The sequence below is a fragment of the Oncorhynchus tshawytscha genome, linkage group LG07, assembly GCF_018296145.1.
Source record: "Oncorhynchus tshawytscha isolate Ot180627B linkage group LG07, Otsh_v2.0, whole genome shotgun sequence".
Lineage (NCBI taxonomy): Eukaryota > Metazoa > Chordata > Actinopteri > Salmoniformes > Salmonidae > Oncorhynchus > Oncorhynchus tshawytscha.
Genome location: NC_056435.1, coordinates 52,966,036 through 53,087,931, shown reverse-complemented (window position 1 = coordinate 53,087,931; position 121,896 = coordinate 52,966,036). Strand labels below are relative to the sequence as shown.

General features: G+C 42.4%; 1 protein-coding gene across 11 annotated transcripts; it reads left to right on the top strand.

Moving 5' to 3' along the window:
- Positions 1-1,933: 1,933 nt before the first annotated feature.
- LOC112254826 (SLIT-ROBO Rho GTPase-activating protein 3) lies at positions 1,934-67,022 on the top strand. Of its 11 annotated transcripts, none has more exons than XM_042324614.1 (21): positions 1,934-2,386; positions 18,393-18,588; positions 30,144-30,306; positions 33,786-33,848; positions 38,066-38,251; positions 38,604-38,732; positions 39,019-39,240; positions 39,494-39,595; positions 42,144-42,341; positions 43,622-43,706; positions 45,811-45,838; positions 49,407-49,437; positions 53,933-53,993; positions 54,312-54,389; positions 54,828-54,962; positions 55,446-55,551; positions 58,416-58,643; positions 60,521-60,775; positions 63,759-63,926; positions 64,150-64,450; positions 65,169-67,022. In XM_042324614.1, exons 1-21 carry the CDS (start codon positions 2,320-2,322, stop codon positions 65,679-65,681), a joined length of 3,315 nt encoding a protein of 1,104 aa, XP_042180548.1. In that variant the 5' UTR covers positions 1,934-2,319; the 3' UTR covers positions 65,682-67,022. The 11 variants fall into 11 exon arrangements, 7 of the variants coding, with proteins under 7 accessions (XP_042180548.1, XP_042180547.1, XP_042180546.1 ...); XM_042324613.1 differs by lacking the exon at positions 49,407-49,437 and adding an exon at positions 48,317-48,419; XM_042324612.1 differs by lacking the exon at positions 49,407-49,437 and adding an exon at positions 48,269-48,419.
- The last annotated feature ends 54,874 nt before the right edge of the window (positions 67,023-121,896 follow it).

Genomic DNA, 121,896 nt, shown 5'->3' with positions numbered 1-121,896 from the left:
AGTTAGGGCAGTGTGCAGTGTGGTAGCGATTGCGTCGTCTGTGGACCTATTGGGGCGGTAAGCAAATTGGAGTGGGTCTAGGGTGTCAGGTAGGGTGGAGGTGATATGGTCCTTGACTAGTCTCTCAAAGCACTTCATGATGACGGAAGTGAATGGGATCTGAATGGGATCCCCTGCTCCCCACTGGTCAGTCAAAAAGGTCAAATGGATAGAGGTCAGTTCCCATTGGCAAGGGAACCACTGTATTAATGAGACCATTGAGAGATATATGAGTGAGGTATTACTCAAAGGATATGCTATTACCAGGATAAATACCAGCAGGAGAGTAAATTATGTGAATTAAAGTGGCATGACGGAAAATAGAATTGGGTAAACGTAACGCAAATGCTCCAGTGCCTCGCTCGCTTTCTGACTTATTATTGTGCATTGTGCTTAAATATGTATTATTAAAAAGGATATTATATATAATGTGTTAGTCTTCAGATGCTCACTACAGTAGAGGTTGACCAGCATGGCTCCCAAAGAGGCTAATGTATTAATGAATTATGCAGAATGCGACCCAAATAGCACCCTACTCCTAATGTAGTGCATTACTTTTGACCAGAGCCCTATAGGTCCTGGTCAAAGGAAGTCCACTAAATAGGGAATAGGGTGCCATTTGGAATGCAACTGGAATGGGAAATGGACAATGGAGCCTTGTTTGGCCTCAAGAACAGTCATTGTTTTCCAGGATCCTTCACTGCAATACCTTGGGACTCTGAGTTGAGTTAGGAGAGATTGGATTTGGGAAAGAGAAGCTTCTCATTCAAGAGTCACAGAAATTGCTTATTGGCTATGTTCAAAGTCCAGTTGTTGGCTGCCACAGGTCAATATCCTGTTCCAAGTGTCTGAAAGAATGCTCTTCTACAAAAATACCACTCTGGAACCATGTGCTCTATTCATGATTTCAAATGCAGTGACACTGCCAACATACCATTCTGATTTTGATCCAGTCTTTTACTGTGATTTTTGACCTGATTTTGAATGCTGTCTTTTTAATGCCCTTTATTGCGTGACTGCTTATTTTGGATGATGTTACAACTAATATTCCTAACAGGAGTCATAGCCTTACTTGGAATCAGATATGACATACAGTAATAGAATTTTAGTAAACTCTTCATATCATTCGTCGATACCATGAAACCTTCAGGCAATACAAATCTGTTGAACATGTCTTTTGACATTTGACCCTGTGGACACGGTTTTGAGAATCAGCAGTACTCAAAAACAGAACGCCTCATGACACAGAATGGTAACAGTTCAAAGTCATCTTCTTCCACTGACTTAGTGGTAAATTTAATCTTCAAACTGTCTTTGAAATGAAGGCTATGTGAGTCGTGCAGAGTTATTGCTGAGTAATATTTTCCACTGGAGAAACATGAAAACCTATTATCTTTCATCATTCAGACAGCTGTGTCAAAACATAGCATTCAGTGTCATTGACAATTTTTTACAACTGTCAACATTGTTGTTAAAAACATCAGCCATGTTGAGGTTAGTGATATTATTAGGCCTACATCAGATAACAAAAAAGCCCTCGTCTGTTATGAGGGACATATTCAGAGTTCTGAATTGTGGTCTATAAAGCAGCCTTTCCAGGTCACCAGTGTCTGTGTGCTAATGATGATGTGCTTCTTTCAATCTCATCATTTTGAAATCTGTCAACTTGTATCAGCAACACTGCTAAATATCTTTGTCAGATTCATGTGCATAACCACTGTAATGTAATTACCCTCTGCATGTGTGTGTATGTGAGGGAGTGTGTCTGCATGCATGTGTGCGTGGGGGAGTGTGTATGTGTGAGTGAGAGACTGAGAGTGTGTGAGAGGAGGCGAGTGTGGGAGGAGTCTGAGATGACTTTAGCATCCAACTCTTCCTGGCTTGCTGCAGCAGACCGAGAACTTGCAGGAAAAAGGGCGGCTGGAAGACGCATTGAAAATCGCACGATGCAGCACTTGCGCATACACCCTGCTTCAAGGCAGTGGTTATATTAAAACATATCATATATTGAACATGCAGTAAATGCAGATTATTTTTTATTTTTTACCGACATTCTAAAATGCTATGTTGACGACAGAGGGGAGTTATCCTTATTTGTTTTGCAGTTCAAAGTCGCATTGATCGCCTTGCAACCTCAAGTGCAATTTGGGACACTGAAGTTCTTTGAAACGCATGAAGCCCATTCTGCTTTATGCATCTGCCGAAGAGATTTGTAGGCTACGTTGTGGTGTCTTATTAAGGCGAAGTCTACAGGCTTCCATAATTAATTCCTAAAGAATCATGTCATCCCATACGAGAGTCAAGAAGGACAAGGAGATTATTGGGGATTACGAGACTCAAGTGAAAGGTTGGTACATAGAGATCCCATCAAATTACACATGTCTGGGTTGGTATTTGCTTGTGTTTTGACGTTCAGGTTAGACTAATGTATTAGCCTAAATGTATCTGGAGGGAGCAGCAGTAGCCAAGAGTAGAATTGCATAACTTGGAATTCGGGAGTGAACGACATTGATGCCATCAACATGTTTTTACTCCACCATAAATATAAGCCTTTTTTTTTACGCGCAATTGGCTGTTTTCTGTTGTCGTGTGAATTCCCATGGTCAAGAGGTCCCTGAAGCCAGATAAACATATATTTTCATCAGATAATAACTCCTATTCAACACCATTTCATTAAAAGCTTTGCATAATGCACCTTACATATTTGCTAGGTGAGTCGGTCTAGTCTGCCCTACCAAACAAGAGACAACTGCATTTGGTCAAAAATGAGTTATTTACTTTTTTTAAACATTAAATACATGCTTTATCTTGTGGACAAATATCCGGTCTCCATTGTGTTGTGTATTGGACAAAATAGGGGGTCATGTTTGCAGTAACTGCAAAAAGTTCAGGTGAAACCAGGGGAAAAGGCAGTAACTGCCATCACATCACACACGTCACTTACTGCCTTTTACCTTGGCTTCACTGAGCTTTGTGCAGCTGTGTCTACGGTTGACCTTGGTATTATTTATTGTTCTTCGTTGATACAAGTATCAAACTATATGACAAGGACAGCTACATACAAATCAATATATTAACACAAGTTTGTGTTAAAAACAATCGTCATGGAAACGTATTCCAGTGGGTGTACCAAGCAAGAAGGCAGTAACTGCCGTCTAGGGACAAATGTCATGTTAGAGGTCAGGGTCAATATGAATAAAAAATAACAACAGACAACCACATCTCAAATGTTCTGCCTACAATTCAGTTGGCTGGACAATAAAAAAGCGTTTATTTTTCTCAGTTTCACTCTATGAGCAGTTACTGCTCTTTTGCTTGGTAGGGCAGTAATGCATGGACACTTTCCCACGGAATAGTGAAAATGCATAACACCACATTATGCAGTAATAACATGGTCCACAATATGTAGGGAACTTTATTGTTAATTTGTCCTTAACAAGGAAGAGAGATAGAAAGTGTGTTTGTGTGGCCCGTTTTTCCTTCATTTATAGAATGTAATAGATTACTTTACTTTCAGAGCCGAGGTCATAATTACACCAGCGGGTCTGTTGTAGTAGCCTAGTGTCTCAGAGACTAAAGGTCATGACCTCTGACCTGATCACAGCCTTCTCTGACCTATACAGTGGATCATCATCTTAATGACCTGGTGAATCCCAAAGTAGCCCCTCGCCACTACCAACTCATTCTGAATGCCCTCCGTGCCACGTGTTGGTGACAACTCCTAGGGGTGACTTAAATAGAGTAACCTCGTATGAACCATCCTGATCACGCATGCTTACATTCTGTTTGCTACACAGATAGCAGAATGTAAACTCGTGAGATCAGGGTGGTTCTATGGGGCTATCAATAGAGTGGCGAGGGTATTAATGAATAAATCCATCAACTTCGGGACACACTTGTGATGCAATTTATGTTCCACATTTAAATAATAATGAAATTCTAATGAATAAATCCCCCTTGCCATTTAACAAGAAGTAAACCTCGGTAACAGTTAAACATTGGAGGTATTTCAATTGTTTTATGTATCAAGCCTCGAAATCAGGCACAAACAAACATACCTGTAGGGTGTCCAATCCAAAACGCATATTTTGAACAATGGGTAAAATTACATGTTAATTGTGTAGATAATCCTTTAAGAAAAACAATGGTCCAAACCTCATGCCTCTATCATAATCTGTTCAATTACCCATGTAGGATGGTTTACCCATGTAGGATGTTTTACCCATGTCGGATGGCCAAAATTCGGGTGACTAAATCAATGGCCAGAGAAAAAAGTGGTCAAAACTAAAGAACATTGCAGAGCATTGTGTCAGCTAGGCTGGATGCTTTGAGAGAATGAAGGCTACCTAACAGGCTCACTTTCCTGTTGAATTCGTCATCTTTCTTCTCAAATCCGCAGGATTTTAAACAATATAGATGTAAAATAGATATTGATTTTGAGACATGACATGTAGTATTTTCACATTTTAGTTTACGCTTTTCAAATTAATGTTAAATTCCTGTTCTTTTTATAGGATTTCTCACAAAAACAAGTGTATCTCTGTGAAATGTCAACAGAGCATGGAGCATACTTCAAGCATTTTATTTTCAAAGCCTTTTACATTTATTTCAGCTCATGTTATGCCAATTTAGCTTTTTGCGACCAGCAGAAACAACTTTGAAGACGACCACCACAACATGTAAATTCCTCATGTCGCTGCGAGAAAGCTGCATAATCATATGTTTCCCCGCACTTTGGGCAGACTGGGTGGACACCATAGCACATGTAATACTGTATAATTTGGCACACCTCTCAATTCTTTCGTATGAAATTGCGCAAACTCCAAACATATTGCTGTGTGTGTTGGGATAGCACTTCGCTCTGGAACCTGCATCCATGCTGGCTCGGTTGAAGTGGCTATCGAAGGGTCTAGTTAGCCAATACACCCTCGATCATTTTCACTCCCTAAGCTTTGGGACACTTGCGCATATTGCGGAGGTGGAGTGTGAACGCACAAATGGAGGGCCTACGGGAAGTGGGTGATTTGCGATTGAGCCACCATCTTTTCACTTCAGTGTCATATCAGTAGAATTCATACGATATCCATCTATTCAAAGAAAGAGATGGGATGAGAAGAGATCTTTCAAAGATGTTTTGGGATGACAGTGACCAGGGAGGGCCTTGTTAATCAGTAACATTCTATCATGTTAGGCCCCAGAGTAAGTTAATGCAACGTAAAACATTTTTTTTTACACTCACGAATAGGAAACGTGTTAGTGCTGGAACTATAGAGGGTCTGGCTGGGGAATCTCTCTATCAGCAAATAGCTCAGAAACACCATAAATAATATATGTTGTCAGCATAAATTATGGAACTATGAAAGGGTTTTATTGTCTGACAGCTGCTGCTAAATATGTGAGTGCATCTTAAATGGCACTCTATATCCCTACATAATGCACTACTTTAGGGTGCCATTTGGGACTCCGCCTGTGACTGTAGAAGATAGATGGTGGCTATATCTAATTTGTGGTCTCCTGAGTGGCACAGCGGTCTAAGGCACTGCATCTCAGTGCTAGAGGTGTCACTACAGACCCTGGCTCGATTCCAGGCTGTATCACAACTGGCTGTGATTGGGAGTCCCAAAGGTCAGGGCACAATTGGCCTAGTGTCGTCCGGGTTAGGGTTTGGCCGGGGTAGGCCACCATTGTAAATAAGAGTTTGTTCTTAACTGACTTGCCTGGTTAAATAAAAAAATATCTAAAGTCAACCCAGCAGAGTTTAATATAGTGTAGCTAGCTGTAGATATCTCTACTGCACTCCTCTAAAGCTGATGGCTGCTCCAAGGTGACGCATTAAGAGGATGAAGGTTCAGTACACCCACTTATTCATGTAAAAAGCCACTTATAGTACAGTGAGTGCATGCATTTTTAGTAAGTGTATGTGATCCCTATAATAATTGAACCTACAACCAACCTTGGCATTGCTATAGCTGTGCTCTTACCAACTGAGCCACACAGGATCACATATAGAATCCTCTACCCTCCAACATGTTTATTGAAGAAGCTTGTGGAAGAACAGCTGAGCAGACAATATATCACTCAAGACAATAACAGTCTGATGAAGTCCAGAATGACATAGTTTGATAGATGACACAATGGAAAGACCCTCTGTTAGACATGTTTGTAACCAACAACAATCTATACACTTTTCCTCTGTCAATCTACCTTGTACTAAAGAAAGATATACATTGATCTTTTCTCTCCACCAAAGTGTGAGATGCTGTGTGAAGTAGATACCAGACACGTGTAGGGTATTATCAAACTTGGATTGAAATATTGTTACCAATTTTAGACTGTACTTGCAGCAAACACTGAAACCCTCTTATCACCCCTTGTGGGGGCAGGGTATGACCGTAGTGCATCATGGACAATCTGAGCTGCTCTCGCTGCTTTTTAATGAGACCTGGAGGTACACACTGTAGCATGTTGATGTAGTTTGCTGAAGTCTTGGTTGACTCCTTGAGTGTCTGTTTGTACGCTCGTGCATGTGTGTGTGCATGCCTGCGTTAATCAATGTCTGTGTACGTGTGTGTGATTGTGGGTGTGAGAGGACGTCTCAGTTTCAGGAAATGCTTTTAAGTTGACAGCTCATTTGCCAGGCTGTCTGGGTGTAAGAAGGGCTACAAGAGCTACACTCTGGCATCGGGGTCAAATAGTGCTGAGTAGGTAGCTGACTCAACAGCATTTACTGTAGTGCAGTCAGCTGTCAGTCCTCCATTTATGGACCTGCAGCAGATTTCTTGACAATTATGTGTTCTTTCTTGGTAGCCTGGTCTCAGATCAGTTTGTGCTGTCTTGCCAACTCCTACGGTCAATGTCACAGCTCCAACATTGACCATAGGAGTTGGAAAGACAGATCTGGGACCAGGCTACTTTCTTGGGAGAGTTTGACTTCAACATTGTTGAAGGACCAACCGACATAACGTTACCATGATGTTAGTCAATGGCGCTATACCTGGCTATGTCATGACAGATGACGTCATTAGTTACCTTGTGATGACACTGGATGTTGTATGTATGGTATGTGGTCCAACCACTCATTAACAAGCCAGCCACTTCCTATGAATGATGCGTCAACTGGTATGTGTCAGAATTAACCCAAACCAACCGCCATTAATGGTGTAATGTGTGATTATACAGTATAGTACAGTACAGTGTGATTATGGAACAGGTAAGAAGTTCAGACTGGAATAGACCACAGTCCCTTGTTCTGTGCACCGATGTCTTTGCATGAGTGCATGTACAGTATATGGTATTTTGACAATTAATGATTATGGAATTACTCAGCCTGCTTTCATATTCATTTCCTATTGTAGCACTAGCTCACTATACTAGCCAGACTTGAGAAAACAGTTTCTAGTGTGTTGGAAGTGGAACCCAGCTGCAGTCTGTTAGCTAACCTTGGTTTGCTTCCATACACATATTTGCATGCATTCCAAAGAACCTCAGTCGACCAGCTCGACTCCAGTCACACGCCGTTAAAGTAAGGAAGTAATGCATGCAGCAAGGCACTGCCGTCTACCCTCAGTAGCACTATCTGCTAGTACCCCCCCCACTCCTACTCAACTGAATGAGGGTTAGTTGACCTGGATCATGGGTCATTTCCGTGCCTAGAGAACACTCCCTCTAATGTCATTAGACTCTTTTGAAGTCAATCCATTTAGGTCTTACGCTTAAATGCTTCATTTGGTTTGATCTAATTAGATGCATGCATACATTTCATAGATATATAAGCACATAGAAGCCATGGCAATTCAGGAAACATTGTTGTTGTAGATCTGTTTTTACCAAAAGATCTTTCAGATTGGAAGATAAAGTAAGAGCAACACATTTTACGACAAACAAACTGCCTTGTTGGCGCCTTGGGCCGTAAAAACGACTGTGGTGTTGCAGCACAGTTGCGCAATATGTTAGTAAGTAAAGGTGCCTGTTATTTACAGTAGTCTTGCCACAGAGGAAGACATTATTGCACTTTTGTTTCCTTTGATTATTGTAGGAAGAAGAATGAAGAGGGTGTGTTTGTGTGTGTAGCTTGTGTTCCTCCTGTCTGTCTCCACCCCATAATGGGGCGGCAGGGTAGCCTAGTGGTTAGAGCGTTGGACTAGTAACCGGAAGGTTGCAAGTTCAAACTCCTGAGCTGACAAGGTACAACTCTGTCGTTCTGCCCCTGAACAGGCAGTTAACCCACTGTTCCTAGACTGTCATTGAAAATAAGAATTTGTTCTTAACTGACTTGCCTAGTTAAATAAAGGTAAAATAAAAAAATAATGCATGTACATCTGTATTCCATGACTGTCTGGGCCAGTTAACACCCTTCTGCTCATCAGTATTATTCATAATGAAAACATGCTATGACTTACACTGTCATGAGACATTATGGTTTAATTGGAATAATGTAGCCTGGTCTTATATCTGTTTGTATGACAATTGTCAACCATAGGAGTTGACAAGGGAGCACAAACAAACCTGGGATCAGGCTAGCAACAATGATTACCCCCCCCCCCCGCCCCGTTACCACCTATACTGCAGCCTGCCACCCACTCTGTGTGCTATGCTTTCACCCTCCCTCTCCCTTCTCTCTCCTTCTGCACTTCTGGTTTTATGTCTGCTGCTATAGTAACATCAACAATCAATGTGAAAATCAGCAACAGATTAAGGTGGAATTGAGAGAGAGGAGTAGGTAACTGAGCTGCACTTCCTAACCTCCTGCCAAATGTATGACCACATTAAAGATAAATATTTCCTCACAGACTCACAAATAATTTGAATTTGTGAATTCAGCCAAAGAGTGTGTAAAGACATACAGTACTATAGTTATTACTGGTCACCCAAGACAAGCATTCACTGCCATACTTTGTGCCAAATTATGTTGGAGTGTCAGTCTGTGTTAGGTGTCATGTGATCAGCCACGCTTGGATAACAGTGGAGAGCGAGACAAGCCCAGAGAGATTAGCACTGGCCCACAATGTAGGCTACCCCTCTGCCTGTTGACTTATTTGCAAATTCAAGCCTGTCTCAAAAGACCGTTTGAAATGTAGCCTACACGTTTTGTGCTTTTGTTGGAAGCAGTAACTCCCCATACGTATCTATAACTGGGCTAATAACTTGCTAACTAGCAAATAACTTGCTAACACATGGCAAGCCTAGTGGTTAGAACATTGGGCCAGTAACTGAACGGTTGCTAGATCGAATCCCTGAGCTGCCAAGGTAAAAATCTGTCATTCTGCCCCTGAACAAGGCAGTTAACCCACTGTTCCTAGGCTGTCATTGTAAATAAGAATTTGTTCTTAACTGACATGCCTAGTTAAATAAAAATAAAATGTGCACACTGTGCTCTTATCTGAACTGATCTGAAATGCGTATTAACTGAAAGACCGTTCATGGGCTACCCATGCCAATAGAATTCTACTCTGTTGCTCTCTGCCACTGCCTACAACAAAATCACAGACTCAATCTTGCAAAGTTAGATTTGTTTGTTGCATTGGGGCTGTTATAATGTTGATTCAATCACTGTCACAAAGCCTGGAGTGGTGGGTGTGGAGTCAAGCTCAGAGAGCAGAGGATAATGGGGAAACTCGACTTTATTACGGCCTCCAAAATGAACCCCCAAAAAAGCAGGCAAATAATCAAGAACTGCCTCAGTAGTGATGGATCCAAGATGTCCCCCACCGGTACCCAGCACCTCTCCTCTGGACCGTACCCCTCCCAGTCCACGGCCCCTCACTCGGCGTCTCGAGTCCAGAATAGAACGTACAGTGTACGCCGGGGACCCCTCGATGTCCAGAGGGGGAGGAGGGACCTCCGGCACCTCACCTTCCTGCAGGAGACCAGCCACCACCGGCCTGAGGAGAGACGAATGAAACGAGGGGTTAATACGATAGTAAGAAGGAAGCTCTAACCTTTAAATTGCCCCACACACTGCGGCCCCAGCTTCCGGCAGGGCAGGCGGAGGGGCAGGTTTCAGGTCGAGAGCCAGACCCAGTCCCTCGGTGCGAAAACGGGCGCCTCACTGCGGTGCCGGTCAAAGCCCCTCTTCTGCCGTCCACCAGCATGTTTTAGTGATTCCTGGACGGCTCTCCAGGTCTCCTTCGAGAGACACCCACTCCTCCACCGCAGGAGCTTCGGTCTGGCTCTGATGCCATGGGGCCAGGACCGGCTGGTAGCCCAACACGCACTGGAACGGTGACATGTTAGTAGAGGAGTGGCGGAGGGAATTCTGAGCCACCTCTGCCCATGGGATGTACCTCGCACATTCACCAGGCCGGTCCTGGCAATACAACCGCAGAAACCTACCCACATCCTGGTTCACTCTCTCCACCTGCCCAAAACCAGAGCTCAGTGAAGTTAAATATCTTATCTTCTTCTTCATCAATGAAATCATGGCAGTCCAGTGCACAATCGATCATGATCTGCCCAATTCTGTACTACCATGAAAAAAAATCTAAACTAAATAAATCCCTAACTGCTACCACACCCTCACCCCCAAAAACCCTCCCCAACCCATTAAACTTGATCTATATCATGCTGAAACACTCCACCCTGTTCAGCATGTCAACAACCATTTCAACAGTAACATATGATACTCCCAATATCTCTTTTGCCATCTCCACAATAACCTTCAACCTGGCATTTCTGCTTTCCACAACCCGAGTCATATTGATAACCTTACCAATAAAAACTATGAAGTCAACTTCATTCATTATCAAAGTGTCCTTTGACACCACACATTCATGAGCACAAGATTTCTGAACTGGCCTCGAAACCCTGTCAGACCATCAGAAGCACCATCCCCAACAGTAGGTCCACTTCTGTCCATGTAAGCTCCGTCAGTCCGCACTGTAGTTCTACCAATCGTTTTTACGGCCTCTGCATATGATACATCATGAATGGTGCTATACCTCTGAGCCTCTCTAGCCTCTCTCTGTACATGGCATCCACCAAATGCTGCACTGTTTTCTACCCCACAATTACAGCACTTAACCTTCACATTGCTTCCACATTCACCGTAATCATGTTCCCCTCCTCACTTGGCACATCTTTTCTTTCCTTTACACTGAGCAGCTATATGTCCCATTCTTTGGCATTTAATACACTGCAGTGCACATGGGACAAATTCTTGAACATTTAAACTAAGGAATCCTATCTGTACTTTTCCATGTACTTTTCCCAGCAAGACTTTCTCAAACCTCAGCATCACTGATAAGCGTTCACTTCTTTAACCCTCTTTTCTGCTGATCAACCTTTTGGCCTCGATTACTCTGCTTCCTTCACATTTTCTTCAATATCATCTATGGACTTAGATATTGGGATTCCAGGGATGACTTCCCTTCAATCTAGCATAAGCACCAGGGACATGGCTTTTAATTTTCTTCCAATTAAGCGTTTCCATTTTCAGAATATTCTTTTGCTGAGCCCGGCTACTACACAATATTAACAATCTACCATTTCCAATTAACCAAGCTAATTTCACTTCACCTACCTCTTATTCTACGGCATTAGTTAGTCGGATAAGTGAGGCCTTGTGGTATCATCAAACACTATCACCACTTTCCACTCCAACACATCATTACTCTTGCTTCCTACCTTGGCCCTCTTCATGCTTTCTTTACTAGACACTCCACTGCTTTCAATATCATGATCTCTCTTCTTCCTATGTCTTTTCACAACCAACCATTCAGACCCTTGACTCTCATCCTCCAGCTCCATATCATCAGAACTGACCCCCATATTGTTCTCATTCCAGCACAGCTGTTGCTTCACCAACTTTTTCTCCATTTCCTCCATTTTGTCCACGCTACTCGCCGCCATTTCCCGACACTGTGTTCGGGTTGTTAAAATGTGTCAACTTTGGCGCCAATCTCTTATGTGTCTCCGCAGCATGGCATTTCTTCTGTGTGGCAGTCCTGGAGGAAGTGGGCTGCCACGCACGTGCACAGTTTAGTGGGAACATTGCTCTGCAGCAGGGTTATTACTAGCCAAAGCTATTTTCACAATAAGCAGACCTCAGGTTTGTGTAGGAGTCTGGACAGGCAGCCGGGTTGGATGGCGACCAGACAGCGGTCAAGATGTTGCAACACACCAGCTGAGCCCCAGACAGACAGAACAGGACTAGCTACTACAGTAATTGTGGGAAGGAGAAAAGTGCATTACTGTATTACTGTATCTCTAAACAAATCTGCTACTCCCTATTTCAGGTTTTCCCAAACTTGGTGTTGGGGCCCCCGCTGAGTGCACATTTTGGTTTTTGCCCGAACTCTAAACAGCTGAATAAAATAATCAAAGCTTTATGATGATGATGAGGTGGGGGGGGAATGCAACACTGGACTGACTTAATAGGTGTCTGCAATTATAGTAATGGAAAGACCAATTCAGAGACACTGGTTACGGCCGTGGTGATAGAAATCACTTTCTATTTGGGGAAATACCTCCATATATGTGAGCACATTAGCTACAGGACAAAATATCTACACTGTATATATGTACTGTACCTGCTGCACAAGCATCCACATTGCACACAAAAATACATGTAATTATATACGTACGAATCCAACTGTGTGTGTGGTAAAACAACAGCTGTAAACATCCACCCTCTACTCAGTCCAGAGAACTGACTTGTCTTAAGCAACCAGAGGCTTTCTTTCTGTTTTTTTTCTTCATATTTAATTCTATTTTTAAACTTACCCTCAGGTTTCTGGGAGTAATTCATATTTGGGTTCAAATCCTTGTGAAACCCACCAGACCAGAGCTGTAGCCACTCAGCTTTTACTGACGAAAACAAACACTGTGGATCCGTTCCAAATGGCACCCTATAACCCACATAGTGCACTACTTTTGACCAGAGCCCTATGGGCCCTAGCATTTGACAGGCAGACAGGCTTTGTGCACTCATTAATGAAGTCTCACTGACTGTGCCATGGGCTTTGGAACATCTGAGACATTTTGGCAAAACACATCAGCTACCAATTAGAGATATTAGTCTGAACTCACCATTGAATAAAATAAACATTGCTCCAAACTACCGTGATGCCTGACTTGACTAAATCAGATCACATTTTCTTATTCTAAGGTAGAAACAACGAGCCCTACATTACATTACATACATACCTGTACGTACCTGTATTCCTGCAGGCTTGAAGTAAAGTCAGTGCTCCCATATTACAGGTATTTATTCACCTTTCCTACAATAATGCAGCTGTTAGGGCCTTATGATTGTATTTATTTATTAAACCTTTATTTAACTAAGTCAGGTAAGAACTCATTCTTATTTACAATGACGGCCTACCAAAAGGTAAAAGGCCTCCTGCGGGGACGTTGGCCTGGGATTAAAAATAAAAATAAATAAATACAATAAATGTAGTACAAAACACACATCACAACAATAGAGACACAACACTACATAATGAGAGACCTAAGACAACAACATAACAAGGCAGCAACACGTGACAACACGGCATGGTAGAAACTCAACATGACAACAACATGGTAGCAACACAACATGGTAGCAGCACAAAAACATGGTACAGACAGTATTGGGCTAAGTCAACAGAACTAAGGTCAAGAAGGTAGAGACAACAATACATCATGCAAAGCAGCCACAACTGTCAGTAATAGTGTCTATGATTGAGTTTTTGAATGAAGAGATTGAGATAAAACTGTGCAGTGTAAGTCGCTAGCTGCAGCGAACTGAAAAGAGGAGCGACCCAGGGATGTGTGTGCTTTGGGGACCTTTAACAGAATGTGACTGGCAGAACAGGTGTTGTATGTGGAGAATGAGGGCTGCAGTAGATATCTCAGATAGGGGGGAGTGAGGCCTAAGAGGGTTTTATAAATAAGCATCAACCAGTGGGTCTTGCAGAATAGTATTGTAGAATAGTATTTTGCTATGTTATACATTTACAATTGACATTTTAGTAACATTTAGCAGACACTCTTATCTAGAGCTACTTACAGTTAGTGCATCTAGTGTGGTTCATGTGTGTTTCACAGTTCTCACCTGTGCATTGATTCTGAAAGTGTTTTTAGGGCTGTACTTCAACTCTGTAGAGGCCTGCAGCATCCAGAGAATAGTGCCTATCAAGTGTACCCTCCTTCCATAGCCTTTACTGTTCTATACATAACTAGAGCTAGGGCTCTAGGAAGGGAAACATCATGAGGCTATTATCTTTATCACACTGATCAAATTATAATATCAACCAGTCATTTGATCTTCACATGGAGTACATCCCAAATGGCACCCTATGGTCCATAGTGCACTACTTTTGACCAGAGCCCTATGTAGGGAATATGATGCCATTTGGGATATATACATAGATTACATGATTGGATTTTCCACTAATTTATCATAAATTGCCCCCAAAACAGATCAAATAGTTGATAGGTAGGGAAAGTATTACGGCTACACAATAAGAAAAAAGCATGCTGTTTGATACTCTATTTTTACACAGTAGGGTTGCGAGGCTGCCTGACACTTTATTACTGCTCCTTTCAGCAGCAGATACAGGCTATTAATTGTCTATTGAGAGACTCTGGCTGTTGTCCAAATGGCAACATTTTCCCTATGTAATGCTGTACCTTTGAGTCGAGCCCTGGTCAAACAGAAAAGGGTGCCATTTGAGACACAGCCACAGAAAGTTGCCCTTGTCCCAACCCATGACTGTATATATGAATGGAAAAAGCCATCAATCATGTGACACCATTCATTCCTATGTGAAGACTTAATTGCGCATTGAAGCCAAATTAAGTAGATTAAGATGGCGTCTAATGGACACATAACATGCACAGTTTGAACTACTCTAGGAAGTGTCTCATTGAGTACCTCAAGTTGAAGGCTGACCGGGGTACTGCAGGCTGCCTTTAGCAACTAAATTAACCTTACAACTCCTTCAGTTCAAGGACATTCATCTGGTGTATTAGAACCAATTATTGGTACAATGATTGTCTTCTTTTTTTATATACACAAAGAGGTTTCCATTCACTATAATGGGGGATCCTGTTTTCTGTTAACAATGCCTGAAGTACCGCGGTCGGCCTTAAACTTCAGTGGCTTCAATGAGAGGGGGCAGTCATTCCCCCTGGTCCTAGCACAATATGCTAATAAATAGAAGGGCTGCTGGGTGGGAACAGAACACAGAACATACTGGAACACAGAAGAGGAACTCTGGCCAGGCCAGTGGAGATGCCTCCAGGGTCCTGTATCCAGGCAACTAGGCAGCCATGGAGACCATGTGGATACATTTCCAACAAGGTGGCTGAGAGAGTGAGGGCACACACTAATGCTCACACACAGACACACACACACACACACACACACACACACACACACACACACACACACACACACACACACTTTATTCATCAATACAAAAAACGCCATTGAGAAGTAAACAATAGTGCCTTTCATATGCAGGGGGGCAGAAGAATCTGGTTCATTGATATATTTCTACAGACATCCTGTCTGTTTGCTGAGTAGTACATGATGAGAAAAAGGCTGCCATGCTGGAGACTTGGAGTGGCTCAGTCATGATCTCGATATTTTTGGACAGCTTCTGTTAAGGGAATGAAGAGAAAAGCTCACCACCACATTATGGGAATACTGCATTGGACCATTTGTTCATCTTCAGAATCTAAAATGTAGAATACAGATTTTCTTGTTTTTGTTTTGTTTTACAGTATTAGTTGGATGATGTGTGAACATGATTTTACAGAGCTGCGTGTGTGTAGAGAGTGTGTATGCATGTGCGTCTTTGTATATCTGTCTGTGTCCACATGCATATGTGTGTGCGTCTTTGTGTGTCTGTTTGAGTGTGTGTTTGACTGCTCATAGCTGCAGTAGCAGCCTACATGTGAGATGCATGTCTGCTGATTTAGGCAGATAGGATGGAGAATGGAATGTAGGTCAGGCCTCTGAGATCTACACATTGTGCTGCGAGGGACCACAAAAAAAGAGTTTGTCATTGTCATGGATCCCTCTGGAACTTTCATTGAGCACACCTGGTCCCTGTTCCCACTGATTGTATTTGTATATCTGTTCCCTTTGTTCACCATGGTGCTGTTGATTATTGTTACAATGTCCATTGGTGCGTGTGAGTACCTGTGCTGTGTGTTTTGGTTTGCGTGCCCTTGTGGATTGCGCAGATGATTACGGGTCTCGTCCCGTGTGTTAATCATTGTGTGCGTGTGTATTTATTCAAGGTACTCCTCGCTCTTTTGTTTGGGTTTCAACCCTGTGTTTTTGTTACGTGTTTGTTTGGTCTTCATTCCCGTGCCTTTACACGGCACGCCATAATTTGGGGTATAATAAAAAAACGTATTACGCATTCCTGCGCCTGTCTCCCGAATCTCTTCATACCAACGTGACAGTCATCCTAAAAAAGTACACATTCTTTGAATTAAAATATGCGTTCTGCGATTTCTATTTATGAGGTTTGGAAACTCACTGCTCCAATTAATAGCCTAACAAAAAATGCAAAGAGTTTTTACCTAAAATTACATAGAATGTAAAAACTCTTGCAGTCTGACATCACAATTTTTTGGGCAGGCTGTCTTGGGCAGGCTGTCTTAAGTGTTTTTTTGGGCAACCTATGTCCAAACTGTAAAATAATGTTTTCTTAAAATTAAATTAAATATTTAAAAATAAGGGGTTTTGGTAAAATGTTTTTAGTGTAAATCTAAATGACTAAAACCAGATATGAAGTATTTAGAAAAGTTAATGGACCTATATATTTCTCAATAATATCATATTTGAGAACTGATAATCACCAAAATAATAGCTTGACTCTCAGGGAGAATGTAAAATCCCCAAAATGATGCATTCAGAAATATTTTTGTCATGGCATGGGGCCCCAATTGATTTTGTTATAATGTTTGAGTCACTCAGATATCATAAGCCATGGCAAGATGTGTATAATTGCAGGAAATGTGCTTTAAAACCACACATTGTTCTCTGAGCCACATGGCAAAATGTTTAGAATATATAGACCCAATAACATAAAAACCCTTACAGTTTCACATCAATATTAAAAATAATCATATATTTAAGCAGCATATATAGATCAAACTCCTTCAATACACTACTAATACAATATGTTTGAAGAAGTTACCAAAAGGAATATTAATACATGGTTGTATAGTAACCATGGTTATGTAGTTACTGAACGCCTGTATCTCCAAAGCTCTGGTGTCAACATAGCCACACCTGTGCCACAGTGACTTACAGTGGCTTGAGTCCTATTAGGTGTGTGATCTATCTGGGCTGACACAGTGTGAGGTGATGCTGATATAGTCTGCTCTCTTGCTTTCTCTCTCTGCTGGCTGCAGGCTCTGGCCTGAGCTGGCCAGCAACTTGGCTACAGTATTCTACAGCAATCATGGCGAGCCCAGCACAAAACAGCATAGGCCGTGACACCCCAACCGGGAGCATAGAACAATCGCCATTCGCGGAGGACCACAAGATCAAACCCACAGACACACACATTCCCTGTCTAGGTCTAAAAAGGGCGTAAAATGGCCATTTTCATAATTTTGTTATAGTTTGTGATACAAATGTAAAAAGCATGTCAAACATCCTTCCTACCAATGACGTTTCTATGTGAGAATTACCTGAACAATCTGAGATCCCAAAAATAATTTGGGGCTACGCTGGCATGGAATCGCCCATATTTGATATTACCATTCAAAAGTATGGATTTGACTTTTAAATTCTAAGGTATTATCTTAGTTGTACTGGGAAACTTTATGTAAAGTGACATTTTAAGTCATTATGTGAATGTGTAAATAAAATACCATAGACATTAGGTAAGGGGTCAATTGTAACATGCGTTACAACTGACCCACAATTACTAATTTGAGTCTAATCTGAGTCTTGAGAAAGTACAGCAATAATTATTGTCATCAACTATACCAATCACAAGACCTCTTCTTACTGATTTAAAAGGATATATGATTAGATATAGTAAATGGGGAATGTTCTTCAGGTCAATAAAAAAAAAGAGGTGGCAAGAATATTCACTTTAGGCCTCGAAAAACTAAAACAACAAATAATTGATGGGTACTCCTACACTAAAACTTCTCAGATATGTAGAAACACTAACCAAGCATTAGCAAATTGAATAAAAGCTTTCTATGTGGTTTCTAATTTGAGTTATTTAGCTATTACTACTGACCCTGTGTTACTTTTAGCCCTCGTCTCCCCTACCATTATTTTTGTGAAATGTATCATTTACCTCCTGCATGCCTGCCCGTACGACCGCAAGACACTTTTACCTTTTCACACTGCCCCTCTTTGTATCTGTCCTTTCCTCCTTTCTAATTGGCAGAGATCCGTAACCAATTGGTGGAGCAGTTCCGTTGTCTTGAACAGCAGTCGGAATCCCGGCTACAGCTGCTGCAGGACCTGCAGGACTTCTTCCGCCGCAAGGCCGAGCTGCAACTGGAGTACTCTAGAGGCCTGGACAAACTGGCTGAGCGCTTCTCCGCCAAGATACGCTCCTCCAGGGAACACCAGCACTTTAAGTGGGTACTGTCGAGTGTGTGTATGTGTGTAGGCTTCTCTCTGTCTGGTAACCCTGTAATTGTGTTATTGATGTATGTTAGGACTGTATGATGAACAGCAATTATATATTTTATATTGATAGAAAGGGAGGTGTGTGTACTGTCTGTCTGGTAATCCTATCTTCTTGTATTAGTCTAAAGAGGGAGAGAGAGAGAGAGGGAGAGAGTGAGAGGGAGAGAGAGAGAGAGAGAGAGAGAGAGAGAGAGAGAGAGAGAGAGAACAGGATAGCCAAGAAAGCTTGTGGCTTCAGACCACTAGGAACTATTGTGCCTTTCCCATCTAGGTCAAACTCATTATCTTCTCCTTCTCTTTTTATGTCTTGATGTCATCCCCTGCTTATTTACACACATTCCCTACTATAAAACACAGTGTCATATGGGCAATTCTAATTACAAATTGTGCAGTTGGTGCAGTCATTACCACATTTTGTATCTGCACTGTACTTAAAGCAAAGTTTTTTTTGCAAAATGTTCTCTGTACCTTGTGCTTAGAGTTGTATGGTTTGTTAGACTTTGAAAACAATGGATTTTGTTTGGCATACATTTTAAAGTGAAAAATCAGAGTCTCAGTGTAATTCCATTACAATGAAAAACAATGGAAAAATACTGGCAAAAGTGCATATAAAATTTTTATTGTCACGGTAAAAAAACAATAAGCAGTAATCCAATTCAGAAAAAATAGAAAAACACACGAGAAATAGAAATAAGGAGAGCACGAGAATGTAGGTAAGCTACAGTTGAAGTCGGAAGTTGACATACACTTAGGTTGGTGTCATTAAAACTTGTTTTTCAACCACTCCACAAATTTCTTGTTAACAAACTATAGTTTTGGCAAGTCTGTTAGGATATCTACTTTGTGCATGACACAACTCATTTTTCCATTTGTTTACAGCCAGATTATTTCACTTATAATTCTCTCTATCAAAATTCCAGTGGGTCAGAAGTTTACATACACTAAGTTGACTGTGCCTTTAAACAGCTTGGAAAATTCCAGAAAATGATGTCATGGCTTTAGAAGCTTCTGAGAGGCTAATTGACATCATTTGAGTCAATTGGAGGTGTACCTGTGGGTGTATTTCAAGGCCTACCTTCAAACTCAGTGCCTCTTTGCTTGACATCATGGGAAAATCAAAATAAATCAGCCAAGACCTCAGAATAAAAATTGTAGACCTCCACAAGTCTGGTTCATCCTTGGGAACAATTACCAAACGCCTGAAGGTACCACGTTCATCTGTACAAACAACAGTACGCAAGTATTAACACCCTGGGACCACATAGCCGTCATACCGCTCAGGAAGGAGATGCGTTCTCTCTTCTAGAGATGAACGTACTTTGGTGCGAAAAGGGCAAATCAATCCCAGAACAACAGCAAAGGACCTTGTGAAGATGCTGGAGGAAACAGGTGCAAAAGTATCTATATCCATAGTAAAACATGTCCAATATCGACATAACCTGAAAGGCCACTCGGCAAGGAAGATGCCACTGCTCCAAAACTGACATAAAAAAGACAGACTACAGTTTGCAACTGCACATAGGAACAAAATCATACTTTTTGGAGAAATGTCCTCTAGTCTGATGAAATAAGAATAGAACTGTTTGGCCATAATGACTATCGTTATGTTTGCAGGAAATAGGGGGTGGCTTGCAAGCCGAAGAACACCATCCCAACCGTGAAGCACGGGGGTGGCAGCATCATGCTGAGGTGGTGCTTTGCTGCAGGAGGGACTGGTGCACTTCACAAATGGCATCCTGAGGCAGGAAAATAATGTAGATATATTGAAGCATTATCTCAAGTAGAGGTCGACCGATTAATCGGAATGGCCGATTAATTAGGGCCGATTTCAAGTTTTCATAACAATCGGTAATTATGGACGCCGATTTTCTTTAATTTAATCTTTATTAAACTAGGCAAGTCAGTTAAGAGCACATTCTTATTTTCAATGACGGCCTAGGAACGGTGGGTTAACTGCCTTGTTCAGGGGCAGAACGACAGATTTTTACCTTGTCAGCTCAGGGATTCAATGTTGCAACCTTACGGTTAACTAGTCCAACGCTCTAACCACCTGCCTCGCGAGGAGCCCGCCTGTTACGCGAATGCAGTAAGAAGCCAAGGTAAGTTGCTAGGTAGCATTAAACTTAATCAATCATAATCACTAGTTATAACTACACATGGTTGATGATATTACTAGTTTATCTCGCGTGTCCTGCGTGGCATATAATCGATGCAGTGCGCATTCGCGAAAAAGGACTGTCCTTGCTCCAACGTGTACCTAACCATAAACACCAATGCCAAATCACCAAACACCAACCCCAAATCAATACACATAAGTATATATTGTTAAACCTGCGTATTTAGCTAAAATAAATCCAGGTTAGCAGGCAATATTAACCAGGTGAAATTGTGTCACTTCTCTTGTGCTCATTGCACGCAGAGTCAGGGTATATGCAACAGTTTGGGCCGCCTGGCTGGTAATTATGACATAACATTGAAGGTTGTGCAATGTAACAGGAATATTTAGACTGATGGATGCCACCCGTTAGATAAAATACGTAACGGTTCCGTATTTCACTGAAAGAATAAACGTCTTGTTTTCGAGATTATAGTTTCCGGATTCGACCATATTAATGACCTAAGGCTCGCATTTCTGTGTGTTATTATGTTATAATTAAGTCTATGATTTGATAGAGCAGTCTGACTGAGCGATGGTAGGCACCTGTAGGCTCATAGCATTCATTCAAACAGCACTTTCGTGCGTTTTACCAGCAGTTCTGCTGTTTATGACTTCAAGCCTATCAACTCCCGAGATTAGGCTGGTGTAACGATGTGATGTGAAATGGCTAGCCAGTTAAGCCTAGGGCTGAATACTGCCCCCTTTGGAGGAAGTGCGTGCCCATAGTAAACTGAAAATATTTTTCCCCAAAATTGCTAATATATGCATATAATAATTATTATTGAATAGAAAACACTCTAAAGTTTCTAAAACCGTTTAAATTATGTCTGTATGTAAAGCAGAACTCCCAGGGCAACCTTTCTTCCAAACACCCTCTTGGCAACAGAAAAGTTGGGACAATTTTGACGTCATCGCCCCCACCCTTCCCAACCAGGAAGAGTTTCTATGTGTTCAGCGCGATGTCTGCTTTCAAATGGTGCGTTCTTTGTGAGAATCTCGCGCGCCCTCGTCCTTTGGCCGGCTAAAACATTCAGGTCACGCGAAAATACATGCACTCTATTGCGCGCCTCGGTCTCTTTTTCCATGAAACACCAATTGACGTTGGTTTGTCTGTTTGCGCTGATCTTTGTTTTACATGATTAAAACATCCTAAAGCTCGATTCTGCACTTAGTTTGACCAGTTTAGTCGACATATAATATGTAATTTTGAAGTTTTGATGCGCAAGAGTGCGGGACCAGAAGTCATTTTGGGTGCATTTCAGCTGAAGCTGTTGGCATATGCTAATACAGAGACACACAACTTGAAACCAAACGATGTATTGGGTAAGTATAACTCCTTCCACGTCTTCTCATCGAAGAACATCAAAGGTAAGGGAATATTTATGTGGTTAATTTTGGGTTTCTGTGGACTCCAAACGTAGAGGAGACATACTGCTAATATCTGAGCGCCGCCTCATATTATAGCCTAGTGAACAAATTCTGTAACGTTAAAAATAAATGTAACACAGCGGTTGCATTAAGAAGAAGTGTATCTTTGTAACTATATGTAGAACATGTATATTTAGTCATGTGTATTGCTTGTTATCTGACGTTATCTGTCGGAGCTATCATCATTTCTCTGGACATTTGAGTAGCATTTTGTGAACATGCCGTCATTGTAAACAGAGATTTATGGATATAAATAGCATATTATTGAAAAAAAAAATGTACTGTGTAACATGTCCTATTACTGTCATCTGATGAAGATTTTCAAAAGGTTAGTGAATGATTTATTTTTTAATCCTGCTTTTATAATTTTATATTTTCTGGGACAAAATGGCCGCCTCTTGTCTTTTGTTTCGGTGGTGGTCTAATATAAATGTGTGGTGTGTTTTCGCCGTAAAACATTTTAGAAATCTGACTTGCTGGGTAGATGAACAAGGTGTTTATCTTTCATTTGAGCTATTGGACTTGTATAGGTGTGGAGGTTAAATATTTCTAAGAATATTTTTTCGCATTTTGCGTTATGGTAATGAGCTGAGCCTGTAGTCACGATCCCGGATCCGGGATGTGTAGATCAAGAGGCTAGTTAGCGGGGTGCGCGCTAATAGTGTTTCAAACGTCACTCGCTCTGAGACTTGGAGTAGTTGTTCCCCTTGCTCTGCATGGGTAAAACAGCTTCGAGGGTGGCTGTTGTCGTTGTGTTCCTTGTTCAAGCCCATGTAGGAGCAAGGAGAGGTATGGAAGCTATACTAAAGTGCTTATAAGAACATCCAATAGTCAAAGGTATATGAAATACAAATGGTATAGAGAGAAATAGTCCTATAATTCCTATAATAACTACAACCTAAAACTTCTTACCTGGGAATATTGAAGACTCATGTTAAAAGGAACCACCAGCGTTCATATGTTCTTATGTTCTGAGTAAGGAACTTAAACGTTAGCTTTCTTACATGGCACATATTGCACTTTTACTTTCTTCTCCAACACTTTGTTTTTGCATTATTTAAACCAAATTGAACATGTTTCATTATTTATTTGAGGCTAAATTGATTTTGATGTATTATATTAAGTTAAAATAAATGTTGTCATTCAATATTGTTGTAATTGTCATTATTACAATTACATAGTTTTAAAAAAATCGGCCGATTAATCGGTATCGGCTTTGTTTGTCCCCCAACAATCGGTATCGGTATCGGCGTTGAAAAATCATAATAGCTCGACCTCTAATCTCAAGACATCAGTCAGGACATTAAAGCTTGGTCTCAAATGGGTCTTCCAAATGGACAATGACCCCAACCATTCTTCCAAAGTTGTGGCAAAATGGCTTAAGAACAACAAAGTCAAGTTATTGGAGAGGCCATCACAATGCCCTGACCTCAATCCCATAGAAAATGTGTGGGCAGAACTGAAAAAGCGTGTGCGAGCAAGGAGGCCTACAAACCTGACTAGGTTACACCAGCTCTGTCATGAGGAATGGGCCAAAATTCACCCAAATGATTGAAGGAAGCTTGTGTAAACATCTCACCCACTGGGAATGTGATGAACTAAATACAATCTGAAGTAAATCATTCTCTCTATTATTCTGACATTTCACATTCTTAAAATAAAGTGGTGATCCTAACTGATCTAAGACAGGGGATGTTTACTAGGAATAAATGTCAGGAATTGTGAAAAACTGATTTAAATGTACAGTGGGGTAAAAAGGTATTTAGTCAGACACCAATTGTGCAAGTTCTCCCACTTAAAAAGATGAGAGAGGCCTGTAATTTTCATCATAGGTACACTTCAACTATGACCGACAAAATGAGAAAAAACAATCCAGAAAATCACATTGTAGGATTTTTTATGAATTTATTTGCAAATTGTGGTGGAAAATAAGTATTTGGTCAATAACAAAAGTTTATTTCAATACTTTGTTATATACCCTTTGTTGACAATGACAGAGGTCAAACGTTTTCTGTAAGTCTTCACAAGGTTTTCACACACTGTTGCTGGTATTTTGGCCCAGAATCTCAACATTACAGCGGTAAAAGCGAAGTGGGGTACAGCATAGGGGAAAGATGTCGGTATCCACCAGCCACTGTGACCAAAAAGGGCATTTGGCCGTGCGTGGCCACACAGTCGTGGGTAACCTGGAGTATAGGACAGGACTAAGCACACACCCCTGTGGGGGCCCCATGTTGAGGGTCAGCGTGGCAGAGTTCCCAGTTGCAGAGGAAGGTGTTTAGTCCCAGGGTCCTTAGCTTGATGATGAGTTTGGAGGGGACTTTGATGTTGAACGCTGAGCTGAAGTCAATGACTAGCATTCTCACAGATGTACAGTATTCCTCTTATCTAGGTGGGTGAGGGCACTGTGGAGTGCAGTTGAGATTGTGTCATCTATGGGTCTGTTGCAGCGATGATGGGGTTGATGTCTGCCATAACCAGCCTTTCAAAGCACTTCATGATTACAGATGTGAGTGCTACAGGACGGTAGTCATTGTGGCAGGTAGCCTTAGGAGAGTTTGAAAACGACCGTGAATATGCATGCCAGCTGTTCTGCTCATGCTGTTAGCACACACCTTGGAATACCACACGGCCTTACAAGTGTTGACCGGATTAAAAACCTTTCTCACGTCGGCCTCGGAGAGCAAGAACACCCAATCCGCTGGTCAGCGAGGCATCATTGGGCAGATCACAGTTGGGTCTTCCTTTTGTATTCCATAATGGACTGCCACATGCGATGGGCGGCGGAGCCTGTGTAATAGGATTCCACCCTGTTCCATTATTGTCTTTTTGCTTGTTTGATGGCTCTGCGGAGGCCATAGTGGAACTTCTTGTACTTGGGTGTGTCCTCAGCCATAACCTCAATGTTGGCTGCAATAGCCCTGTGTGCTGTAGCTCTGTCCTTTAGCTTATCGCTAACCTCTGTGTTAGTCCAGGGCTTATGATTGATTCACTGTGGGGACAACATCGGCGATACATTTCCTAATGAAGCCGGTGGCGGAGGTGGTCAGCTCGTCAATGCTATCCGCAGAGTCCGGGAACATATTCCAGTCAGCACTAGCAAAGCAGTCTTCTAGCGTAGCCTCTGATTCGGAGGACCATTTCTCAATGGAGAGCGTCATGGGTGCTTCCTGTTTGAGCTTTTGCTTGTAGGAAGCAGGAGTATATAGTCATGAACTGATTTGCCGAAGGGGGAACGAGAGAGGGCCTTGTGTGCTTGCTTGTGGGTTGACTAACAATAGTCTAGGACAAAAGTCTAGGAGACATGTTGATGGAAGTTGGGTATAACACGTGTTAAGGATGTGGAATTAAAATCACTGGCCATAAGGAAAGTAGCCTCCGGGTGCATGGTTTCCTGCTTGTTTATAGCCTCGTACAGTTTGTTAAGTGCCAGCTGGTTGTTTTTCTTGACCTGAAGTGGAATATATACAGCAGTCACGATAACAGGTGAAAACTCTCTTGGGAGGTAGAAGTGTCGGCATTTGACCATCAGGTCAAATGCTGGATGCAGTTTATCACCGTGCCATCCGTTTTGTCACTAAAGCACCTTATACCACCCACCACTGCGACTTGTATGCTCTAGTTGGCTGGCCCTCGCTACATATTCGTCGCCAGACCCACTGGCTCCAGGTCATCTACAAGTCCATGCTAGGTAAAGCTCCGCCTTATCTCAGTTCACTGGTCACGATGGCAACACCCATCCGTAGCACGCACTCCAGCAGGTGTATCTCACTGATCATCCCTAAAGCCAACACCTCATTCGGCCGCCTTTCGTTCCAGTTCTCTGCTGCCTGTGACTGGAACGAATTGCAAAAATCGCTTAAGTTGGAGACTTTTATCTCCCTCACCAACTTCAAACATCTGCTATCTGAGCAGCTAACCGATCGCTGCAGCTGTACATAGTCTATCGGTAAATAGCCCACCCATTTTTACCTACCTCATCCCCATACTGTTTTTATTTATTTACTTTTCTGCTCTTTTGCACACCAATATCTCTACCTGTACATGACCATCTGATCATTTATCAATCCAGTGTTAATCTGCAAAATTGTAATTATTTGCCTACCTCCTCATCTCTTTTGCACACAATGTATATAGACTCCCCTTTTTTTCTACAGTGTTATTGACTTGTTAATTGTTTACTCCATGTGTAACTCTGTGTTGTCTGTTCACACTGCTATGCTTTATCTTGGCCAGGTCGCAGTTGCAAATGAGAACTTGTTCTCAACTAGCCTACCTGGTTAAATAAAGGTGAAAAAAAAAAAGGTATTCCAAGATGGGTGAACAATTTGTCGAAACTTCCACTTTGCTAGAGTCAGCACACCATTTACTGTTGATGAAGAGGCGTATCCCTCCCCCTCACGATTTCCCTGAATCTGATGTCCGGGCTGCTCGTTGAATGGAGAATCCATTCTGTTGGATAGCCATGGGGGTATCTTGTCTGAAAGCCATGTTTCAGAAAAGCAGACCATATTGCAGTTACCAGAGTCGTGTTGACTAAAAATCAATCCATATTATTATCAAGAGACTGTACATTGGCCAATAGAATGTAGAGAAGAGGTGGCCAATTTTCCCTTTGCCTGAATCTCACCAGGGCTCCCCTCTCCTCTTGGATAGCCTGAAAATAGCATTGGAATTACAGATGGGTCGAAAAATGAAGCTGCAATTGAGGTGATCTGCCGTATCTGCCGATCTTATGTTCAAAAGTTCTTGTCGAACATAAGAAATCATAGCTGAGACATTTTTGTGCAAAAAAAAGTAAATATAAACATCAAAATAATCACAAAATAGCAAAGTTCGGTTTGAGCTCGCAAGACGGCAGCCATTCAGTAACATGCTGACCAGACCGGACACGAGCGTTGCAAAATAAATTTAGAAAGCCATGTTATTCAATTATTGCACCCACCCTGCGCGCCAACAAGCGTATGCGATGCCAAGGACTAAAATAGAACTCCGTTCTATTTCTGACGCAGATCGCGCTGCAAGTCCCGCCTCTCCCATTGGTTTATAGACGCAGGTACCCATGTGCCAAATGTATGCACGATGGCGCACGATGGCGCACGATGGCGCACGATGGCGCACGATGGCGCACGATGGCGCACGATGGCGCACTCGGGCAGCCGGTTTGGGTTCTGTGTAAGGCACCACCTTCTTTGCTGCTTCACTGAGCTAACAAAGCCTGTAGTGCCTTTCACATGAAGCTCTACCAAGCTCTCCTTTACGTTGACATACTCCTCAGACTAAGCTGTCCTTCGCAATGGCAGCATCTCAAATGGCACCCTATGATATTGACATACTGTACTTCTCAAGACTAAGATGTAATTTATATTGACATACCCCTCAAGACTAATTTTAAAAAGTAGATCTTCCAACGGGTCATACCGTATTCACTCACATATTGTCGATTATTACAGTTAAATCGTTATATACAGTATAGTGTGTAGTGCAGTGCTATTAGCAAGGAATACTCAATCAGTAGTATCATTTCAATGAGTATAGTCACAGTATAACCTAACGTAGCAGGTGTAAAATAAGTTGTATTTCTTTCTTTCTGGTCCTGACGAGAGAAAAAAGAACTCTTCTGCACTGTTGAACCAATCCAATAAATGTGGAGGAGGAGTTAAGATGGACTGTCGCTTTATTAACATCCAAAAGCGGAAACCTCGTCACGGACTCCCTTTCCAATTCCCTTGAAAACTGGATGCATTGACCCCGCAGAGGGTGGCCACAGTACAGTAAGTGCAGACGTTAAGGCTGAACTTGGCCAAGCCATCCTTACACACACTTGCACTTGCACTTGACCTGACTATGTATCCCCATCCTCTTCCTCTCTCTCTCTCTCTCTCTCTCTCTCTCTCTCTCTCTCTCTCAGTTTCTCCCTCCTCACACATTAAATGGTCATCATTATTTTTTCTGACTTTCACAGACAGATTGAGAACTCACTGAGTGCTGCACTCACTTGGCTGTTTGAATCGCCACATTTAATAATTCCATCCATGCCTCGCTCCTTCCCTCCAGCCTCCATCACTGACAATTGTAATTGTATTTTTAGAGGGACAATCTCAAATTGTCCCTGCAATTTATGGACTTCATGTCTTCAAGTTTACTCTAAATAAACTTGAAGACATATGAAGTCCATAAATTCAACTAAGATCTTTCATCTTCGTATAATGTTGGTTGGAAATAGTCAGCGTCTAAATAAGCTGTTTTCTCTGTCTTCCTGGTAATGTTGAATTATACAATATGCTTCTAATCTAATGATGTGATACAGAATGATTGCCAATCGTCTATCTATGTTTCATAAGAAGCCTTGTAGTGGCTCATTCCCCCTGCTAGGAAACAGGGACTGTGTCCCAAATGACACCCTGTTCTTTATTTAGTGAACTAATTTTGACCAGGATCTATAGTGATCTGGTCAAAAGTAGTGCACTATATAGGGAATAGGGTGCCAGTTAGGATTGTCAGGCAGTAAGTCACCTCTACCGACTAATGAACAGATGTGCACTGCATCTCCAGTTCCAGTGCAGTGTTGTGCCAGTGCTGCAGTGCAGTAAAGATCACTGCAGTGGTGCTCCTCTCCTAGTACTAGTGATCTGTTATCTGCAATGGACAGCTCTATAACAACTTCTTCGACTCTATAATTCTGCCAAGATAGTTTACTTTTGATTCAGAGCAAAGCTACTTGCTGAGTTGGGCCCCAATTGAGTTCCTGGCAGCAGGTTGTATGTCTAGGATCAATCATTCACATCCTCCACCAAAGATTGGGAAGATATGGGGAAGTTTTAATCAAAGGATCCTGGACATAAAGAGTCAGAGCCCCAGACTGTGGAGTGGGCTACCTGGAGCATCACATTAAAGCTAGTCTTTTTTACCTCTCTAAACCAGGAACTTATTTCCTTATTCTTTTATTCTCTGTTTTGACATCTTTTCCCTTGTCTGGTTGGAGAGAGAGGCACTGGAGTCAGGAACCCTTGTTGTGCAGACTCATCCCAAGTCACTTGTTCATTACTCAACCTGTGGTTATTGATGTCTTAGTAGATTTTTATAATTTATTTTACCTTTATTTTACTAGGCAAGTCAGTTAAGAAGAAATTCTTATTTTCAATGACGGCCTAGGAACAGTGGGTTAACTGCCTGTTCAGGGGTAGAATGACAGATTTGTACCTTGTCTGCTCGGGGATTTGAACTTGCAACCTTCCGGTTACTAGTCCAACGCTCTAACCACTAGGCTACCCTGCCGCCCTCTAAGACAATAGGTTCCTTACCAAGTAGGCTTTTGATTGTGAAGTTATAGGACAAGAGATGCATGCTTAGCAAAAGATCATAGTAGAAAAGATATCTCCCGCTCACACAATATTTCCTCAGCCTGCTTAGCAGAAGATGCCTATCTGACCGTATGTGAAGTTATATAAAGAGAGGTGCACGCTCAGCCAAAGACGCCTATCGGACTGTGATAGTGAGAGTTAGTTTCCTTCTTTCAGCGTGTTCTACTTCCTTCTTCTACAGGAAACTAACAGAATGTGTTAAACGTTTATCTCACCTCCACATCCAGGCTTTCTCTCACCTCCAGGCTTTCATTTATAAACACCTCACTCGATCTGCTGTTAATTTCTACACTATAGTATCTGTTAACCTACGCTGGTAGATTCCAAAAGCTAAATGATAGTGACTGCAAACTATACTATTGGTTGAATAGTAATGGTTCCATACTGTGGAGGTCAACTGTTAACCGGTTTGAACGACTGGGGGATAAAATTACTTATTTTCAACCATACTCTACACCCAAAATTGCTTTTATCGTAACGAGACACTTGACCTACACTGTGATGTTCCTTTTGGATGACACTCTGACCTGTGACCTCTAACCTGTTCTTCCAGGAAGGACCAGAACCTGCTGTCGACAGTGAACTGCTGGTACCTCGTTCTGAACCAGACGAGGAGAGAGAGCAGAGACCATGCTACCCTCAGCGACCTCTACAACAATAACGTCATTGTCCGCCTAGCACACGTCGGAGAGGATGTCATCAGACTCTTCAAGAAGGTCAGGAAAGAATGTTTGTTTACTTGAAATTGAAAATTTGACATGCTGCTGACACCTTTTAGTAGAGTGCTACTGCATAACAAATTTAAGATTTGTTTAAAGAGTTCCCACAGTTATAATAGTGTCGGTCGGGCAACTAATTTGCCATCCACTGCCCCCCCCTCACACGCGCGCGCACACACACAAACTTTGAGACCTGATAACTGAGGGGCTGGCTGTCTATACCCCCACTGTGTTGTCGTCTGGCTGGGCTAGCATCAATCTGCTTTACATCTGAAGGTCAGACCTACAGTTGGGAGATCAGCCATATGTGCTACCTTTTCATCTTCCCCACCTTCATATACCTTTGCTTCCCTTTCTCTGTATCACCAGCTTCTTCATCCGTGTCTTCCTTCTCCAGCTTCTCCTCCTCCACCTTCTCCTTCTCCAGCTTCTCCTCCTCCACCATCTCCTTCTCCAGCTTCTCCTCCTCCACATTCTCCTTCTACAGCTTCTCCACCTTCTCCTTCTCCAGCTTCTCCTCCTCCACCTTCTCCTTCTCCAGCTTCTCCTCCTCCACCTTCTCTTCTGCACCACGTGTGCCTGTCCATTTACTGTATGTTACCAAATGTTCTTATTTCTTAAGTGGTAAACAAACTACATGGTTTCAACGTAGAAGATGGTCTCATTCTCAGAGTAAATTGTAATCTCAGTATCTGTCCTGTAATTTCCATATCCCTAAATGACAGAAGGATATATTGCTGCATGAATTGTCCCTTTTAATCGGTCTTTTCAAACGGCTCTTACACTAAAAGGGCATTGTCATTTTCACAATTTCACAGTATTATTCCAACCTCATTGTGGAAATGCATATAGAACACAGAACAATCTAATTTCTTGACTGTACTGGGCATTTAAGTGTACACATTAGACCAATCAGAGCTATAAAGCATGTCTGAGAAAGAGGCAGAGGGCAGAGCAGAAAGTGGCCATGGTTCAGGGACTACAGTATGATGGAACAGTCTGCTGGGGAAAGCACAGATCAGTATTGATCCACAGGAACCGGGTGGAGTCTCACATTATTTATGTCGTCTTGGGATGGATATGCTGTCAGGGGTGAGCTGTGATGAGGCTAGGTTACTGTTGCCTGGTGGACTGGGTTTGGCTGAGCTGGCTGGTGGGCTGAGCTGCCGAGAGGTGGCTGAGTAACTGCCTGCTGAAAAATTATCAAATGTCTTCCTCAGCAAAAGGTTTCAAGGAGTGGCGTAAAGTTTGTTACATAGCCTAGGCTGATAGCAGTACCACCATCTGCTTTATGTGACATATACACACACACCATTGCATTTCAATGTAGAAGCAAATGTTGTGCATCATGAATAACTAACCTAAAAATAGGGCTTCTGCTAATGAATTAACCATTTAAGTTGTCCTTGTAGGTGTAAATGTAGTGGTGTTGTCATAGCAGCACCTATCTCTCAGAGGAAAGTTCAGCTGCTGGGCCTAACAACAATGACAACCATGGCCGTGACAACCTACCATCACTGACATACTCCACCCTATATACTACACTAACAACACACTTACCTGTGCTTTCACTTGAGGGGTCTGTCTGTAATGTATTACTGAAGAGGAAAACTGTTCCTACTGTTGACGACTTTCTGACTGGAGCCCATTTTGATCTGTTTATAATTGTGTAATAAGCCTAGCAGTAGTAATTCTCATGTTATGGGTTAGATAGAAGGATCTATGTGCATTGTATTTGGGCTGAGGGATCTATGTGCATTGTATTTGGGCTGAGGGAAAGGGGCCCTGTCTCTGAGGGCAAGAATGATTCCATAATGGTTGAATAGGTACCATGTGTCTGGAGTTAGAGCTGATAGATTGGAATTACTGTTCTGTTACACTGTCTTTACTGATTTATATTTATACTATTAATATGAATTTATACTGTATTCTTAGAGATTGAGAGTAGTGTTGGGTTTAGGCTCTTTGTGTATGAGAAGTTGAATTATCTAGTGGACTGTAGGAGTCTAGGAATGTGTGCTCCCATAACTCAAGGCCAGACTGATAAGAAGACCTGTGAAAGGCACTTAGGAGTGTGAAGGTTCTGGACTCTGGACGCTGATACATGATAACCAACATGAGGAACATACTCAGTTCCTGCAGAGACTGATTGTTCATCCTAGACGAAGAAGTTGGAAACTGGGGCCTAGTCGGAAGTTATAAATATATGTGCTTGTGACCTGTATGTGTGCTTTTTGCAGCTGCGACAATCTACAGTAGCTTGAGTTTTCTTAGAGTCTATGTGGATTATTGTACCAGAAATTAGAACCTAACACTACTTTTACAGGATTTCTTAAACTACTCTGTTCTAGCTGCCTTACCCGTACCATCTCATTGTTGGCTGTACATTCTATCACTGTCCATCACAGACACTCCGCTCCTGCGAGTTACAGTAACCGAGTTGGAATCGTGAATGTGTGATTTGAATATGGTCAGTAGGAGACATTAGAAATGTCTATTCTTAGCTGCCTGCATGTACACTGCATAGTATTCTATAAGGCCTTTTTACAAATTGAGGGAAACAACATTTCACACTGTTCAGTCATCTCTCAGAAACAGACACATACCCACGGGAAACACATATCTCCCATACAGACACATACCCAAGGGAAACACATATCTCCCATACAGACACATACCCAAGGGAAACACATATCTCCCATACAGACACATACCCACGGGAAACACATGTCTCCCATACAGACACATACCCAAGGGAAACACATGTCTCCCATACAGACACATACCCAAGGGAAACACATGTCTCCCATACAGACACATACCCAAGGGAAACACATATCTCCCATACAGACACATACCCAAGGGAAACACATATCCATACAGACACATACCCAAGGGAAACACATATCTCCCATACAGACACATACCCAAGGGAAACACATGTCTCCCATACAGACACATACCCAAGGGAAACACATGTCTCCCATACAGACACATACCCAAGGGAAACACATGTCTCCCATACAGACACATACCCAAGGGAAACACATATCTCCCATACAGACACATACCCAAGGGAAACACATATCTCCCATACAGACACATACCCAAGGGAAACACATATCTCCCATACAGACACATACCCAAGGGAAACACATATCTCCCATACAGACACATACCCAAGGGAAACACATATCTCCCATACAGACACATACCCAAGGGAAACACATATCTCCCATACAGACACATACCCAAGGGAAACACATATCTCCCATACAGACACATACCCAAGGGAAACACATATCTCCCATACAGACACATACCCAAGGGAAACACATATCTCCCATACAGACACATACCCAAGGGAAACGGATGTATTCATGCCTCAGTGAAGCAAAGCCAGGTCTGTTCAAGATATTCTTCCAGTCACCTGTGAGATTTATTCACATGCCTTTTGTTCCTGTTTTTTGTCCCAGAGCAAAGAAATCGGGGTGCAGATGCACGAGGAGTTAGTGAAAGTCACGAACGAGCTCTACACTGTGAGTAAACAACAACAAAATGTAATTCTCTCTCTTTCTCAATCTCTCTTTCTTTTTTTCTCTCTCTCCTTCTCCCCCAATCTGTCTGTATTGTTCAGCATCTCTCCTTTCATCCACTCCCCATGTTTGTTAGTTTGCCTGAAGCTAACAGGCTAACTCCATTTGGCTAGGCCGACCTCAGACTCTGCTCTGTAGTGTCTGGATAGAACAGGACCTGCCCAGAGCAGAATAGCTTTGTCAGCAATCAGAAGGTAGCCTAGCGGTTAGGAGCGTTGGGCCAGTAACTGAAAAGTCACTGGTTCGAATCACCGAGCCTTTGTGCCCTAGAGCAAGGCAGTTAAGCCCCAACAACAACTGCTCCCTGGGTGCTGATGATGTTCATTTAACACAGCCCCCACTCCTCTCTGATTCCCAAAGTTAGGTTATATGGGGAAGACAAATTTGTGCAACTGACTAGGTATCTCCCTTACAGCCTTGCTACACAGGTCATTTGGTTCTACACCGGAGGACATTATTTGTTGTTTTACTCCCGCCGTGAGAGAAGTTGCAGTTGAAGGAGAAACTCTATATGCCTTGGCTCTGCTCCAAGCCGACTCACTTCCCTTGCAGTGGAGGGCTGCTTACTGCCAAGGTGTCACACCATCATCACATATTCAGCACATGCTACACAAAATCAAACACAGATCTGTCATTACAGTTAATAGTCATCCTTCTTTTCTGTCGATACATTGACTGTGTACATACATAGAAGAGTATGCATACACACGCATGCACACACACACACAATAACGTATGCTTGAACACACTTACACAAGCCTGTCTTTGATGCTTTAAAATCAACGGTCCCACGCCACCTAACCACCCACACCAACCACATTGAACCTTCAAAGCCTACCCTTTCTCGCTTTCATGATTTCATGTCAGTATATATACGACTCTATTTCCATTTTACCCCCCTACCACACTCCCTTCCTGCCCGTTCACTGTCACACATCGTAATGCCCCAGGTTATGTTTCTGTTAGATTTTTTTTGGTGTGTGTGGGTGGGTGTGTATCTGTGTGTGTGTGTGCTTGTGACAAGAAGGTGCTCATTTGTGAAATGTGATGCCTATGTTTGCAATAACAATACAGACAAACAATGAGCAGTGAGCACATGCAGAGCAACATAGGACATGAAACATGTAGCAAGCAGGCAGACAGAGCAATAGCACAAAAAGCATTGATTGATTCAATGGTTGTAAAGATGGGGAGAGGTCTGTCCGTGAAAGAGATGCTCTGCTTTTTTGACACCACACTCCACAAAGCAAGTCCTTTTGGCTTTAGTTTTTATCTTATCTTAATTATTGTCCAGTCATGGTCAGGTGCTGCAAAGAAAGACCTTTGTTAAGCAGCAGCTGGCCCAGAACATAGCGGCACATTTTGTTCTTCATTTGTGTTCTTCAATGTAATCAGTTAATTAATCAATAAATTAAATTAAATTAATTTAACTAGGCAAGTCAGTTAAAAACAAATTCTTATTTTCAATGACAGCCTAGGAACAGTGGGTTAACTGCCTGGGGCAGAATGACAGATTTGTACCTTGTCAGCTTGGGGATTTGAACGTGAAACCTTTCGTTTACTAGTCCAAAGCTCTAACCACTAGGCTACCCTGCCGCCCCAATAATATGCATGCCAGTCTCTCTTGGCTAAGAGTTGAAGAAAGACTGACTGCATCACTTCTTGTTTTTATAAGAAACAATGTGTTGGAAATTCCAAATTGTTTGCATAGTCAACTTACACACAGCACTGACACACACACACGTACCCCACCAAACATGCCACCAGGGGGCTTTTCATAGTCCCTAGGTCCAGAACAAATTCAAGGAAACGTAAGGTATTATACAGAGCCATGAGTGCAATGTAGAAAATAGTAAAAATAAAGAAAAATCCTTGATTGAGTAGGTGTGTCCAAGCTTTGGACAGGTACTATACTTTGATGTGCTGTAGGCAGGCCAGTGTGCAGTGGAAGATAGCACCATCACATTGTGCAGCAGGCATTGCTACATGAAACCCATGTAAATACTGTCACTTAAAATACATGGCTTAATGGCCACAAGAGAATGATTCTGCATGAAATACAGCATACTATATTATGATGCAGATGTTCATTTATTGGCTTTCTAAACAGCTTTCTCTCTGTATGTCTCATACTGAAACGTTCACATACACGCAGTAGGTGACATTATTCATAACTAGTACTTGTACAGTGCTTTCAGAAAGTATTCACATCCCTTGGCTCTTTACAAATGTTGTTGATTTTTTTTGGTCACTGGCCTACACACAATACTCCATAATGTCAAAGTGGAATTATTTTCAGAACATTGTTAACAAATTAATTAAAAATGAAAAGCTGAAATGTCTTCAGTCAATAAGTATTGCCCTTTGTTATGGCAAGCCTAAATAAGTTCAGGAGTAAAAATTTGCTGAACAAGTCACATAAGTTGCATGAACTGTGTGCAATAATAGTGTATAACATGATTTTGGAATGACCACCTCATGTTTGTACCCTACACATACAATTATCTTCAAGGTCCCTCAGTCATGCGGTAAATTCAAACACATATTCAATCACAAAGGTTTACCAATGCCTTGGAAAGAAGGGCACTTATTGGTAGATGGTTTGATATTTTGTATTTTTGTAGTGTTCAGTTTTTCTTATTAAAATGGACAAGTACCACGCTGCAAATTGGTCCGACCTCTCCTACTCCTCCTCAGAAGAGGAGGCGAACCGTTACAAGTTGCTTACCAAGAAGAGTGGCCGAGTTACAGTTCTGAAAATCTGTGACCTGGAAATAGTTATCCAATTTGACAGAGCTTGGAGAATTTTGAAAAGAATAATGGACAGATGTTGCACAAACCAGGTATGGAAAGCTCTTAGAGACTTACCCAGAGATACTCACAGCTGTCATCGCTGCCAAAGATGCTTCTACAAAGTATTGACTCAGGGGTGTGAATACTTACGTAAAATCGATATTTCTGTATTTCATTTTCTATACATTTGCATAAACATATAAAAACATTGTGTTGATGGATATTGTGTGTTGATGTGTGAGTCAAAAATGTATTTAATAAATGTTGATTTCAGGCTATAACACAACAACATGGGGAATAAGTCAAGGGGTGTGAGTACTTTCTGAATATACTTGTACATGTTTTATGCACTGTATTGATGTACTATGCACAATGTGAGAGCTTTGCATTAACATGTCTCCAGCCTTTTCTGGCTTCCAGTCAGAATCAAGGGTTCCTCTCTTGTTTCACACCCAGTAGCAGTCAGAGGAAAAAGGAAAGGTTCTCTATTACATAGCTTGAGGAAAGGTTCTCTTTAACAACCAGTACAATGTGGGTACCTAACAGTGTGTGCCATAAGCGCATCTGAAGTATCCTATAATTATAACTGTAGAACCTTTTTTGTTCGAGTGTAGACTAGAGGAATGGTTCTCTCTATCTCAACTAGAGGAAAGGTTCTCTGTAACGTAACTAGAGGAAAGGTTCTTTGTAACTTGGCTATGACAGACTTCCTGTTGATTGATTTCACTTGCTCTCTCCTCACATGTATTACTTACATCAGAGTTGTTCGGAGACCTGTAAGAAAGAGGATGATATTTTTGCGTGTGAAGGGAAAGGAAATCAAGAGAGGTAACCTAGTTTTAGCACTCAGTCATGCATCCACAACATATCTGACAGTAGCTGTCTTTCTGTGTTCTTATTCAGTGTACAATATACAGGTGGATTTATATGCTGAATCTTCTTTAGATATCCATGTCTAACCAATCTTCCATTAACAGTAATGTGATTGAATGGGATCTTAAGCACTTTTTCACAACATATTGTATATATTCAAATTCATAACATATCATACGAATTGCAGAGAAAATTATTATAATTATTTTAGAAAGAACATTTGCAGTTACATATCATGAAATGGATGACGCCATACACAATTGTGCACAGTTTTCTGGGACCTACCTGCGCTACTTTCAAACTACTGGCGGAAATGATAAATTATACAAAATATTCATGCTTATCGTGAGTTTGGTGTTTATTGTGTGGTTACTCCATTGAGATAGGGAGTTTCCCTCATGTAAACGTCTAGACCCAGAACCTTCTGGTGAACTTAGTGTGCATGCAGTTAACTTTAATGTATATTTTTTATGTATGTTTTGTGTCCTGTGCAGGTGATGAAGACATACCACATGTACCACACAGAGAGCATCAGTGCAGAGAGCAAGTTGAAGGAGGCGGAGAAACAGGGAGAAAAGCAGATCGGCAAGGCCAATGATGTCAGCACCAGCCTCCTGCGCCATGACGACCGCCAACAGCGACGCAGCTCCGTCAAGAAGATGGAGAAGATGAAGGAGAAGGTGTGGCTTGGGCTTGTGTGTGTATGTGTCCAAATGTATGTAAAAACTCAGAGAACCTGGATGCATTAGCCTTTGAAATGTAATAAGTTAATGTATACACTAATGAGCAAAAATATGAAGTGTTTTTTGTTGCCATGGTAAGACTAGACCTCTATTGTCTCATATGGCACATGCTCATTTTTTTGATACAATTAGACTTCTTTAAATGGAACAAACTGTATTACATCTTTAGTATAGAAATCCATTTAGAGAGAAATCTATATTCTATGGTATACTGACTGATGACTCGCTCTCTCTCTGTCTCTCCGTCTCTGTCTTTGTCTCTCTCCCTCTTCTCTCCCTCTCTCCTCAGAGACAGGCCAAGTACTCTGAAAACAAGCTGAAGTGCACTAAAGCACGGAATGACTATTTGTTGAACCTGGTGGCAACCAATGCTCTGGTGGCCAAATATTACATCTACGATGTCTCTGACATGATAGACGTGAGTGGTACAGTACATGCTGATTCTAACAAAGTGAGAATATTAGATACACAGGAAAAATGCATCCATTTGATACACAAAAGCTCAGTAGCATCTTGTAACACATTAGCACCTTGTAACACATTATTATTAAGTTACCGTTCAATTGATTGCAATGAAAAATAAATACAGTAGTTTGATCAATTGAAGCATAGTAGCATCTTATAACACATCATCTCTCCCCATTGGTCTGTAACTAACATTAAGGATTCCCAATGGTGGTAATGCTGTCCATGCCTCTCCCCAGTGCTGTGACCTGGGCTACCATGCCAGCCTGGCACGGACCCTGAGGACCTACCTGTCTGCAGAGTACAGCCTGGAGACATCCCGCCATGAGGGGCTGGACCAGCTGGAGGGTGCCGTGGATGCCATGGATGTCAGGGGGGACAAACACAGGGTCATGGACATGCACAGCCAGATCTTCTGCCCGCCCGCCCGCTTCGACTACCAGCCACACATGGGCGACGAGGTGAGGGAGAGGTGATTGGAGGTGTGATTGTGCCTCCCACTATGTCTGTGTTTCCTCTGTCTGGTCCTGTGTGGCTTGCATCAGCAATGCCAGCATCTTTGGGTCAGTTCCTTTCTGGCATCCCAAACAAACACTACTGTAAATTCTCTCTCTCTCTCTCTCTCTCTCTCTCTCTCTCTCTCTCCCTCTCTCCCTCCTCTCCTCTCCCCTTTCCCTCCCTCCCTCCCTCCCTCCCTCCCTCACTACCTACTAGGTGTGTCAGGTGAGTGCCCAGCAGCCGGTGCAGACAGAGCTCCTGATGCGTCACCACCAGCTCCAGTCCCGCCTGGCCACACTCAAGATCGAGAACGAGGAGGTGAGCTCTAAAACCCTGGCCCTAACCCAAAACCTGTCTCATTATCAGTCAGTGAACTCACCACCTGGGCCATGTTCAGTAGGTAAAATTGTGGAACATTTGCGGTCTGCCTGCATGCCTGCCTCCCTTTGCTGCTTCACCATATCGCTCCTATGAATAGGGAGGTGCTCTGTTCATTCAGCCACTTCCTCTGTATCTCTCACATGGACAGAACACAATTTATATTTATATTTATCTTCACACACGCAACCAGATGTCCCCTACCAGGCTTACTGAACTTTATATTATATATATTATGCATGCTGTTGGTGTATGTGCAGAATCCATACTAGTATATGGGTAATTCCATGAAACGAGTACCTTTTGCGTCCCTTTGATATTTTAAGTTGTCACGCCCTGGTCTTAGTTATCTTTATTTTCTTTATTATTTTGGTTAGGTCAGGGTGTGACATGGGGGATTTATGTGTTTTGCCTGGTCTATGGTTTTTTGTATGTTTATGGGGCTGTCTCCTTTCTAGGTAGTTTGTATGTCTATGGTTGCCTAGATTGGTTCTCAATTAGAGGCAGCTGTCTATCGTTGTCTCTGATTGGGAACCATATTTTGGCAGCCATATTCTGTGGGTACTTTGTGGGTGGTTGTCTTCTGTCTTTGTGTCATTGCACCAGATAGGACTGTTTCGATTTTCACATTTGTTGTTTTATATTTTGTAGTGTTCTCGTGTATGGTCTTGATTAAACATGTTGAACTCTAACCACGCTGCATTTTGGTCCTCCTCTCCTTCAACGGAAGAAAACCGTTACATAAGTAGAAATTGTCCACAAATATTGAATTTTAAAAGCTTGTTATATTAAATGCCCTTTAATATAGAACACATGAAAACATTTTAATATGAATAAAGACTTGCTAAAGTGCCAAAATGAAGCATTTTGACATATCCCTCTGTGCATCCCCTGTGACTTCTAGGAAGATATTACCCCACTTAAACCCAACATTTCTCCAAGTTTTCCCCATCATTGTAAAGCCCATGTTATTTTGTTGCTTTGACAAAGTCATAACTTAAGATTATTTATTTCATGTTAGTGATTCATCTATTCCTTTTATAAATATGTTTTTTCAAAAGATACATTGCACATCTAATAGTCAAACCATAGTTTAAAAGCAGGTGAGCTGGTTCTACTCTCTTTGGCCATTTGCTGGAATTCTGAAGTGGAAAACTGAGTGGGTCGAGCATAACATGTCAAACCTGTTACCCATAGACAGGCAATACATTTTTTTTAAATTGAAATGTTTTAGTGAAGCTTGCATTCAATTGCCCCTCACTGTTATACATACACAACAAGCTTCCATTCCCCCTGTCAAGAAGGGAATTTATGGCTGATTTAAGATGACGTTGTCAACCCTGTTAGTCAACTTTATTTGGCGGTTTATTTGGCGGTTTATTTGGCGGTTTACAGTGTTTAACAATGCTAAACTTATATGAAATTAAACTCTTTTTTTTTACCGAGCTAGACTACTCAAAGGCACCAAATTGAATTGGAACAACCCACATGTGTGATATTTAGTTCTTCAATTTTAAATGTTGCCCTCAAAGAGCATTATACCATTCCATTTCCCATTACAATCTTTGAAGTCTTTGAAGTCTCATTAGCTATGTTTCCATTAACTTGTCCAGGGATTTTTTGGACAACATTAAGAAAGTTTGTATAGAAAATATATGCGACAATAGCCTGCTAGGGTGTGTTTCCATTGAACTATCTTGTGTCGATAAAAACAGCTAATGACATCACACCTAAAAAAATATATTAAAAAATATCTTAAACCTTCAGTGTCGAATAAAAATGTAGTGGTTGAAGTGTTTCCATTACCCATCGAGGGAAATTGCGCATTAATAAATTGCCCACAGCCAGTATGCCCTCCAATCTACCTGTTTCATGTCTCAGGTAGCCTGTGAAAGCCAGCATGTATAGAATGCAATAATTTACAAATATTTTCATTTTCATATTCTCATGTGCCAATGTATCACCATGGTCCGTGTCATGGTGACATTTGCACTCCTGTAGATCTGAAGTAATTGGATGATGAAACTTGCATCCAGCCAACCAGAAAAACAAGGCGTAGTAAGTCAGGCATTCTTGAATGTCAAGAAACATGATTTCTATAGTTCAAACATTTATTTTGCAAGCAGTAGGCATTTAGATTTAAATTGGCGCTTTATAGTTACACTGTAAAATAACGTGCCCCGCATACCTTCAAAAATATTTGGCAATCGTCTTTTATTAAAAAAACACAGTTCCCATAAAGATCATTCACAATAAAGAAGGTTTGACAAAATAAAAATCCACCCCTGTTGAACGGACAAAAGAAATTCTCGATCTTCAGTCAATGTATCCTAAATCGGCCATATCCATTACACATGGTGAAAATATTGCTTTTGTCGAATTAACCTGGGTCAATGGAAACCTGCCTATTGTGTGCAGGGAAAACACAGTAAATATTGAAGTTGTAAACCAGCTAAATGACTCTCTCTTTCCCTTCTGTCTTTCATAGGTGAGGAAGACTCTGGATGCCACCATGCAGACACTGCAGGACATGCTGACGGTGGAGGACTTTGATGTGTCTGAGGCTTTCCAACACAGCCAGTCCACTGAGTCGGTCAAGTCTGCCTCGTCCGACTCCTACATGAGCAAAGTCAACGTTGCTAGGAGACGAGCCAATCAACAGGAGACCGAGGGCTTCTACTTCACTGTGAGTGGCTCTGACAACCAACACCACTTAAAATGCATTAGAAATGCTTTTTCAATTTTATTTGCATGAATGCATACTGGTATTAAGTACTTGCTCTAGGGCTCTGACAAGGTCTTGTGTGGCTCAGTTGGTAAGATCACTGTGGTCATTGTAGCTGGATGTTCTACTGTACCCATAAGGCTTTTGCACTACATCCAGGTTTATCTTACTTAACACGTTCCTAATGCTAACACTATAGTGTCCTGTCTCATTTTTACAGTCATGGTATCAATTCCCGCAGGTATCACAAACACATAATACAAATGAGTGCACTCACTGTAAATATACTGGAAGTAACTTTACAAAGAGTGTCTGCTATGTTTATGAATGTATTGCATGCTGATATTAGAGGCAACCTGGTTATGAGTTCTTTCTACTGCTATTGGCATCAGGCTTTGGTGATACAAGTCATGCAAATGAATTCAGAAGTTAACCCTTTGATGTAATGACATAAAGCAGTAGTCACTGTAGCCTACAATCACAAGTGTGGTCTTGTGTGGCTCAGTTTGTAAGAGTGTGTTATTTGCAAGGTCATGGGTTCAATTCCTGTAGGGATCACATACAAAAAATGTGTTTAAATGTGTCAACAATCTACACAAAATACTCTGTAATGTAAAAGTGGTAGGAAGGTTGTTTTTTTTACTAATGAAAAATAAAACACTATCTTCATTAGATAAGTATAGTTAATAACTTCACCATGCTTGAAGAGATATTCAATGTCTGCTTTTTTATCTATCGGTGCCCTTTGCGAGGCATTGGAAAGCCTCCCTGGTCTCTGTGGTTGTGGAATCTGTGTTTGAAATTCACTACTCAACTGAGGGACCTTACAGATAATTGTATGTGTGGGGTACAGATATAAGGTAGTCAGTCAAAAATCCTGTTAACAACTATTATTGCACACAGAGTGAGTCCATGCAAATGATTGTGTTTTGTTAAGCAAATGTTTACTCCTGAACTTACTTGGGCTTGCCAAAACAAAGGGGTTGATTACTTTTTGACTGAAGACATTTCAGCTTTTCATGTTTTATTAATTTGTACTTTGACACTGACATTATGGGGTATTATGTGATCAATGATACAAAATCTAAATGTAATCAATGTTATATTCAGGCTGTCACACAACAAAATGTGGAAAAAGTCAAGGTTGTAGTACTTTGTACTTTGTGAAGGTATTGTAAGTAGCTTTGGATCAAAGTGCCCGCTAAATGTCATATTTTCTACTTTTCTTTTGCCCTGTATAGAAATTCAAAGAGTACCTGAATGGCAGCAACCTTATCGTGAAACTACAGGCCAAGCATGACCTACTGAAGCAGACTCTGGGAGAAGGTGAGAACACTTCTTCACATGGTTACAACGTTGTTGTGTCACTACTGGAGCACAATTCCCTTCATAGGGTCATTACCTTCCCTTTATCACTAGCAGCAGCTTGCGAATTTGAGTCTTCATATGGTTCAAACATTGTTGTGGGAATCTTAACTACCATATCAACCACCAGTAATAAACCATATTGTATCTTTAGCCATATTTCTTTCAGAAAATTGTATGATGGTCCAGCAGCAGCCAACCAGTTGGCTCCAGTATTTCCAGGGACAGACAGACAGACAGACAGACAGACAGACAGACAGACAGACAGACAGACAGACAGACAGACAGACAGACAGACAGACAGACAGACAGACAGACAGACAGACAGACAGACAGACAGACAAAGGCTTTGTTGCTGGAAGCTGTTTTATTAGACATGACATGATCCCTGAATTCAACCATTCGAGTCACTGATCAAATAGTGTTATCAGGGGATATCATATAATCTTGTATTCTTGTTTCTTCTGTAGTATGCAACCCCTCTGTTACCATAACTAGATGATATACACTACATGACCAAAAGTATGTAGACACCTGCTCGTCGAACATCTCATTCCAAAATCATGGGCATTAATATGGAGTTGGTCCACCTTACGCTGCTATAACAGCCTCCACCCTTCTGGGAAGGCTTTCCACTAGATGTTGGAACATTGCTCCGGGACTTGCTTCCATTCATCCACAAGAGCATTGGTGAGGTTGGGCACTGATGTTAGGCCTGGCTCGCAGTTGGCGTTCCAATTCATCCCAAAGGTGTTCGATGGGGTTGAGGTCAGAGCTCTGTGCATGCCAGTCAAGTTCTTCCATACCGATCTCTATTAACCATTTCTGTAATGACTTCCCTTTGTGCACAGGGGCATTGTCGTGCTGAAACATGAAAGGGCCTTCCTCATAGAATCCTCTAGAATGTCATTGTATGCTGTAGCGTTACAATTTCCCTTCACTGAAACTAAGGGGCCGAGCCCGAACCATAAAAACAACCCCCGAACATTATTCCTCCTGCGCCAAACTTTACAGTATGCACTATGCATTGGGACAGGTAGCATTCTCCGGGCATCCGGCAAATCCAGATTCGTCAGATGCACTGCTCCACAGTCCAATGACGGCGAGCTTTACACCACTCCAGCCGACGCTTAGCCTTGTGTGCGGCTGCTCGGCCATGGAAACCCATTTCATGAAGCTCCCGATGAACAGTTCTTGTGCCGATGTTGCTTCCAAAGGCAGCTTGCAACAGAGGACAGACTATTTTTTTGCGGTACGCGATTCAGCACTCAGAGGTCCCGTTCTGTGAGCTTGTGTGGCCTACCACTTCGCTGCTGAGCTGTTGTTGTTGTACCTGGGTCTTTCCACTTCACAATAACAGCACTTTTGATGAATTTGAGATGTTGGAAAGGTGGTATCCTATGACGGTGCCACGTTGAAAGTCACTGAGATCTTCAGTAAGGCCATTCTACTGCCATTGTTTGTCTATGGAAATTGCATGGCTGTGTGCTCGATTTTATACACCTGTCAGCAACGTGTGTGGCTGAAATAGCCAAATCCAATCATTTGAAGGGGTGTCCATATACTCATGTATATAAAGGTGTATCATATAGTGTTTCATGTTACAGTATATAATTACTGCACAGTTACTACTATATTGCACAAACCCAATGCAGACAAATGTGGCCTTCCTCACACTCAACCATCCCTCCTCCTTCCCGGTTGTCCCTGGATATGCTTGCTTTCATTGACATTCCGCTCTGAGTTGGCAGGGTCCGCCCCCTCCGGCTCTCTATCTACGGTTTCTAGGGCGACCGCTAAATGACCGCTGCCTGGCTGGTTGTATGTGATTCAGAGAGGCGGTCATGGAGCCCGCACCATTGAGCCCGTCTGAATAGGTGCCCATGTTCTCATAATGCCCTTCATCCCTCGCCCCTCGCTTCTGTCTGCCCCATCTGCCAGCTCTGTAGACAACCAGGTCTGGCTCAGAATGTACTCAACCATGTATCCAAGCATTGTCTTTTCTCTCTCTCACAGAGCTCTATTTCTCCCCCTCTCTCTCCATTTCTTCCCTCCTTTCTTTTAGGGGAAAGGGCTGAATATGGAACAACACGGTAAGAAAAGAGGCTGAAAAAAGGTGGAATAAAAGCATGTCAAATCCTTCCTGTTTTCTGGGAAATAGAGGAGATGACATCATGTTGAAGTGAATAGCAGTTCAGGTCCCCAGCCTCTCTGGAAAATCAGGGTTGGAATTCCAAATAGGGAGAGGGGATGTGGTCTGTCTGTTGATGAATAAACAGACTTCTGAGCAAACTGGAGTTTGCAATGAGGCAGCTATGGGGAGATGAGCTGGCTGTAAGACGATCTGTCACTTGTCAGTCACTACAGTGGCCATAAGTGGCCTTGTTAAACACTACAGTATTGTAGAGGTATCTGCTAATCAGAACAGTATTGTATATTAACCACAGACGTCAGTCATAAATCAACGAGTGGAGAAGAATGAACAGTAGTAGCAGAATTATGAGACATTAAGTTTTGATATCTCCTCAGCTCACAGGCCTGTTACAGTGTTTATATTGAATTCTCTGTGTCATTACTCATGTTCTTGGACTGTAATCATGTTTTTATGAACTGACTTATTTGATAAGTTGCCCAGAGTCATTCAAGTCAGGTTATTCAGGGTTAGGCTGAAACAGCTGTGATAAAGTCAAAGCATACTTCCCCTGCAACTCCACTTGTGTGTTAAAATAATATTATGGTTTGTACTGTGAGAGGAGGGGAAGGAATAGGACATGTACAGCTATCTAGAGCCATGTACTGTATATAGTGGCTGTAGATATGGCTCTGCATATACAGTTGAAGTCGGAGGTTTACATGCACTTAGGTTGGAGTCATTAAAACTCGTTTTTCAACCACTCCACAAATTTCTTGTTAACAAACTATAGTTTTGGCAAGTCGGTTAGGACATCTACTTTGTGCATGACACAAGTAATTGTTCCAGCAATTGTTTACAGACAGATTATTTCACTTATAATTCACTGTATCACAATTCTAGTGGGTCAGAAGTTTACATACACTAAGTTGACTGTGCCTTTAAACAGCTTGGCAAATTCCAGAAAATTATGTCATGGCTTTAGAAGCTTCTGATAGGCTAATTGACATCATTTGAGTCAATTGGAGGTGTACCTGTGGATGTATTTCAAGGCCTACCTTCAAACTCAGTGCCTCTTTGCTTGACATCATGGGCAAATCAAAATCAATCAGCCAAGACCTCAGAAAAAAATTGTAGTCTGGTTCATCATTGGGAGCAATTTCCAAACACCTGAAGGTACCATGTTCATCTGTACAAACAATTGTACGTAAGTATTAACACCATGGGACTACGTAGCCGTCATACCGCTCAGGAAGGAGACTTGTTCTCTCTCCTAGATATTAACGTACTTTGGTACGAAAAGTGCAAATCAATCCCAGAACAACAGCAAAGGACCTTGTGAAGATGCTGGAGGAAACAGGTACAAAAGTATCTATATCCACAGTAAAACATGTCCAATATCGACATAACCTGAAAGGCCACTCAGCAAGGAAGATGGCACTTCTCCAAAACTGCCATTAAAAGCCAGACTACAGTTTGCAACTGCACATGGGGAAAAGATCGTACTTTTGGGAGAAATGTCCTCTGATCTGATGAAATAAAAATAGAACTGTTTGGCCATAATGACCACCGTTATGTTTGGAGGAAGAAGGGGGAGGCTTGCAAGCCGAAGAACACCATCCCAACCGTCAAGCACAGGGGTGGCAACATCATCTTGTGGGGGTGCTTTGCAGCAGGAGGGACTGGTGCACTTCACAAATGGCATCACGAGGCAGGAAAATTATGTAGATATATTGAAGCACCATCTCAAGACATTAGTCAGGAAGTTAAAGCTTGGTGGCAAATGTGTATTCCAAATGGACAATGACCCCAAGCATACTTCCAAAGTTGCAGCAAAATGGCTTAAGGACAACAAAGTCAAGTTATTGGAGTGGCCATCACAAAGCCCTGATCTCAATCCCATAGAAAATGTGTGGGCAGAACTGAAAAAGTGTATGTGAGCAAGGAGGCCTACAAACCTGACTCAGTTACACCAGCTCTGTCAGGAGGAATGGGCCAAAATTCACCCAACTTATTATGGGAAGCTTGTGGAAGGCTACCCAAAACTTTCACACAAGTTAAACAATTTAAAAGCAATGCTACCAAATACTAATTGAGTGTATGTAAACTCCTGACCCACTGGGAATGTGAAGAAAGAAATAAAAGCTGAAATAAATCATTCTCTCTGCTATTTTTCTGACATTTCACATTCTTATAATAAAGTGGTGATCCTAACTGACCTAAGACAGGAATTTTTTACTAGGATTAAATGTCAGGACTTGTGAAAAACTGAGTTTAAATGTATTTGGCTCAGGTGTATGTAAAAGTACTACTTCAACTGTATCTAGAAAAACATCCCACTGATTATACAGAATGAAATACATGTTTCAGTCCTTGTTGTTTTTCATCATAGTTCATGTGTATCTGCACACCCTTCACCAACCTCCTCCTCCACCATCAGCCCCCCCACTCTTCCCGCTAAACCCAGGAGAATGCGGAAGCCTAGACCTTGCTCCGTTTTTAATCAGAAACTCTTTAACGGCAATATGGAGGCCTTCATCAAGGTACTGACTGACTGGCCCCTATGTGGCCCCTCACAGAACTCTATGTGGTCTCTCTCTGTGTGTCTAAATGTCAGCAATCTTTACTAGCAGCTCTGGGGGTTCTACCTTTGTTTTCTGTCTTTGACTGCTCTCTCGTCTACTCCAACTTCAGCTTAGCTCACTGACTTCCCTTCTTTCATGGCCCTGTGCTGGGCACAACAACTGTTTAATAAATAGACTAAACGACGGAGATTCCTCTCTATTCATTCCTATAGGGATTTGTCTGACTGCGCAGTCCATTGGCTTGACAGCTAGGAAAGGTAGTGTTTGTCTCTCTGGTCTGGAGAAGAGTAAATTCCACAAAGCTAAGTTTCAAGGTTGTTTATGTATCAAATGTAGTCAGATTCTCTGTCGCGTGGGGTTTGCTTATGACATTAATGCCCATGTTATAGCACCTGAACCCTGAACTCTAGACATTAAACACATTTTGGTGACAGGCCAGTTGGCCCAGGACTAAACATGTCAGGCTATGGAAATAAACACACGGGGCTGTTTCCTCTGCATAAGTCAGGATCCAACATTGGCACACTGACAGATAGAGTGTGTACACATCAGTGGAGTCCACTGGGGCTGTTAGTGTCAGACTGTCATGGTCCTAGTGCCTCCAAGTGACATCTCAGGTGTATTCTCAGAGATAATAAAATTTCCCCAGTCAACCATGGTGTAAAAGCTGAGCCTCTCTTGCCACTTGTCCACAGTCCCAGGCCCATCGTCCTTGCCTTCACCAGAACCCCCAACCCTCCCCTCCCCCCAGCCCCATCCTACCCAAGCTTGGGTCTCTTCTGTCGGGCCTCCCCAATCCTTCTCTCAGGCTTGACCTCTTACCCCCTCCCTCTAGAGGTCCTATCTGTTTCCCTTTGCTTCTCTAACCTTATTGTGGTTCTTCTTGCCTCTCTTCCTCTCTGTTCTGTTCATCCTGCTGCTGCCACTGCTTTCTGCCTGCCCCAGGGGAAGACGGAATACCCAAACCCGCAGCCAGGTATTCTGGTTATTCTGTCATAGAAGGGATGAAGAGTAGCCTGGTCCCAGATGTGTTTGTGCTTTCTGCCAATGCCAATTGCTATAGGAGTTGGTAAGACAGCACCAACAGATCTAAGAATCAGGCGAGGGGTGAATATGTTTGGGTTGTATGTAGAGGTCGGCCGATTATGATTTTTCAACGCCGATACCGATTATTGGGGGCCAAAAAAAGCCGTTACCGATTAATCGGCCGATTTAAAAGCCTATATATATATATATATATATATATGTATTTGTAATAATGACAATTACAACAATACTGAATGAACACATATTTTAACTTAATATAATACATCAATAAAATCAATTTAGCCTCAAATAAATAATGAAACATGTTCAATTTGGTTTAATTAATGCAAAAACAAAGTGTTGGAGAAGAAAGTAAAAGTGCAATATGTGCAATGTAAGGAAGCTAACGTTTAAGTTCCTTGCTCAGAACATGAGAACATATGAAAGCTGGTGGTTCCTTTTAACATGAGTCTTCAATATTCCCAGGTAAGACGCTTTAGGTTGTAGTTATTATGGGAATTATAGGACTATTTCCCTCTATACCATTTGTATTTCATTAACCTTTGACTATTGGATGTTCTTATGGGCACTTTAGTATTGCCAGTGTAACAGTATAGCTTCCGTTCCTCTCCTCGCTCCTCCCTGGGCTCGAACCAGGAACACAACGACAACAGCCACCCTAGAAGCAGCGTTACCCATGCAGAGCAAGGGAAACAACCACCCCAAGGCTCAGAGCGAGTGACATTTGAAACGCTATTAGCGCGCTAACTAGCTAGCCATTTCACTTCGGTTACACCAGCCTCATCTCAGGAGTTGATAGGCTTGAAGTCATAAACAGCGCAATGCTTGACCCACAACGAAGAGCTGCTAGCAAAACGCACGACAGTGCTGTTTGAATGAATGTTTACGCGCCTGCTTCTGCCTACCACCGCTCAGTCAGATACTTAGATACTTGAATGCTTGTATGCTCAGTCAGATTATACGCAACACAGGACACGCTAGATAATATCTAGTAATATCATCAACCATGTGTAGTTAACTAGTGATTATGATTGATTGTTTTTTATAAGATAAGTTTAATGCTAGCTAGCAACTTACTTTGGCTTACTGCATTCGTGTAACAGGCAGTCAGTCTCCTTGTGGAGTGCAACGAGAGAGAGGCAGGTCGTTATTGCGTTGGACTAGTTAACTGTAAGGTTGCAAGAGTGGATCCCCGAGCTGACAAGGTGAAAATCTGTCGTTCTGCCCCTGAACAGGCAGTTAACCCACCTTTCCTAGGCCGTCATTGAAATAAGAATGTGTTCTTAACTGACTTGCCTAGTTAAATAAATATTTTAAAAAAAATAATAATAATTAAACAAATTTTTAAAAATCGGCTAAATCGGTGTCCAAAAATAACGATTTCCGATTGTTATGAAAACTTGAAATCGTCCCTAATTAATCGGCCATTCCGATTAATCGGTCAACCTCTAGTTGTATGTGTACACTAACTAAACAACATCTCTCTGCCTGCTTGGTCCCTCTGTCCTTTATCACGTGATTACCAATGAATAATGTACAGTACCAGTCAAAAGTTTGGACACATCTACTCATTGCAGGGTTTTTCTTTATTTTTTACTATTTTCTACATTGTAAAATAATAGTGAAGACATCACAACTATGAAATAACACATATGGAATCATGTAGTAACCACAAAAGGGGTTAAACAATTCTAAATATATGTTATATTTGAGATTCTTCCGTGTAGCCACCCTTTGCCTTAATGACAGCTTTGCACACTCTTGGCATTCTCTCAACCAGCTCCACGAGGTAGTCACCTGGAATGAATTTCAATTAACAGGTGTGCCTTGTTAAAAGTTCATTTGTGGAATGTATTCCCTTCTTAATGCATTTGAGCCAATCAGTTGTGTTGTGACAAGGTAGGGGTGGTATACATAAGATAGCCCTATTTGGTACAAGACCAAGTCCATATTATGGCAAGAACAGCTCAAATAAGCAAAGAGAAATGACAGTCCATCATTACTATAAGACATGTAGGTCAGTCAATCTGGAAAATCTCATGAACTTGTAGTCGCAAAAACCATCAAGGGCTATGATGAAACTGTCTTTCATGAGGACCGCCACAGGAAAAGATGATCCAGAGTTACCCCTGCTGCAGAGGATAAGAGATATACTTTGGCCAAGAAACATAAGCAATGGACATTAGACCGGTGGAAATCTGTCCTTTGGTCTGATGAGTCCAAATTTCAGATTTTTGGTTCCAACCGCCATGTCTTTGTGAGACGCAGAGTAGGTGAACGGATGATAACCGCATGTGTGGTTCCAACAGTGAAGCATGGAGGAGGTGTGATGGTGCATTGCTGGTGACACTGTCAGTAATTTATTTTGAAATTCTAGGCACACTTAACCAGCATGGCTACCACAGCATTCTACAGCGATACGCCAGCCCATCTGGTTTGCACTTAGTGGGACTATCATTTGTTTTTCAACAGGACAATGACCCAAAACACACCTCCAGGCTGTATAAGGGCTATTTGACCAAGAAGGAGAGTGATGGAGAGCTGCATCAGATGACCTGGGCTCCACAATCACCCAACCTCTGGTTTGGGATGAGTTGGGCCGCAGAGTGAAGGAAAAGCAGCCAACAAGTGCTCAGCATATGTCGGAACTCCTTCAAGACTGTTGGAAAAGCATTCCAGGTGAAGCTGGTTAAGGGAATGCCAATAGTGTGCAAAGCTGTCATCAAGGCAAAGGGTGGCTACTTTGAAGAATTTCAAATATAAAATATATTTTGTATTTTTGTTTAACACTTTTTTGGTTACTACATTATTCCATGTGTTATTGCATAGTTTTTATGTCTTCACTATTATTCTGCAATGTAAAAAAATAGTAAAAAATAAAATAAAAACTTAAATGAGTAGGTGTGTCCAATCTTTTGACTGGTACGGTATATATGAATATACACTGACTGTACAGAACATTAGGAACACCTTTTTAATATTGAGTTTCACTCCTTCCTTTTGCCCTCAGAACAGACTCAATCTGTTGAGGCATGGACTCTTCAAGGTGTTAAAAGCGTTCCACGGGGATGGTGGACCAATGTTTCCCACAGTTGTGTCTTTGGGTGGTAGACCACTGTTGATAAACACGGGAAACTGTTTAGCTTGAAAAACCCAGCAGCGCTGCATTTCTTGACATTCATACTGCTGCACCTACCACCTACTTCCATATCCCGTTCAAAGGCACTTAAATATTTTGTCTTGCCCATTCACCCTTTGAATGGCACACATATACAATCCATGTCTCAGTTGTGTCAAGGCTTAAAAATCCTAATTTAGCCTGTCTCCTCCCCTTAATCTACACTGATTTGAAGTAAATTTAACAAGTGACATCAATAAGGGATCATAGCTTTCCCCTGGATTCACCTGGCCAATCTGTCATGGAAAGAGAAGGTTTTCCTAATGCTTTGTACACTTAGTGTATAGTGTGTTTATGAGTATGGTGGTAACCTTGTGAGGAAACAGAGGGTATCAGAAGAACACCACAATCACTGATGCCCTCTGCGGACCATATGTGCTTGCTCAGTCAGAGAGTTGAAAGTCTCTCAGTTAATATTTAAATTATGGAAATGGTCTTATGAAATGGTTATATGATAATGTACTTATCTTTGTTCATTATTCATGCAATTAGTTGGTTAATAGACTCATTTTACACAGAAGTAAAGAGAACACAATCATATTGTATCTCTATGGTAGTTGCCATGATTATACATAATTCATTCTGTGTACCTAGACAGATAATTCATTTATTAATGTGCTTTGTTCACTCTAACCTGTTGAGTCGCCTTACCTTACCTCTCCCTCCCATTCTCTCTCAATCCCTCCCTCTCAATCCCTCTCTCCCATACCTCTAAAACCCTCCCTCTCCCTCCCTCCCTCTCAATCCCTCTCTCTCCATACCTCTAAAACCCTCCCTCCCTCTCAATCCCTCCCTCTCAATCCCTCTCTCTCCATACCTCTAAAACCCTCCCTCTCAATCCCTCCCTCTCAATCCCTCTCTCTCCATACCTCTAAAACCCTCCCTCTCAATCCCTCCCTCTCAATCCCTCCCTCTCAATACCTCGCTCTCCATACCTCTAAAACCCTCCCTCTCAATCCCTCCCTCTCAATCCCTCTCTCTCCATACCTCTAAAACCCTCCCTCTCCCTCCCTCCCTCTCAAACCCTCTCTCTCAATCACTCTCTCTCTCTCTCTCTCTCTCTGCCTCTCTCTCTCTCTCTCTGCCTCTCTCTCTCTCTCTCTCTCTCTCTCTCTCTCTCTCTCTCTCTCTCTCTGCCTCTCTCTCTCTCTCTCTCTGCCTCTCTCTCTCTCTCTGCCTCTCTCTCTCTCTCTCTGCCTCTCTGCCTCTCTCTCTCTCTGCCTCTCTCTCTCTGCCTCTCTGTTAGGACTCAGGGCAGGCTATACCAGTGGTGGTTGAGAGCTGTGTCCGCTACATCAATCTATACGGTAAGAGGAACACAGGAATTAATTGATAGATACTGTATGTAGTCCATGTAGTTGAATATACTACTGTATAGCCTCCATTTTGGATCTCTGTGATGTAGTTTCTCATATTGAAATATTGAATATTGAAACTACCATGTAGTGGACAGACAGAATATGTTTCTGATGTTTGGGCTGTGGATATACTACACTCAAGTTTCAGTTTAGTGTGTGTTTGTGTGTGTCCATGTCTGTGTGTCTCTGTATGCGTTCCTGCCTGCGTGTGTGTTTGCCGGATATGTTTCCGTCTTAATGCTGACTTGGGGTGCTCTGCTCCAACAGGCCTTCAGCAGCAAGGCATATTCAGGATTCCCGGCTCCCAGGTCGAAGTCAACGATATAAAAAATTCATTTGAGAGAGGTCGGTCCCAGCGAGGCCCCAGCACGGCTGCCACAGACCTTCGCTCTAGGACTGTAAAGTGCAGACAGATACATAGAGAGCACATTGGTCATGTATGGCACTGTCATGGACAAGCTATTTGAGATGTACAGCAGCAGTAGTTGCCACATTCTTAACAGGAATGCTATAGTTGGATGAAAATACTGTCGTGACAAACGTACAAATATATCTTCATTATTTTTGTCGGCTAACTAATATGTTTATAGAGAGAGCTTCGGCAAATGTTTTCCTATAGACTAGTTAATGAGGTGTTATATTGTATTAAATGACAGCGGACTGTGTTCTTACAAGCTTACACAGTTTACAAAGCAGATGTACTGTAGATTCAACAAGATTAAAGCAGTGTGACTGGATGATTGACAGATTGTGTGACTGTACCATATCATGTGATGCCCCTAGGTGAGGACCCATTGGTCAACGACCAGAGTGACCATGACATCATGGCGGTGGCGGGAGTTCTGAAGCTGTACTTCAGGGGGCTGGAGAACCCACTGTTCCCCAAGGAACACTTCCTCGACCTCATGTCTACCATCAGTAAGTACTACTGATGTACTATGACCTCATAGCAACCATCAGACTACTGTACTCCACTGGATGCAGGATTTAGATCAGGATGGGAACACTTTTTGGCTCAAGGGCCAGATCGGGATTTTAAAATTCAACAGAGGGCTGTCCAGATTTTTTGGGGACTGATTCGTATGTCAAAATCGATTTGCATGCCAGAAAAAGGGCAGTTATTGTAAAATATACAGGTCCATTATCATTTCTACATGCTTTCTATTTGGTTGTAGACGTTCAAGAGTGGCCTGGAGAGTTTTCTAACCCCCAACAAAATGTTTTTTTTACTTAAACCTCTGTAGTTTGCCCACTCATGGTTTAGATAGTAATTGATCTAATAATTGATTGGATTTATATAGTAAATATGTTTACTATCGTAAAGTAGATATACATTTCATATTGTATACATTGAAATGATTGTATCCCTCTGTGTCTCTCCCCCCTTTCTCTATCTCTCAGAACTAGACTCTGGTGCAGAGAGAGCTCATCACCTTCAGCAGATCGTTGTAACTCTTTCTCACCCCGTCATCATCGTCATGAGATATCTGTTTGCATTCCTCAACCAGTAAGTATATATAATTCAGTAAGTCTATATATAAAATCCAGAAAATCACATTGTATGATTTTAAAGTAATTAATCTGCATTTTATTGCATAACATAAGTATTTGATACATCAGAAAAGCATAACTGAATTTTTGGTACAGAAACCTTTGTTTGCAATTACAGATATCATACGTTTCCTGTAGTTCTTGACCAGGTATGCACACACTGCAGCAGGGACTTTGGCCCACTCCTCCATACAGACCTTCTCCAGATCCTTCAGGTTTCGGGGCTGTCGCTGGGCATTACGGACTTTCAGCTCCCTCCAAAGATTTTCTATTGGGTTCAGGTCTGGAGACTGGCTAGGCCACTCCAGGACCTTGAGATGCTTCTTACGGATCGACTCCTTTGTTGCCCTGGCTGTGTGTTTCGGGTCGTTGTCATGCTGGAAGACCCAGCCACGGTTGGGATGGTGTTCTTGGGGTTGTACTCATCCTTCTTCTTCCTCCAAACACGGCGAGTGGAGTTTAGACTAAAAAGCTCTAGTTTTGTCCCATCAGACCACATGACCTTCTCCCATTCCTCCTCTAGATCATCCAGATGGTCATGGCTAACTTCAGATGGGCCTGGACATGCGCTGGCTTGAGCAGGGGGACCTTGCGTGCGTTGCCGGATTTTAATCCATGACGGTGTAGTGTGTTACTAATGGTTTTCTTTGAGACTGTGGTCCCAGCTCTCTTCAGGTCATTGACCAGGTCCTGCCGGGGAGTTCTGGGCAGATCCCTCACCTTCCTCATGATCATTGATGCCCCACGAGGTGAGATCTTGCATGGAGCCCCAGACCGAGGGTGATTGACCGTCATCTTGAACTTCTTCCATTTTCTAATAATTGCGCCAACAGTTGTTGCCTTCTCACCAAGCTGCTTGCCTATTGTCCTGTAGCCCATCCCAGCCTTGTGCAGGTCTACAATTTTATCCCTGATGTCCTTACACAGCTCTCTGGTCTTGGCCATTGTGGAGAGGTTGGAGTCTGTTTGATTGAGTGTGTGGACAGGTGTCTTTTATACAGGTAACGAGTTCAAACAGGTGCCGTTAATACAGGTAATGAGTGGAGAACAGGAGGGATTCTTAAAGAAAAACAGGACTATGAGAGTCGGAATTCTTACTAGTTGGTAGGTGATCAAATACTTATGTCATGCAATAAAATGCAAATTATTTACAATGTGATTTTCTGGATTTTTGTTTTAGATTCCGTCTCTCACAGTTGAAGTGTAACTATATGTAGAACATGTATATTTAGTCAAAGTTTATGATGTGTATTGCTTGTTATCTGACGTTATCTGCCGGGGCTATCATCATTTCTCCGGACATTTGAGTAGCATTTTTTGAACATGGCGTCAGTGTAAACAGAGATTTATGGATATAAATTGCATATTATTGAAAAAAACATAAATGTACTGTATAACATGTCCTATTACTGTCATCTGATGAAGATTTTCAAAAGGTTAGTGAATAATTTTTCTTTTAATCCTGCGGTTGTTGATTGCATATTTTGTTCACCGTGGCTATTCAAATTAGCTGTGTCTTTGGTGGTGGTTTGACAAAAATATGTGCTATGTTTTCGCCGTAAAACATTTTAGAAATCTGACTTGCTGGCTAGATGAACAAGGTGTTTATCTTTCATTTGAGCTATTGGACTTGTTAATGTGTGGAGGTTAAATATTTCTAAGAATATTTTTGCGTTCCATGCGCCACGTTCCAGCTTAACGGGGGAGGGGTCGTTCCCAAAAGGGAACCCTAACCCGTCAACAGGTTCTAAGTTGTATTGAGCATGGCTAGAGGCTCTACAGTGAAATAAGGCAATAATTACTCACCAAAACCGCAATGGACAAGGCATATTGACATTAGGGAGAGGCATGTGTAGCCGAGTAATCATAGGGGTCCAGTGAGTGGGTCGGGCCGGAGACACGGCGATTCAGGCAGCTAGCGGGCCGGGGATAGCAAGCTAGCAGAGGGGCCTTAGAGGGACGTCGCGAAGGAAGAAAGTCTGTTGTAGCCCCCTCGTGCTGTTACGTCTGCAGACCAGTCATCGTGGATCAGCAGGGCTTCGTGTGGTTAAAGGGGTCTAGGCCAATTGGCAGAAAAGGTATAGTGGCCAAAGAATTTGTCCGATGGGCCTCTTAAGCTAACAGTCCGATATGCTCTAGACAGCTAGCGGGCTGCGGCAAAAAATTTTTTTACATTTCTTACATTTGATTACAGACACCTACAGTATGTTGCAATTATATCTGAAAAATACAATGTTTTTTTTGCACTAATGAATAACTGAGAGGACGTCTGGATAGATGTTATTTTGTTGGGTAATACATGTAATTTAGATGTTAATACTTTACAAACACACTGTTCCCCGGGTGCCGAAGATGTGGATATCAATTAGGCAGCCCTCCTCACCACTCAGATTCTGAGGGGTTGGGTTAAATGTGGAAGACACATTTCAGTTGAATCCACTTTCCCCTTTTATTTCTGTAGCTCTCAAAATCCATATATAGTAGACAAACCAGTTCAAAATCTATAGGTTTACCAAACGGTTAAGTGATTAACCGTTAAGCGCAGTTGGATTAAGTGATGGTCAAATGTATTTAAACAAATGAGAAGAGAATCATATGAAAAGTAATGTAAGCATTGCATTTTGAAAGGCAGTGACTTTATATGAAAGGTATTTCTAGATGAAACACTGATTTAGGTTTGGTGAAAAAGTTACTGTGTGGTTTTGTGTGTTGTACTTGAAAATGCGCATAAAGAAAAAAATCTACGTTTTTGAGTTTTGAACTAAAAGTTGTAAAATTATGCCAAAGTGATAACTGTAATTCCCCGTTGTTTCTCTCCAGTCTATCCCAGTACAGTGATGAGAACATGATGGATCCCTATAACCTGGCTACCTGCTTCGGCCCGACTCTGATGCCCATACCTGATGGTCACGATCCTGTAGCCTGTCAGACACACGTTAATGAGGTCATCAAGACCATCATCATCCACAACGAGGTCATCTTCCCGAGCCACCGTGAGCTGGACGGACCGGTCTATGAGAAGTGCATGGCTGGAGGAGAGGAGTACTGGTTAGTGATGTTATAGTATACTGGGCCTTGGTTCTGCTTGGATGGGAGAGAAGATGGAGATTAACCAATGTAGAGAAGGGGATTAGAGGACTGGACCCAGTTCTGCGTTTCAAATGACTTCACCCTCTTGTTGGGCTAGTTTAGTCCAAAGCACTATACTATGTCCTTCTTTATTATCTGAATCCATCAATCAATGTACAGTGCCTTGCGAAAGTATTCGGCCCCCTTGAACTTTGCGACCTTTTGCCACATTTCAGGCTTCAGACATAAAGATATAAAACTGTATTTTTTTGTGAAGAATCAACAACAAGTGGGACACAATCATGAAGTGGAACGACATTTATTGGATATTTCAAACTTTTTTAACAAATCAAAAACTGAAAAATTGGGCGTGCAAAATTATTCAGCCCCTTTACTTTCAGTGCAGCAAACTCTCTCCAGAAGTTCAGTGAGGATCTCTGAATGATCCAATGTTGACCTAAATGACTAATGATGATAAATACAATCCACCTGTGTGTAATCAAGTCTCCGTATAAATGCACCTGCACTGTGATAGTCTCAGCGGTCCGTTAAAAGCGCAGAGAGCATCATGAAGAACAAGGAACACACCAGGCAGGTCCGAGATACTGTTGTGAAGAAGTTTTCAGCCGGATTTGGATACAAAACGATTTCCCAAGCTTTAAACATCCCAAGGAGCACTGTGCAAGTGATAATATTGAAATGGAAGGAGTATCAGACCACTGCAAATCTACCAAGACCTGGCCGTCCCTCTAAACTTTCAGCTCATACAAGGAGAAGACTGATCAGAGATGCAGCCAAGAGGCCCATGATCACTCTGGATGAACTGCAGAGATCTACAGCTGAGGTGGGAGACTCTGTCCATAGGACAACAATCAGTCGTATATTGCACAAATCTGGCCTTTATGGAAGAGTGGCAAGAAGAAAGCCATTTCTTAAAGATATCCATAAAAAGTGTTGTTTAAAGTTTGCCACAAGCCACCTGGGAGACACACCAAACATGTGGAAGAAGGTGTTCTGGTCAGATGAAACCAAAATTGAACTTTTTGGCAACAATGCAAAACGTTATGTTTGGCGTAAAAGCAACACAGCTCATCACCCTGAACACACCATCCCCACTGTCAAACATGGTGGTGGCAGCATCATGGTTTGGGCCTGCTTTTCTTCAGCAGGGACAGGGAAGATGGTTAAAATTGATGGGAAGATGGATGGAGCCAAATACAGGACCATTCTGGAAGTAAACCTGATGGAGTCTGCAAAAGACCTGAGACTGGGACGGAGATTTGTCTTCCAACAAGACAATGATCCAAAACATAAAGCAAAATCTACAATGGAATGGTTCAAAAATAAACATATCCAGGTGTTAGAATGGCCAAGTCAAAGTCCAGACCTGAATCCAATCGAGAATCTGTGGAAAGAACTGAAAACTGCTGTTCACAAATGCTCTCCATCCAACCTCACTGAGCTCGAGCTGTTTTGCAAGGAGGAATGGGAAAAAATTTCAGTCTCTCGATGTGCAAAACTGATAGAGACATACCCCAAGCGACTTACAGCTGTAATCGCAGCAAAAGGTGGCGCTACAAAGTATTAACTTAAGGGGGCTGAATAATTTTGCACGCCCAATTTTTCAGTTTTTGATTTGTTAAAAAAGTTTGAAATTTGCAATAAATGTTGTTCCACTTCATGATTGTGTCCCACTTGTTGTTGATTCTTCACAAAAAAATACAGTTTTATATCTTTATGTTTGAAGCCTGAAATGTGGCAAAAGGTCGCAAAGTTCAAGGGGGCCGAATACTTTTGCAAGGCACTGTATTTATCTATCTACAATATATTATGGTCTCTCTCTCTACACCATTTAGTGACAGTCCCCAAAGTGGGCCAGGTGCCATTGATGAAGTGGACAACGGTACAGGACCTCACACCAGTGATGATGAACTGGAGCAGATCGAGGCCATCGCTAAGTTTGACTATGTGGGGCGTACTCCCAGAGAGCTGTCCTTTAAGAAGGGGGCATCACTGCTGCTGTACCTGAGAGCCTCTGATGACTGGTGGGAGGGACGACACAACGGAGTGGACGGACTCATCCCACATCAGTACATTGTGGTGCAGGACATGTAAGTACAATATTTCTGCTCAAATGCTACATGCCTCTGTTTAGGATAAGCACTTCTATTGTAATCGTCAGTAGACGAGAGACAGACTGTGCACCCCTACCATGGGGCCTCCAGGTTATGTGAGTCCATGTCAATAACAGTGAATTGATATGTCAATCGTCAAGAATCATGAACTGTGCCCAAAGTGCATTAGTCTGATAATGTGTCAATGCAGCAGTTGGCATACAGTAAGCACCAAGCACTTCAAAGTAAATAAATCCCCAATTAGTAATTAAACGAGATGTCCTCTCCTCAGTCTCTTGAACTAACACTTCCGCATGACAAGGATGGAACATTAAGGTCACTCTGTAACTGGTCCTTTATCCTTCCGGAACCCTACCCGACAGCCAATCACCATCCATCACCGTGGAGATGACAGAATTAAACCCTAATTAGGGAAAGACACAGGATGCGTCCAAAATTGCACCCTATACCCTTTATAGTTCACTACTTTTGTTTAGAGCTCGTGCGCTAGCGCACTAGTCAAAAGTAGTGCACTATGAAGGGAATAGTGTGTAATTTGGGATGCAGACACATTCATCTCCAACTGATCCTGGTGACCTAAATTTGGGATATGCTTAACACCTCGGGCCATCCTACAATCTAAGCTAGATGCCCTCAATCTGACAAATTATCATTGACCCTACCAGGTACAACCCTAAATCCGTAAACACTGGCACCCTCATAGATATCATCCTAACCAACCTGCCCTTTAAATACACCTCTGCTTTCTTCAACTAGGACCTCAGCGATCACTGCCTCATTGCCTGCATCTGTAATGGGTCCGCGGTTAAACGACCACCCCTCATGACTGTCAAACGTTCCCTAAAACACTTCAGCGAAAAGGCCTTTCTAATCGACCTGGCCTGGATATCCTGGAAGGATATTGACCTCATTCCGTCAGTAGAGGATACCTGGTTATTCTTTAAAAGTGCTTTCCTCGCCATCTTAAATAAGCATGCCCCATTCAAAACATTTAGAACTAAGAACAGATATAGCCCTTGGTTCACTCCAGACCTGACTGCCCTTGACCAGCACAAAAACATCCTGTGGCGTACTGCATTAGCATCGAATAGCCCCCTCGATATGCAACTTTTCAAAGAGGTTAGGAACCAATATACACAGGCAGTTAGGAAAGGAAAGGCTAGCTTTTTCAAACAGAAATGTGCATCCTTTAGCACAAACTCCAAAAAGGTCTGGGACAATGTAAAGTCCATAGAGAATAAGAGCACCTACTCCCAGCTGTCCACTGCACTGAGGCTAGGAAACACTGTCACCACTGATAAATCTACGATAATCGAGAATTTCAATAAGCATTTTTCTACTGCTGGCCATGCTTTCCACCTGGCTACCCCTACCCTGGTCAACAGCTCTGCACCCCCCACAGCAACTTGCCCAAGCCTCCCCATTTCTCCTTCACCCAAATCCAGAGAGCTGATGTTCTGAAAGAGCTGCAAAATCTGGACCCCTACAAATCAGCTGGGCTAGACAATCTGGGCCCCCTCTTTCTAAAATTACCTGCCGAAATTGTTGAAACACCTATTACTAGCCTGTTCAACCTCTCTTACGTATGGTCTGAGATCCCTAAAGATTGGAAAGCTGCCGTGGTCATCCCCCTCTTCAAAGGGGAGACACTCTAGACCCAAACTGTTACAGACCTATATCTATCCTACCCTGCCTTTTATAAAGTCTTCGAAAGAAAAGTTAACAAACAGATCACCGACTATTTCGATTCCCACCGTACCTTCTCCGCTATGCAATCTGGTTTCCGAGCTGGTCATGGGTGCACCTCAGCCACGCTCAAGGTCCTAAACGATATCATAACCGCCATCGATAAGAGACAATACTGTGCAGCTGTATTCATCGACCTGGCCAAGGCTTTCGACTATGTCAGTCACAGCATTCTTATCGGCAGACTCAACAGCCTTGGTTTCCCAAATGACTGCCTCGCCTGGTTCACCAACTACTTCTCAGATAGAGTTCAGTGTGTCAAATCGGAGGGCCTGTTGTCCGGACCACTGGCAGTCTCTATGGGGGTGTCACAGGGTTCATTTCTCGGGCCGATTCTTCTCTCTGTATACATCAGTGATGTCTCTCTTGCTGATGGTGATTCTCTGATCCAACACAGACGACACCATTCTGTATATTTCTGTCCCTTCTTTGGACAATGTGTTAACTAACCTCCAGACGAGCTTCAGTGCCATACAACACTCCTTTCGTGGCCTCCAACTGCTCTTAAATGCAAGTAAAACTAAATTGCATGCTCTTCAACCGATCACTGCACGCACCCGCCCACCCGTCTAGCATCACCACTCTGGACGGTTCTGACTTAAAAATATGTGGACAACTACAAATACCTAGGTGTCTGGTAAGACTGTAAACTCTCCTTCCAGACTCACATTAAGCATCTCCAATTTAAAATTAAATCTAGAATGTGTTTAATTGCTAAATTGTACTTATTTTGCCACTATGGCCTATTTATTGCCTTACCTCCCTAATCTTACTACATTTGCACACACTGTATATAGACTTTTCTATTGTGTTATTGACTGTATGTTTGTTTATCCCATGTGTTACTCTGTGTTGTTTGTGTTGCACTGCTTTGCTCTATCTTGGCCAGGTCCCAGTTGAGACCTTTTTCTCAACTGGCCTACCTAGTTAAATAAAGGTGAAATAAATCAAAAATCAGGGGCCCGGGGAAACTGGGGAATGGGTGCTGTACTTGTTAATAATAACTTGAAGAGGTCCAACATCTGGAGTTAGATTTTGTTTCCGAAGGATTGTTTGTTGACATAATAATTTCAGATCATCTCTGGTGTAAGGGTATCCAGATGATTTGCAGTGACTCGTTAATGAAATTGTATAATTGTTTATGCATTTTGCCAGCATACAAAAAACGAATGAATAAACCCCCCGTCTGCTCTCTGTCTCTCTGTTACCTCAGGGAAGATGCGTTCTCAGACAGTCTGAGTTGGAAGGCTGAGAGTGAGGCCAGTAGTGGACCCCACCAGGAGGACAGAGACCGAACCTCATCCAGGAACCGTGACCGCAGCTCCCCCTGCGAACACAGACAACATACCCCTGAACACCACTATGGAGATGCTCTTGGAAGGTGGCTACACATTGACTTTATGATGATTCATGCTCACAGTTCAGTAATGCAGGTTAACAGGTTTTCTAGATACATGCAGGATGAGATGTTTTCCTCCATGAAGAGGCTACAAAATAATGGTTCATTTAGTGTAGTTGTATTGAATGAGCTATAATTTATTTTTGCACTCTGTCCTTGATGCTGTCTTGAGAGTCTGTCTGCTTTCTGTGTTGTGGCCATTCAGGGTGAGGGTTCGTTCAGACGGTGCTGTTATCCCTCACCACAGGAGCACCGCCGACACTCACAGCCCCACCCGAGGTATGGACATGCCCCCTAGGGTCATGCCCCGCCCCTGCAGCCCTCACAAGATGGCTGTCAGCAGAGGCCGCATGGACAGTCCAGAGAAACGCCATCTCAGCACGTTCAGCAGCACAGGAAGTATCAACCATCCAGATAGAAAGTGCTTTCGTGATGGCCCTGCCCTCAGACCCTCCCCCGGTTCCACCCGCCACGGTAGCCTTGGCGACCAGAAATCACTGGCAGAGGTGAGAGTGTATGAAGTAAATAAATAACAAAACGCACATCCAGCCTAATGATGGGGTGCTGACTACCAGAAAATAAACTAACCAATTTAAAAAAGAAAGTTGCCCAGTTGTGCAGTCGAAGCTAATGAGGATATTCTCCTGTTTGTTGTTCAGAGAGATGGCGAGACAGGCAGACAGACAGAAAAGACCGACAGACAGAGGGAGAAATATTTCCAGTATAGTTTATGGATCCCAGCCAGTACTCAGAGGGACAAAGTCAGGCAGCAGTGGGAAGGACATCTGAGAGAGAGGCCCACATTGCCCTGTCTCTCATCTCCTAATTACTGTTCAGTCTGTTAGCTGCTGCTAGCTCCACATGTAAATATGGCTCCCTTTGTTTGCTTCATTAGAGAGAGAATATTGGAACCATTTGTGAAGTGTTAATTTGTCCATTTGTCCCTGCTTTCAAGAAGAAACAGTTTGGTTTTTATTAGGAAGACTTGGTATGTCAGTATTTTGTTTGAGGATAAACAATAAGAGCAGATGTTTGAATGGGCCATTCTTTTTTCTATTGGTGTGCGTGTGTGCGTGCGTGTGTGTGTGTGTGTGTGTGCGTGCGTGCGTGTGTGCGTGTGTGTGTGAATTGTCATCATCTACTACTATGGACAGCCAAGATAGAGTGTGTTGCAGGACGTCAGACACTGGATTAATATCAGTGGTGAAACTGTGTGTATTACAGGACATAGAGAAGACCATGAACACCGCCCTGCATGAGCTGTCTGAGCTTGAGCGGCAGAACGTGGCCAAGCATGCTCCCGACGTGGTCCTGGACACGTTGGAGCCCCTGAAGCAGCAGCACCTCTCCTCCTGTGGGTCCAGACCCCCCTCTGAGCCCCCTGGCAGCCCCCTCCACACCAACACCATGGCCATCAGAGACCCTGACGCCGCCCTTCACCGTAGCAGCAGTTCCTCGTCCTCCGAGACCATGAGCACCTTCAAACCGGCCCTGACTGCACGGAGGCCCAGCGCCCCCCTCAGGCCGCCTCCGGTCAGACCGCTTCGGCCTGCTCCCATCCACCTGGGACATGGCCAGGGACAGGGGGGACAGGGGCAGCACAGGTCTAGTAGTTCCAGCTCCTCAGGCCTGGGAAGTCCAGCATCTATCACTCCCACAGATAGGGTGTTCCCCAAGGCTCCATCCCCGTCCCCCTCCACTTCCTCCTCGTCCTCAGACAAACAGGGTCACATGTAGCCTGGCTAAGCAGGCTGCTGCAGTCACAGAAAGAGCCCAGGAACTATAGAGACAATTGACTGAGCAGGCTGCAGCACAGAGCCACAGGTCAGGATAGGCATACAGTAATAAGAATGGAGTAAGCTGCAGCCATAGCCCTGTACAGGAGCTATAGTAGGAACTGACTGGACAGGGCACAGTCTGATCACAGCCACAGCCCAAGAGATACAGTACAGAAGGAAGTGATTCCGCATTATGATTGCTCATAATCAGCATCTTCTTCATTTCCTTCTGGCTGTGACAACGTACACATTGAGACCTTGTCTCTGTGGGAACAATATCGACCACTAACTAGTAGGAGGTTGGATTCAACATGTAGGATGAAGGCTGATTAATTGGTTTATTGACAGCCGGATGTCCACCAATATTAACTGTCTGCTTGTCAGTTGAGATTCTGAATCACTCAGAAGAAACATGAACTGTACTATGATAATCATTATAAAGTATGTTTTTACTCTCTCCATGTGGCACAGAACTGCCACAGAACAAACCTGATCAAATGGATGCACTGGATAACACTTTGTTTACTGTTATAGCCATCTGTGGTTGTAGCCTGCTAGTTTGTCTGAATAACAAACCATCTCAAACTGAAGTTGGGTGTTTTTGAGCTGGTAGTCTAAGACTAGCGCCTTCTTCGTCTGCAAATAGGAAGACTTAATACAATCTCTTGATCTGTCTTTCTCTCTCTCTCTCTCTCTCTCTCTCTCTCTTTCTGTTTCACTCTCTCTCTATCTCTCTCCCCCAGATTAGCCGTGGTACCTCAAGAAAAGAGCACCCACCTTGTCATGACTCGACCCAGTCTACTAAAGATGCACTGATCTGGTCTGGTCATTTTCTATGAGCCTGTACTAGTTGATCCTGCATGTGTATATATATATATTTATATTCATACAGTTACATGTTTGAAGACATAGGAGAATCAACCCCTGACAGGGTTAGTTGTCCTGTTACATGTGGACTGGATCTCTTACTTGGTGAACTAGATTGGATTCTCAATTCAGGCCCATTGTGTGTAACCACAGTTTTCTTATAGTCCTGCTTTGGAGTTATACAGTATGTAGATGGGCTTGCTTGCTTGGTGGTATGTGTTCCTGTATGTATTATATGAGGGATTATTATTCAGCAAAACACATGTTTAAAGTGTTATAGATATGTTTTGAATGGAAAATAATATGCATAACGTTGAAAACTACCTGTATGTATGAATAACATGGTATGCTAGAAACAGGATATATATTATCATTAACCTTGCAAAGGCAGGAACAGAACAAGATAATAAATGTGGGGAATCTGTATCCGAAATGCCCTTTTGCTACTCTTTTGTTGAAATTCTAACACACTGACACTTAGTGGTAAAATGTTGCACGTATATCTGTCTTAACAGTACAGCAGAGTCCAATTGGTAAATGGTTTTGTAGCTCCTCTTAGTGGTAAAGATAGATAAAACACTTAGTGTTTTACCACCATAGTCATTTGAGGCACACTTAGTGTTTTACCACCATAGTAATTTGAGGCATTTGCATTGTCCCATGTCTCATTATCTGTCACAAGGTGGGGACTGTGTTACACAAAGATTTTAGTCCAGCTAAATCCCAGAACAACTAAAAACCTGACGTGTCAGTACTTCCAACAAATCTAAAAGCATTGGATTGGTGGATGTGTGTTGGCTTGTGGGAGTTTCCACCATATATCTTATACCAGTCATTTCCTTTCAAATAATTTACATTTACATTTTTGTCATCTAGCAGACACTTTTATCCAGAGTCAGTGAAGGGAAGTGAACATGTGCACACTTTGAGAGGAAGAAGAGATAATTGGGATGTAGTCCTAATCTTACTGTAGATTCATCAACTTGAGAAATTGGTATTGGACTATTATTCCATAACAAATCATACACTTGAACAGCAACATATTTCCTGAGTTTGAAAGCAAGTCAAATAATGTTTACATACTGTACGTAGGCTAGTGATGACATATCCTCTTTGGTTCACTTATTCCTGTCACGCCTGCTCCCGCTCTTGCCTCGAACGCCAGGCTCCCTAGCATAATGCACTCCTGCCACCATCATTACGCACACCTGCCTTCCCCCATCACACGCATCAGAGATTATTGGACTCACCTGGACTCAATAACCACTGTCATTACTTCCCCTATACAGTGCCTTGCGAAAGTATTCAGCCCCCTTGAACTTTGCGACCTTTTGCCACATTTCAGGCTTCAAACATAAAGATATAAAACTGTATTTTTTTGTGAAGAATCAACAACAAGTGGGACACAATCATGAAGTGGAACGACATTTATTGGATATTTCAAACTTTTTTAACAAATAAAAAACTGAAAAATTGGGCGTGCAAAATTATTCAGCCCCCTTAAGTTAATACTTTCTAGCACCACCTTTTGCTGTGATTACAGCTGTAAGTCGCTTGGGGTATGTCTCTATCAGTTTTGCACATCGAGAGACTGAAATTTTTTCCCAATCCTCCTTGCAAAACAGCTCGAGCTCAGTGAGGTTGGATGGAGAGCATTTGTGAACAGCAGTTTTCAGTTCTTTCCACAGATTCTCGATTGGATTCAGGTCTGGACTTTGACTTGGCCATTCTAACACCTGGATATGTTTATTTTTGAACCATTCCATTGTAGATTTTGCTTTATGTTTTGGATCATTGTCTTGTTGGAAGACAAATCTCCGTCCCAGTCTCAGGTCTTTTGCAGACTCCATCAGGTTTTCTTCCAGAATGGTCCTGTATTTGGCTCCATCCATCTTCCCATCAATTTTAACCATCTTCCCTGTCCCTGCTGAAGAAAAGCAGGCCCAAACCATGATGCTGCCACCACCATGTTTGACAGTGGGGATGGTGTGTTCAGGGTGATGAGCTGTGTTGCTTTTACGCCAGACATAACGCTTTGCATTGTTGCCAAAAAGTTCAATTTTGGTTTCATCTGACCAGAGCACCTTCTTCCACATGTTTGGTGTGTCTCCCAGGTGGCTTGTGGCAAACTTTAAACAACACTTTTTATGGATATCTTTAAGAAATGGCTTTCTTCTTGCCACTCTTCCATAAAGGCCAGATTTGTGCAATATACGACTGATTGTTGTCCTATGGACAGAGTCTTCCACCTCAGCTGTAGATCTCTGCAGTTCATCCAGAGTGATCATGGGCCTCTTGGCTGCATCTCTGATCAGTCTTCTCCTTGTATGAGCTGAAAGTTTAGAGGGACGGCCAGGTCTTGGAAGATTTGCAGTGGTCTGATACTCCTTCCATTTCAATATTATCGCTTGCACAGTGCTCCTTGGGATGTTTAAAGCTTGGGAAATCTTTTTGTATCCAAATCCGGCTTTAAACTTCTTCACAACAGTATCTCGGACCTGCCTGGTGTGTTCCTTGTTCTTCATGGTGCTCTCTGCGCTTTTAACGGACCTCTGAGACTATCACAGTGCAGGTGCATTTATACAGAGACTTGATTACACACAGGTGGATTGTATTTATCATCATTAGTCATTTAGGTCAACATTGGATCATTCAGAGATCCTCACTGAACTTCTGGAGAGAGTTTGCTGCACTGAAAGTAAAGGGGCTGAATAATTTTGCATGCCCAATTTTTCAGTTTTTGATTTGTTAAAAAAGTTTGAAATATCCAATAATTGTGTCCCACTTGTTGTTGATTCTTCACAACAAAATACAGTTTTATATCTTTATGTTTGAAGCCTGAAATGTGGCAGAAGGTCGCAAAGTTCAAGGGGGCCGAATACTTTCGCAAGGCACTGTATCTATCTGTTCCCCCGCTCTGCTCCCCGCTTCAGCATTGATTGTCTTATGTCCTTGTACACCTGTGTGCTGATGCTGTTCCTGTCTTGTTCCATGACTTTTCCGATTAAATGTTTGACCAGCTTCTCATCTCCGGGAATGGTCCTTACAATTCCAGATCAGTTCTCCCTATGAAGGCATGTAAAAATGGATAAGACTTTCCATGTGGAGGTCAATGCCCTTAAAAAAAGTGCTGACCATATCTAAATGTATCTACCAACTACTCAGACATTCAAAGAACCCAATTAAAAGGGCTTAAAATGAAGTTAGGAGATGAAAGGAAACCATTTCGGAGATTGTTCCACACTCTGAAGTTAAATACCACATATTTCCATACTAATTTACCTAAAAAAAAGCAATCCGAGGCATTTAATTTGTCCTTCAGCATCCTGATCAAAGTAATACTGTGGTTGTGCTTTTGGGCTTTTGTCTTGTTCCTCTTCTTGTGCTGTGCTGTGGTTCCTCGCACCACTCAAAGGGAGTCTGGCCTGGTGTAATCACTTTATGTATGTATGGTCACGGAGATGACTGTGAGGAACCAATCAGATTATGTCCCGACCAAAGGAAAGGCCAGTGTGTGTGAGAGCTGTAAGGTGCAGGCCACCCACCCAGAGAGACTTAAGACAGAGCCGTCACCTAGGTAGTATAGAACCAGGCTGTTCCAACCGGTTGTGTGTGGCTCTTACAGTTCAAAGGACTTAGCTAATTGATGAGGGGGTATGATAGGCCAAGGCACAATCGATATGCCAAGTACAACATCTAGGCTTTGGGTCTAAGCCACGTACTGTTTAAGTGTTGTGTTCTTAAGCATATGTTGTGATCCGGCCTACTGTTAACCCGTTAGTCACGTTGTAACACTGACGTGGCATCAGTGATTAAGGTCTTTCTTTGAAAATAGGATTTCTCACTTGCTTTTTGGCATTTACTAGGTTCTTAGAATTAGAAATGTTGCCATGGAAATTACAGCCAGAGGAAAAAGGAAATCTCTACGACAGTTATGGGGAGGTAAGGTGGGGTTGGGAAAGGTCAGAGGAGAGGGGAGAAGGACAGGACAGAGAAGAGGTGGGGTGTATAAAGAACAGAGGAGTAGAGGAGGGGTCTCATCCCATACGACAAATAGTGAACGTCATCTATGCAAAGTTGTTTTTGTTCCCCACTTCTATCATTCTGATCCTTTTATCGTTGTTTTTCTAAGTTCATTTGAGTCCAAAACAATCACACTTATCTGATCAGTGAAATCTCCCATAACCTGGCATCAGATTAACGTTTCTTGAAACTGAGATCCGCATTTGGTAAAACAGCGCCACTGTTCACCCCAGGCGCATTTATTATTGTTGTTGTTCTGTTAATGAAACGGGGCAGAGGAGCATCCTGCATCATGGTTATAAAAAAAAATCATAGAACATACTCTGCTGTTTTATTGTGCAATGTTCTCCTAGGGGGAAAAACGGTGTTCATTGTTTGAAAAAAACATAATTGTTCTTGTAATATTGCAAATGTACGTGGCAGTTTCACCACTACAGATTACAGCTTTCATTTAATTGAATCTGCCTGAGGCACTCTAGGGGGAGACAGTGGTCCAGACCTATCTCTACCACGGTCATCTAAACTAAGTGAACACAGACACAGGCTCATATGCTGACACTCACCTCTATCTGCTGCATGTATTGATAGGTTAACAGATTGTAACAGATTGTCATCATTCCTCCAGATAGGAATGGTCCATCAATAACTGTGCTCTCTGCCTTCTCCTCCTTCTGAAGAGGGTCTGATTATTAAGATCCAAACTGTAGAGTTGGAGGAAACATAAAAGCTCTACGCTTCATACAATAGACACAATGTTTGACTACAATTCAATTGTTGTGGATTTTCCATACTGCTCTTTAGAAGTGTGTTTGATTTGCACAGCAGTGTGTGGAGGGAGATAACATCAGACCTGGGTTTCACATGTTATATTTGACCTTTTATTTAACTAGGCATGTCATTTAAGAACAAATTCTTATTTACAATGACGGCCTAGGAACAGTGGGTTAATAACTGCCTTGTTCAGGGGCAGAACAACAGATGTTTACCTTTTCAGCTCAGGGGTTTGATATAGCAACCTTTTGGTTACTGGCCCAATGCTCTAACCACTAGGCTACCTACAGCCAAATACTTCCAACAATCATTTCAAATGATTTTTTTTTCACCTTTATTTAAGCAGGTAGGCCAGTTGAGAACAAGTTCGTGGCGAAGTAATTACAATTTAGCAATTAACAATGGAGTGTTTGATGTGCAAATGAGGATGTGCAAGTAGAAATATTGGTGTGCAAAAGAGCAGAAAAAGCTGGATGGGCTATTTACAGATGGGCTGTGTACAGCTGCAGCGATCTGTAAGCTGCTCTGCCAGCCGATGCTTGAAGTTAGTGAGGAAGATATAAGTCTCCAACTTCAGTGATTTCATTCCAGTCATTGGCAGCAGAGAAATGGAAGGAAAGGTGGCCAACGGAGGTGTTGGCTTTGGGGTAAACCAATAGAAAAGTACCCAAATTGCAAACCCCGCCCATTTGGCGCTTCAGGCAGACTCAAGCGAATGCTCAAAGTATTTAAAATAATTTTCCCAGGTCTGGTTGACACTCAATTTAGGAATCACTAATACTGTTGCCTGTGCCCGATTACTTCTCAGCCAGGTTGTGAGGTGGAAGGTCACGCCATGGGATTTAAGATTTCATACACAGTTCTGAAGGTTTGGTGCAGCAAAATAACCCTATGTCTTGAATCTCATGCCACTTTAAATTATATTAAAGAGATACATCATGTTCTTTCTTCATATGAAACAGTCCTAGAGGGATGGGATTTTAGAGGGATTTTGCAACCATGTTTTGACAACACATGGTGACTGCTAGAGAGAGAGACGTCATTATTCATATTTTAAGTGGATAAAAGTTCCAAGGATTACTTCTCGATGGACGACCATATTTCTTCTCAGATTGTTTTAGTGAATATCAAACCTCTGATGTGTTTAATTGAATTGTGGTCCCATGAGCTACTTATGTTGTTCTACTGTTTTCAAAGCTCAAAGATCAGTAGATGTTTGATAGATATTGATAATTCTATTTTTCTTGTTTCAGCAGAACCACAAGATGTCATATTTTGTTCCCATCTACAACGTTCTTCTCTAGAAAGTGAATATTCTATTGGATGATAGACCCCAGCACTAGGGGACAAACCTCAGGACATTATTAGCAGCACACTATGAAAAGCCAGTTACGGCTTTACAATCTTCTGTGGATTGTAGTTGGGGAAAAAAGCAGCATTACATCACATTCTCTGCCCCTTCTAAAGCTCCCTTTCACATCTTGATAAGGTTTGTCCTCTGTGCCCTCCCTACTACACGGTCCTAGGGCTGTTTGGCTCCAGGGGCCTCGCTGCTTGCTAATATGAGTCAGTACTGTCCTCATCCTCTTTCTCCTCTTCCTCTTTTTCTCTTCTTCTTCCTCATCTCTTCCTCTTCCTATCTTTCTCTTCCTCCTTGTCCTCCTCTTTCACCCCTCCTCCTCCTCCACTTCCTCCTCCACTTATTAGAAAGGTCAGCACATGGCACTTTACATGTAATTAATTGATAAGGAGCTTATTAACGCAGGTCTGGCAGGCAGCAGTAAACTTAAAACTTCTTCATGCAGTATTGACTTATTACACTGCATTAATATGACCATTAGATCTGAGAGTCGTCAGCATTCAGGAGTATTCCACTACACCCGCAATAACATCTGCTAAATATGTGTATGTGACCAATATAATTTGATTTGATTTTGAGTTTTTCACTACCATGAGACGAATTGGGAACCGGAATTTCAACTTTTAAATAAAAAGTCTGTCCTTGGAACAACATGTTAGGCAAGCTGTGATGGAATGCTGCATTAAGGTTCAGGCCCATTAACCCCTGTCTATGTCCATCCATGCTGTCGTGCATTACCCCCTTGATATCCACTCACAGGCTGTCATGTGCTCTTTCTCTCCTTTATGCTCAATTTCTGTCTGTCTGTCTGTCTCTGTCTGTGTGTGATTAGAGCTATGTAAACAGTTAAATCACACTGGGTTAAATCGAGTGATAAATGACTGACAACATTGCGGTGGTTAGTGTGAAACACCCTTAATCCCTCTAATTCACTCTGTCAACATAAAGGTCTTTGTACCATGCAATCTGTCCAAAAGTAAAGTGACTGGGAGACTAGTCAGGATCGATGCAAAGATGAACAGAGCAAAGTACAGAGAGATCCTTGATGAAAACCTGCTCCAGAGCGCTCAGGACCTCAAACTGGGGTGAAGGTTCACCCTCTAACAGGACAATGACCCTAAGCACGCAGCCAAGACAGCGCAGGGTCAAGTCTCTGAATGTTCTTGAGTGGTCCAGTTAGAGACCTTACTTGAACCCAATCGAAAATCTCTGGAGAGACCTGAAAATAGCTGTGCAGTGACACTCCTCATCCAACCTGACAGAGCTTGAAATGATTTGCAGGGGAAAATGAGAGAAACCCCCCAAATAAAGGTGTGCCAAGCTTGTAGCTTCATACCCAAGAAGACTCGAGGCTGTAATATCTGCCGAAGGTGCTACAACAAAGTACTGAGTAAAGGGTCTGAATACTTATGTAAATTAGATATTTCAGTTTTTAATTTGTAATACATTTGAAAAAATAATATAGAAACTGTTTTTGCTTTGTCATTATGGGGTATTGTGGGTAGATTGATAAGGGGGGAAAACGATTTCATCCATTTTAGAAGGCTGTAACGTAACAAAATGTGGAAAAAGTCAAGAGGTCTGAATACTTTCCGAATGCACTTTAAACCGGACCGTGGACCGTCGCCGGAGGAACCGGACCGTGGATTGTCGCCTGGGTCTCGGGACTGAAGATCGTTGCCGGAGACTCCGGACTGGGAACCCTCGCTGGTGGCTCCGGACTGGCAACCGTCGCTGGAGGCTCCAGACTGCCGACTGACGTTGGAGGCTCTGGACTGCAGACCTCCGCTGGAGGCTCTGGACTGCAGACCGTCGCAGGAGACCTGGTGCGTGGCGCTGGCATAGGACGTACCGGGCTGTGGAGGCGCACTGGAGATCTGGAGCGTAGAGCTGGCACAATGTGTCCTCATGCACCAACACAACAGCTCTCTCATAACTCTCTCCTCCAATTTCCCCATCAACTCCTTAACTGTCTCTGATTTACTCCCTTCACTCCCCTCCAAGTTCACCTTCCTCTCCCAGACTGGCTCTGGTTCAACCCTCGGCTCTGCCGACCACCCCGTGTGGACTGGCTCTGGTCCACACCTCGGCTCCGCCGATCAAAACGCGTGCCATCCCCAAAAAATGTTTTGAGGCTGCCTCTCGGGCTTCCGTCATGGCTGCGAACCCCGGTGTCATCGTTGTTGCTCCTTCGCTGCCTCCGCCTGCTTCCATGGCAGGCTTCTGGCTCCTGCCATGATTTCTTTCTACGTCCAGGATGTCCTCCACTCCTGGCTTTCCTCCCAGGCCCAGGATCCCTGCTAATACTGGGCACGCTGCTTGGTCCGTGGGTGGTGGGATCTTCTGTTACATTCGTCGTTTGAATGAGGAGACCAAGGTGTGCGTGGAAGGTGAACATCTTACTTTTATTAAAATGAACACCGAAAAAACAACAAAATATAAAAACGAACGTAAAGTTCTGCAGGCTACACAGCAACTATACAAATCAAGATCCCACACAAAACAGGTGGAAAAAGGCTGCCTAAATCAAATCATATCAAATCAAATGTTATTTGTCACATACAAATGGTTAGCAGATGTTAATGCGAGTGTAGCGAAATGCTTGTTCTTCTAGTTCCGACAATGCCGTAATAACCAACGAGTAATCTAACCTAACAATTTCACAACCAGAGGGGTGCTCCCTCTGCTTTTTCCTGAAGTCCACGATCATCTCCTTTGTTTTGTTGACATTGAGTGTGAGGTTTTCCTGACACCCCACTCCGAGGGCCCTCACCTCCTCCCTGTAGGCCGTCTCGTCGTTGTTGTTAATCAAGCCTACCACTGTAGTGTCGTCTGCAAATTTGATGATTGAGTTGGAGGCGTGCATGGCCACGCAGTCGAGGGGGAACAGGGAGTACAGGAGAGGGCTCAGAACGCACCCTTGTGGGGCCCCAGTGTTGAGGATCAGCGGGGTGGAGATGTTGTTACCTACGCTCACCACCTGGGGTCAGCCCGTCAGGAAGTCCAGTACCCAGTTGCACGTGGCGGGGTCGAGACCCAGGGTCTTGAGCTTGATGACGAGTTTGGAGGGTACTATGGTGTTAAATGCTGAGCTGTTGTCGATGAACAGCATTCTCACATAGGCATTCCTCTTGTCCAGATGGGTTAGGGCAGTGTGCATTGTGGTTGCGATTGCGTCGTCTGTGGACCTATTAGGGCGGTAAGCAAATTGGAGTGGGTCTAGAGTGTCAGGTAGGGTGGAGGTGATATGGTCCTTGACTAGTCTCTCAAAGCACTTCATGATGACGGAAGTGAGTGCTATGGGGCGGTAGTCGTTTAGCTCAGTTACCTTAGCTTTCTTGGGAACAGGAACAATGGTGGCCCTCTTGAAGCATGTGGGAACAGCAGACTGGGATAAGGATTGATTGAATATGTCCGTAAAAACACCAGCCGGCTGGTCTGCGTATGCTCTGAGGACGCGGCTGGGGATGCCGTCTGGGCCAGCAGCCTTGCGATGGTTAACACGTTTAAAAGTTGTCACGACTTCCGCTGAAGTCTGCTCCTCTCCTAGTTCGGGTGGTGTTCGGCGATCGACGTCGCTGAATTCGGCTCCTCTCCTAGTTCGGGCGGTGTTCGGCTATCGACGTCGCTGAAGTTGGCTCCTCTCCTAGTTCGGGCAGTGTTCTGCGATCGACGTCGCTGAAGTCGGCTCCTCTCCTAGTTCAGGTGGTGTTCGGCGATCAACGTCGCTGAAGTCGGCTCCTCTCCTAGTTCGGGTGGTGTTCGGCGATAGACGTAGCTGAAATCGGCTCCTCTCCTAGTTCGGGTGGTGTTCGGCGATCGACGTCGCTGAAGTCTTCTCCTCTCCTAGTTCGGGCGGTGTTCGGCGATCGACGTCACTGAAGTCGGCTCCTCTCCTAGTTTGGGCGGTATTCGGCGATCGACGTCACTGATGTCGGCTCCTCTCCTAGTTCGGGCGGTGTTCGGCGATCGACGTCACTGATGTCGGCTCCTCTCCTAGTTCGGGTGGTGGTCAGTGATCGACGTCACTGAAGTTGGCTCCTCTCCTAGTTCGGGTGGTGCTCAGCGATCGACGTCACTGAAGTCGGCTCCTCTCCTAGATCGGGCGGTGTTCGGCGATCGATGTCACTGATGTCGGCTCCTCTCCTAGTTCGGGCGGTGTTCGGCGATCGACGTCACTGAAGTCGGCTCCTCTCCTAGTTCGGGTGGCGTTCGGCGATCGACGTCACTGAAGTCGGCTCCTCTCCTAGTTCGGGTGGCGTTCGGCGATCGACGTCACTGAAGTCGGCTCCTCTCCTAGTTCGGGTGGCGTTCGGCGATCGACGTCACTGAAGTCGGCTCCTCTCCTAGTTCGGGTGGCGTTCGGCGATCGACGTCACTGAAGTCGGCTCCTCTCCTAGTTCGGGTGGCGTTCGGCGATCGACGTCACTGAAGTCGGCTCCTCTCCTTGTTCGGGTGGTGTTCGGCGATCGACGTTGCTGAAGTCGGCTCCTCTCCTAGTTCGGGCGGTGTTCGGCGATCGACGTCACTGAAGTCTGCTCCTCTCCTGGTTCGGGTGGTGTTCGGCGATCGACGTCACTGAAGTCGGCTCCTCTCCTAGTTCGGGTGGTGTTCGGCGATCGACGTCACTGAAGTCGGCTCCTCTCCTAGTTCGGGTGGCGTTCAGCGATCGACGTCACTGATGTCGGCTCCTCTCCTAGTTCGGGTGGTGTTCAGCGATCGACGTCACTGAAGTCGGCTCCTCTCCGAGTTCGGGCGGTGTTCAGCGATCGACGTCACTGAAGTCGGCTCCTCTCCTAGTTCGGGTGGTGCTCAGCGATCAACGTCACTGATGTCGGCTCCTCTCCTAGTTCGGGTGGTGTTCAGCGATCGACGTCACTGAAGTCGGCTCCTCTCCTAGTTCGGGTGGTGCTCAGCGATCGACGTCACCGGCTTTCTAGCCATCGCTGCTCCATTTTTCATATTTCCATTTGTTTTGTTCCATACACACCTGGGTTTCATTCCCTAATCACACTGCATGTATTTAGTCCTTTCCCCTCCATGTCTTTGTGTGAAATTGTATTTATATTATGTGGGTGTTGTTACGTGCCATACTTTTTGTCTATGTTCCGTGTTTGGGCACGTTTATGTACTTTTGCGCTTTCGTTGGACCGGAATAAAAAGTGTGCCTGTTCACAACACTCTGCCCTCCTGCATCTGACTTCGCCTCCAGTACACACCCTTAACAACAGTGCTGTGGCCAGACCTAAAACCTGATTGCATTCCATTTAAGATGTTGTTTTCTTGGAAGTAGGTCTTTAGCTGCCAGCTAATTAAGGACTCCAGTAACTTTGACAGTACAGACAATTTTGATATGGGTCGATAGCTGTCAAGTAGCGAAGGATCTCCACCTTTCAGGAGAGGCAGTACAAAAGCAGATTTCCATAACTTGGGGATTTCCTTAACATCAAGTGTAAGGTTAAAAATACATGTTAAGGGGGCGCAATGATGTCTGCGGCTAGGTGTAGGAAGCGAGGTCTAGTTCATCAGGGCCAGAGGATTTTTTCCCATCAATTTCTTTCAGGGCTTTGCACACTTCTGAAACAGAGAAGGTTGAAAAGGAGAACCTGGTGAAGGAGTGCAAAGGGGTGTCAGGTAAACTCATAGGTGGCTCAATTATACCTTTGACCTTTTCAAATAAACTGCCTGCATCTAAAAAAATGCTGATTCAAGGCTTTCAGAATGGAGGTTCTCTCAGTTACAAGCTTTGCGTCTACCAACAATTGTTTTGGAAGCTGTGTATCTTTTTTGTACTCCAAACCTTTCACTACTTGCCAGAATTTGGACGGATTATTTAAATGATGTGAAGTAGTAAATTATGTGAATGGCTCATGCAATAGCATGGGCAACAGTAGAGAGACAGGACATGACAAACATCTCCTCTCACAGATGTCCCTTAGAGCAGGGCATGAGTTACAGGTGATGGTAGTCAATACATACCCCCTCAGACACAAATATTAATACTTTGGGACTGAGAGAAAGATAGTCAGCAACTCTTGGTGCATTAGTCTGGAAGTGTGTTAAAAAAATCTATCTGCATTATTAAAATTTAAGCTCTATGACCTAAGAGGATAGGTGAAAGAGACAGAAACCTGCTTTCCCCCCTTCATGCAGTATCTATTTCTCAAACTCTGCCTAAAATCAAAGCATACAGGACCTCCGTCAACAAAATGCATTGATTCAGGTCCTGAATACAAGCCACAGGTACACAATCTACTACCTGTACAGCAGTACACATTGACAATGAAAAATATGTGGTCACACATGACATGACACATGAATTTACATAAGAACATTGAATTAACATTTAGCATGTCAACATAGCAGCACCTTAGTAATGGAAGGTAGCAGTCTTGAGGGCAGGGAGTAAGTGATTTTGCTGTAGTGGATTTGCTCTGTGTGTGCGTATGCATGGGGGTGGGGGTAGGTGAGCTCCAGGGAAGCTCCACAGTGTTAATAGAGTTAACGTGACACTTCCTTTCAGTAGCGTATTGCAGGAACCACAGAAGGATCAGTAGGGGCATCGGCATGTCTATATGTCCAGTATCCCTCACGTCTAATTTATTGAATATATTGATTATTTGGACAGGGACAACACATTGATGAATTGAATAAAAAGTAATCCGATGCATTGCTCTACAGCATATATATAGCTAATGTTCAACTCCTGTCCTTAGTTACAACATACAACACAACATACAACACAACGTACACTATATATACAAAAGTATGTGAACAGCCCTCCAAATTAGTGGATATGACTATTTCAGTCACACCTGTTGCTGACCGGTGTATAAAATCGAACACACAGCCATGCAATCTCCATAAACAAACATTGAAAGTAGAATGGACTTACTAAAGAGCTCAGTGACTTTCAACGTGGCACTGTCATAGGATGCCACATTTCCAACAAGTCAGTTCATCAAATGTCTGCCCTGCTAGAGTTGCCCCTGCCAACTGTAAGTTCTGTTCTTGTGAAGTGGAAATGTCTAGGAGCAACAACAACTCACCTGCGAAGTGGTAGGCCACACAAGCTCACAGAACAAGACCATCAAGTGCTGAAGAGCGTAGCGTGTAAAAATCGTCTGTCCTCGATTGCAACACTTACTACAGAGTTCCAAACTGCCTCTGGAAGCAACGTCAGCACAATAACTGTTCGTTGGGAGCTTCATGAGATGGGTTTCCATGGCCGAGCAGCCGCACTCAAGCCTATGATCACCATATGCAATGCCAATCGTCGGCTGGAGTGGTGTAAAGCTCGCTGCCATTGGACTCTGGAGCAGTGGAAACGCGTTCTCTGGAGTGATGAATCAAACTTCACCATCTGGCAGTCTGACAGACGATCCTGGGTTCTGCTGATGACAGGAGAACACTACCTGCCCCAATGCATAGTGCCAACTGTAACGTTTGGTGGAGGAGGAATTTTAGTCTACGGCGGTTTTTCATGGTTCAGTCTAGGCCCCTTAGTTCCGCTGAAGGGAAATCTTAATGCTACAGTTTACAATGACATTCTAGACTATTCTGTGCTTCCAACTTCATGGCAACAGATTGGGGAAGGCCCTTTCCTGTTTCAGCATCACAATGCCGCTGTGCACAAAGCGAGGTCCATACAGAAATGGTTTGTCGAGATCAGTGTGGAAAAACTTGACTGGCCTGCACAGAACCCTGACCTCAACCCCATCGAATGTCGACTGCGGGCCTAATCAGATAATTAATAGTTCTCATGACTCTCTTCATAAATCCTTTTAAGTTCATGTTAATGTAAAGTGTACCTGTTTGACAGTTCATTAACCTCCTCACCCCGTCCCCAACACCTGACCTCAACCTCCATCCTCAACCCTCGTCCTCAACCCCGACCTCAACCACCGTTCTCAACCCCTGACCTCAACCTCCAACCTCAACCCTCGTCCTCAACCTCACCCTCAACCACTGTCCTCAACCCCATCCTCCATCTTTTAATAACTGTGAAGTTTGTGTCCTGTCCAAGTTATGGGGTGGTAGGTAGCATAGGGGTTGAGAGAGTTGGGCCAGTAACCACAAGGTTGCTGGTTTGAATCCCTGAGCCGACTACGTGAAAAATATGTTGATGTGCCCTGGATCAAGGCACTTAACCCTTTTTCATCCTGTAAGTTGCTCTGGATAAGAATGTCTGCTAATGACTCCAATGTAAAATGGACATTCTGTGCTCTGTTTACAATATAGGTTACATCACGTGGATCCATACTTTTTCTACATAAACAGCTATGTAGAGCTAGAACCCCGCCAGGGTTTAGATTTGATACGGATACAGTTTCACATGTTGTCACCACGTCATAGTGATGGGAGAGTCCCCTGCATCGCATTGATTTCACGGGTATCGTCTGTCTCTGCCATTTTATATCAAATGCAGATGGAAGTTTATATCCCCTTTCCCACATTTGCTTGGGAATTCCATCTGGCTTATGAAAGCATTATGAGATGTTTGTTTGTCCTCTGTTCTGTCCCTCTTCCTTTGTATGGGTAGCAGAGCGATAGACAGTGGCCTGTGCTGTGTTGCATCAGGTTGCAGTAGTCTAGTAATAGCCAGGTCCCAGATCTGTTACTGTACATTCCTGAAGAGTCAACAGTATCATAAGGATCAGAGGGCAGAGTGTAATTGGACAATGTGTGTCTAAACAGTACTGATCCCTTGTACCTCAGTCCTTTCATCCGTGTGACTGGAGACACTAGTCTGGTCTCAGATCTGTTTGTGTTATATACCACCTCTATATGGTGGTTGTCTCATATGTATGGCATGACAACAACCATAGGAATTGGCAAGACACACTATAGGAGTTGACAAGACACACTATAGGAGTTGGCAAGACGTACTAAAGGAGTTGACAAGCCATATTAAAGGAGCTGGCAAGACATACTAAAGGAGTTGACAACACATACTATAGGAGTTGGCAGACATACGATAGGAGTTGGCAAGACATTATGAAGCGGAAAACAGAAGCGGGTGAAGCAAGCAGAACGAGGCGGGTGGAAAGGACTGGACATGTAGAGCAGTGACTGTATGCTAGCAGGATAGTCCATATCTCCAATCATCTTTGCTGATAGTGATGTTGTTTCCATAAGTGGATGAATTAGTCTAATTTTGCATGTATGGTAAAGCCTCAACTCTTACCTCTTCCATTTCAAACATTGTTATTATTTCACGTGATTACAGTACAGGCGATAAATTGCAAAAAAATATTACGTTCTAATTGAGCAAGGCGTCAAAGCAGACTAACCGCCTGCCCAGCTTCGTTTGGGTCATTATAATTCCAAACAATGCATTCTAAAATAAACCACACACACACCTCACACACTCACCTTTTCTTGACTTTAGGACATGAGTTGGCAAGACAGTACAAACAGATCTGCGACCAGACCAGACTAGTCCAGTGACTCCAGCCCCACGGATGGGAGGATGGGAGAAGGACAGTAGGGTTGAGGTATGAGAGATCAGAATATGTTTACACACTTAGTCCCATTACACTCTGAACTCTGACTCCTATGCCCCTTACTGACCCATAACTACTGCTTCTCGTGAATCTACTCCAGGCTCGTGCAATAACGACACACTAAAGGGAAAATGTGTTTCTACATTACAATCATTTAGGATTTTTTACCCTTCTTTTAGAGATATTATTCAATTCTGTTTTATTATTATATGAAGTCATGAAGTCTCCTTGATTTAACCGTTTGGCTTTGCAGCTGCTTTCACAGAATAATTAATTACAATGTTTTTGAAGTTTTCATATTCTGATTCAGATATGTCAGTATTTGTGTTTTTATAGTAGCACTTTCATGCATTTGACAAAATATGTTCATTGTCAGGGAATCTAAGAAATGTCAGCGAACTGAAAAAAATTCAAAATTTAAATGGACTAAGTTTCCTGTCATCACCAAAACATTTGAGTTGTCCATTAATCCTCCTGTGCTCGTATCTTACATTAGCTTTCAAAACTTTTCTTTCAAATCTACTGACACTAATTAAACACAAAGCTAACAATTTGTTTTATCTCTTTAGACTCGAGAACTCCTTTATTTTCGTCAACTGTGACGTAAATGAAAACAGATGCCTGTGTCTGGTAAAGTGTGCAGAATTGGAGGTTTGATTGTCAGGGGTGGGGGGGAATTACCTTTCCCAGAGACAAAACAATACTTTTTTTAAATGTTTTTTTTTTTAAGTTCACCTTTTTTTAAACAGGTAGGCCAGTTGAGAACAAGTTCTCATTTACCACTGCGACCTGGCCAAGATAAAGCAAAGCAGTGTGACACAGACAACACAGAGTTACACATGGAATAAACAAACATACAGTAAATAACTCAATAGAAAAGTCTATATACAGTGTCTGCAAATCTTTTAAGATTAGGGAGATAAGGCAATGAAAAGGCCATAGTGGCACAATAATTACAATTTAGCAATTAAATAGTGGAGTGTGGGATAACAAGGTGAGACAGCTCATCCATTGCTAAATCGTTTGAGTGGTTGTGCCCTGTCTGTCTGGATTGAACCATGTATGGCTGTGAGATAAAACATCACTTAACCTGTGACCCTTGACCCCTGATCTTAACCTGTGATCAACTGACCTGTGTGACCTTTCCATCACACACACCTACTCAATTGATTCTATTACAATCCCATCAACCATGAATAATATAACATGATGCCCCTTTATCCATAACGTTATTCATTCCACAATCCACTTTCTGACTTCTTGAACCACTTACATGACTAACATGCAGTGTAGCATGGTGTCTGCTAGTGTTCAAATGAACTTCTGCTTTATTGTGCGGATGGTAATCGACATCCTAAACCCAGCATGACATCTACAGGAGGCCACAGGATGCCATAAACATAGGAGCTTATCAGAGAAGTAGCAGAGAGCAGACCACAAAGGGCATCATCATGGCTGGGATGGGACAGACTTACTTCGTTCCTCTGGTGAAGCGGTAGCACTGGTTTATTGAGAGGACAGTAATCAACATTCAAAACCAGCAGGTCATCTCCATTTAACCGGCCCAGGTCTATACAGAGTAAGGGTTTATCAGTGAAGCAGCAGAGAGCAGACCAAAGTAGGGTATCATGTCTGGGCTGAGCTGAGTCAGACGGCATTCCTCTCTCATACCTCTGATAGAGAGGTTGTCTGGATGATTAAGCATTATCACCATTGAGATTGCATAAATTTAGGAACAGTATATTAGGAAAGATAGGTAAACAGCAGCGAAAGCTAGTGTTCTCATAAATACGTAGAAGAACAGTCTCGAGATCAAAGGCTCTCTCTGGCATATTTACTTGGACAGCAGCAATAAACACAATCTTTTCTGACCTTTCATTGCATTCCAGAACTTTTGTTTGGAATGCATGTGGACTTTTCTCTACCTCCATCCATCTCCCAACAGTACATCTCTCTCCATCTCCCCTCCGCGCCCCGATCACTCTCTCGCTTCATCTTTCTTTCTCCCTCCCTCTGTCTCACCCTCCATCCTTCTATCTCTCACCATCTCTTATATAAGTCTGTTTAGCAGCAGTTTTATGCATTTCACCAGTGAAACTGTCCAGAGTGTTGTGGCTACAGCGCCAGAACCATATTGCTCTGATGTAGCTGAGATTAAACACACGCATAACACGGCATGTAGTGACACAGACCATAGATGGGTCCTAAATGGCACCCTATTTCCTACATAGTGCACTACTTTTGACCGGAGCCTTATGACTGGTGCACTATAAATGGAATAGGCTGCCATTTGGGACAAAGCCCATGTCAAAGGACAGGCCAACCAAAGCCAACCAGCTTCAAGGCTTCAAAGCTGCAATTGTACTGGTTCAAGGCAGAGGCAGTGCACAGAGGTACCTGTGTAGAGCAGGAAGTGCCTAAGGGGTTGTAGGTCTGGTATCACACATCACTGGAAGCTAAAGTATAGAAGCCACCCAAGCACAAAATACTGTGTTGTTCCGGAAGGTAACGCACACACTCAAGACTTGTATGTAATCACTTTTCTGTTCAGAAAAATTGTGTTTAATGTAGGCTAGTTTGTATGTAAAGTTCAAGACTGGAATACTAAACAAATTATAAGCCCTGCGGTGTCTTGTATTTGGCTTTGCTCTACCAAAGCATTCGGGGTTAATATTTTATATTTTCTGAGAAAGCTCCCACTAGACTTAATGGATTGGATTTGGATTCTTAGGGATACACACACAAGCTTGACATCTCATTTGTCTTTCAGACTATAGTTTAGTTTAGGTTTAAATACAGGTAAAGCCACATATGTGTGATGTGAGTCAGGAGATCTCTGGAAAACTATTTGAAGAATACGATTAAAATCAAATAAATCACAGTTTTAAAAACAGTTCATGCCTTCGGCATAATCTGCAACTCCTAGTTAATTCAGGAGAAAACGCTTCCAGTAAATGTAAAACATTTTTGGGGGGATTTTTACATCATGTGAATGGATAGGTGCAGTACAGTAGAATAAGCTCATCAGCTGCACTGGCATACCGGACACCCATGAAGCCCCTACAAGGCGGTGAGGCCCACGACCTTTGAATGTAACCCTCCAAAAAGTCATTCATAAACCTTTTTTAATTTCCACATATACTAGGAAGCTACGTGTTTGTTTCTTAAGCTTCAGGAATGTGACTGAAAAAGTGAAAAAGAAAAAAGAAACTGATTGAAAGTATAAGGGGATATCAGAGAACAAATGCCATGGTCAAGGCTACTACTGCGCCAGTGCAATGAGTGGCACATTATCAGGTGTTCAAAAGCGCATGTCAGACCGAGAGCCTAATGCATCTTAGGTATAGTTCTTTATGAATTTTAGTTTAGAAAATGATCTCTCTGCAGAAACTGCTTGATTGCCATAGCAACATCAGGGAAACTGGGCAGAAGGGAGTTGTGCTTGAAATACAGCAGTTCTGTAACATCTTTCATTGAGCCTCTCATTCTCCTTTTAATTGCCGGCCTCAAAATGTTACAGAAAGAGATGAACTGTATAGGAAGCTCTGGGGACAGGTCGTCTGGATACTTGACAGCCAATACATTGGCAGATACAAACAGATCATCATTTTTTAGCAGAAAACAGTTCTTGAGGGCTTGAACAAAAAAATATTTTGGGGATTTTGTTCATTCTAGTGAACCAGAGTTTGAGTTGTGTGGTTGCAATATCAACAGCCCTCTATCTCTGGAATATCTTGGCATGCATCATTCAAGACATATAATGATACAATGTCTCTGTCACGAACGTCGTCTTGAAAATGACCGGACCAAGGTGCAGCGTGGTGAGCATACATTTTACTTTATTTTTAAATGTCGCCAACAAAACAATAAACAACTAAACGAACGTGAAGCTCCATAAGGCTATACATGCATTAAACGAAGACAACAACCCACAAATGAGAAAAGGAAAAAAGGCTGCATAAGTATGATTCCCAATCAGAGACAACGATAGACAGCTGTCCCTGATTGAGAATCATACCCTGCCAAAAACAAAGAACCAGAAAGCATAGACTTTCCCACCCCGGTCACACCCTGACAAAACAAACATAGAGAATAAAAGGATCTCTACGGTCAGGGCGTGACAGTCTCAGGAAAGATTGTCTGGGTTGGCATAGTCAGTATAGAAAACCGTCAGATCCGCAACCTTGACCTACAGGCTGTGGTGAAAACATTTGCACACAAAAAAGTTGGACTTCAGGACACCAGGTGAGTCTCTCAAGTTGGTTTTAATTTGATTTAATTTACCTTGAATATTGCAGCCCATTTTTGTTGGCTATTAGCCAGACAAAATCAACTGAGTTCAACAATGAATAGTGGTTGAATTTATCTTCAAGCCGACTACTTTATTCCTCAATGTTAGGCTACTTGATGTGTAATTTGTATAATAAAATAGTGTGTAAATAGCAGCTAACTACGGTATATATCTACACTGAGTGTACAAAGCATTAAGGACACCTGCTCTTTCCATGGCATAGACTGACCAGATGAATCCAGTTGACAGTCATGATCTCTTATTGATGTCACTAGTTAAATCCACTTCAATCAGTGTAGATGAAGGGGAGGGGGCAGGATAAGGAAGGATATTTAAGCCTTGAGACAATTGAAACATGGATTGTGTATGTGTGCCATTCAGAGGGTGAATGGGAAAGACAAAAGATACATAGTAAACATTTATCAAAAAATATATCTAACTAGGCAAGTCAAATTCTTATAAATAAGAACAAATTCTTATTTATAATGACGGCCTACACCAGCCAAACCCAGACGACGCTGGGCCAATTGTGCAACATGGGGAACGCTTTCGACGCTTTGTAAAGACCATGCCTGGACAAATTGAGGCTGTTCTGAGGGCAAAAGGGGGAAGTGCAACTCAATTCATGCAACCTTGTTCATTGACAACGGCCCCGCATTCAACACCATAGTACCCTCCAAGCTCATCATCAAGCGGGAGGCCTGGGTCTCAACCCCGCTAAAACCCTGACAAACTTTTACAGATGCACAATTGAGAGCATCCTGTCGGGCTGTATCTCGAACTGGTACGGCTCTCCCGAGGGTGGTGCTGTCTGCACAACGCATCACCGGGGGCAAACTACCTGCTCTCTATTGCACCTTGCCTATGCCGCTCGGCCATCGCTCATCCATACACTAACATGTACATATTCTCATTCACCCCTTTAGATTTGTGTGTATTAGGTAGTTGTTGGGGAATTGTTAGATTACTTGTTAGATATTACTGCACTATCAGAACTAGAAGCACAAACATTTCGCTACACTCTCTTTAACATCTGCTAACTAAATAAAATACAATTTGATTTGATTGATTTGATATGAATATTAGAATGGTGTCCTTAATGCTGAGAACATGCAATGTATAGATAGTACACTGCATAATGAAACAATCCCTAGTAAGCTAGTGTTTTGTGGGTGGACTGACTGTATTATTTGGCATTAATAGACTGTTTTTACGCACAACTTTCTGTCTAAGCTGGGAGAGAGTGCAAGGACGGCTCATGTCATGCAGGTTCAGGTAGCCTACTTGACAGGTGTATATTCAAAAAAATCTATTTGTAGCTGATTAGCATGCTCTTGCATCTAACAATTATTTACAATCTGTAATATTTGAATTTCCTACTTTAATTACTGAAGTAATTACATTATTACCACCAGCCAGCAGTCTAAAAATGGCGGTATTGTGACACCATGTATAGCTCAGTGAAATGTTAGGCTTAACATAGCCTAACCAATAAACACTTATCCTTTAGCTAAAGCAAAGCTATTCATGCCCTGGCACCACAGAAAGCTTATTATCGATTCAATAGGTCTTGCAGGCAACTATAGACGTCACAATTTCAGCACCATGGACAGCTATCTGTAGTCTATACTTTGCGGGGTCCAGAGAAACAAGGTTATGCCATTGATCAGCTGTACAGTAAGAGGGGAGAGAGGGAGGGAACCATGATGTGAACACACTCAGTTGGAACATATGTGTTTACAATACAAACTTTCACTTAAGTTCTTCCTGCCTGGCTATCTGTGAAGCATGGCTCCAACATGACCATGCCTGGAACCCTGGAACACTCTGTTTGCATACCAAATGGCACCCTATACCCTATATTGTGTACTACTTTGACAAGAGCCCTATGAGACTACATCAATTACAAATATCTAGCAATGTCAATGGGAGGGAGGAGAAATAGATAGATAGAAACAGAGAGAGAGAGAGAAAAAGAGAGAAATACAGAGAGTTGTTGGGGGTTGATGGATGGATGCCCCATTACATCATAGGGAGGGTCTGAATACCAACACTACAGAACCATAATTAAAACAAGGAAATCATCCTTCAAAATGTGTAGGGTCCTGAGTTTTCCTGACCATGTGGCTTGATCAGATCAGGTAATGAACTTGAGATTGGGCAGACACTCCTCTATAGAGGTTTACTCTGACAATTGATACATCAAATGCCTTCTCTCTCCTGCTCCAGGTAACAAATTACAACCCAGTTTAAAATCAAAGAACAGATGTCAAAATGGAAAAGAAAATGTTTTCAACAATGTGATTTCATTTTGTTCAGTACTTCATTTTTGTTCAGTACTTGGAAACATTGTCACATCAAAGTAACCTGAGTCACTACATTATAGGACTACGAAACAACTTCATGTGTTTTAATCCATTATTGACCTTGGAAAAACCTCTCCCATGTCAAACCATTTGAAGGAAATGCTCAACACATTACAGTTATAAACATAGATTATAGTTGTTAGAATAGTGTGGGAGAGCTGTTGAGTACACACTGGCTGTCATCAAGGGGCATGGATCACTTCATCACGTTGTGTTGATTAATGACCGCTCTATATTCTGATGAGTGGACACAGAGCTGACTGTAGATTTGATAATCAGTCTGACAGTAATATATTATTTTGTCAAACTTGGCCCTCGACAACATTTGGTTTGGCCTGCCAGAGGCTTTCAAAATTATATTATCTATTGATGAACATGCCACCAAAAATGGGCACCCCTGGAATAGGGTAAGATTACAATACACAATCACATCAAAACAAAAACACTCCAAAGTTATAACCGCCATGGCCACAATGTTATGCCATCCTGTCACCTGTGTGATGGTGGGAACGAGTGGAAGTAGCCAAAAAGAATGTACTCCCAAAATACATGCTATTGAATTGAGCCACAAAAGGCTGTCTGTTTACCGACATGCCATTGACCCAGAGGAGAGTGTGTCTGTTGTGGATTATAAAATAAAATGGCTAAATCCACCACAGATGCACACCTCATCAGCCTCATAGAAGAGCGGGAACATGTGTAAGTGGAGCTCTGGAAGCAGCAACAAACACTACCCACTGGGCAAAAAATGATTTCATCAACATTGTTTCCATGTTATTTCAACCAAAATAATCTACCCGATGACAATGTGGAAAACTGATTGAATTTGCAAAAAGTCATCAACATAAGGGCATTTAGTCTTTTTAACCTAAATGCAATTATGTTGTGATCTTTTTTGTTGATTTCACGTTAAATTCACATTAGTTGAAAACTCAACCAAATGTAAATCAAAATAAGATGTTGAACTAATGTCTGTGCCCAGTGGGTAGGCAAACTCAAAGTAATGACTCAAACTGAAGGAAGGAAGGAAAATAACTGTTTTATAACCACACATGACCGGGGCACACTCTTGCCAGCAATAAGAGGAGTATATTATTTGTAGCCTACACATGTTTAAAAACAGCAACTGCTTTCTGTCGTAAGAGCACAAGGAAGAGGGGCTTGTCGACATCACACCATCTCCTATCGTCTTCGCTATCAGAGGCCAGTATGTGGGCTATTTGGTAGCAACTACAACATAGCCTACCTATTTCATGTCTAGGCAGATGTGTGGGTAGCTTGCATAAGTCAGCTCTCACCATTTCACAAACAATGTACCCTGTAAAAATGTTGAGATATCTGTTAGGAGTGCTATGAAAACCTCAGTGAAGATTTGTGGCTGTGCTAGACATGATCCTTCCACACAGCCTTATCAGACTCAACCAGCTAACTCCATTTTTATGCCAGATGTTGGGTTCTTAGCTTCAAACTGGCATTGAAGATGGTCTACACTGTGTAGTACTGCATGTCCTCTGCTGTCTCTCTTGTTTTACTTCCTGCTGTAAACATGTCAATAATGGGGGTGACAAGGCAGTCAGAGAGACAGACACGTCTATTCTAGAACCTTTGGAGACATGTGAGGAGAAACTGATAAAGTATGCGCTCTGCTCGTCTGGAAACAATTTTGACAGGCATGAAGTCTATTCTCTATTACAAGATTACACTGAAACAGAAAGCCCAAAACCAACACGGTCTCATTAAAACAATGTCTAAATATATTGTCTGCTACCCAAAACAAGTTTTTGACTGCTGTAAGCTCATTGCGATAGAATGAAATTACTCCAGTGCAGTCCGCTGCTCTCAACTAAGATGCCACCAGTCACAATGATGTCCTGAATGCGATATCTCCCTAAACCACAAACAAACAAATAATCAAACAAGAATGACACCAGTGGAGGCTGGTGGGGGGAGCTATAGGAGGACGGGCTCATTGGAATGGCTGGATTGGAATAATTGGAACGGAGTCAAAACATGCACTTTCCAAACGATTGTGTTTGATACTGCCCCATTAATTCCATTCCAGCCATTACAATGAGCCCATCCTTCTCTAGCTACCCCCTCCAGCCACCACTGAATGAGAGTAGTACCTGCATCACCATATCTTACTTATACAGTCTTCTTGTGTTTGAATCAATTATTCAACTCACTATCTTGAACTGAATGAAGATAAAGCCAAAATGTTTAATACAGCAAAGAAAGTGAGAAGTAACTTACTGCACACAATGCTGACATGCTAATATCATGTGGGCCAACGTTAGTTACTTTAAGGAGCAGCTCTCTCTCTGTGGGTCTAACCCCAAGAAGTTCTGGAAAATGGTTAAAGACCTGGGGGCTCATTTATAAAATGGACGAATCAATTTTGATCTTAAGTATGACTTACTCAGAAATGCACATATACGTTGTTATTTATAAAACCTTTGACGTGGAAATTATCTTATCTCTATGCAAAGTCTAGACTTGACGTAAGTGATTTTTCTGCTGGTTATGTATGGCTATTCAGTTTAAGGTCAGACCATTTCTTTTTCACATCAGCCACAGTTCTGTCTTGCTGCTCCACCTCTTTCACTGCAGCGGCGACACACTCCCAAGCTACCTGTTTGGCTTTGTTTGTCAACCCACTATTTAGTCCACCGAATAATACGTGTTGCCTGTCTTCAATATCCTCCACCATCGCCGTGATCTCGTCTTACAAACGTTTGCTTTTCTCTTTTGGTCCATGGCTATTCTTGACTAAACCCTAATTTGTGCAAGCATTCTATAAGAGGAAATTGCTGATTGTTAGGCACTTTCAGGTGCCGTCAATTTTAAGTTAATTGAGATTTATAGATCACAGGTGCATAAGTTATAAATGGGCTTCTTAGAACCTGCGTAAGCAAGGTTTTTCATGTTCAGTATCTTTTATGAATCGAACGCAAGCACACCGTCAGAAATTATCTTACGACTAAGTTCAAGTATAAATCTAAGAACAGTTTTATAAATGAGGCCCCTGGAGAATAAACCTTCCTTCTCACAGCTGCCCATGTCCCTTAATGTTGATTATGTGGTTGTTACTGACAAGAAGCACGTGGTTGAGCTCTTTAATCACCACTTGATTAGTCAGGATTCCTATTTGACTCATGTGTAACGGATGTGAAATAGCTAGCTAGTTAGCGGTGGTGCACGCTAAATAGTGTTTCAATCGGTGATGTCACTTGCTCTGAAACCTTGAAGTAGTGGTTCCCCTTGCTCTGCAAGGGCCGCGGCTTTTGTGGAGCGATGGGTAACGATGCTTCGTGGGTGGCTGTTGTTGATGTGTGCAGAGGGTCCCTGGTTCGTGCCCGGGTATGGGCGAGGGGACGGTCTAAAGTTATACTGTTACACATGCCTCCTTGCCCGTCCAACATTTCCTCATCTCCCACCCCTTCTAATGTCACTATCCCCGATGCTTCTCACTCTTTTTCCCCTGCTCCGCTACAAAGTTTCTCCCTGCAGCCAGTCACTGAGTCCGAGGTGATAAATGAGCTCCTTAAACTTGACCCCAAATAACCATCTGGGTCAGATGGTTTAAACCCTTTCTTCTTTCAGGTTGCTGCCCCTATCACTGCCAAGCCTATCTCCAACCTTTTTAACCTGTCTCTCCTTTCTGGGGAGGTTCCCATTGCTTGGAAGGCAGCCACGGTTCATCCTTTATTTCAAGGGGGACCTCAAGCTGACGCTAACTGTTATAGGCCTATTTCTATTTTGCCCTGTTTATCAAAAGTGTTGGAAAAACTTGATCAACATAATCAATAATCAACTGACTGTCTTTCTTGATGTCTATAGTATTCTCTTGGGTATGGAATCTGGTTTCCGCTCAGGTTATAGATGTGTCACTGCAACCTTAAAGGTACTCAATGATGTCACCATTGCCCTTAATTCTAAGCAATATTGTGCTGCTATTTTTAACTGACTTGCTTAGTTAAATAAAGGTTAAAAAAAAAGTAAAACATAAAATAAACAGCAAAGCGATGCACCATTGTGGAGGAAAGTATTGTTTTAGAGAGACACTGTAGCTCTCAATCACTTCCTGTTGTTGCTCTCTGTTCTGCGCTCTGTGCCATGTGTTCCCCTGTGTAGAGAGTCTGGCACAGTGACAGTTGTTTTTTGACACTTGTCTCCTCCCTCCTTGTCGCCCCCCCCGTCATCCTGCCAAGCACATGCCAGCTGTAGAGCCACAGAGTAGGGTTTCCCAACCCTTTCCTCAGGCCTCGCCAAACATTTCACAATTTTGTTTTAACCCTAAACTGCAGGCACAGGTTATTTATTAAATGTGCTATCCTAATCCACCACCCTGTCTTTGAGTTGTGACGTGAACTGTGGGAACTAACCACAGACACACAGAGAAATCATCTCTCTGTTTACCACTGAATCAATAGCTACAAGCTCTGTGCTGTATGTCCACTGACTGAAGGCAATACGCAACACATTCACTTGCTATATTTAATCTTTCAAATTGAATGTAAAATATATTAGGCTTATAGCCTAGACAATATCCTCACAATCCCTTACTTTGTTCTACAAATCCCTGACAATGTCAGTTAATTTATAACTTTTTATTGGGGTGACACAGTCTCCATAATTTTCAGTCTCATGCTATAATGTAGGGCTTAGGCTTTGCTCTATTGTTTAATGTAGTTGATCCTCAGTATTTGCTGTCCTCCAGAGGGATAATGTTGTTCTTGTGTCAGATTTAGTTTCTGTGGTTTTCTTGTTTAGAGAAAACTAATTCTCATGAGCCATGCAAGAAAAGTATACAGTATTGCATGTGCACTTGAAACTAGAGAAAAAAACATGTCGTCAGAACTGGTTGTTATTGAAAATACTTTCCATGTTTATTGTTTGGTGAAAACAAAACAATGGAATCATCTGATAATGTGGTCTGTTTAGTCATCTAGGTCAGTTTCAGCTGATTGTTTTCACGGTCACATAATATAATATATTCCATTTAGCAGATGCTTTTATCCAAAGCCACTTAATGTCATGTGTGCATACATTTCACTTGTTTGGCCCCAGGAATTGATCCCACAACCCTGGCTTCAACAATGCCATGCTTTACCATCTGAGCCGTACAAGACCACAGCATAGGTATGCTCATTGGCATGGTGCCTCCCTACCACCCTGCAAAATACTCAACCGATTCTATCACACCATGTATGTCTCAGCAGTGCAAATAAGACTGTAAGTCTATAGCTTTAAGTTAGAATTTGATACTGCATGATGCAGTAGTCACAAGTTTGATTTGGTATGATGAACTCCATATAGCACTTCCACAAGCTTAAAGCATTTTATCCAGTGTTTCCAGATTTTTATTAAATTTGACCTATAATTAATTACAATATGAGTGAATCAGTTTTCCTTTCAAAAATATTGTATTAACTTTGGGGTGGCAGGTAGCCTAGTGGTTAGAGTGTTGGACTATGTACCAAAAGATTGCAAGATCAAATCTCTGCTCCTGAACAAGGTGTTTAACCCACTGTTCCTAGGCTGTCATTGTAAATAAGAATTTGTCCTCAATTGCCTTGCCTAGTTAAATAAAATAAGTATGTTGAAAAGCAGCTTTTCTGTTTTGTAATGGTGTGGTGTATGCCAACAACGTAATGGTGTGGTGTATGCCAACAACAGAATGGTGTGGTGTATGCCAACAACGTAATGGTGTGGTGTATGCCAACAACGTAATGGTGTGGTGTATGCCAACAACAGAATGGTGTGGTGTATGACAACAACAGACTGGTGTGGTGTATGCCAACAACAGAATGGTGTGGTGTCTGCCAACAACGTAATGGTGTGGTGTATGCCAACAACAGAATGGTGTGGTGTATGCCAACAATGTAATGGAATGGGAGGAATGGGAAAAAATTTCAGTCTCTCGATGTGCAAAACTGATAGAGACATACCCCAAGCGACTTACAGCTGTAATCGCAGCAAAAGGTGGCGCTACAAAGTATTAACTTATGGGGGCTGAATAATTTTGCACGCCCAATTTTTCAGTTTTTGATTTGTTAAAAAAGTTTGAAATATCCAATAAATGTCGTTCCACTTCATGATTGTGTCCCACTTGTTGTTGATTCTTCACAAAAAAATACAGTTTTATATCTTTATGTTTGAAGCCTGAAATGTGGCAAAAGGTCGCAAAGTTCAAGGGGGCCGAATACTTTCGCAAGGCACTGCATATACATATATTATTATTATTCTTTCATTTCAACACTGCTGCTGTTCCGATTTGAATGAATGTCACTGAGGACTTGTGCTTTGGAAAGGGAAGCTTCTCATAGTAAAGGCATTTTAATACGGAACTATTAATGCGCACACAGTGATATTGGATTGAGGAAGCCAACAGCCATACATGTTATAATGTTTACCAAATCAGAATTGATAAATGTATCTTTTTATCAACAAGTTAAGTTAATCCTTAATATCACTAAGTATAAACCCAAACTGTCAGCTGGGCGAGAAACTGACATTTACATGGTCGCGGTAAACTTAGATTTTATTTTGCCCTTCGTTAAGCGGAAAGTTTAAGATAATAGCGTAGCAAAACAAATGCTGGACAAAGGATGAATAAATACATATTATCTGATTAGTTAAGAGATACATTTAAAAAAAACAATCCAATGAGTAATATTACCCAACAAAGCAAAAGAGCAGTAACTGCACATTTGGTAAAAAATGTGTTGACAGTTTTGATACATTAAAAACATGCTGTATCATGTGGACAAATATCCTGCATCCACTGTGTTGTGTTCTGGAGAAAATGGGGTGTCATGTTTGCAGTAACTGAAAAAATGACAGTGAAATCAGCAACTGCAATCATTCACGTCAGTTACTGGGCGATTTAAATCAAATGAAATGTTATTGGCAGCATACACATATTTAGCAGATGTTATTGCAGGTGTAGCGAAGTGCTTGTATACCTAGCTCCAATAGTGCAGTAATATCTGACAATACACAACAATAGACACAAATCCAAAAGTAAAAGAATGGAATTAAAAAATATAGTTATAATAGGACGAACAATGTCGGAGTCTGGAGTATAAATATATGATGGGATGTATAAACATTATGGACAGTATGTGGACAGAATATATACTATATCTGAAGAATATGTGGATAGAATAGTATATGTACAACAATAGTTGAATAGGATGGCTTTGACTAGAATAAAGTATATACATATGAAATGGATAAAATAGTGTGTAAACATTATTAAAGTAACCAGTGTTCTATTATTAAAGTGACCAGTGATTCCATGTCTATGTACATAGGGCAGCAGCCTCTAAGGTGCAGGGATGAGTAACCGGGTGGTCACTGGCTCGTGACAGTGATTAAGCTCAGGGCAGGGTACTGGGTGGAGACTGGATAGTGATGGCTATGTAACAGTTTGATGGCCTTGAGATAGAAGCTGTTTTTCAGTCTCTCGGTCCCAGCTATGATTCACCTGTACTGACCTTGCCTCTGGATAATAACAGGTTGAACAGGCAGTGGTTCGGGTGATTGATGACTGACATGATGACTCCTTGCTGTCCCCAGTCCACCTGGTCGTGCTGCTGCTCCAGTTTCAACTGTTCTGCCTTATTATTATTCGACCATGCTGGTCATTTATGAACATTTGAATATCTTGGCCAAGTTCTGTTATAATCTCCACCCGGCACAGCCAGAAAAGGACTGGCCACCCCACATTTGCTCTCTCTAATTCTCTCTTTCTTTCTCTCTCTCGGAGGAACTGAGCCCTAGGACCATGCCCCAGGACTACCTGACATGATGACTCCTTGCTGTCCCCAGTCCACCTGACCCTGCTGCTGCTCCAGTTTCAACTGTTCTGCCTTATTATTATTCGACCATGCTGGTCATTTATGAACATTTGAACATCTTGGTCATGCTCTGTTATAATCTCCACCCGGCACAGCCAGAAGAGGACTGGCCACCCCACATAGCCTGGTTCCTCTCTAGGTTTCTTCCTAGGTTTTGGCCTTTCTATGGAGTTTTTCCTAGCCACCGTGCTTCTACACCTGCATTGCTTGCTGTTTGGGGTTTTAGGCTGGGTCTCTGTACAGCACTTTGAGATATCAGCTGATGTACGAAGAGCTATATAAATACATTTGATTTGATTTGATTTTGATGTCCTTGATGATCTTTTTGGCCTTCCTGTGATATGGGGTGCTGTAGGTGTCCTGGAGGGAAGGCAGTGTGCACCTGGTGATGCGTTGGACAGACAGTAACATCCTCTGAAGAGCCCTGTGGTAGCGGACGGTGCAGTTGCCATACCAGGTGGTGATACAGCCCGACAGGATGCTCTCAATTGTGCATCTGTAAAAGTTTCTGAGGGTCTTAGGGGCCAAAGCAAATTTCTTCAGCCTTCTGAGGTTGATGAGGTACTGTTGCACCTTCTTCACCACACTGTCTGTGTGGGTGGACCATTTCAGATTATCATTGTTTTGAAGGCCAAGGAACTTTAAGCTTTCCACCTTCTCCACTGTGGTCCTGTCGATGTGGATAGGGGCATGCTCCCTCTGAGGACACAGTTTGGTTTCCTGAAGTCCACATTCAGCTCCTTTGTTTTGTTGACGTTGAGGGAGAGGTTATTTGCACCTCCTCCCTGTAGGCTGTCACTTCATTGTTGGTAATCAGGCCTACTATTGTTGTGTCGTCTGCAAAATTGATGATTGAGTTGGAGGCGTACGTGGCCATGCATTCATGGGTGAACAAGGAGAACAGGAGAGGGCTGAGCATGGACCCTTGCGGTACCCCTGTGTTGAGGATCAGTGAAGTAGAGATGTTGTTTCCTACCTTCACCACATGGGGTTGGCCCGTTAGGAAGACCAGGACCCAGTTGCACAGGGCAGGGTTCAGACCCAGGACCCTGACCTTAATGATGACCTTAATAATAAGGGTACTATGGTGTTGAAGGCTGAGCTATAGTCAACGAACAGCATTCTGACGTAGGTATTCCTCTTATCCAGATGGGATAGAGCAGCGTGCAGCGTGTCTGATGGCGATTGCATCGTCTGTGGATCTATTGGGGCGGTAAGCAAATTGAAGTGGGACTAGGGTGTCAGGTAAGGTAGAGGTAATATGATCCTTAACTAGCCTCTCAAAGCACTTCATGATGATAGAAGTGAGTGCTATGGGGCAATAGTCATTTAGTTCAGTCATGTTGGCTTTCTTTGGTACAGGAACAAGGGTGGACATCTTGAAGCAAGTGGGGACAGCAGACTGGGATAGGGAGAGATTGAATATGTCCGTAAACACTCCAGCCAGCTGGTCTGCGCATGCTCTGAGGACGCGACTAGAGATGCCGTCTGGGCAGGCAGCCTTGCGAGGGTTAACATGCTTCAATGTCTTACTGACGTCGGCCACAGAGAATCAGAGCCCACATTCTTTGGGAGCGGGCCGCGTCGGTGGCACTGTGTTATCCTCAATGCGGGCGAAGAAGGACAGTGGTCTTCAGTGTGGTTCCATTAAGAAATTATGATTTCTCATTAGTCTCAAGCAACTAATGAGGCGTGCTGCCCTGGAGGAGTGGTCATTACTGCCCCTCCAGAGATGTGTTTATTTGTTATGGCAAGGGTTTGCCAAAGATATCAAAGGTTAATGTGTTAAATGAAGAGTAAAGCTCAGTGAGCTGCTGTACTCATCATGGTTTTGTCCAAATGACAAATTAGAGTGCACTACTTTTGACCTGGACCCAAAGTTCTCTGGTCTAAAGTAGTGCACAATATAGGGAATAGGTTGCCATTTGGGATGCAGTCCATGTGTACCTGATGCATGTGCATCCCACCTGTCATATATTGTAAAATGTCTATCTTTGGCTCGAGAGGACATTAAAACAGAACCTTTATTGCAGAATGGGGATGACGGAGACAGGATAGAGGGAATATGGAAAAACAAAATGTATTAAAGAACCTAGCTAGCATGAGCACACACACACACACTAATGCCACAATATGGAGGGTTGATGCTAGACAGATATGGCAACTGTTTACCACATAGGCAGGCCTGTGTCAACAATACATGTCAGTAATGCCATAATCTCACTTGCCAGACTCACGGCGCTCCACATGGCGCTCCACTGGTCTTTATGGGAAGAGACCAGTGGTGTGTATTCATGCCAAGGAAAGCCAGGCTTCCCAAAAATAATTACAATGAAAAAAATCATATTTATATAATAATTTAGCTTTCGTATTTCATAATTTTCCTTCAGTTCAAAAGAGGCTGAATGTATCTCACATTGGAAAGCATCAGAGCAGCGCCCATCTGTCTCTGTACAGCCTGTGTAGCCATCTATCTGATGTTGTCTGGTCAATAAGAGCTGGATATTGTTGACGTCCATAGCTTTGATCGCACGGGAAGCCAGCAAACATTTGGCCTCCCCTGATTAAAAAATAATAGCCAATCAGCATTGAGCTAAACTGAGTGAGACAGTTTGGATTTGGCTTCACACCAATCACATTGCATTAAATACCAAATGTAATTTATGGAAAAAATGTATTTGTTACATCTAGTATACGTCAACATGTTTTCCTCTACTTTCACACACACACACACACACACACACACACACACACACACACACACACACACACACACACACACACACACACACACACACACACACACACACACACACACACACACCAGTTCCATTGGACATTTACCTTATGTTGTTTGGACAAAATATTTTTGTTGGTATCTTTTAGTTGTCACTGTAATAGACTAAGCATAACTGATGATGTTGAAATTCTAGTTGAAATTCTAGTTGAAATGGTGCTGGAATAGTGAGAATGCTCCTGTTTCATTTGCGACTTGCGGTAACTCTCCGTGGTTCTAAAACAACGCTTGTTTAGTAGTCCGAAAATGTTGCTTGACCATGCTGTAGTTATTAGCAAGTCACTGTAACTGTTTGTTACATGCAATATGCTATGTGGATGTTGCTCTCCAGTTTTGTGATCAAACAAAGGTGTGGTTGAATTTATTCTGCCACTGTGTCTTCTTATTGTCTCGGCCTTAGGCCTATATATCATGGTGGCAAGGCATATGAACTAACAGGTTATACAGCAAACAATGCAATTATCACAACACATAGGTTGTAATATGACAATTTGTTAATTGCTTTGCTTCCCCAATAATTTTACCCACTCACAGCTACTATCCTGGTGTGGAATCACCCTAGGACTGTATTAAATTGTTAAGTTAATCGAATACGGGAAACACTGGCCTGGACCATTTGAAAGATATATTAAGCAAATATTATTTTTACATTTTCTTTGACATTCTTCATTATTATTTACCTTTATTTAACTAGGCAAGTCAGTTAAGAACAAATTCTTATTTTCAATGACGGCCTATCTAACAGAGGGTTAACTACCTGTTAGATATAGACAGGATGAAGGAAGAAATAAGCTTCAGCCAGCTTTTAGCTACAGTACAATTAAAAAGGAGAATGTGTAAAACATGGAAAATGGGAATTGTATTGTGTTCCATATGACTACAAGGCTCGAGATTACCCAACATCTTATCCCCCCCACTAGGCATTCTGTAAATGTAATTTTTCTATCAAAATGTTTATTTTATCAGGAATGTGTGGGGAGGAGAGCACATTGTGAGACACGGTTGCAGTAATGAGACAGTCCTAGGCTATGTCCCAAATTGCACCCTATCACTATATAGTGTACTACTTTTGACCAGAGCACTATGGTCACAACTGGTCAAAAGTAGTGCACTAAAATAGTGTGGTTTGGGACTCCTTTCTAGTGTTGTTTTTGAGAGAACAATCAGGAAGGCCCTTCTCCTAGATATGCTCAGTGGTTAGAGATGATACTGATATTTTCAGAAGTGTGGAGAAGCTTATGTCATCCCAACATTCAGTATTTTCTTAGCCTGGTCCCAGATCGGTTTGTCCTTCTTGCCGACTCCTATAATGGCCATTGTCAGACTGAAGATGGCACAAACCGATCTGAGACCAGGTTAGATGTTTGTGTATTTCCCCAGTCCAATGTGCCGACAGACACATATCTTCAGTATACAGTAGTTGAGATAAATGCTACTATTGAAAAGGTTGCCACTAACTCTAAAGACTATAACACACTATTTTGAACTCACTTGGTCAGGTCCCAAATGACCCCTATTCCCTAAATAGGTTACCACATTTTACCAGGGTCCCTATAGTGGACTGATTTTGACCAGAGCACTATGGGCCCTTGTCAAAAGTAATAGGGTGCAACTGGAACGCACACTTGACATCAATTGTTATTCACGATGTTCAGAGTGATCTTTAAGACAGAGTGCATTTGGAAATGATTCAGACCCATTGACTTTTTCCACCTTTTGTCACAGCCTAGTTCTAAAATTGCTTAAATCATTTCCCCCCCCTCATCAATCTACACACAATACCCCGTAATGGACGAAGCAAAAACAGGTTTTTAGAAATGTTGGCTAATTTATTCAGACCCTTTAATCAGTACTTTGTTGAAGCACCTTTGGCAGAGATTACAGCAGCGAGTCTTCTTGGGTATGACGCTACAAGCTTGGCAAACCTGTATTAGGGGAGATTCTCCCATTCTTTTCTGCAGAGCCTCTCAAGCCCCATCAGGTTGGATGAGGAGCGTTGCTGCACAGCTATCGTCAGGTCTCTCCAGAGATGTTCGATTGAGTTCAAGTATGGTCTCTGGCTGGGCCACTCAAAGACATTCAGACTTGTCCCAAAGAAACTCTTGTGTTGTCTTGGCCGTGTGCTTAGGGTAATTGTGTTTAGGGTCATTACTTGATCTCAATGTTCGATTGGAAGGTGAACCTTCGCTCCAGTCCGAGGTCCTGAGCGCTCTGGAGCAGGTTTTCATCAAGGATCTCTGTACTTTGTTCCATTCATCTTTTCCTCAATCCTGACTAGTCTCCTAGTCCCTGAAAAACATCCTTATGCTCAATTTGGCCGGGCGGCCAGCTCTAGGAAGAGTCTTGGTGGTTCAAAACTTCTTCCATTGAATGAATGTTGCAGGCCACTGTGTTATTGTGGACCTTCAATGCAGCAGACATTTTCTGGTAGTCTTCCCAAGATCTGTGCCTCGACACAATCCTGTCTTGGCGCTCTAGGGACAATTCCTTCCACCTCGTGGTTTGGTTGTTGCTCTGACATGTATCATCAACTGTGGGACCTTATACAGACAGGTGATTGCCTTTCCAGCTCATGTCTAATCAATGGAATTTACCACAGGTGGACTCCAATCCAGTTGTAGAAACATCTCAAGGATGATCAATAGAAACAGGATGCACCTGAGCTCAATTTCGAGTTTCATAGCAAAGTGTCTGAATACTTACAGTACCAGTCAAAAGTGTGGTCACACCTACTCATTCAAGGGTGTTTCTTTATTCGTATTATTTTCTACATTGCAGAATAGTATTGAAGACATCAAAACTATGAAATAACACATATGGAATCATGTAGTAACTCAGAAAGTGTTAGATTCTTCAAAGTAGCCACCCTTTGCCTTGATGACAGCTTTGTACACTCTCGGCATTCTCTCAACCAGCTTCATTTGGAATGCTTTTCCAACAGTCTTGAAGGAGTTCCCACGTATGCTGAGCACTTGTTGGCTGCTTATCCTTCACTCTGCGGTCAAATCAAATCAAATCAAATCAAATTTTATTTGTCACATACACATGGTTAGCAGATGTTAATGCGAGTGTAGCAAAATGCTTGTGCTTCTAGTTCCGACAATGCAGTAATAACGAGCAAGTAATCTAACTAACAATTCCAAAAAAACTACTGTCTTATACACAGTGTAAGGGGATAAAGAATATGTACATAAGGATATATGAATGAGTGATGGTACAGAGCAGCATAGGCAAGATACAGTAGATGATATCGAGTACAGTATATACATATGAGATAAGTATGTAAACCAAGTGGCATAGTTAAAGTGGCTAGTGATACATGTATTACATAAGGATGCAGTCGATGATATAGAGTACAGTATCAACATATGCATATGAGATGAACAATGTAGGGTAAGTAACATTATATAAGGTAGCATTGTTTAAAGTGGCTAGTGATATATTTACATCATTTCCCATCAATTCCCATGATTAAAGTGGCTGGAGTAGAGTCAGTGTCATTGACAGTGTGTTGGCAGTAGCCACTCAATGTTAGTGGTGGCTGTTTAACAGTCTGATGGCCTTGAGATAGAAGCTGTTTTTCAGTCTCTCGGTCTGAAAAACAGCTTCTATCTCAAGGCCATCAGACTGGTCCAACTCATCCCAAATCATCTCAATTGGGCTGAGGTTGGGTGATTGTAGAGGCCAGATCATCTGGTCCAGCACTCCATCACTCTCATTGGTCAAATAGCCCTTACACAGCTTGGAGCTGTGTTGGGTCATTGTCCTGTTGAAAAACAAATTATAGTCCCATGAAGCACAAACCAGATGGGATATCGAGTTCCAAACTGCCTCTGAAAGCAACGTCAGCACAAGTGCTGTTCGTTATGAGCTTCATGACTTGAGTTTTCATAGCCGAGCAGCCGCACACAAGCATGAGTTCACATTGCGCAATGCCAAGCGTCTGCTGGAGTTGTGTAACACTCACCGCCATTGGACTGTGGAGCAGTGGAAACGCGTTCTCTGGAGTAATGAATCACGCTTCACCATCGAATCTAGGTTTGGCGGATGCCAGGAGAATGCTACCTGCTTGAATGCATAGTGCCAACTGTAAAGTTTGGTGGAGGAGGAAAAATTATCTGGGGCTGTATTTCATGATTCAGTCTAGACCCCTTAAGTGAAGGGAAATCTTAACTCTACATCATACAATTACATTTGACTATTTTATGCTTCCAACTTTGTGATAACAGTTTGGGGAAGGCCCTTTCCTGTTTCAGCATGACAATGCCACCATGCACAAAGCGAGTTCCATACATGATTGACCTGCAGAGTGCCCTGACCTCAACCCCTTCGAACACCTTTGGATGAATTGGAACACCGACTGCGAGCCAGGCCTAATCACCCAACTTCAGTGCCCGACATCACTAATGCTCTTGTGGCTGAATGGAAACAATTCCTCGCAGCAATGTCCCAACATCTAGTGGAAATAGCAAAGGCAGGACCAACTCCATATTAATCCCCATAATCCTCATCCTCAACGAGCAGGTATCCAATAACTTTTAGTCATGTTGTGTACAGTATGTGCCTTCAGAAAGTACTCAACCCCTTGAATTTTTCCACATTTTGTTGTCTTACTGCCCAAATTTAAAATGGATTAAGTACTGTATACTTATTTTGTCACTGGCCAACACACAATACTCCATAATGTCTAAGTGGAATAATGTTTTGGGAAAATGTACAAATTAATAAAAAATGAAAATACAATGTCTTGAGTTAATAACTATTTAACCCCTTTATAATGGCAAGCCTAAATAAGTTCAGGAGTATACATTGTCTGAACAAGTCACATAATAAGTTGCATGCTTTTTGAATGACTACCTTTTTGAATGACTACCTATCTCTGTACCTCACACATAATTGTTAGGTCCCTCAGTTGAGCAGTGGATTTCAAACAGATTCAACCAGGGAGGTTTTCCCTTTTTCTTTTACCCATCTCACTGATGGGTAAACTGACACTGAATATCCCTTGGCTAAGTTTCTAATTACTATTACATTACCGTCAAACACTTGGTTTATTTTTAAACACACACGGTAAAGGGGGGCAGGAAAAGGGGCTGAGCTGGACCCAAGGAAAGAAACAAATATCCAAAAACACCCCTAAGCTAGACTAGCCTACTTCAATACAACTAACTAACTAACCAAACTGGTCCGCCCAGTTCTAACTAGGGTAATTAGACAAAGTATTCCTACGGGTAGTGTATGCCCATGGGCGACTTGTCTTGATACCCCCTTTTCCCACCATCAAACAAACAGTCAATCACCATAACAAACAATACTCACAGGTGGGGACAAAGTGACATGTAGTTGCAAAAACAAAAGACAGCTCAATCTGAAGAGAGAGAGAGAGAGAGAGAGAGAGAGAGAGAGAGAGAGAGAGAGAGAGAGAGAGAGAGAGAGAGAGAGAGAGAGAGAGAGAGAGAGAGAGAGAGAGAGAGAAACTGAATGGGTTTTTAAACCAAGGAAAAGGGGATGTGACTGGGTAATGGAAACAGGAGGAGGTGTTACAGAGTTGAATGGCTTTGACACTGGCTTTGAAACTGGCTTTGAAACTGAATGGGTTTTTAAACCAAGGAAAAGGGGATGTGACTGGGTAATGGAAACAGGAGGAGGTGTTACAGAGTTGAATGGCTTTGACAGGGAAAACTGAGGATGTATCAACAACATTATGTTTTATAGAATAAATATCGTCAAAGTAATGACTCTGGACTTCGGTTGTAAGATGAAAGCTTATTTTTAGTAGTAATATTTCTGTATGTTACATTTTACCACTTTAGAATCTACAAAACAATAAAAGGTGGACTCCAATCAAGTTGTAGGAATATCTCAAGGATGATCAATGGAAACAGGATGCACCTGAGCTCAATTCCTAGTCCCATAGCAAAGGGTCTGAATACTTATGTAAATAAGCTATTTCTGTCTTTAATTTATATTAAATGTGAAAACATTTCTACAAACCTGTTTTCGCTGTGTCATTATGGGGTATTGTGTCACACCCTGACCATAGTTTGCTTTGTATGTTTCTATGTTTTGGTTGGTCAGGGTGTGATCTGAGTGGGCATTCTATGTTGGATGTCTTGTTTGTCTATTTCTATGTCTGGCCTGATATGGTTCTCAATCAGAGGCAGGTGTTAGTCATTGTCTCTGATTAGGAACCATATTTAGGTAGCCTGGGTTTCACTGTGTGTTTGTGGGTGATTGTTCCTGTCTCTGTGTTTTGCACCAGATAGGGCTGTTTTTGGTTTTCCACGTTTATTGTTTTTGTAGTGTTCGTGTTTATCTTTTGTTATTAAACATGAATCAAAGAAACCACGCTGCATTTTGGTCTTTACATATTGTGTGTAGATTGCTGAAGATTATTATATTTTTGGTCCATTTTAAAATAAGGCTGTAATGTAACGAAATGTGGAAAAGTCAAGGGGTCTGAATACTTTACTGTACATTAGCGAGAGGACAAAAAAAGTTATGTCGGCCATGATGGAAGAGGAATTGAGGGACATTGTCCTCCCCATTGACACTCATTAAAACTAAAATTGCATTGGGATGGCATTAGAGCCAAAAGTCTAGAGAGTTTGGCCAGGTTTTAGAACGGCTGCCATGTTACTGCCTTTCTTCTTGAAATGTTGGTAATGTAACAATACGAGAGCACTTCCAACAAATCTGTATGAAATTATCTGCTGGAAACAAGCTAAACAGACCAGTGAATGTAATAGACATTTTTATTGATTAGCATTCTGGATAATGTGTATCCAAGTCTGTACTGTGTTGGGGTGTCAACAAATTGTATATCTGCTTTCATAGATTTGGAAAACAATCAGAAATAAACAGCACAATGTGGAAGCATCAATTATCACTTAGCAACAGCTATGGAAGATAAAGTGTTCTCAGAACGAATCAGACAGAAATCGCATTGCCCCAACACTCTATATACAGTTTAAGACTCTGGATGGCACCTGACAGACATCACATTGCCACAAGCTTTAAATAGCCTCTTTACTAATGTAGGACTATAGGTAATTGTCTGAATTAGTACATGCCCTCTAGACAAGTTCAACTGAGGGAAATACATGGGCATGCATTTTCATATTTTCATGATGTGCTCTTGCAGAGTGAGTCAGCTGTTCAAAGTTATTTTAGGTCACAGTAAGAAGAAGAAGAAGAATATGCATTTCCTTTACATTAACGCTACAACCACAGACCTCAATGAATATAAAAAATGTGTTTACAGTGAATTCTTGTACACAGGAAATTACGACTTAGAATCTATGAGAATGTAACATGTTGTTTCTTCCCAGCTGGAGTGTTTCAAATAAGAATATTTAAAGTTATTCAAATTAATACCACCCATATGGAGCAGACGATAACTCATGTAGTGATTACATTTGCATATACTGCACTGTACTCTAAACTTCAAAACTATATACCCATGTTTTACTCTCTGCCTTAAAAGAGTGAAGCATGCTGTGCTGCCTTTCATGTAGATGAAAGCAATGAATAGTTATTTGAAGTACTGTGGAATCAGGCCTTCCTGTCCTTTACTAAAATGTTCAGAAGATTAGGTTAGGATACAAGTCATAACCAGCAGCATATGCAAATTATTCATCATTTGTCCACACACATCACACAGGAAAACTTCCTCAAAACAATTTCGAACATGCCTTTTGTATCACAATTATGAAACCATCAGGTCAGAATGAAACTCAGGATTTGTTCGCCATAAAAAAGGCCAATCAGTCATTGTGCAAACGAAACCAGACTAACAAATGTGACCTCTAATCTTCCCTCCCAAAAATAATGAACTTGCTCAACGAAAGTGAGAGCAAAGGGATGAGCTTTCTGCCAACCAATGACTGAGCTCTGTGCATGAATCTTGTTTGATTTCTGACTTCGGACACCGTACAATGCAATTACCGTGAATGAAGGCAATTTGACTAAGATGCACGTCAGTCAGAACGTCTGGCACCGATTCACAGCTGTTTATGAGTGCTTAAGCTCGGCCCTGGGTAACCCTGCCAGCACCCTGCCAGTTACAGAGCCCATCTGGAGGAGTCCTCAACGCCTACTGAAAAGGTGTTGAGTGGAGATTTGGGAACCTGCATCAGTGCTGATCTAGGATCACATGCCCCCTTGTCTAAATAATCATGTTCATCATGATCTGAAAGGCAAAACTGATAAGATACATGCCTTGCTATCACAAGCTGTTGCTGACAATTTTTTACTGTGTCAGAGCCACAACAAAGCACAATCATTCTTCTGGCCAGACAGAATACCTGAGGGGCAGAGCCAGAGACATTATTTAAGTCCTCTGATTGAATCATAATGGCAATATCTTATCCATGCCTAGAGAAAAAAGCAGTGAGAGAAAGGCCTACATGCAGCTAGTTTGACATTTGCAAATCATTTTGAAATGTATTTCTTCAAAAAGAGATGCCGTCCCTTGTCAACTTGTTATCATGGCCAGTGCTCTATTTAGAGTATTCTCTCCATGGAAGGACTGGAAGCTGTTGGTAGGAAACAACACCTCGGAACCAAACGCACAGATCAGTGGATGCCCCAGAGAATGACTAATTTCTTTCTATAACAGGTAGACTAATAAAAAGATGGCCTGGTGGTGGAGAATGCTGATCAAGTCAAGTTAAGTTGATTTAAATTTAATCTTACACAGGCCTCAACACACTTACATAATGAGGCAAGAAAGGGCCGAAAAAGGAACAAACTATATAGGGAAAAGGGAGGGGAATAATAATGACGATAATAACCAAGAAAGCTAATAGGTAGGGAAAGGGAATAATGACAGTGATTAAGACACGGTATGGCAATAGGAGGACTGCTCAGTGTACAAAATAGGTAGAAAAAACAGACATTTTAGAAACATATTGTTTGATTTCTTTGGTTGATTGGACATAGCATCACATCATTATTTTACCATTTATGTCTCAAATCAAGCCCTGAACCTTTCTAGGGCAGGCGGTCCGCTAGCGGAACCCCTCGACAACATTCCACTGAAAGGGCAGTGCGCGAAATTCCAAAATATTTTTGGGAAATATGTAACTTTCACACATTAACAAGTCCAATACAGCAAATGAAAGATAAACTTCTTGTTAATCTACCCATCGTGTCCGATTTAAAAAATGCTTTACAACGAAAGCACAACATATAATTATGTTAGATCACCGCCAAGTCAAAAAAACACACAGACATTTTTTCCAGACAAAGATAGGAGTCACAAAAAGCAGAAATATAGATAAAATTAATCACTAACCTTTGATGATCTTCATCAGATGACACTCATAGGACATCATGTTACACAATACATGTATGTTTTGTTCGATAATGTGCATATTTATATCCAAAAATCTCAGTTTACATTGGCACGTTACGTGCAGTAATGTTTTGTTTCCAAAACATCCAGTGATTTTGCAGAAATACTCATAATAAACATTGATAAAAGATACAAGTGTTATTCACAGAATTAAAGATAGACTTCTCCTTAATGCTGTCTCAGATTTCAAAAAAACTTTACGGAAAAGGCATAATCTGAGAACGGCGCACAGAGCCCAATCCAGCCAGAGAAATATCCGCCCATTTGGAGTCAACAGAAGATAAACACAATAAATATTCACTTACCTTTGATGATCTTCATCAGAAGGCACTCTCAGGAATCCCAGTTTGACAATAAATGACTGATTTGTTCCATAAAGTCCATTATTTATGTCCAAATAGCGCCTTGTTGTCAGCCCAGTAATCCAACTTCATGACGCACGAGCAGAGGAAAAGTCCAAAAGTTCCATTACAGTCCATTGAAACAAGTCAAACGATGTATGGAATCAATCTTTAGGATGTTTGTAACATAAAACATCAATAATGTTCCAACCGGAGAATTCCTATGTCTGAAGAAAAGCCATGGAACGAGAGCTAACTCTGTCGGGAGCGCGCGTCACAAGCCTGAGACTCTGCCAGACCACTGACTGAAACAGGTCTCATGACCCCCTCCTGAGTGTTTAATATCCGATACTACTAATAATATGTATATATTAGCATCTGGGGCAGAGTAGGAGGCAGTTCACTCTGGGCACGCTATTCATCCAAAAGTGAAAATGCTGCCCCCTATCCCAAAAGAGTTTTAACCAACAATGCAGTTTTACGAAAATACCTATTTAAAAAAGTAAGTGATAAGAATAACAAATAATTAAAGAGCAGTTGTAAATAACAATACATGTAGGTAGAGTTATTAAAGTGCCTATGCATAGATAATAACAGAGAGTAGCAGCAGCGTTCCGGGGGGGGGGGACAATGCAAATAGTCTGGGTAGCCATTTGATTAGCTGTTCAGGAGTCTTATGGCTTGGGGGTAGAAGCTATTTTGGACCTAGACTTGGAGCTCCGGTACGCTTGCCGTGCGGTAACAGAGAAAACAGTCTATGGCTAGGGTGCCTTGCAGTTGGAGACCGAGCAGTTGCCAAACCAGGCAGTGATACAACCCGTCAGGATGCTCTAGTTGGTGCAGCTGGAAAACCTTTTGAGGATATGAGGACCCATGCCAAATCTTGGTGTTGTAGTGCCCTCTTCACAACTGTCTTGGTGTGCTTGGACCAAGTTAGTTTGTTGGTGACGTCTTGATCTCTGACTATATCAATTAATTTTCTGACCCCCACACACTAATCAAAATGTATGAACATTTTTATATCGTACTTTGTGTTTTCGTTTGGGTGCACATCATTTTATCTTCATGCTGTTCAAACCGCTCTTTTGACTGGCAGATTTGATATTGTAGTCGTCAGGCAGGCTTCACAAAAAAACTAAAATGTATATTTACTGAAGGTCATACATACAGTGTGCTAATTGTGTTCTATTGTAAAGATTAAAGCACTACCTTTCGAACGAGATAGAATAAGAAAAACTCCAATCTTCGAGCTGACCACGCCTTTTATTCAGTTAATGAGTCATTTTAGTCATTGCTTTTAGTCACCTGTCTTTATGATTGTCTCCACCCCCTCCAGGTGTCGCCCATCTTCCCCATTATCCCCTGTGTATTTATACCTGTGTTCTCTGATTGTCTGTTGCGAGTTCGTTTTGTTTCGTCAAGCCTACCAATGGTTTTTCCCACTGCGCCTGTCTCTCGATTGTTCCCGTTTCTTAGTTTTCCCGGTGTTGACCATTCTGCCTGCCCTGTTCTTGAGCCTGCCTGCCTGCTGTCCTGTACCTTTGCCCCACCTATCTCGATTACCGACCTCTTCCTGCCCTTGACCTGTTTTTTGCCTGCCTCTTTTTGATTAATAAACTGTTATTACTTCGACGTTGTCTGCATTTGGGTCTTACCTGAAACGTGATAGTACAAACTGGCCCTGACTGACCCAGCAGACTCGGACCAGCTGCGCAATGCCATCTCCTCCCAAGGAGCCACCATTGGTAGGCACGAGGAATTGCTGTGTGGCCTTATGGAGGGGGTCCACACCTTGGCCGAACGCCATGACTGGGCGTTGTACATCTTGCTGGAGCAATTCCGCGGGTTGTATGGGATGCAGCCTACTATGACGGTAACTTCACAGCTCCTCAGTAACTCGGCTGTTAGCAGCGCCGTCTCAGCGGTCATTCCGCCTTCCCGGGATCCCGCTTACCTCCCACAGAATGCTTCAATGGAGAGCTGGGCACCCGTCTCGCGTTTTTAGCTCAGTGTGCCCTCATCTTTGACCTTCAGCCACCCTCCTTCGCCTCGGACAGCTCTAAGATAGTGTACCTTATCATGCTGATGTCCGGGAGGGCGCTCGCCTGGGATACAGCTGTATGGGAGCAACAGCCGACCATATGCATCAGTCTGGAGGAGTTTGTGGGAGAGGTCAAGAAGGTGTTTGATGCCCCATTCTCCGGGAGAGAGGCTGCCAGGAAGCTACTCCAGCTTCAGCAGGACTCCTGCAGTGTGGCAGACTATGATGTGGATTTTCACACGTTGGCAGCTGAGAGTACCTGGAACCAGGAAGCGCTGTTCAACATGTTCCTACACAGAGTCTCAGATGAGGTCAAGGATGAGCTTGCAGCCCGGGAATTACAGATGGATCTCGATTCCCTCATTGCCTTGACCATCAGGATCACGGGAACGACAGAGAGAGAGGAGATTCGATTTCCCTAGCCCATCCAAGGATTCCACCTCGCCTCCGAGGCATCCCGGAAGTCCCCAACGGCCCCATTGCCGAGAGAACCTGTGGCTACCCGAGGTTCCCAGAGAGTCGCCAAAGACCTCTGAGTCACCGTTTCCTGAGCCTATGCAACTAGGCAGAGCTGGGTTTTCTCCAGTGGAATGGCTATACAGGCTCAACACTAAGAGTTGCCTGTATTGTGAGACTCGTGGTCATTTTGTGTCCTCTTGTCCGTTAACTCTCTGAGATAGGCGTCCCGCTAGCAGGACAACTTCCGGTGAAACTGGAGGGCACACAGTTCAAATAAATAATTATGGATATTGAACATTTATGTACATACAAGTGTCTTATATCAGTTGAAAGCTTCAATTCTTGTTAATCTAACTGCACTGTCCGATTTATAGTAGCCAATACAGCAAAAGCATGCCATGCGATTGTTTGAGGATGGCGCCTCACATCAAAATATTTTTCCACCGGCACAGGTTTCATAAATTCACAAATAGAGATGAAATATTCACTAACTTTTTGAAAATCTTCCGCTGATTTGTCATCCAAAGGGTCCCAGCTGTAACATGTAGTGTTGTTTGCCATTGGTGCCATCGATTTGTGCAATCCACTCGTTCAATATGCAGAGAAAGGAATCCAAAGATCTACCAAACTTTGTTAAAACAAGTCAAAATACAGTTCTATTGACTCCTCAGATACCCTAAAATGTAATCAAGCTATAATATTTCATACGGAAAGAAGTATGTTCAGTAGGACACCAATATTAGCAGCTGCGTTGTCACACCCTGACCTTAGAGATCCTTTTTATTCTCTATTTGGTTAAGTCAGGGTGTGACTAGGGTGAGCAATCTGTGTTTTCTATTTCTTTGTTGGCCTGGTATGGTTCCCAATCAGAGGCAGCTGTCTATCATTGTCTCTGATTAGGGATCATATTTAGGCAGCCTTTTCCCACCTGTTGTTTGTGGGATCTTGTTTTTGTGTACATGCCTGTGAGCAGCCCAGAACGTCACGTTTCGTTTTCTTCTGTTTGGTGAGTTGCATATTTATTAAACATGTGGAACTCTAAGTACGCTGCGCCTTGGCCCATTCATTCAGACGATCGTGACATGCGTCTTGTCTATATCGCGCACGCATACACAAATTTCCAATAGTGTGTCCCAGTACTTAAACTCCTTATTCTTACTTGTTTTGGAAGAAACAAGCCTGAAACCTTGAACATGTACATTTAAAAAGTGCTAAACATTTTAGACAAATAGCTAATTAAGACAAAGAGCTAATTGTCTTAATCGAAATTATGGATTGCCTCTTATCCATTTTTCGTCCCCTTATGCCATAGTTTGCACATCTCAATTGTCATTAGAAACCACATTTGTTGAAGCAAGTCAGCCATATCAGCTATGTTTTTTTAAAGACAATAAATGAGGCCAAATGAACTGTTTCACTGCCAGACAAGGCTCCACTGATAGCCAGGTGTAGCAGTTGTAAAACGTTGGGACTGCTGTAGGCCCTAACAGTTTGTGGGCACCGTTATAGTGCAGTTAATGTGTTGTTTAGTGTTGTGTATTGGCTTTGCTGGCATGCATCCCACTTTTCTTTTTTTGTTGCCGCACCAAGATTTACTGGCTAATATCGTCACTGCTCATGGGGACACTACGTCACCGCAGAATCTGCTGGAGAGCTAGTAGTTCAAGACCCCCTGGGGTGCTACCATAGATTTACAGTAGAAGTGCCCATCCAAGAAGGCTGTAGTGGCTTTGCTGGCATACATCTAAAACAATTGGTTGAGTTTGCCCCACCAAGATGTTCATGCTAAAATCGCTACTGGTTGTTGGACACAGCAGAAGCTAATTAGTGCTGTTCTGACATGATGGATATTCAGGCCAGTGGTCCATGACTACATCCCAATTGACACCCTATTCCCTATAGAGTGCACTACTTTTGTCTTGAGCCCCTCCTTTTGATTGTTTTCTTTCCTTTTTAGACCAGATAATAAAATACTTCAAATTGTAGGCTAGCCGCTGAGTCCGTATCTCTCGCTCTCTCTCGCTCTCTGTGGTGACATGAAGACAAATGAAGTTAAGTCCTCAACATCTTGCTGAATTTATCTGAAACAACGTCTATCTGAATTTCTTTCCATCCACTTCAAAAGTGCTGAACGAATAGGCCTACCTCGTTGCAGCTCAATTGCTTGCACTTGCTTATACTTAGAGCTAAGTGTTGATGATATAAGGAATAACATTATGAATTTTCTGAACATAAATGGTTCAAAAGTCAAAACTCATGTCGGCATATATTATTATTGAAGGAGAATGCAGTTCTTATCGAGTTACACAAATCCAAAAGGAGTCAGTAGGAACCATATTTATTTATGTCAGCCACATCAGCTACGGTTTTCGCTGCCAGATGAGGCGCCACTGATAGCCAGGTGTAGCAGTGGTAAGGATTCACGCCCTGGTTCTGAAAGGAAAGCTGTCGAGACAACTTTATCTAGGCCATAACATTTTGTGTGCACCTTTTGTCACCGTTATAGTGCATAATGCATTGTTTAGTGTTGTGTTGTGTAGTGTAGTGGCTTCGCTGGCATGCATCTAAAAGAATTGGTTGAGTTTGCCCCGCCAAGATTTACATGCCAAACTCGCCACTGGTTGTTGGACACAGCAGAAACTAATTAGTGCTATACTGACATGGTGGATATTTAAATCAATATAAAATACAATTTTATTAGTCAGATACACATACACATTCAGCAGATGTTATTGTGGGTGTAGCAAAATGCTTGTGTTTCCAGCTCCAACAGTGCAGTAATATCTAACAATTCACACCAACCTAAAAGTAAAATAATGGATTTAAGGAATATATAAATATTAGGATGAACAATGTCGGAGTGGCATAGACTAAAATACAATAGAATAGAATAGAGTATACACTACCGTTCAAAAGTTTGGGGTCACTTAGAAATGTCCGTGTTTTGAAAGAAAACCAATTTTTTTGTCCATTAAAATAACATCAAATTGACCAGAAATACAGTGTAGACATTGTTAATGTTGTAAATGACTATTGTAAGCTGGAAACGGCAGATTTTTTAATGGAATATCTACATAGGCGTACAGAGGCCTATTGTCAGCAACCATCACTCCTGTGTTCCAGTGGCACATTGTGTTAGCTAATCCAAGTTCATCATTTTAAAAGGCTAATTGATCATTAGAAAACCCTTTTGCAATCATGTTAGCACAGCTTAAAACTGTTGTGCTGATTTAAGAAGCAATACAACTGGCCTTTTTTAGAGTAGTTGAGTATCTGGAGCATCAGCATTTGTGGGTTCGATTACAGGCTCAAAATGGCCAGAAACAAATACATTTCTTCTGAAACTTGTCAGTCTATTCTTGTTCTGAGAAATGAAGGCTATTCCATGTGAGAAATTGCCAAGAAACTGAAGATCTCGTACAACGCTGTGTTCTACTCCCTTAGGAGAACAGCGCAAATTGTCTCTAGCCATAATACAAAGAGGAGTTGGAGGCCCAGGTACACAACTGAGCAAGAGGATGAGTATATTAGTGTCTAGTTTGAGAAACAAACGCCTCACAAGTCCTCAACTGTCAGTTTCATTAAATAGTACCTGCAAAACACCAGTCTCAACGTCAACAGTGAAGAGGCGACTCTGGGATGCTGGCCTTCTAGTGCACTAAATAGGGAATAGGGTACCATTTAGAACTTAACCCATGTCTCTGTTGATCACCGGTCCAGAGCTTGTTAACACAGCACACTCCATTTCACTCCCTCAGTCCTCATGAGATCATCACTTATACAGCCAGAAATAGACTTTTATGTTTTAAAAGGTTATATAATGGTTATAATTAAAAGACAGATTGGAGGTAACATTGTGAAATACATTGGTTTTACTTCCTTAGTCCTGTAACGGCGTTCTTCTATCTCCTCCTCTGATGAAGAGGTAGAACAAGGATCGGACCAAAATGCAGTGTGATGATGATTCATAATATAATTTTAATGAAGGAAAAAACAATACAAGCGGAAACTACAAAATAATGAAAAGTGAAAACCGAAACAGCCCTATCTGGTGCAAACACATAGACAGGAACAATCACCCACAAAATAACCAGTAAAACCCAGGCTACCTAAATATGGTTCCCAATCAGAGACAACGAGAATCATCTGACTCTGATTGAGAACCGCCTCAGGCAGCCAAGCCTATGCTAGACACACCCCTAATCAGCCACAATCCCAATGCCTACAAAAAACCCAATACGACAACACAATAAACCCATGTCACACCCTGGCCTGAACAAATAATTAAAGAAAACACAAAATACTAAGACCAAGGCGTGACAAGTCCTCCAAGAAACAGACAGTCTACTCTTTTATTCATGGGGAGTGAGGTAGTGAGTGGCAGTGTTCTTTTCCCTTTATATAATGGTTAAATAACTCAACGTTTCCCTTCAAATCTAATCTGGCTGAGACCACATCACAGGGTCCAGCAAAAATATCTCCACTTCAGATGAGTCTCTTCACCGGCCTGTCATATGGTTTGGGATGAGTACCTCACAGTGTGTTTTCGATCTTGGCTTAATAAATAGAATAAAATGTTTACTCCAGCTATGCAGCCCCACCACCTTTGTAAGGCAGAGGATGAGGCAAATTCTACTCATCCACTTGTCTCTGTTATGGTGACCCATTCCTGTGTGAATGTCAAATGGGTTTAAAACTTTATTTGTGTATGTTAAATGATTCAGTTAATGCATGATGATCCCACACTAACACGCTGAGACGTGTCTAGAGGGTTTATCTAGGTGCCTGCCCATAAACACACATGAAGAGGCTAACTATGTGTGTTACTTGCTATTTGTCCTGTTAGTGTACAGCAGGACTGTTTCTTCCAAGCCCAAATATGGTTCATCTCAAAACTGTTTACGTTATAACCTTCGATGAATAATAGGCTACTGTAGCTATTCTAGAGATGAGACGCCACTTCTGTCATCCTCATTATCCTACACTAGGGCTGCTCAGAAACGCTGTCGTTATCTCCATCACCCCATGGAGCCGAGAAGAGAGAGCTTGGTTTAATATATTGAGAAAAGTACTGAATTTTGGATTTCCGCCTCTCCACTCTCTACCCATTACATTATTTATATTACATTATATATTACTTTATATTGCTTGATATAAGTATTGCATTATCGATATTACAGATATTGTATCAGAAGGCTAAATAAGTTGTTTTCTCTCTCTCTGTCTCTCTCTTCCATGGTATAGTGTTTTAATTGACCTTGTGGCGAAATCCTTACAATTGATAATTAGATAATTAGGTGGGTGGTTAAATTTCCTATTTCACAAGTGCAAATGCATGTGTGAATTGCTGAGCTATTTGGAAACATCTGTGGGATTACTACCCATACAGTAAAGGGAGTTGATCCCTCTTAGGAAGACCATGGCAGGAGTCACCTTTCTGTTATCTTGACTCTGTGGGGCACAACATATGGTTGCACAACGTATGGCACCACACCTTAATGAGGAGGTGGTCTCCCATAATGGGCTTGGCTGTTATCCACCTCTCAACACTGTTCTGAGTGAAGCCATTGTTGATGTATTACTTTTCAGCAATCAAAAGAGCACCTATACAGTCTACCATGGAACAATTCCTCAAAATGTTAGAAATATAACAGGGCTACCTACACAATATATACAACGGTATGTGGACACCCCTTAAAATTAGTGGATGCGGCTATTTGGCCACACCCATTGATGACTGGTGTATAAAATCAAGCACACTGCCATGCAATCACCATAGACAAACAATGACAGTAGAATGGCCTTAATGAAGAGTTCAGTGATGTTCAATGTGGCACCGTCATAGGATGTCACCTTAGTCAAATTTCTCTAGCTCTGCTAGAGCTACCCCGGTCAACTGTAAGTGCTGCTATTGTGAAGTGGAAAGTCTAGGAGTATGCGTTCTCTGGAGTGATGAGTCACGCTTCACCGCCTGTCAGTCCGATGGACGAATCTGGGTTTGGCAGATGCCAGGAGAACTCTACCTGTCCCAATGCATGGTGCCGACTGTATAGTTTGGTGGAGGAGGCTTATGGTCTGGGGCTGTTTTTCATGGTTTGGGCTAGGCCCCTTAGTTCCAGTGAAGGGAAATCTTAATGCTGCAGCATACAATGAGTGATTGGTCTATTAACCAATTTACCACTTTGCAATGTCACCGTGGAAAGCAGAAACTCCTGCCCATGCAAACCTGCTGATTAGAAGGAATTGTATTTTCAAACAGCAACTATCAGGGAATAAAACACTTTTACAGTGTTAGTTTCACAGGAAAAACACAGGAAAACATAATTTGACTGCACTTGGCCTTTAAGCCATGCCTAACATTAGCAGACAAGGTCAATACTTTAAAACCAAACTAAACTTTCAGCCTTCAAAACATACCATAAGCTCGTGTCAGGACTTATCCTTGGTTCTCTCCATGACAGATGGTGGTTGTTGCATTGCTATGAGGTCACACCAACCAGCGGAATACACTCTATGAAACTGTACTCACTCCATTCAGACCAAGCATTTAATAGCTGAATACATTATTATTTATTACAATGTTATTGGTTACTACCATTCAGAATATGTATTGAATAACGTAAGATCATAGCTCAGCGTTGTCAGAAAGCCAACTAGGCTGTATAAATGATGTTGATAATGTGCCCATTTATCTTTTAGGGAGAATGGTGTTGGAGTCTTTTGTCTTGTGTCATCTCTAATCTTATGAGCTAGCTCTCTGTATGAGTAAAGAGACAGCAAAGAAGGCGTAAATGATACAAGGTGCTCAGCTTCACTTATCAATGGCAAGACATTTATACTGTGGCCCTAAGGGAAAAAGCAGCTAAACCACTTCCCATGTTCACTTTTTTTGTCATGTTTTAACATTGCCTTCTGTGCTGAAATATGTCATCTAATGTTTTGTTTTATAACAATGCTAAGTATTAGGATTCAGATTCACTTTTTGAGAGTTGATGCCATCCCAAAGTAAGACTTTGCCACCTACTACTTCTGAATTGTCCAGAGATGTGAACTTGATGCGCCTTGCTATTGTCAGAGTCTGGTCCTCCAGCGGGACTATCTGACTGGACTTGCTATTCTCAGAGTCTGGTCCTCCAGCGGGACTATCTGACTGGACTTGCTATTCTCAGAGTCTGGTCCTCCAGCGGGACTATCTGACTGGACTTGCTATTCTCAGAGTCTGGTCCTCCAGCGGGACTATCTGACTGGACTTGCTATTCTCAGAGTCTGGTCCTCCAGCGGGACTATCTGACTGGACTTGCTATTCTCAGAGTCTGGTTCTCCAGCGGGACTATCTGACTGGCCTTGCTATTCTCAGAGTCTGGTCCTCCAGCGGGACTATCTGACTGGACTTGCTATTCTCAGAGTCTGGTCCTCCAGCGGGACTATCTGACTGGACTTGCTATTCTCAGAGTCTGGTCCTCCAGCGGGACTATCTGACTGGACTTGCTATTCTCAGAGTCTGGTCCTCCCTCGGGACTATCTGACTGGACTTGCTATTCTCAGAGTCTGGTCCTCCAGCGGGACTATCTGACTGGCCTTGCTATTCTCAGAGTCTGGTCCTCCAGCGGGACTATCTGACTGGACCCAAATGGAAAACACCTGGCTTCGGTCATTTTTCAGTCATTATGTCTAATCTAATACCATTGGCTATTTTTCTAAACTCTGATAGATTGTGATGGAGACTGTATAGGATTGAAATTACCGGTCGGTTGATGAATAATGTTTTACCTTGGGAGTTGAGACTATGCTACCTGATGTTTCAGTCACAGAATCCCCTTACCAAAAAAAAGTTTAGAACAGCTATTTAGTTCAAATGAAAGCACTTACGTTACAGTATGTCAGTCCTTCTCAAATAGTGGGGCGCGCCCCCCTGGGGGAGCTCGGAGCGATGCCGGGAAGACGATGAAAGACCGGTATGTTTACTGTGTCTAAAAATGTTGTCAGTGGACAGCATGAAGCCAAATACATTAAGGCGTCACTTAAAGACATTACACCCCAATCAAACCGCTTGAGTTTTTTCAGCGAAAACGTGTCGAATATTGCCAACAATCGTCCCACTTTGTGAATGTTACTTCAGTAAACCAGCGAGCACTGTTAGCATCATATAAGGTGGCGTACCAAATTGCTCAGTGCAAAAAACCCCACTACCTAGCAGAGGAGCTGATACTGCCTGCAGCATTAGACATGGTCTCTGTCATGCTGGATGATGCAAGTGCTACAAAAATAAAAACTATCCCTCTGTCCAATGACACTGTCGCCAGACGTATAAATGACACTGCTAACGATCTTAAAGAACAGCTGGTAGATAAACGTTTTGCCTTACAGTTCAATGAAGCAACTGACAGCAACAAAGACTGTTTGTTTATCGCTTATGTACGTTTTGACATGACAAACTCCCTGTGTGAGGATCTACCTTTTTGTAAATATGTCAGAGACAGAGCCACAGCTGAAGAGCTATTCAAAATGCTGGACTGCTTCCTGACTGAGAATGGGCTAAAGTGGGAGAACTGCATTGGTGTTTGCAGTGATGGTACACAGACCATGGCAGGGATGAGAAAAGGACTTCGGGCACTCATCAAGAAGGCCTCACCTAATGCTGAGTGGACACAGTGTTATACACAGAGAAGCACTGGCATCAAGGCACCTTTACTCTGAATTAATTGAGGTTATGACTGACATTGTAGGTGTTGTCAATTGTATAAAGACCAGACCACTAAAAACAAGAGTCTTCTCTGCTATCTGTGAGGAGAAGGGAGCTGAACATCAAGCAGTGCTGTTTCACAGTGAAGCAAGGTGGCTGTCACGAGGAAAGAGAGCAGATAAGAATGTTTTCGGAGCAGGAGCACAAGTATGACCTTGCAGAAAAATTTTGTGATGAGAACTTCCTGGCAAAACTGGCCTACCTGAGTGACATATTTGGAAAGCTAAATGAACTAAATCAACAGCTTCAAGGGAAAGATAAACACCTCCTTCATGAGGACAAGACAAGATCAGCTCTTTCACTCGAAAGCTTGCAATGTGGGGCAGGCGACTTGATGAAGGAAATACTGATTAATTTGAGAACCTGCATGAATTTGTTGACACTACTGACTATGATGCCACCTCAGTGATTCCATATATTAAGGAGCATATTTCATCACTGATGGGATTCTTTAAAAAGTATTTCCCTGAAAACAGTTCCCAATATGACTGGGTGAGAGATACTTTCAATGCACCAGCTCCAACTGGTTTCAGCTCTGCAGAGGAGGACCAGTTCATTGATATGACCTCTGACTCCACATTGAGACTGAGGTTCACATCACAGACACTGAGTGAATTCAGAGAGGCAATATCCACTCTTAGGGCAGAGGGCCATGGGCATTCTTCTTCCTTTTGCAACATCTTATCTTTGTGAGACTGGCTTCTCTGCTGTTGCTGCACTGAAGACCAAGTACAGGTCCCAGCTAAACATTGAGCAGGAGCTGAGAGTTGCAGTATCATGCTTCAAACCCCGCTTCGAAAAGCTGTGCTCTGCAAAACATGCTCATTATAGCCATTAATCCTGACTTCCTCATTTTGATTTTTAAAAAATCAGCACAAATTGTTTTATTCATTTTTGTTTTATAGGTCAAAGTGTTTCATATATTGTGCTCCTGAGTTAATGTTGCTGATCAATTTTAATTTATTATTATTTATTGATTATATTTTATTTTTCAGTATCAAATGGTCAAAAAATGTTTACAGTTTAAATAAGGATTTCATTTTTTTTTTTTTACATTTTAGGCAAATTGATGCACTTAAAGTCTTTTGTGTTTTTTAGTCTGTAACAATGTTAATAAAGTTATTCTTTGTTGTAAGTTGATCTATATTTCTTTCTTTTTTCTTTTTTTGTTTTCTTTAATGTTAATGAGGATACAATGTTATGCAGAGGTGTACTTATAACAATTAGCTATATTAAGATTAATGCACTAATTGTAAGTGTCACGAATTCCGCCGAAGTCGGACTCTTCTTGTTCGGACGATGTTCGGCGGTCGACGTCACCGACCTTCTAGCCATCGCTGATCCACTTTTCAATCCCGATTGGTTTTGTCTTGTCTTCCATCACAC

Bases quoted from the DNA above. Each gene is read 5' to 3' on its own strand.
- LOC112254826 (XM_042324612.1), top strand. From the start codon at position 2,320: ATGTCATCCCATACGAGAGTCAAGAAGGACAAGGAGATTATTGGGGAT. The intron at 38,733-39,018 runs GTGAGTGGTACA...GCCTCTCCCCAG, and splicing joins ATGTCTCTGACATGATAGAC to TGCTGTGACCTGGGCTACCA. The intron at 53,994-54,311 runs GTAAGAGGAACA...CTGCTCCAACAG, and splicing joins CCGCTACATCAATCTATACG to GCCTTCAGCAGCAAGGCATA.